General features: G+C 37.2%; 2 protein-coding genes, 1 long non-coding RNA gene and 1 other non-coding gene across 8 annotated transcripts; 2 read left to right on the forward strand and 2 right to left on the reverse strand.

The window, feature by feature from the left end:
- The first annotated feature begins 9,291 nt into the window (after positions 1-9,291).
- LOC148876799 (small nucleolar RNA R71) lies at positions 9,292-9,398 on the forward strand. The gene has a single exon (XR_016106230.1). It is a non-coding gene; the product is annotated as a small nucleolar RNA R71 (small nucleolar RNA).
- A 31,973-nt stretch (positions 9,399-41,371) lies between these two features.
- Positions 41,372-43,628, reverse strand: LOC148876800 (uncharacterized). The gene is made up of 2 exons (XR_016107406.1): positions 43,216-43,628; positions 41,372-41,830 (listed from the first exon to the last, which is right to left on the reverse strand). It is a non-coding gene; the product is annotated as an uncharacterized LOC148876800 (long non-coding RNA).
- A 3,134-nt stretch (positions 43,629-46,762) lies between these two features.
- LOC148876801 (uncharacterized) lies at positions 46,763-104,880 on the forward strand. Of its 5 annotated transcripts, XR_016107455.1 has the most exons (14): positions 46,763-47,340; positions 68,228-68,301; positions 68,913-68,996; positions 69,199-69,279; positions 69,703-69,783; positions 70,281-70,373; positions 72,706-72,885; positions 73,000-73,067; positions 73,188-73,239; positions 85,068-85,121; positions 85,216-85,308; positions 101,719-101,785; positions 103,711-103,973; positions 104,518-104,880. XR_016107455.1 is itself a non-coding variant. In XM_088970922.1 (13 exons), the coding sequence occupies exons 1-13, from the start codon at positions 47,199-47,201 to the stop codon at positions 103,800-103,802; spliced, it is 1,161 nt and encodes a 386-aa protein (XP_088827048.1). In that variant the 5' UTR covers positions 46,763-47,198; the 3' UTR covers positions 103,803-104,121. The 5 variants fall into 5 exon arrangements, 4 of the variants coding, with proteins under 4 accessions (XP_088827048.1, XP_088827060.1, XP_088827068.1 ...); XM_088970922.1 differs by lacking the exon at positions 104,518-104,880 and having other exon boundaries at positions 103,711-104,121; XM_088970934.1 differs by lacking the exons at positions 85,216-85,308; positions 104,518-104,880 and having other exon boundaries at positions 103,711-104,121.
- Positions 104,881-127,352: 22,472 nt separating this feature from the next.
- LOC148876802 (ethylene-responsive transcription factor RAP2-4-like) lies at positions 127,353-129,665 on the reverse strand. The gene has a single exon (XM_088970975.1). It carries the CDS (start codon positions 128,939-128,941, stop codon positions 127,769-127,771), a length of 1,173 nt encoding a protein of 390 aa, XP_088827101.1. The 5' UTR covers positions 128,942-129,665; the 3' UTR covers positions 127,353-127,768.
- Positions 129,666-144,179: the final 14,514 nt, after the last annotated feature.

Consider the following 144,179-nt stretch of genomic DNA (forward strand, 5'->3'; position numbering starts at 1 on the left):
AATCCGAGAATTCATCTGAGTAGATGATCATAGTGACAGGATCAGCCCCTTTGTCGGACAAAGTGAATGATCAGGGATGCACTCTTTGTGATAGAAACCAAAGTTGTCTGTAGCCGATTTCAACCATTGAAATTTGTTTTGCAAAATAAATTTATATAAAGATATACATATATATATATATATATATATATATATATTATGGTTTCAAAATGTTTGCAAAAGGTTTTAATTCCCGAGATCCATGTGAGTAGAGAGTGTTGAAAGAATGGTAGGATCCATCTGATGGATGCTATGAAGGGTGCAGAATGGGTGGGCGAATTTCAAAATTTTTCCTACCTTCTCCCAACTGGGAATCATATTCCCTAAATTTAGAATACAATATTCAAGGATTCTACTTGAACCATAATCGAACCAGATATGGACCAAAAGAAAAAGGGAGGATTATACCTGATCCGGAGAAATAGTATCTCCCAAAGTTGGTGTTCACGCCCAAAGAACCCACTGGAAACTCTGAACACCGAATCCTTTTCAGTCTTTTCTGCAAGACTGATGTCAAGAACTGATTTTTTTACTTATTTCTTCTACAAAGATCGAATCTTGCAAGAGGGGTTGGCGGCAGCTGGAGAACTCCTGGGATGAAGATGGCTGAACAGCTTTTCTTCTCTTTGGAGTTTTGTGAGATCTAATCTCTGTACACAGAAGGCTTTCTTCCCTTACTGAAAAATACTTGGTTTGAAATCTGATATTTTCGAATTGGTTTTGTCCTCCTTTCTTCTTGATTAAGAAAAACTCCTAATTATGAGTTATCCCAATCCAAATCAATATTTGGATAGGGGATTATCTTAATCCTATATGCAGATTAAGTTAGTTTACTCTTGATCTTATCAGGAGGTTATCAAATTCAAATCTAATTTGAATTTGGTCTCCCAGAGTGGATAAGGTCAAAAGCCCAATCCTTTTACTAACATTAATCTCAGATTCGCCCCATAGTTGGGCATCTTTGTATGGCATGGGACCCAAGCATTGATCTACACACCAGCCACATGGGTTCAAACCAGCCTTTATTACAAGGCCCAACCGAATTCACTGAAAAGCTCAGTGACCCCTTGAGCTCATCACATGGACCTTATGGGCCCAACACTTACATTAAGTAGTCCCTAGGCCAAACCATCTTATAAAAACCCAGGGACTGTGGGCAGGTGCAAAATTAGCCCATCAATTATTATTCTAAATGGTCTTACACTTAACCTCTCAGCCCTTAATGATCAAGCACTGCCCGACAAGAGAGGACCTCTCCCTCGGTTGCAAGGAACAGTGCCACACTCTCTACTCACATGGATCCCGGGAATTAAAACCATTTGCAAACCTTTTGAAACCATACATATACATTTATATATGTATATATATATATATTTTTTTATTTATTAATTTATTTTGCAAAACAAAATTCCAACGATTAAAATCAACTGCCGGCAGTTTGGTTTCCATCAGAGAGAGTGCATTCCCGATCATTACCATTGTCTGACAAAGGGGCTAATCCTGTCACTATCATCACTCACTCAGATGAATTCTCAGACTGCCCCAACATGCCCAGGTTTTGACCCCCACTAAGGATCTCACTGATTGACATATCAAAGACAGCCCAATCCGACACCTAGTGAAGTGTCATAATCGAGTCTAGGGGTCAGGTGTAACTTTCTAGTTTTGCCCATCTGTCTCCAAGGTCCAGGGCAAAACTGGAAATCTGGTCTAGTTCAAGGATTCAAGTAATCTCATACTGCATGTGCCTTGGGTCTTACCCTGGTGGCCGAGACAAGCCATCCCAACACTTGGTGACACACCAGTATCAGCCTTGGCAGGATAAATCTCCCCAGACTTATCCAATGGCTGTGAACATTTAAAACTAACACGAGTCTCTATAAGTGTCCAATTTTAGGGTCTTACACAGAAATATACCAAACAACATGAATCAAACATGCACTTTATTTATTTACACTAAATGTCAAAAGTACATCAAATTGGATTGAAGCTAAGGGCATACAAAACTATCTAACAAGTGCAGCACTGTTCTTTGTAGGTGAGGGAGAGGTCCTCTCTTGTCGAGCAGTGTTTGATCATTATGGGCTAAGAGGTTAAGTGTAAAACTATTGAGGGTAATACCTGATGGGCTAACCTTGCATCTACCCACAGTCCTTGGGTTTTTATATGGTGGCTTGACCCAGGGACCATTTAGTGTAAATGTTGGGCCTAAAAAGAGCCCATGGTGATAGATTCAGGGGTTCATTGTCTTCTATAGTGAATTCGGCCAGACCTTGTAAAAGAGGCTGGGCTGAACCCATGTGACTGATGTGTAGATCAATGTTTGGGTCCTAGACCTTACAAGGATATCCAACTGGATAGCAGTTTGGAGGATAAGTGAGCACATGGACTTAATGGACCTAAAGCCCAATTCGAACTAGCTTAATTAGATTAATTAAAGAGGGTTGGTTATGATATTTAGATCAGCAGATAGGATAAGGGATTGTCCCTATCCACTCAAAGAGTCCAGATCCAAATAAAAATTTGGATTAGGAAACTCCTAATTAGATTAGGAGGGTTGATCTTTATTTGCATATAAGATAAGGGATTATCCTTATCTCTTAAAGAGAGTCCAGATCCAAATACAAGATTTGGATTAGGAAATTCCTAATGGGATTAGGAGAACCTCTCTTTAAGGCTATAAATAGAGGAGGAGGGTGAACCCCAATACATCAATCAGTCTTACTGATTCAAGAGAGAAGTCAGCATACAGTTGGACTGACGCCATCTTCTGCTCTTGCCTTCTCTTGCTATTGCCACCATTACCAGTTCGATCTCCACCTGTAGGAGCGATCAAGGAAGGGTTCTTGATATCACCTTTTGGCAAAAAGGGTGATCTGAATTCGTGCTCACTCGCTCTCCATCAGATTCTTGGTGAAGATTTAGGTTCTTGCTGAAGAACTATCCTGCTGATTCCGCTCCACCCTACGCTATGTCATCTTCAGTGGAAGCAGTCTTTGGTAATCTCCTTGGGTGTGAACACCTTCGTTGGGGGTTACTACTACTCCGTATCAAGTATATCCATCTCCTACCTTCTGGTTTCAGATCTGGTCTAGTTTAGGTTCAAGATTGATCATTGAATATGCAGTTTTCTAAAATAGGGAATGTGATTCCCACATGTTAGAGAGAGACATTTTTTAAATTTCTCCCAACCTACCTACAGGATTTGTCCATCCATATGATGGATCTCTCATCCCTTCAATAACGCCATCCTCCGCTGGCCGACCTTGAATGCTTTGTAGGCCTCTGTCTCTACCTTCCATCTCACCATGAAGTTCCCAAGCCCGTATGGAATGGGAATGGCACGTGGAGACCAGAGGGCAGCACGGCGATGCTACTTAATGTCATGCCGTGGAAGCTGCCCTGCCACAAAAACTCTGATAATAGAGTATAGATCTACGAGGCAAACTGAGGACACAGCACGGTCAGCTTGTCGAAGATCTCATCCAGGTGCCGCTCTCTAAAGAAAACCCCGAGAAGATAGTCCATGTCAAATCTCTTCCAGATAATTGTCTTCAGGAGGACCTTGTGTAGCTGCTAAGGGACCATGCCAATGTGTTTGCTTGGTCAGCGGTGGACATGCCGGGGATTGACCCCAAGGTTACCACCCGCCACTTGAATGTTGACCCACACTACCGACCAATTAGGCAGAAGAAGAGGAGCTTCAATGTAGAACAATGGCAAGTAATCAATGAGGAAGTCCAGAAGGTACTCGACGCTGACTTCATCCAGGAAGTAAAGTACCTGGACTAGATGACCAACATGATGATGGTAAAGAAGGCAAATGGGAAGTGAAGGTTTTGTATCGACTTCATTGACCTAAATAGGGCTTGTCCCAAAGATAGCTTCCCCTGCTGAGGATCGATCAGCTCGTCGACGTAATAGCAGGGCATGAACTCCAAAGTTTTATGGATGCATTCTCTAGCTATAACCAGATCCAAATGCATCCCAACAACCAGGAGAACATCGCCTTCATCACAGACCTTGGATTGTACTGCTACAAGGCAATGCCCTTCGGCCTCAAGAACGCCAACGCCACTCATTAGCGGCTGGTGAACGAGGTATTCAAGGATTAATATGCCCACAATGTTGAAGCATACGTCAACGACATGCTGGTGAAAAGGAAGAATGTTGAGCATCACCTAACCGACCTAAGAAAAGTTTTCAACACCCTTAGGAAATGTAGGATGAAGCTAATGACATTTTAGAAGACCAGTCTACCCCTTGGTTACCCAGTTTGAGCCCTATTTGTATGAAGATGAAAGTGAATCGGAGAGTTTAGGTGAAGAAATCACGTGAATGTGTCCGGCTGAAGACGTTAAACTTAGCGCTGGTTGGGAGGCAACCCAACGTAGTTTTTAGTGTTTTCTGCCTTTAGAATTTAAGTTTTCCTTTTTTTTTGAGTTGAGACCAGGTGGCAGACCTTAAACCCCTCAGGAAAACCCTATTTATCGTTCCCTTTGGCCCAAATCCTTTTTGCATCATTCTATACGTACCATTAGGGACAATGGCATTTAAGTTGGGGGTGAGGAAAGAGAGAAAAATTGAAAAAAATGAGAAGATTATTGGTTATCAAGATAAACAGTGTATGGAGGGGGTACAGTACCTCCCATTAAATATGGCTTCAGGCACTGACCATTTACTTTAAACGTGCCCTGAACCGGGTGGGTAATTTCTATAGCCCCATGGGGAAAAACCTGTGAAATGGTAAAGGGTCCAGACCACCTGGATCTCAGCTTACCCGGAAACAAGCGGAGACAGGAATTATATAACAATACCTGTTGGCCTACAAAAAATTCCCATCTCAACAAGTTCTTATCAGGCCAGTTTTTGGTTCTTTCTTTATTAACTTTGGCATTCTCATAGGCAGCAAGTCTGAATTCATCCAATTCATTCAATTGCAACCGCCTTTTAGCCCCTGTGGCCTGAATGTCAAAATTTAAAAATTTAAGAGCCCAATAGACCTTGTGTTCTAATTCAACTGGTAAATGGCATGCTTTACAAAGACCAATTTGTAGGGGGACATGCCAATGGGTGTCTTAAATGCAATTCTGTATACCCACAATGCATCATCTAATTTGATGGACCAATCTTTTCTAGCAGATGCTATGGTCTTTTTCCAGAACTCTTTTGAGTTCCCTGTTAGCCAACTCCACTTGACCACTAGTTTGAGGGTGATAAGGGGTAGCTAATTTATGTGTAATTCTATATTTCTACATTAACCTCTCAAATTGGTTATTGCAGAAGTGAGTTCCCCTATCACTAATTATAACTCGCGGAGTTCCAAATCGGGAGAATAGCTTCTTTAGGAAGTGTACTACCCTCCTTGAGTCATTTGTGGGTAAAGCCATGGCTTCTACCCATTTGGATACATAGTCAACAGCAACGGGGATGTACTTATTACCAAAAGAATTTGGGAAAGGTCCCATGAAATTTATACCCCAAACATCAAAGATTTCACAGATCAAGATATTAGAAAGGGGCATTTCATTCCATCGGGAAAATTTCCTGATCTTAGGCATTTGTCACATGTGGACGCGTACCTATGAGCATCTTTGAAAAGTGTGGGCCAATAAAAACCTGATTGCAAGACCTTGGCTGCAGTGCAGCTAGCTCCAAAATGACCTCCTGCTTCTTTATCATGGCAAAAGTGGAGTACCGATTCCATCTCCTCTTTGGGGACACATCTCCTTATGATCTGATCTGCACACAATTTATACAAAAATGGTTCCTCCCACAGATAGTATTTTACATCAAAAAGGAATTTCTTTTTCTATTGATATGAAAGGTTAGGAGGAAGGACTTGTGCAGCTAGATAATTAGCAAAATCAGCACACCAAGGAGATGAGTATTTCTGGATTGAGTATATCTGTTCATCCGGAAATTCCTCCCTAATGTTTCTAGTTATTTCCTCTTTTGAGCTTACCTTGTCCAACCGGGAGAGATGGTCAGCAGCTAGGTTTGCAGCACCCTTCATGTCTCTAATCTCAATGTCAAACTCTTGCAACAAAAGGATCCACCTTATCAGTCTTAGTTTTGAGTTTTTCTTAGTAAGCAAGTGCCTTAATGCCGAGTCATCTGTGTAGACAACAACCTTGGACAATATCAGATATGAACGAAACTTGTTAAGTGCAAATATTACTGCTAGCAGCTCTGTTTTGGTAGTGGTGTAATTGAGTTGGGGTCCATTCAAGGTTCTGCTAGCATAGTAAATTGGCTGAAAATGTTTGTTCATTCTTTGTCCTAAAACAGCTCCTATAGTAGAATCACTTGCATCACACATTAATTCAAATGGGAGGGTTCAATCGGGTGCTACCATGATAGGTGCATGGATCAATTTGTCTTTCAAGATGTTGAAAGCATGAAGGCATTCAATTGAAAATTCAAAAGTCACTTCTTTCTGAAGCAAGGTAGATAATGGCTTGGCAATTTTTGAGAAATCTTTAATAAACCTCCTATAGAACCCGACATGTCCTAAGAAACTTCTCAAAGAACGAACAGATGTTGGGGGTGGCAATTTTTCAATTGCCTCCACCTTGACCTTGTCGACTTCTATACCTCTTTCAGAGATCTTGTGGCCAAGCACTATGCCTTCTTGCACCATAAAATGACATTTCTCCCAATTCAACACAAGATATGTTTCTTCGCATCTAGTAAGCACCTATTCCAGATTAGTTAAACATGCATCAAACGAAGAATCGAAAACTGAAAAATCATCCATAAAAATCTCAATAAAATTTTCAACCATATCAGAAAATATAGACATCATACATCGCTGAAAGGTTGTTGGGGCATTGCATAACCCAAAGGGCATCCTTCGGTATGCAAATGTACCATATGGGAAAGTAAGAGTGGTCTTTTCTTGGTCTTCTAGTACAATTGGTATCTGGTTGTACCCTGAATATCCATCTAAGAAACAATAATACTCATGCCTAGCTAGCCTCTCTAACATTTGGTCCATAAATGGGAGAGGGAAATGGTCCTTCCGGGTGGCTTCATTTAATTTTCTATAGTCAATACACACACGCCATCCCGTGACGGTTCTAATAGGGATGAGTTCATTTTTCTCATTTGGAACAACAGTCATACCCCCTTTTTTGGGCACAACTTGCACAAGGCTTACCCAAGAACTATCAGAAATAGGATAAATGATCCTAGCATCTAGCAGGTTAATTATTTCAGCCTTTACCACTTCTTTCATGTTGGGGTTCAGGTGCCTTTGGGGCTGAGCAGAAGGCTTGTTGTCCTCCTCCATCAAAATTCTGTAAGTACAGATTGATGGATTAATGCCTTTGATATCCTCTATCTTCCTAGCTATAGCATTTTTGTGTTCTCGCAGTACTCTTAATAGCTTTTATTTTTGTAAGGGATTTAGTGTTGCGGAAATTATTACAGGGAGATCTGATGGTGCCTCAAGGAAAGCATACTCTAAATGGGAAGGTAATTGCTTCAATTCAAGGGTGGGGGGTTCTTGGGATGATGGCTTACTTGATGGTCCAGGCAATTTTCCTAGGTTCTCTAACTTGAGAAACCCCTTTCCCTTTCATTGAGGCTTATCATTTAGGTATGCTATCATGAGGTATAATTCTTCATTTTCTCCTTTTTCCATGTCTCCCTGCTGGAGGCAGAGTTCAAGAGGATCAGTTAATCTACTTACCTGGAAGCATTCATCACTCGTCAATTCAATGGCATCAATCATAAAACAAGAATCATCACTAGAGGGTGCATGTTTTCTTAGCATCAGACATTTTAAAAATAACGTCCTCATCTTGTATCCTAAGGCTGAGTTGTCCTTGTTGGACATCAATCATTGCTTTCCCGGTAGCCAGGAAAGGTCTCCCTAAGATCAGTGGGATTTCTACATTTTCTTGCATGTCTAACACAATGAAATCAACTGGAAAAATGAATTTGTCAACTTTAAGTAAAACATCTTCTATGATCCCCCTAGGATGTCTAATGGATCAATCAGCCAATTGTAATGCCACTCTAGTGGGTTGAGGTTCATTCAATCCCAAGTTCTTGAAGATAGAATATGGCATTAAATTGATGCTAGCTCCTAAGTCACATAAAACTTTTTCAATTTTGAGACTGCCTATAGTACAAGGAATAGTGAAACTCTCTGGATCCTTAAGTTTCTAAGGCAGCTTGTTCAGAAGGATAGCAAAATATTCCTCATTTAAAGAAATTGTAGCCACATCTCCCAGTTTCCTTTTGTTTGCCAATAATTCTTTCAAAAACCTTGCATAGTGTGGCATCTAGGCTAAAGCATCAGCAAAAGGATATTAATGTGTAAACTTTTAAAAATTTCAAGAAACTTACCAAATTCCTTCTCCAATTTTTGTTGCTTCAGCCTGTTAGGGAATGGAACTTGTGGCTGTTGGTGCATCCCTTGTTGTGCTTCTGGTTGTTCCTTCTTTTGTTGTCCAGTCCCAAGACTTGTTTCTGCCTTGGGTTCAGCCCAATTCTTCTTTTCTACCTTAGACAACTCTTTTCCACTTCTTAAGGTAATAGCTTGCACCTGCTCTCATGGATTCACTTTAGTGTTGCTTGGAAGAGTTCCCGACATTCTGGAAGAGATCAATTGTGCCAATTGCCCCACTTGGTTTTTCAAGTTTTTGATTGAGGCTTCCTGGTTTTCTGGAACCTGGTTTCCGCACTTGTTATAAATTTTGTCATCAGTTCCTCCAAATTGGACTTTGGTTTGGGCTGATGATAAGTCTGGTGGAAAGGCTTTGAAGTATGCTGACTTGGCCAGGGTTGATTTGAATGTCCCCTCCATCCTGGGTGAAAGGTATGGTGACTTTGGTAACCCTATTGTCTTGATGAATTACTGACAAAGTTGATTTGTTCAGTAGATGGCCTGAACTGATTGCCAACTTGGCAGTCAGTGCTGATGTGGCCTCCCCCACACAATTCACAAGTAAGAGGCTACACATGCATGGTGTCTATCTGCATTTCATCAATTTTCTTACTGAGTGCTCCTATTTGTGTAGATAGTGTTGTATAAGTATCAACATTATGCAGGCCTTGCTGCTTCTTAGTTTGAGTCATTTTAGAATGCCATTGATAGTTGTTGGCTGCCATTTCCTCAATAAGTGCATGGGCAACCTCAGGAGTTTTATTATTTGTGGACCCTCCGGCTGCAGCATCTAATATGTCTTATTTGAGTCGGTAAGACCATTATAGAAAGTCTGCACTTGCAACCATATGGGAAGGCCATGATGAGGAACTCTCCTCAACAGCTCCTTGTATCGTTCCCATGACTCAAATAAAGATTCCCTCTCTTGCTAGAAAAAAGTAGTGATGTCATTCCTCATTTTAGTAGTTTTAGAAGGGGGAAAATATTTAGAGAGAAAACGGCTGGCCATTTCATCCCACGTAGCTATTGATCCTGCCGGTAATGAATTCAGCCATGCTTTGGCTTTATCCTTCAAAGAAAATGGGAATAACCTCAGCCTAATGGCATCATCACTTACCCCATTGTGTTTGAATGTGTCACATATTTCTAAAAAGTTAGAAATGTGTGCATTGGGATCTTCATCGGCCAAACCACAGAATTGCACTATGTTTTTAATCATTTGTATGATGGTCGGTTTGATTTCAAAGTTGTTAGCAGCAATATCGGGCCTGATAATGCTAGAGGCAGCTCCAGTGAGTGTGGGTTTGGCATAATCCATCATAGCCCTCTACTCAACCATTTCTTGAGCTTCTTGAGCTTCTTGCTGGATTTGTCTAGCTGCTCTTAGACGGACAAGGAGGGTTCTTTCAATCTCCGGGTCGTAGAGGATTTCCTCCAACTCGACTTTGCTTGTCAGAAACTGTGAAATTCAAGGCAGTAAACAAGATAACATAGAAGAATATAAATAACTAACCTTATCAAAACTGAAAATGTAAAGTGAATTTTTGGAATACAAAAGCCTACATCCTAAAATAAATAAATGCAGCAAACTAAAAGCATATCTAAACCAACATCTTATTCAATATACAGAATTCAATAGCAATTTACAAATTCTTAATCAGTAACCTCTGAGAGTAGAACAACAATTTACAAATTCCTTCTCTTCACATTGCTGAAATCAGTGATGAGATTACACAAATCTGAACTGCTGAAACTATACTAGTAAAGGTCAATATACAGATCTGAAATTAGTAACTATTGATATTAGAATAGCAATTTACAAATTCTCTCTCAATATCAGATCTAAAATCAGCAATGAAAATTAATTATTGAGATCTGAAATCTCAACATCTACTGAGAACAGCAATATACAGATCTGAAATCAGTAGCAATTTACAAATTCTCTTTGAAATCAGATAGCTACTGCAATTTACAAAATCTTTCTCATTGTACAGATCTGATTTCATTGCTGAAATCAGTAGCAACTAAAACTACACTGTTGCAGGTCAATGCACAGTTGTGAAATTAGTAGCTATTGAGAGTACAACAGCTGTGTTCAGCAAGCACCAGCTAAAATGGCCATACCAAAACTGAGCAATTCAGCAAGATAACCCACTGATATCAGCACTGAAGCATGTTGTATACAGATCTGAATTTGTGGCTATACTATGCATGGTAGCAAAGTTTCAGATCTGTATATACCACAAATACAGATCTGAAACTCCGAATTGAAAGTTATAGAAGCAAGTTATACAGATATGATTAGGTATGTGTTCAGATCTGATTGTAGAAGTGATAGGTAAGGTAATCAGATCTGAACCACATTATTTTCATAAGATACGCAGACCAAAAAGAGTAGAAGCTATAGCAATAATGAGTTTTGATTTCAGAAGTAACAAGAAAAGTAATCAGAACTGAACTGCACACTTTTGAGTAGCAGCTACTCAATCTGAAATCAATGGTTATTGTGAGGTTTTACAGCAGCTGAAATTATAGCGGCTACTTGATCAATCAAATACAGCAGCTACTTGATGCTAGGACAAGGCTGATATATAAATTCTGCATTGGGTGCAAGTGTATTCAGATCTGAAATCAGTGGATCTAAAATCATGCACAACCTGAGATCAAATCAGTGTATCAGGTCTCAGTCCATACATATCCACTGATTCCAAATCAGGTCTGTTCTAGCTTGCTTCCCGTATAACTTGCTTCCCAAATACTGCAACCAAAACTTAATTAGGGCTAGAATCAAGAGCTTTAAGCTTCTTATTTGAAGTTCCCATTTGTATACCTTGTATGCATCAATTAATTGCAGAGACCTGAAATCAGGTCTGCAACCTTTGCTATTGAAAGCAGCTGAATTCATATCTGAATTCAGATGGTTTCAGATCTGTAATCTGAGTTCACACCACCATCCTAATAGGGTACAGATGTTGTACATGATTTCTACACATTGGGATCTGAAGTTTTACGAGGGTATATGCAAGAATTCTTTACACCTTCAGATCTGTAATTTTTCATTTCAGCAGCTATTGATGCTAAGTTCAGTAGCTAGAACCACAATTATCAGGGCTGATATGAAAATTCAGCAAGGCGTATTGGTGTATACAGATCTGAGATCAGTATATCAGGTCTGGAATCATGCAATACCACTGATCTTAGATTTGTACACTAGTTGTTCTAGCTTGCTTCTCATCAAACCTAATGTATCTTCGAATGGGGTGAGTTACAGATCTGAAATCAGACCTGTACTCACACCATTTCAGATCTGATCTCAGATCTGAAACTCAGATTTGAAAGTAGACAAACCTTTTTTTTCTTTTTTTTTTCTTTTAAGAGGGAAGAAAACTAACAGAAAAGAAAGTAAACTAACCAAAATCTTTTTATGTGAGTGCAGATCTAATTGTTGAATTGAAGAAACAACAAGTAATGCAATCAGATCTGTACTCTTTTGAGACAATGAAGCTAAGAAAAAGAAAGTGAATAGATCGACATAAACTCAACTAAAACTGAAATTAAAGATGGAGCAATCAAGTACTAAGAGAGGAAACCGGCTCCATCAATGAAGCCATTGCATTCAAAACTGAAATTTAAGATGTAGAATTGAAAATCAGCAATGAATGCAAAGCTATAAATCAGATTAATAGTGGCCAATGGTTTCTAATATTGCTACAATAAGTCCCCGGCAACGGCGCCAAAAACTTGATGTGTGGCTCATTGTGACACTAGCAAGTGCACTAGCCGCTCAAGTAATAGAGTAGTGAGTAGAGTATCATCCCACGAGGACTTATGTAGCAACTACTAGTAATAAATCAGTCTACTATTATCTGATCAGCCGAAATGTAACACTAATGAAAATCTGAAATTCTAACTATAAAGTTATCTCTAACAGATTGGACCAAACACCTTGTATGCAAGTGAGGAGACAAGCTAAAAATGCATAGAAAAATAAATTCAGCAACTAGTTTTCTAGGCAATTCGAGTAGAATAGGATTCAGCCCTGGTTTGGTGAAATCCCAAAGCAATAAACAGCCTCTCTCGAGCGCATGTTTAATCTATGCATGAGTTATGGTCCTTATATCTCTATCAAGGATCTAATCACCATGCATGCATTTAGATCTAGCAATTCTAGGGCTTTATTTCAGCTGAATTGATGATCATCAACTCAACTGAATAAACACCAACCAAATTGTGCAAGTTATCTCTAACCTTGCACTCAATTTGGCTCATGATTGGCAGATTTGAATTCTTAGAGTCTTTCTCAAGCACTCTAGGAATTCCAAGAAAGAGGAACAAATTGGCCAGACTGAATTAAAACTACCTGAATTATTTTTCAAGTAATTCAGGTATTACAAGTCCATGATCTGAAATCATAGATCTTATTTTAAAGAAAAGCAGTTCGGATCTCACTATTTCATGATCTGAATTTACATATCTGAGATTGGAAAATAGCAATTCAAACCTTGTACATTCATGATCTGAAATTTCAGATTTGAGATTTCAGACTAGCAGTTCAGCCAACAAACCATAATTAAAATTCCAAACAATAAACTTCAAGATTGAACCTAGTTTACTCGAATGAACTTAGAAAACAAATTACAGAATTGTATTTACATAAAACAAGCTTTGATTACAGCAAGAAAGGAAAATTTGATGGAGAAATTACATAAGTCTTAACTGAATTCGATTACCAAATGGTGCAGAAATCAAGTGAGGATGAAACCCTTGATCTCCAATTGCTTTCTCCCCCTTCGAATTCAGCTTCTTATTCTCTTGAAGTTGCTTGTTCCTCCTCTCTTCTCCTCTCTTGCGCTTATCTCTCTCTCTTTTTCTCTCTTAGAACAAAAGCTCAAAGAGAGTTTGAAATCAGATGTTGGACCCTTTTTCCCCCTCTAGAGGCCTCCTTATATAGGCTTTCAAGGAAGCTCTTGCCTCTTCTTGAAGTCTCTAGAATTGGGTGTATTACACCCCTCATGAACCTTCTAGAGTGCTCCCTCCTCTTCAAGAAACTTCTAGGAGTTGCCGCCCCTAGCTCCCTTTGCGCTGCTATTTGGGCTACAACTTAGTTTGCTTTTGAGCACATGTAAGCTGCACTCTAGGCTATTCTTTGAGCTGAAACTGGGCTGGGCCGAAATTTCCTTCTTGCTAGGTTTCTTCCCATGAGTTTTCCAAAGAGTTAGCTTGCATTACTTGGGCCGAATGTAAACTCCCTTGCTCACAAGGCTGGGTTAGGCTGAACTTGATAAATTTTGGGCTTTCTTTTCTCGCTTTTGCCTTCTTTTTCTCGAGTTGGCTGCCCCTGAAATCTTTATTGCAATTAAGCTAAAAATAGGGAAAATTTTAATTAAACCGACATAAAATTTCATGCAAAAACCTCATAAAAATATAGATAAATTGTAGGTTCATCAAATACCCCCACACTTAAGCTTTTGCTTGTCCTCAAGCAAAGATATCAGCCATAAACTGAACATTCCCCCCTTTTGTTCTCACTATTTACCTGGTGAACTTTTTAAGATAGAAATGCATTGAGTAGTCAGGGAACTGTTATAAGTGCTCAACTCTTATTCTTGTAATATACCATTTAACATATATAAGTGCTCGACCCACCATCAAGGCCCAAGCCTTGGCTGACTTCTTGGCAGAGTGCAACTTCACAACTCAAGATCCAGCCCCGGCACCACAGATATGGACTCTTCATGTGGACGGTTCATCCAACAAGTAAGGCAATGGGGCTAGCCTCATCCTCTTCGGCCCAGAAAACACAGTGTTGGAGCATGCTCTCATGTTCGAGTTCAAAGCCTACAACAACGAAGCTAAGTATGAAGCTCTGATTGGCAGACTCAGACTTGCTCTAGACCTCGGTGCTCGGCACGTCAAAGCCTTCAACGATTCCCAACTAGTGGTCAACCAGATCCACACACAGTTCGAGACACAAACCCCAACCAATGTGAGCTACCTACAAAAAGGTGCAAGAGCTCATTCAATGACTCGACCACTTTGTTATTCAGCAAATCCCTTGAGCCAAAAACATCTGAGCTAATGCACTATCAAAGTTGGCTAGCTCGCCACAAACCGACCTCGACCCAACAGTATGGATGAACACATTGGCCCAACCCAACATAGCACTAACGGCTCTCCTCACCCTTCCCATTCAACAAGGCCCATCCTAGATGGACCCCATAATGCAGTACTTATGGGATGAAACATTACCAAAAGACCAAGTAGAAGCCAAGAAACTTGCACATAGGTCAGCCTTGCACTATCTTATACAAGGACAACTCTACCACCATTCACATACTCTCCCTTACCTGAGGTGTCTCCCCCCTTCTGACACTGACTACGTCCTAAAGGAGATACACGAAGGTATCTATGGAGACCATACCGGTGCCCGAACTCTAGCTCACAAGGCATTACGGCAAGGTTACTACTGGCTGACCATGAAACAAGACACAGCCTATCTCATCAGAAAGTGTGACCACTATCAGAGGCACTCCAATCTTCATCACCAACTAGCAGTCTCCCTTAAGCCGATCACCAGCCTGTGGCCCTTCACTCAATGGGGAATGGACATCCTCGAACCTTTCCCTACCATGGTCAAGCAAAAGAGGTTCCTCCTAGTCACTATGGACTACTTCACCAAGTGGGTGGAAGCTGAGGACCTAGCACGCATCACCACACACAATGCCTGGAATTTCTTTTGGAAAGATATTGTTGCTGCTTTGGTATTCCTTGGGTTCTCATCAATGGTACGTAGTTCACTAATCAAAAGTTCAAAGCCCTCTACACCAACCTAAAGATCAACCACCGGACTATGGTTGTGCACCAACCTTAGAGTAATGGGCAGACCAAAGTGACCAACCAAACCCTACAGCATGGCCTGAAAACCAGACTTGACCATGCCAAGGGAAGGGGGATCGAGGAGTTGCCTAGTACTCTCTAGGCATACAGGACCACTCTGTAGACAAATACTGGAGAGACACCCTTCACCTAACCTATGTGGTCGAAGCTATGATCCTCATGGAGATAGGCTCGCCAACTCTTCAAACCAAGTTCTACAATGAGGAGCAAAACGATGAAAACCTCCGTACAAAGCTCGACTCGGTAGAAGAAGCACGTGACCGAGCACACCTCAAGATGGTCGTGCAGCAACAAAGGATGGCTAAGTACTACGGCTCCAAAGTCCGAAGAAGGGAGTTCAAGACTGGCGACCTTGTTCATCATAAAGTCATAGTGCTCGCACCAGGAGAAGGAAAGCTCAAACTGAACTGGGAAGGACCCTACAGAGTCACCAAAGTGATAGGACCCGGTACCTACAGACTGGAAGACCTTGATGGCAGGTACATACAGAAGAGTTGGAATACTGGGAACCTCCGGATGTACAATCAATAATTCGACATCAGTAAAGAGCTTTTTTCTACAAAGTAGTTATTCAACACACACTGCATGGCACACATAACACACACAAACTGCATGATACACACCACACACACACAAATTGTATGGCAAACACTGCACAGCATACACCATGCAATGCACATCACCTAGTCGAACTCGCAATGGTTGGAATGCCCGCGCACCGACTTGGATGACCCTTGACACGGATGTTGACAACCAAAGCCCAAAGCGGAGAATGCTCCCACCTCCGAAGGCCAGAGGGCGGTCATCAAACTCCACACACCTTACTAACGAATCATCATATCAGAGCTAGCTGAGGGACGACTAGCCCACGAAGAGCAAAAAGCTCCATGATACCAAGTGTAACTAAGCTTCCCCCAATGAGACAAGAGCTCAAAAAGCACTTCAGCCAACAAAAGTCGATGACTGAAGACTTCAGTTACCCTTGACCTTGGCCAGGATGAGACCGAGGCCTACAATTACTTTCAACAACATAGAACATAAAGAACAAGATTCAACAAGCTTGGAGCTAAAATGTATCTTTCCATTAATCAAAAACTTTGTACAAAGTTTAAAGCTCGACATACCGAGTCGTTTACATAATAAAAAAAAGAAAAGAGTAAAGACAACATCAACAAAAGACAGGACAAAATCAAATCAGCAGCAGCAACAATGGTCGGCAGACGCCTCAGTCCTTGGCAGCGTGGTCCTCAGTCTCTTCATTCTCCTCAGGCATGTCGACAATAGTCGTGTTATCCTCGGTGGGAGGGGTTTTAGGATCATAAGGACCCAATCCCTGTGCGGCCTCAGCATTCTCGGGGAACTGGTGTAGAATCCTGTTCCAGAAGAGACTAAACCCCATCTCAAAGGAGCATGCAGCAAAGTCATCCATCTCAAGCTGATACTCCTTGGAGACCCTAAACTAAGCAACTACCTCCTCCCTTGCTCGAGCCTCCCTCTCAGCGACCTTCTTTTTCAGTTGCTCCCACGCCGCCTTCAACTCGGCGATTCGCCCTTTTAGCTTGCAGACAGTCTTGGACCACTCACAGATGTCGCGCTTCAGCTTGGTAACCTAATCTTCCAGTGCGACCGTCCACACACCAGCTGCCTCGAGCTCAGCTAACTGAGCCTTCAGGTTTAGGACCTCGGTATGGCTTGCTTCATAGAGGCGCCACACTACCCGAAAACAAACAACCACCGTGACCGCCGAACAAGCATTCTGTAGAAGAAAAACCAAATGTCAGCACTAGAGATGTAATGGGTCGTGCTAGGCTGGCACAACACAGCCCGTGGGTCGTTACGGGCCGTGCTGCCCTCCCCGATGAAAATTTTGGGGGTCAGCCCGACATGGCCCATACCCAGGCCCATGCTATGCCATGGGCCTAGGCCAGTTCAGGACGTGGTCTTGGGCCTAGACCGAACCGGGCTAGACTGATTTTTTTACTTTATTGTTTTTTTTTGAAAATTTTTATTTCTTTTCTAAGTAAAAGTGTAAAACTAAAATAGTTACTTTCCTTTGAGTAAGGCCTTTGGGAACCATTTGAAAAATTAAGAAATGAGAAAAGAGAAATCTAACACATAAATGAAAAAAAAATACTTAAGCAAATAAGAATCAAGAACGATGGAACAACAAATTGGAAGAAAAATAGGAATTTTATTTCATTTAAATTTTAATGTTACAAATTACAAAGCATACAATGGTTGGATACTTCATACTTGGATGAATGAAATATGAAAATGGAATAAATTAATAAAATATAAAAAATACAATGTAGTTACAAATTGAAAATACAAAATTACATTGTAAAAAATAGCAAATAAATTAAATAAAATTTACAATAATTTGAAAAAAATAAAAATTCTATACAACTAGTCAACTATTGTTCATCAATCATGACTTTCATCATTTGCTTCAGGTGAATTATCCGGTGTATATAGTAGTATCATGCCCTCATTTGTCTTGTAATCTATCTTCTACATGACTACATCTAGCCAATGCTTAAAGCGGATGCACATCTCTATACTCTCATTGTTCATGTAGCTTTTCTTATTATTCAACACCCCGGTACTTGCACTAAAACAAGACTCCTATGGAACTGTAGACACTGGAGGGGTTAGTAAATCACGTGCCAAGGCGACAAGAACTAGATAATTTTTTGAGTGTTCACTCCACCAAGCTAAAATATCAAAATTATTTGTTTCCTCACCTAAACTAGAAAAATTTGCCTGTAAATAAAAATTAAGTTCAGTAAATGAACTTGTTGTAGAAGTAGCAGATTTCTGCCTTCTACTTATTAAATAAAAAAATTTTTCTCTTCTGCTAGACTACTACTGGGCTCAAGATCAGAAATAAAAGATCTAAAGATGTTAGATGATGTACAAGTTGTAGGATTATTTCTTACTGGTTTAAAAAATCAAATTCATAAAAACTGTACATTCCAAATAGTAAATTATTAATTTATTCTTTTTTATTTCCAATTTCAATATTCATATTTTCACAACATGTTTCAAGTAAAATATCTAAACCATCTTTCCTAATCCTAGGATCTAATATTGTAGCTAAGCAATAAAGGGGTGAAATGTTCTCCCAATATTTTTAAAATTTAGTTTCCGTTATTTCAACAATTCAATTAAATTGTGGATTATTTCTTCTTCCTTCTCATGTGTGAGAAAATGTCTGCTCAAATGGCCAGTACCACCCTTGCTACCATAGCTAAAGCCTTTGCTACGTTTTTGGCAAACTGCTCTTTTCCCCTTCCCCTCAACATCCTCTATTTTAAATATTTTCCAAACTGGGCTACTAAACTTGGGAAGAGCCAGCCCTTTTTTTAATTCTAAAAAAAATAAATTAATTTAATTGTACTTACCCAGATTGCTAGTTTAGAATTCCAACTTGATTTCAACAGTTAAAGCCTTTCAACGTCCAAGCCTCCCAGATTGCTAACTTGAGATACTTGAACTGGTTAAGCAAGGCAGCAATCCTTCTTCTTGTTGAAACTTTAATAAAGTTGAGAATTGGAGAATCTGACAATCAGCCAATCAGACTATCAAAGTTCACTCAGATTGTAGAGAATGTATGAGAGAGAGAGAGAAGAGATTAAGAGAATTGTTGAATGTTGAATTGGTGTGATGAAAAGAATGGTGAAGGATAAGGCTATTTATAGGAGTTGAAAACAATTCAATTGCCCAAAGTACCCTTAAAACTAACTATTTTTTAGTTGTTGGGAGGGATATTTTGGTCATTGTAAAGTTATTTATAACTTTACCCAAAAAGCCCCCTAAACTAGTTGTTATATAGCTATTGGGGGGCATTTGTGTCATTTTTCTTCCCCTTTATAAGCAAAATACATAAGTACCCAACTATATATAAGTTTATAGTTGTTAGGGGGATATTTATGTAAAAAACCCCCCAAAAAGCTGAAACTAGCCATTGGGGGCGGGGGGGGACACTGGGCTAGACGGCTAGTTTTCGGATTGGCTGAGCGTGGCCCGCTATGGGCCTTGCAAGCCGTGTCGTGCCGATCCATGGGACATGGGCGGCACAACATGCATAGTCATGTCATGTCGTGCCAATCCATGGACTACGAACTCCCAGCCCAGCACGGCATCAACCATCGTGCTGAGCCTACACGGCATGCGAGCTGTCGTGTCGTGCCTACACGGCTTGCGGGCTACCTTGCCGTGCCGGTCCAAATTCGTGTCGTGCCGCCTACCAATTTACACCTCTAGTCAGCACAACAACTTCAACCAACCAAAAAAGAAACTAAGTGCAAGCAAGGATTTACTCGATGTAGCCTAAAGAAACTAAGTGCAAGCAAGGATTTACTCGATGTAGCCTCAAGAATGTGCTCGCTCTCTAGGGCGCCAGTCGTGGACTCTGCCACCTCCCCCCTCATGGCCTACATCAAGATGTTGTAGAGAAGCTACTTGGGTACACCTTCCATTCCAATCCTGTCCTCAAAATGAACGTTTCACTACGTCATTTGGAGGGGTGGACTGCCACCCTCTAACACATTCACTTGCGGGAAGGGGGGTGAATGGCCTGGGTACCCTCCTCCGGGTTGACCACCACGACCTCTTCCTTGGCCCGTTGCCTAGGTCTTTTCTATTGCTGGGGAGTCCTCTCTGTAGACCTCGACAACACCCTTCGGATCAGGGATAGGCCCCTTGAGCACCATGGCTGTGCCTGTCTTGCCTAACCCTCATCCAATGAAGGATCTCTTCTTGACTCACCATCTCAAAACCTGCACCAAAACAAACGCCTAATCATACAAGTCACAGGCTTGGAAAAGAAGAGATTGACAAATAAAGAACCAAAGCGGCAAAATGGATTGGCCTCCTCGATCATCAGCTTGACGCGAATCAACATCGAGAAGGATGTGTAGTGCATCACGTCAATCTTCTCGATCATGCCTATTTCCGCCCTCTCCTCCTCAGTAAGCCGGGCCAATTCAGGCTGCTTCACCTTAGTCCTCGGCTTCTAGAGCTCGGCCGATAGAGGTGAGCCTCCAAGACAACACACAAAGAAGAATTTCTCCTTCCAGTGCTTCACAGAGGACGAGGTCCCAACCAACACCTTGATGCGTTGCCTAACGGAGAAATAGTATTACCGCTTGATGCTTCAGTTGAAGGAAATAGGTGATCATCCCAGGATAAGTTTGACATTATGGATTAAGCAGAAGGACATGGGACTAATCAGAAACCTAAACGAGTTGGGCATCAACTACACTAGCAATACCCAGTACCACTCAAACACCCTGACTACCCCCTCGCCCGGCTGAGCATCTGTGGTCCTCTCACCGGTCCTCAAACATCTGAGCTTGTATTCCATGGGGATGCAATACAAATCCTAAATCCAAGCTATATCCATGGGGGTTAGACAATATGGAGTGGTCCCAAGCCAATGACCAGCCTATGGTGAGAGGACAACTTTCTCTCTGGTTGACGACTCAGCCTCGACCTCCCATTCAGCAACCCGCTCAGGGTCAAATGCCTCAAAGTCTTCGGCTTCGGCCCCCTGGCCATCAGCCTCAGGAACATCGAGCACAGCAGCCTTGGTGAATGACCCCAGCTCAGACTCAGAATAGGAAGTTTTGAAATCAAAGGAAGAAGAAGTAGAAGAAGTGGAAGAAGAACGGAAAGACGAGGAAGACATCTTACCAAGTCTTGTAGGTTAAGGCCGCAGAACTAAAGCAAACACTGAGCACTAAAGACTACTCGTCGAGCTCTACAAGTGATTTTATTCGCAAATAATGAAGGGGAAATGCTCTTCTCCCCCCATTTATAGGATTCCCAACGATCCAGATCAAGGCAAGATCAATGGCATGGATCAAGTGCCTCTCTGATTAGCTTGGGAAGGTCAATCGACATTACAGCCCTTCGCACGCGTAGAGCCTTAAGAAGTGAATTGACACTTTTGACAACCCATTTCGAAGACAGGATTTGCATTGAACCAGCTAACTTGTCCAGAAAAACCGGCCCAACCTCGAGCCACTCGGTCCAAACTAAATGCTCAACCAAACTTCAACTTCAAGTTCCTTAGTTGAGAACCGAAGAACTCTTCCATGCCACACCGCGGCCAAGCACTACACTTCGAATTCGGAACTGGGGGAGTGGTGTTCGGGTTATGGTTGAGCTGGCCCCAGATGCCACATGTTGCCTACGTGCCTTCGTTATCTCCTTGACCATGTTAGTGCCACGCCGCCTCCATATCTCACCTTATCTCTTCAGCCACATTGGCACCACGTCATATGGATAAGCACGACCAAGACAGGAGATCATCGTATAGATGATGACAACTCCATTGGGGATTAAGTCTTATCCTGAAGACCTTGACGATTAACCTCATCCTGACAACCCCGAAAGCCTCATCCGACCAGGACACGAATCTTCGGCCAGGAACAGACCAAGTTGTTTAAAAGACAACATGAAGTAGACCAAATAAACAAATAACAACAGCCAAGAACAGACCAAGTTGTTGAAAAAATGAAGCGTATGTTTGGTTTCATGGGTGTTTCCTGATAGGCGTTTTTAGATAAACATTTATCTGAAAATGCTACTTTAAACGTTTTTGCTTTTTCTATTAATTTGGTTGGACGTTTTATGAGCGTTTCAAGTAACACCCCATAAAGTTACTTTCTACCTCAGATAAAGTGTACCACATCAGCATTTCATTTCAAAAAATGCCCAGGCATCAGGGGAAATATGAATTTGGCATTTTCCTACATTCCCCATATACATAAATCAAAGCATTTCAGTTTTCTAACTAGTGTTTATTTGATAAACGATGAACTAAACAGTAGTTTCATATGCAATAAACCCCAATGCCTACGTGGCACTAATGTTGTGGCATTTTTACAATAAACGCCCATGAAACCAAACATATACGAAGTAAGTTGAGTATGGGAATAGACCACTGGAGAGACCTCTGAAAACAGCGAAAAAATTCAGAGAGCAAAGCTCCCGTAACAAAACAGATCCAAACATCAAATCCTTGCCTACCTGGGTTATTTTGGAAGAAATTTTTCCAACCCCTACCCGTTGCAATTCAAATCTGAAGTGAGGGCAAGAGATGATCAAAGACCCCCTTCTGCTACATCAGATCAGACGTGATAAACAAGCGCCCCAAAGAATTTAGCCAGTTGATGGGAAGTCCTGTCCAGTAGAGTAGGGGGATGTGAATAAGACATGGATTTTTTTGGGATGGATGTAGGTCCAATCAAGGCCCAGTCAAAAGAGTGGTATCACCAGCTCAAGGTATAGCCCAGCCCGAGATAGAGACTGAGTTTAACTCAACCCAACCAGTAACCACTGTTGCAACTCGGTTGGGCTTGGGTTGGAGGGCTTACACAATTCAAGAGCCACTATGTCATCTTTCCACTTCCGGTGACAGGCATGGAGTTAGTTCAGCTTAAAAATGCCTTGCCATGTGGCATAATATGTCACTTTAAATCATTTTTAAATTAAAAATTAAATTCGTGTGACTTGGGAAAGATCCAATATCAAGCGGGCTAGGGGGGCTCACGCAAGGTAGGAAGTGAATGTGAACAATCTTGAATGAATCGTCATTCAATGAACAGTTTTCATAAGACATAAGTTTTATGGACATGAAATTGGTTTTTGTTTTAAGAACCGATTTATTATCAAACCAGCTGGTTTTGTTTTGGTTTTATTACTCACAACAAGAAAAACAATTTATATTGAAGAATACCTCTCAATTTTGATGGAAAACGCTTATGAGGAACAGGGCTAGACATTTTGAAACCACTAATTTTGGAGATGGAAAAATCTTTTTTGGTTTTATCGCCCCTCCAAATTCAATTACAAGGTTGAGTTAAGAAATGCATGAAGGATTTTCTTATGCCTTTCTCATTTTTTAAATTACTAGTAATTAAGTACATGCGTAGCATGTGATAAATTTTTCTTCATATTAATTACTTGAATTTTAGATATAGCATAGTTAATATAGATATTGAAAATTAATAAAAGTAATAATATAATTAAAAATAAACTTAAATGCTTGTAGCAAATAACAATTATTATTATTAATATTAATATTATTATTATTATTATTATTATTATTATTATTATTATTATTATTATTATTATTGATGATGCACAATCTGGACGCTCCCTCGTGTCTTGTGATCTGACTCGAACAAGGGTCTAACCTGGCAGTGATGAACTGTGTGGTCGAGCTGGTATCTATGTGACCGAGCTGAGTGCGAGCTGTAAAAGGAAAGGAGGTGAGAGTGCACGGGTAGTTTTTACCCGAGGAGGGCACTCCGATGCTTAAGTCAGTGAGTGTGTAGGAGTATAATCTCTGAGAACATAAGGGAGTTTTGAGGGTATCAGTGTGCATACCTTTCAGAGTGATCTTGGGTTCTTTTTATAGCTATCCGAGGTTCAGGTGCCATAGGCAACGTCTCTGAGAACATAAGGGAGTTTTGGGGCGTGTTGGATTGTTAGTTGCTAGATTCGCGTGACAGTTACAGGTCGTCCGTGAGTCCTAGGCATATGGTTCGACGAGCTATTCCTATAGTCGCGGTAACAGTATTCGAGCGGGGGTGGCATGCGGGATGGTTTCGGGGCGAGCTGTTATTGTTGGCAGGCCAAGCTTGCCCCAGCTCGGTCACGCACCTGATGTCGATTGCCATATGCTGATCTGTCGAGCTGTCCTACTGAGTTGGACGTTGTGTCGTTGATAGCGTCCATGTGTTTGTAACTATGTGAGGTGACCAAAATGTCCCTCATCAATTATTATATATTATTATTATATTATTATTATTATTATTATTATTATTATTATTATTATTATTATTATTATTATTATTATTATTATTATTATTGACGATGATGATGCACAATCTAGACGCTCCCTTGTGTCTTGTGATCTGGCTTGAACAGGGGTCCAACCTAGCACTAATGAGTTGTATGGCCAAGCTAGTATCTGTGTGACCGAGCTGAGTGCGAGCTATAAAAAGAAAGAAGGTGAGGGTGCCCGGTAGTTTTTACCCAAGGAAGGCACTCCGATGCTTAAGTCAGTGAGTGTGTAGGAGTAATTGATGGGTTTGTCGAACCCTCAAAATTAGTACTAGCCCCACAACAAGATATTTGCAGTAAAAGTGGTACTAGGTCGAATCCCATAGGGAGCAATTCAGTAATCTTTTAGCCGAATGTATAAAGTAATTGAGTGGAAAAATTTAATAACTAAAATTAAAAGAATAAGAAAGCAATAACGAACTAAACAAATAAGAGAAAATCAGTCTTACCGAATTCTGGTTCAAGGGTTCGGATTGAATCGATTGGCCATCGATTATAGGTATCCCTGGAAATCTTGCAATTCAAGCATTTAACCTTAGATTTATTAGGATAGCCATAATAAACCTTGTGTTTTCCTAATTTAGTTGACCAAACCCAGCATTTGATCAACACTTATCACCAATCAACTGGGTACAATAGCGTTCCATTTTAACCGGTGATAGCATTAAGATTTGTGAAAATAGTTAAACCAAAACAACAAAAATTGAGATAGTTGCAATTATTGAATCTTGTTCCATCGATTCCTTTTAGGTTAAACCATGTCAATACATTGGTCAAAGGCTGTCACGAACAATTGACCCAAAAATATATTAACCTAATTGCTACTTGTACCACCATTCATGACAATTATGGATTGCCAAAATCATGGATAGCAGTAGGAAAATCAACATTAATTCAGTTTGTCAGACTAATTAACATTAACATCCAATAAAAATGTGCACAAGAACCAATGAATACTTGAATTAAAAAGCAAGAAAATAAATTAACTACAGAACCTCACAATGGCACAACCGAACCTCCCCCCTTGAACTAGAAAAAGAAGCTTAGCTGCTCATGATCTGCGAAACCTCCGTGCTCTGCTTCTCCATGGCCGAACTACTCTCTTGAGTTTCTTAAGTTGCTTGGTTATCTCTTGGATCTCGAAGTGAGTGATGATAGAGCTGGTTTGGCCCCCTCTTTATATAGCCAAAGGAGAGGGCTGTTTTCCAACTCCTTCTAGGAGATCATCTTATCTTTAGGGAGTCTTGATCTTCTTTGAACTAATCATATCCTATCTCTTATCTAATGATCTAATCTCAATCTTCTTATCTCTCTAAGATTACATTCAAGAGTTTAGATCTGATAAGACTCTCCTTGGAGATTACATTCGAAATTTGGACTTTTGACTCTTGAATTCGAGTTGGGCTGCTTTAAAACTTGGGTTGCTTCATAATACTTCTACGAGTTAGGCCTAAGTTGTGAAATGGGTCTGGCTACGAACTTGCTCTGACTTCGGGTTCATTTTTGTAATCGATGCGAGCTGAATTTGTTAAAATCTAAAACATAAAAGTTGTGGGTCTTCCTTTCATCTTTCTAATGCTTCTTGAATTGTCTAATTCGGAGTCCGGAATTGAGAGTTAGACTTAGATTACAGACTGTCACCGAAACTATGCAAAATCACCCGATTTGCCATGTTTTTTTCCAATTGCCTTTTTTATTGCCCTGAATCGAAATACAAGAGTAATGAGTTCATTTAAGTGATAAAATAATGTAAAAATATGAAAATTATGGGACAAAAATAGGGTTCTTTTTGGTCTCATCAAATCCCCCCACACTTAAACCGCCCATCCTCGGGCAAGACAAAATTCAAACAAAAACAAACTATCCTACCAATTTTTAAACTCAACTCTCCTTCATCTTTCTCCACAAATATTCTAGGTTAACTATTGCGAACCATTAAATTAACACAACCAAGTCATACATGACTCATTCATCAGTCAATCCAATTTCTGCTACTACAAACCAGGTAGTAAATCAGGGAAAACCTTTTTATCTTCTCTCTGTTTTTATTTTCTTTCTTTCCTCTGAAGAAGTGAGTGTATTTTATGCTCCATCTCACTTTTGGATTACTTGGTCAGTAGGTGCATTTTATGCTCCATCCTACTGTTTGATTTACTAGCTAGTAGGTGCATTTTATGCTTCGTCCTACTATCAGATGACTTGACTGGTAGGTGCATTTTATGCTCCATCCTACCATCGGATTAATTGACCGGTAGGTGCATTTTATGCTCCATCCTACCAATTGTGGCAATGGTGAAGTATTTACCCTATTTACTTAAACCTGAATTTAGGACTAGCTTAACTGGAAATGGCTTTAGATAAGTCATGTACTCCTTGATCATACCCCATTACTAGGTTCACCATAATTTCCCTAGAACATTGTTTCAATTGATTTCAAAAAAGTTGAGGTTTTTTTTTTCTTTTTTTTAACACAAGAATCATAGGGTCTCGCCACCTGATCCATAAATTCATTGATTGTGGTCTCAATCTGTCTAACACAGCAAGTTCTAGAATAATCAAACCATGTTTGACAGATATTTATGCATCTTGCCTATTGATCGATTAAAATCATGAGGTACCATATGCAGCCAAGAATGATTCAGTTAGTCATGCTTGCATCCTATCCAATCTATTCAGCCTAGGCACATGATTCCAGATAAGTTAAAATCATTCAAGGATAAGCTTCCAGGAAATAGAGTTTCCAAAAGGCAAGGTTAAGAAGAGATGATCAAACCATGTTAGGGTTTTCCGTCAGATTTCCCTAATCCCCCCACACTTAAGCTGTACATTGTCCCTAGTGTATGTGATTATGCATAAAGTAGAAGGATTTGGGGGTACTTCCCCATTTGTCTTGTTGGGTTCCTACTAAACACAAAAAAAAAAAAAAATCAAAACTTAAACAAAATAACAAAAAATCACAATGGGTTGCCTCCCACAACGCAATTGTTTAACGTCGTTATGCTCGGCGTTCTCCTCTACTTCTTTAATCCAATGAATACCGAGGAATGTCCAACGAGATGTCTATCATAGAGGAGACATTTGCATCCTCATGGAACAATTTCAATCGATACCCATTCACTTTGAAGATCTTACTTGTGTCGAGACTTTTTATATCTACTGCACCATAAGGGAATACACTAGTCACACTAAAAGGACCCATCCATCTGGAATGCAGCTTACCTGGCATGAGTTGGAGGCGAGAGTTGTACAGTAAGACCTTTTGTCCAACTTTGAATTGTTTTCTTAAGAGTACATTGTCATGGAACAATTTGGTCTTTTCTTTGTAGATTCTTGAATTTTCATATGCCTCTAACCTCAACTCTTCCAGCTCTTGCAACTGGAACTTCCTTTCCTTCCCTACTTCTTCCATATTCATGTTGCATCGCTTTATTGCCCAATAGGTCCTATGTTCAATTTTGACTAGCAAGTGGCAAGATTTGCCAAAAATTAACCTATAAAGGGACATATCTATTGGGGTCTTGTAAGCTGTTCGATATGCCCAAAGAGCATCATCCAGGCATAGGCTCCAATCCTTCCTACCTAGATTCATCGTCTTTTCCAAGATGGACTTTACCTCTCTATTGGAAATTTCAGCTTGCCCGTTAGTCTAGGGGTGATAGGCAGTGGCGATTCGGTGATGCACCCCATACCTTCTCAACAACGCTTCTACTATTCTATTGCAAAAGTGTGTCCCTTGATCGCTTATGATGGCTCAAGGAATGCCAAACTTGCTGAAGATGTTAGATTTGATAAACCCTACAACACAATTAGAATCATTAGTCTTGGTGGCCTTGGCTTCCACCCATTTGGAGACATAATCAACTGCCAAAAGTATATAAGAAAAACCACAAGAGGTTGGAAAGGGTCCCATGAAATCGATGCCCCACACATAAAATATTTCACATATAAGAATGGGTGTTTGGGGCTTCTCATTCATGTGAGATAGTGTACCTGTTTGCTTACATCTTTTACAATGTTTACAAAACAAGTATGCATCTCTAAATAGGGTTGCCCAATACAGCCCACTATCTAAAACCTTTCGAGCAGTCCTCTTTGGCCCAAAATGTCCACCACAAGCATAATTAGAGCAAAAAATTAGAATCGACATCTGCTCATCCTCAAGGACACATCTCCTAATCATTTGATCAAAACAGAATTTTCATAGATAAGGTTCATCCCAAACATAATATTTTGCCTCATACCTGATTTTTTTCTTCATGGATTAGCTAAGGTCATTAGGCAAAAATTTGGTGACCAAGTAGTTCACAATGTCAGCATACCATGGAACCATACCTCTCATGTGAAACAACTGCTCATCAGGAAACAACACATCGATGGGTGAGGAGTTCTCATCTTTCACCAACCTACTTAGGTGATCTGCCACCGAGTTTTCAGCTCCCTTTCGATCCTTGATATCTAAATCGAACTCTTAGAGCAAAAGTATCCACCTGCATGGTCAGAAAATACAATCACTTTAGAGCCAAGTAAATATGATCTAAATTTGTCTAAAGCAAACACAATAGCTAATAGCTATTTTTTAGTGGTTGTGTAATTATTTTGTGTAGCATTCAGCGTTTTGGAAGCATAGTAGATGACATGGATTTTCCCATCAATTCGATGACCTAGAACCAACCTTACCGCATAGTTGCTCGCATCTTTCATGATCTCAAAGGGCAAGTTCCAATCGCGTGGTTGAATGATGGGTGCAATTGTTGATAAATTTTTTAGCTTATCAAATGCTTCCCTGCACTCATCACCAAAATCGAAAGGCATATCTTTTTGTAGCAACTTGGACAATGGCAGGGCAATCCTTGAAAAATCTTTGATAAACCTGCGATAAAAACATGCATGTCCAAGGAATGAACAAACCTCCCTGACATTTGTAGGGTAGGGTAAGCTCACAATTAAATCAATTTTAGCCTTATCGACCTCTATTCCTCTTGCTGAAATTACATGTCCTAACACAATGCCTTCATTCACCATGAAGTGGCATTTTTCATAGTTTAAGACAAGATTTGCTTCAACACATCGATTCAGAATTTTGCTTAAATTATTTAGGCAATCATCAAATGAATCACCATAAACTGTAAAATCATCCATAAACACTTCAATGCATTTTTAAATAAAATCAGAAAATATACTCATCATGCATTTTTGAAAAGTGTCTGGAGCGTTACACAAACCGAAAGGCATTCGTCTGTAGGCAAAGGTGCCGAATGGGCAAGTAAATGTTGTTTTCTCTTAGTCCTCTTGTGCAATAACAATCTGGTAATAACCTGAGAAAATGTCAAGAAAACAAAAGAAAGACTTACCTGCTAATCGCTCTAGCATCTGATCGATGAAGGGTAAGAGGAAATGGTCCTTTCGAGTGGCCAAGTTAAGTTTTCGAAAATCTATTACCATTCGCCAGCCACTTTGTACCCTCATGGGAATTAGTTTATTATTTTGATTTTTTACTACAGTAATCCCAGTTTTCTTAGGTATAACATGAATAGGACTTACCCATTTACTGTCTGAGATTGGATAAATTATCCCTTCATCTAACAGTTTAAGCATTCTTTCAGTACTACCTCTTTCATTACCGGGTTGAGTTTTCTTTGTGGTTCCCTAACCGGTTTGGCACCATCTTCCAAAAGGATCCTATGCATGCAAATCGAGGGGCTGACCCCCTTTATGTCAGCTAGGGTCCAACCGATCGCCTCCTTATGATCCTTTAGGACTTTGATGAGCATCTCCTCTTGCTCCTCAGTCAACCCTTTTGCAATGATTACGGGCAGTGTCTCTTTTTCGCCCAAGTATGCATATTTCAAATGATCAGGCAGGGTCTTCAGTTCCAGCTCCAGAGCCTGCAAAACAGAAGGCAACAATTTTGTGTGAGAAATCTTCGATTGAATATCATAATTACTTACCTCTTGCCTTGGTTCAGTAGTGCCATAGGATGCATCGAACTCCTCTTCCTTGTCCGATTGTCCCTTATATTCCAGCTCATCGCCCATGTCTTCCTCTCCAAAGACTTCCTACACAATCAAATCAACGGTGTCAATAGAGCATATCGAATGACATTCACTAGGACATTTCATTGCTTAAAAAATATTAAATTTTACAATCTCTCCGTCAAACTCGATAGAGATGGTACCCTCATCCACATCTATTTTGGTCTTGACCATTTTCATGAATGGCCGGCCTAATAGAAGTGGGGTTGAACTCGTGGTTGTGTCATCTTCCATCTTCAAGATGAAAAAATCAGCTGGAAAGATCAAATCATTAACCTGCACCAATACATCATCAACAATCCCCTCAGGGTAGGCATTAGAATGATCAGCTAATTGGATAACAACTCTAGTCTCTTTCAAATGACCCAGTCCCAATGCACAGTAAATCGAGTATGGCATGACATTAATAGATGCACCTAAGTCCAGCATGGCATGCTCGATTCATTTGTTGCCAATCACACAAGGTAGGGTAAACATACCTGGATCAGCCCATTTTTCTAGCAGGGTCCTCTTGATCACAGCTGAAACGTTCTCCCCAACTCTTACCTTTTCATCAATTCATAGCCTCCTCTTGTTAGTGCATAATTCTTTTAAAAATTTGGCATATTTTGGGATTTGTTTTATTGCATCTAACAAGGGGATGTTGATCTCCACCTTCCTGAAGGTTTCTAGCCCTTCTTGCTCATATTCCTCCTTCTTGGACTTTTCCAATTTGCTAGGAAAAGGAGGTCCAACAGCATTAGTAACTTTAGGAAGAGGGGGGTCGGATGTTACCTCAATGGGGTTGTCGTTCGACCCTTGTCTTTACTCTTCCTTGGCTGTTTGTAATTTGCCCTGCAGCAAGTTGCTTAACCAAAGCTGTTAAATCTGAAATTTGATTTTCTAAATTAGCATGGCTTACCTCATTAACCCGTCTAGTGGTGCCATCTATCCTTGCACTGAACTACTATGAATTTTTGGCCATGTTGGAAATTAATTCCCTATCCACTTCGGGTGTCTTGTTCACTAAGGCTCCTCCACTAGCTGCATCGACCATACTTCTATCCATGGGCTGAAGACCTTCGTAGAAGTATTGGATCAAAAGTTGTCCGAGTATTTGGTGGTGTCAACAGCTAGCAACAAGTTGTTTAAATCTTTCCCAATATTCATATAGCGTTTCACCACCAAATTTCCAAACTCCACATATTTCTTTTCTTATATTTGCAGCCCGGGATGCAGCGAAATATTTATCTAAAAATATCCTATTCATCTCATCCCATGTGCGTATTGAACCGGGAGGAAGAATATACAACAAATCCTTTGCTTTATCACGTAAAGTAAATGGAAAGGCTATGAGTTTTACCTGATTCTCAGTCATACCGTGGGGTTTCATGCTTGAACAGATGACATGGAATTTCTTCAAATGCTTATGAGGGTTCTCACCTGGAAAACCATGAAATAGAGGCAATAATTGTATCAAACCAGATTTCAATTCAAAACCTACCTCAAGAGTGGGATAATTGGTGCAGCTAACTCTCTCAATGTCCTCTTTCTATTAGCCATTCTTTCTTCTCCTTCGAAGATGGGTAGATCACAGATGAGTAAATCACAATCTGAATTCACCTTTTTTGGTGAACGATCCTTCCATTGTTTTGCCTCCTTCCTTAAACGACAGGTGGTCCTCTCAGTTTCGGGGTTGTACTCGAGTTCACCTCGTTGAGAAGCACGAGTCACAAAACAAAAGAGGTTAACAAAAAGAAGGCAATAGCTAAGAAATTAAAGTTGCTCCCCGGCAACGGTGCCAAAATTTTGATGGGTTTGTCGAACCCCTCAAAATTAATACTAGTCCCACAACAAGATATTTGCAGTAAAAGTGGTACTAGGTCGAATCCCACAAGGAGCAATTCAGTAATCTCTTAGCCAAATGGATAAAGTAATTGAGTGGGGAAATTTAATAACTAAAATTAAAAGAATAAGAAAGCAATAACAAACTAAACAAACAAGAGAAAATTAGTCTTACCGAATTCTAGTTCAAGGGTTCGGGTTGAATCGATTGGCCATCGATTATAGGTATCTTGGAAATCTTGCAATTCAAGCATTTAACCTTAGATTTATTAGGATAGCCATAATAAACCTTGTGTTATCCTAATTCAGTTGACCAAACCCAGCATTCGATCAACACTTATCACCACTCAACTGGGTACGATAGCGTTCCATATTAACCGGTGATAGCATTAAGATTTGTGAAAATAGTTAAACCAAAACAACAATAATTGAGATAGCTGCAATTATTGAATCTTGTTCCACGATTCCTTTTAGGTTAAACCATGTCAATACATTGGTCAAAGGTTGTACTTGTACCACCATTCGTGACAATTACAGATTGCTGAAATCATGGATAGCAGTAGGAAAATCAGCATTAATTCAGTTTGTCAGACAAATTAACATTAACATCCAATAAAAATGTGCACAAGAACCAATGAATACTTGAATTAAAAAGCAAGAAAATAAATTAACTACAGAACCTCACAATGGCACAACCGAACCTCCCCCCTTGAACTGGAAAAAGAAGCTTAGCTACTCATGATCTGCGAAACCTCCATGCTCTGCTTCTCCATGGCCGAACTACTCTCTTGAGTTTCTTAAGTTGCTTGGTTATCTCTTGGATCTCGAAGTGAGTGATGATAGAGCTGGTTTGGCCCCCTCTTTATATAGCCAAAGGAGATGGCTGTTTTCCAACTCCTTCTAGGAGATCATCTTATCTTTAGGGAGTCTTGATCTTCTTTGAACTAATCATATCCTATCTCTTATCTAATGATCTAATCTCAATCTTCTTATCTCTCTAGGATTACATTCAAGAGTTTAGATCTGATAAGACTCTCCTTGGAGATTACATTCGAAATTTGGACTTTTGACTCTTGAATTCGAGTTGGGCTGCTTTAAAACTTGGGTTGCTTCACGGTACTTCTGCGAGTTGGGCCTAAGTTGTGAAATGGGTCTGGCTGCGAACTTGCTCTGACTTCGGGTTCATTTTTATAATCGATGCGAGCTGAATCTGTTAAAACCCAAAACATAAAAGTTGTGGGCATTCCTTTTATCTTTATAATGCTTCTTTAATTGTCCAATTCAGAGTCCGGAATTGAGAGTTAGGCCCAAATTACTGACAATCGCCGAAACTGTACAAAATCACCCGATTTGCCATGTTTTTTTCCAATTGCCTTCTTTATTGCCCTGGATCGAAATACAAGAGTAATGAGTTCATTTAAGTGCTAAAGTAATGTAAAAAATGAAAATTAGGGGACAAAAATAGGGTTTTTTTTTGTCTCATCAGTAATCTTTGAGAACATAAGGGAGCTTTAAGGGTATTAGTGTGCATACCTTTGAGTAGCTATTTGAGGTTCGGGTGCCATCAGGCAATGTCTGTAAGTCTTCCGGAGAGTTGTTTCCATAGTTTGGGGGATGTTGGACTATCAGTTGCAAGATTTGCGTGGCAGTTACAGGTCGCCCACGAGTCCTAGGCATACGGTTTGGCAAGCTATTCCTATAGTCGCAGTAACAGTGTTCGAGCGGGCGTGGTGCGCGAAATGGTTTTGGGATGAGCTATTGTTGTCGGCGGGCCGAGCTCTCCCCAGCTTAGCCGCCCACCTGATGTCGATTGCCACGTGCCGATCTATCAAGCTATCTTGTTGAGTTGGATATTGCGTTGCCGACAGCATCCACGTGTTTGTAATTGTGTAGGGTGACCCAAATGCCACTCATCAATTATTATTATTATTATTATTATTATTATTATTATTATTATTATTATTATTATTATTATTATTATTATTATTATTATTATCATTATTATCATCATCTTCATCATCATCATCATCATCATCATCATCATTATTATTATTATTATTAAATTTTGTATTCCATTTCTATAAAAAATGTTCTCAAATGTTTTTGACAAAATTCTGTACATTTTTATTTTTGGTGTTATATCTTTTTTAAAATATTTAATATTCAATTATGACATCATGGGTTTTTTTGAAAAGTTTGATCATTAATCCACCATCTAGATAAGAAATTAGCTTTTCTTTTGGATTCGTTTTAAATTAGAGAAAATTATAGTTAGAGTTGGCTATACATTTAAAATTAGGTTATGTTGGTCAAAAAGCCAAAATGTTGGACACAATAAAAAGCTTATACCAAAATTGCCCTTTAATGTTGGGTGATTGGAAAATTTAAAAAAAAAAAAGGTTTTTAGTTTACCTCTCTCTTTATCAATTTCTCTTATTCTCTTTCTCTCTACTTATTGTTCTTCCTCAATCTCTCTCATTCTTTTTCACTCCCTCTCCCTCTCTCGTTCTCTTTTTTTATTTTTCTTACACATTTATATGGTATTAATCATATTGTATAAAAGAACATGAGACCAATTTGGTATGATTCAAAAATCATTACACCAATTTGATAAAATCTAACAAGAAACTCTTGGCTATAAAATTTACACCAACTTGATAAAAATTTATAACTTGATTGTACAAGTGGTTGGTCCATTTAGTTCTTTTATAAGGTCTAATTAATATTGTATAAGTTTGTAAGAAAATTAGAAAAAAAAAACGAAAGAGGGAGTGGGGGAGAAAGAATAAGGGTAAACAAGAGATTGAGAGAGAGAGAGAGAGAGTGGTTTTGATTTGGCTACAAACCGAAACTGAGAGAGTGGGGGAGATAGAGGGCCGGAGTAGGAGATCAAGAGATGACTATGAGAGTGAGAGAGAATGGAAGGAGATCAAGAGATAGAGGGAGTGGGAAAGAAATTGAAAACCTATTTTTAGTATAGGCTTTTTGCTATGTCTAACATGGATTAAGAGTTTAATGTTAGTAATAGCCACATAATCCTTCATTGACATTGTGGGGGGTTTTTATAATTTGAAATATAAAGCCGGTTGTCAAATTTTTGTTGGTTTCTGGACCAACCTGCAACCTAATTTTAAACCTACAACTGGCTTTCACTATAGTTTTCCCTTTAAATTATATGTTTCATTTACATTATATAAAATAATTCTTACTTATCACACTTAATTTTTATTTGTCTAGGATGTCATTTGACCCAAACCACTAAACCACCATGCAAAAAGAAAAATAGTTTGATTTCTAGGTTGACATTAAATTTTGTATTATATCTTCATCATTGATAAAAGTATTTTTTATGTATTGTTCAATATAATGAATGCATAATATTAGAAATGTATCCAATATTTTATTTTTTTATAAATATATAACATTAGATATGTGCCCAATTTTTTCTCTATCTTTTTTTGTGATTTTTTGTATTTTCTCTTTTTAAAAATTTTATTAGTTGACTGTGACACCATTTCATTTCTAGGAAGATTTTAAATTTGGAATTCCATTTTCATCATTAATAAAAACACTTCTTACATTTCATACTTGTTTATTTTATTTTTTATTATTTACTTATGACATTATTTATTAATCCATTTGTTCCCAAATGGTTAAATTGCTTGCCTACCATTGGAAGGGAAGAAAATAGTTTTGTTTTCACATTACTTTTCAAAATATTTATTTTTATACTATTAAAATTAATATTGTGGATTTAATTACAAGAATTTAATGATGGGAAATATATATTTTAAATAGGTTTTAATGAAAGAGAATAAGAAAATATTTTTATTTTCAATTGGTTTTAAATTGGGTAAATTTCTTAAACTACCCTTATGGTTTAGTTAATTGACTAAGTGTACCCTTACTATTTCAAAATTGACTGTCACTACCCCTATTGTCTAAATCTTCTAAGGATGGTTAAATATGGATGAAAAATCAAATGTCCATTTTACCCTTCTGCCATCTTTGTCACCCTCCCCTCCTCTGATGCTTTCAAACACTCAATCGGCGAAATAGGGAGTCTCAACTTGTTTCGGTAGCTGAGAGAAATAACATAGAAACGGTCCAAAGCTACGACCGTTTTGATAGTGTTACTATTCATTGAAGTTGTGACCATTAGATCTGGAACAATAACTTTCATCACCAACAGATCTAATGGTCACAGCTTGAGACCACCTTTGATAGTGTAATCAAGCTCCCATAACCTCCAGATTTGGACAATAACGTCTCAAGGTGGAACAGTGACTTCTCAAGGTGCAGCTTGAGATCTGGACAGTAATGACCATTGGATCTGGAGGTTGTAGGAGAACAGTAACGTCTCAAGGTGCAGCTTAATTTCTTGCTGCCACTCCTCGGAAGCTGAACCATTAGATATGGAGAGAGAGAGATAGAGAGCAGATATGAGAGCCACTAGTAGACAGTGGAACAGTGGAGAGTGGAGGTTATGGGAGAGAGAAGTTACTGTTCATCGTCTCCCAACTTGAGACGAAAAATAGAGTAGCGGCGGCAAGAAACCTCTCTTCTCTCAACGACAAGAAATCTCTCTCTACCTTGTTTGACTTTAGTAGGAATGGTTCTTTTTGTTTTCAATCGCCGTTGGTGGACGGTGGAACAGTGGAGAGCAGAGGTTGTGGGAGAGAGAAAATTTACTCTTCATCATCTCCCACCTTGGGACGAAAAACAGAGTAGTGGCGATAAGTAACCTCTCTCCTCTCGATGGGCGAGAAGGTAGGAATGGTTCTTTTCGTTCTCAACCGCGGCTGGTGGATGGTGGAATTATGGAGAGCGGAGGTTGAGGGAGAGAGAAGTTACTGTTCATCGTCTCCCACCTTGAAACGAAAAACAGGGTAGCGACGGCAAGAAACCTCTCTCCTCTTGACGATAAGAAATCTCTCTCCTCCCTATTTGGCTTTGGTGGGAATGGTTATGGTGGAGGTCTTTGTGAGTATATTAGGAATACCATTAGACGTGATTTTTCTCCTAAAGACTTCCTCAAAAAAGTCCACTTTATTAAGGCCGCTGGGATTTGCTTGCCTATTCCATAGTATTCTTTCTCTGATATAGAACAAGATAAGCCACTTGGTCTACCAAAGGCATTTTCAGACTTTCTTCAACGTGAGGTTGAAAATAGCACACATCGCGGAGGTTGAAGATAGCATGCATGGCCGTGGTGTCAGATTTCTTCCTGGTCTAGTCAATTTTCAAACACATTCAGCTAATTAGCTAAACTATAAGGTTAGTTTAAAAAATTTACCTTTTTAAATTTTACATTACAATTAATAAAAACATTTTTTATTTATCATATTTATTATTGTTTAATATGTATTTTAAAAATATTCTTAATTTTTTTAATTTTTATTTTTTTCATTTTATTATTTAATCATGGCAGGGGCGGAGCTAGAGTTTTTTCTTGAGGGGGGCCAAAAGTTAGGAAACATAAGTAAAGGGTCAAAATATAAGTGGGATTTAAATGTGTTTTATTGAAAAATTTAAGGCATAGGGGGGGCCATGGCTCCCCTCCGCCACCCTAATTTTTTTAGGTTTAATTTCTTACCACCGCCTAGATAAAAACACTATTCTTTCTAGGTAGATTTTAAAAGTATAAGCTTTTATGTAATTGAAATTATTAATTTGTTAAGTATGGATTTAATTAATAGAATTTAATGATGAGAAGAAACAAAAACAAATTAAATATATGATTCAATGAATATGAATGCAAGTTAATAAATTAAGTGTTGGATTTAATGAGAGGAAATTGAATGCATTGAATATCTTAAAATTACTTCTTTTCAACTCATTTAATATCAATAACCAATTACCCTATTTATCCTCATCTTATCAATAAATTTAAATATAGAGATGGTAGATTTTGTCCTCAAAAAATTACAGAAATATTCTTGAGGCCATTTGTTCTTTTTAAAGTAGTATAGATTTGTGAGGAATCAAATGTAGACTGACATCATCATAAAACCTTTGTTTTTCTTCAGAAATATAGCATGAATATAATGTGTTGCAAATAAATATTGTCTTTTTATTTTTTGAAGCCTTAAAAAAGGCGAATCCTTATAAGTATTATCTACCATAGAAAGTTTTCGAGGTTTATATCTTTGGGTTGTTTATTATTTAGGGATATTATCTTAAATTCACCATGGATTTTTTTTTTTTTTTTTTTGCATTTTTTTAAATTTTTATCTATAAAGCCCCATGTCAATAAGTTTTGTTGTCTAAAACTCACATTCCTAGATCACCATTAGTGAATATTAACAGAAATTGTTCACATAAACATTTAAGTATTTTGCATGACAAAATTGCCCATAAATGGCAAGTTAAGCTTATAAAATGTTTATATGACAAAGTTACCTCTTACTATCCATATATGATAATTATATGGTTAGGGGTAAGACAGGATGGAGCAGTCTTGAACCGGCTATTAATGAATTGTATAAAATAGATCCAGGAATGAACTAAGGATTAGATAAGATAATTGGGCCTGACCCAATAGGCCCAATTATATTTGACATTTATAATTACCTATGATAATAACAACTTTGAACTTTATTTTTGATAATATAACCTTAATAATAATGACATCGAATTAATAATAAGTTATTTACATGTTGATAAAACAAATGTTTTAAACCAAAATTATCTTATATATTGTGTATAAAATTTACCCATTTAGACATAATTATAACAGAATTACAAAAAAAAATCAACAGAAACCTTTATATATTATTAGTTATATAATCAATTTAAAACAACAAGAACCAGTCCCAACCCAGTTATTAATACGTAAACCACTGAACTAAAATTGGCATATGCTCAGTTCGGACTCGATCCATTGACAGTTCCATGTTTGAAACCAACAAAGCAATGTAAAAAAAAAAAAAAAGGGAAAGTATGTTTCATTTCTAGCTAGCTTGGACTATTAATCACTGTGTCATGTGCTTTAAAGTTGCCTTTTTGATGGATAACATTGAAAGTACCTTTACATCCTCTTACAAACACCGCTTTGAATCTCGTATGGATTACAATAATTGATATCTAAATTCAAGGCACAAATAAAACAAAGCAAATATAAAAATATAAATAAGAAAGCCAAACAAATGTTAGATAGATTAGAATATGTATCCAGTTGTGTTCTTATAACATAATTTGGAAAACATATTTTTGAAACAAATTTTAATTATTCGTTTCCTAGTAGCTCACAACCAAAATGCTTTAGGTGTGTTTTATCAACCCAAAATTATTTGTTTTCTTAGATTTGGATATTAGCAAACCTTGGGGACATAACTTGTAATGTATCCTATGATCAAATTATTGAAATTTACTATTAACTAGTAAGAGTCGCCCATGCTTAGCACGGGCGAGTAATACCGAGTAATTGAGAGAGTAAAAACATAAAGAAAAGGAATAATAAAAGTTGTGGTAGCAGATTCAAATCCTAGTCTTTATTGGAATGAACCAACTAATATATATTACATAAAAAAGAGAAAAAATACAAATTTTATATGTATCATAGAACAAAACTATCTTGCAAACAAAGTTATTAAACATATAATTCATAAAATAACATGCTATTCATCTTCTAAATTTAATTTAAGTTCACTCAACCTATCCAAAAAAGTTGTTCAAATGGCCACTATAGTTTACTTTTAAAATATATGGAAAAATCTCAACTAATAAGACATATTTAGCTAAAATGAGAAAATGGTTAAATACAAAAAATTAAACTACATGGCCACTAAATGAGTGGTTGAACAAGTTAGATACCGCAATTTTTTACCAACACTAACACATGTAAACCCACTAAAACCCATATTTTAGGATGTAGGTTGAAATTGAGTTGATTAACCATTAGGTCAAATACAAAGAGTTGGGTTAGGTTGGGTCATGCACATCCATTTGGGTCAATTATATCAAAGATGTTATATTCTTTTTTTTTTCCGCCTTTCCCTACAAATTCTCTCACTATTTACTATCCTCTCTCTCTCTCTCTCCCTCTCTCTCTCTCGTCACCTTTTCCCTTTTGTCTCTCTTCCAAGTTTCTCTCTCCTTATCCTCTCTTCTTCTCTACAAATTCTCTCACTATACCATGTATTTTCTATTCCTTCATATTTCTCTTCTCTGATCTACAAATTCTATCTGCTTTATATTCATAATGCACAATTATAGGCAACATACATCAAGTATTAATAAGCTTATGGAAAAAATAATGAACATTCCTTTTAAACCAATTTTCATAAAAGCTCATTCCTAAATATAGAAATAACAAAATACTTCTAAACTAAGAAATAGAGCTGAGAACAATTATGTGCAAAATGGAATACAACCAATTATAAGATCTCATGCTTCTTCAAGAAGCACTATGTGATACAAGGTTGCTAATGAAATACAACCAAGAATAAATATAGGCAACAATGCATGAAGTAATAATAAGCTTCTTAAAAAACAACTACTAAACACAAAAGAAAATCATAATATCACAAGAGCTCCCTTGTAACTAAATAGACAAAAGTTCAAAAACACCCATACCTAGAACAAAACTAATGCTTGAAAACAGTAGACCCAAAATGAGAATACAATAAAAACTAATACTTGGAAATAGGGGTGGCCACGAGCTGAGCTCGGCTCGTGAAAAACTTGGCTCAGTTCGGTTGAAACCGAGCTTCAAGCCGAGCTCGAGTCTAATACAACTTGACTCATGAGGTTCGCGAGTCAAGCTTGAATATATATATATATATATAATAAAGTTATAAAAAATAATATATATAATAAAAATATTATAATTCTTAATTTTTTCACAAATCGGGCTTGAGCCTTGTAATTCCAAGTGAGTCGAGCTTGAACCTCGTACTATTTGGCTTGTCTCGACTCGAATCCACCCCTACTTGGAAACATTCCAAAGAGCTCAGTCATTCTATGTTAGTGTGAGGGGTGCCTTGTGAGTAGCAAATTTGATTTCCATAACGGACAAGTACACAGGATTTTCTTGTTGTGCCATTGGAATTATTAGTGTTTACAAATTACAATGGTGACTGCTCGATTTGGTCAACTTCTAGTTTGTTGACTAGAACAAATCAACTAACAAACCTTTCATGCATGATATAAATTGTGAATAAACTTTCTAAAAAAAGACATTAATGATCACAATGACGCCCTTAGATGATCGAGTAAGTTGTCACTAGTTAATTAACGATGACTTTTTAATTAAGATAAATCCTCATGTTGTCAAAATTATCAGTTTAATTAAATGAAAAAATATTATATACACCACTTGTAAACCAAATACAATCACAATATAAAGAAGAAATGGTACAATTAATGTCGGCAAATTTTTTCCACAAAATGAAAATTTACCCCAACCACAACCTATAGTACTAATTTGATTTACCCACAAAAAGTTACACAATATTACATGGCGACAACCAAGGTCTCAGTCTCAACATCCCACCTGGTTTAAAACAAAATCAAGATCAAACCCAAATCGTCATGTCACCAACCAGCTTTTTGTCATGTAGAATCCTAAATCTATACAACAAAAGTTTTTCGTCCTCAATTAGCTAAGCTCCTCGGGTAGAAGCCCTAGCATAGAAATCGCAAAAAGACAATGTAGCGTACTTGAATCACGAGCTCTCACATCGTAAGACCCCTTTCAAGGATCGAAACCACGAGAAGATTCAATCTTCAAAATATTGTTATGTGATCGAAAGTCTTAGATCCCAACCACCAATAGTATCTGTGAAATCAATTTTAGAAAGAAGGAACAAATGCAAGGATTAGTAATGAAAGTTATGAGAATGAAGAAAGAAATCAGAGAGATTAATCAGAAATAGACAGAATAAACAAAGGAGAGAAGTGTGTTTAAAGCTACGACAATTGCATAAAAACCCCTAAAAATCCACAAAGAAAGAGAAATGAACGACGAACATCATAAATGCGTGAAGCGAAAATGATGGAAGGAAGGAAAGCATAGAACAGGATGATACTTACAACAACTGCAACGAAGATCCAGAGATGTCCTTGCGTGCATTTTGTATTGTATAAAGAAAATTTAAGAAAAGAATTTGTTGGAAGAAGGGGGTGGACCAAAAGCCTTTTTTTCATAGTGCTTCCACACACCTTGGCACTGCAAATATCATTGATAAACAAACCCATACTAAAACCTTAATTAGCAACAGAGGGAGGGAAGAGAGAGAGAGAGAGAGCGCGCAGAGAGTGAGGAAAACAATGAATCGAGAAGAGAGGTAGAAAAGAAAGGGAGAGTGGCAAGAGAAAGTGGTTCAAGAGAGAGGGAGGAGGGGAGAGAGAGAGAGAGGTGGAAGAGAGATGGAGAGAATGAGAAGAAGGAAGACAGGGAAAGTGGTTATAAGGGAGGGAGACAGATACAGATGGACAAATGTCGAGTCATGCAAGGAAATAAGATAGAAAAATATGAATATGTGTTCATCATTAACCAAATACAGTTACAGTATAAAGAAGAAATGATCCACAACCTACACCACTAATTTGATTCCCACAAAAAGTTACTCGATATCTCCCAACCATAACCAAGGCCTCACTCTCACCATCCCACTTGGTTTAAAACAAAATCAAGACAAAACCCAAATCGTCATGTCACCAACTCTCAAAAGACAAATCGAATTTGTAGAATCTTGAATCTATACAACAAAAGCTTTTTGTGCTCAAACAGCTAAGCTCCTTGGGTAGAAGCACTTGCATAGAAATCATGAGAAGACGACAGTATCATACTTGAATCACAAGCTCTCACACCGTAAGACTCCTTTCAAGGATCGAGACCATGAGAAGATTTAATCTTCAAAATGTTGTTATGAGATCGAAAGTCTCAAATCTTGACCACCAATAATATTCGTGAAATCAATTTTAGAAAGTAAGAACGAATGCGAGGATAAGCAATGAAATCTATGAGAATGAAGAAAGAAACAAGAGAAATAAATTGGAAATAGACAGAAGAAACAAAGGAGAGTAGCACATTTAAACCTATGACAATTACATAGAAACCCCTAGAAACCCATAGAGAAAGAGAAATGAACAATGAATGTCATATATGCGCAAAACAAAAACGATGAAAGGAAGAAAAGCACAAAACAATATGATACTTACAACAACTGCAACAAAATCCAGAGATCTCCTTGCGCGCATTTTGTATTGTATGAAGAAAATCGAGAAAATAATTTGTTGGAAAGAGGGGGTGGACCAAAATCCTTTTTCCGTAGTACTTCCACAATTTTGAAATCGAGGCTTCCACACACCTTGGCCTTGAAAACATCATCAATAAACGAACCCACACTAAAACCTTGATTAGCAACAGAGGGTAGAGAGAGAGAGAGAGAGAGAGAGGAAAACAATGAAGTAGGAAGAGAGGTAGAGAAGAGAGGGAGAGTCGCATGCGGAAGTGGTTCAAGAGAGAGATGAGTAAAGGTGGAAGATAGACAGGGCGAGTGTGAAGAAGGAAGATAGGGAAAGTGGTTATAGGGAAGGGAGACAAATATGTATGGACAAGTGTCAAGCCGTGTAAAGAAAAAAGACAGAGAAATATGAATATGTGTCCTGACATGCAATGAAAATTTGCAAGTATGTGAATCTACAGTATATTTCGATTTTGCAAAAGGGGAAAGCACCCCTTTTGCTTATATATATATATATAACTTTAGATATGATTCAAGGATTAATTATTTCTTACTATACAAATATTTGGTTTGAGATTTTGATTTAGAACTCTATGTAAGAGGAAAATGTACGTATTAAGGGGGCATTTTATGACGCGAATTGTTTTTCTTGTTGTTGGATTCAAAAAACAAATCAAAAGCATCTAGTTTGAAAATATATTGTATTTTAAAACAAAACATAAAAAAAAACATGTTCTTGGTCGTGTGTGTTTTGTTTTCAAAACTAAATCAAAAACATGTTTTTATCTGATTATTTAACATCATATTCCATAATAATATAATTTCTATACTAGAAGTTGTGTTTTTGTTTTAAAAACCATTATTTTGTTGCTTCTAAAAGTATGTTTTTTTTTAAATAAAACCAACTTATTTTTTTCTCTTTGAAAACAAAAATAGAGTTCAAGAACATGTTTTTGTGTTTTTTTTTGTTGATGTGATAATTCGAAAAACAAATGGTCTGAAAATCACGTTTGAGCATGTTGAGTTTGATGACTTTTAGGACAATATTTTTTATGTGTGATGTATCATGAACTTATTTGAAGTAAAAAAGCAATCAAGACAATGTAATAATAATAAAAATAAAGAAATCCAAGCAAATACAAGAAAAGCGAACAATGCTAAGAAGATAAAAGATTTATATGATTAGACTATACCACCTAAGTCCATCCATGAGTCCATCCATGGGAGAAATGAAACTGTTATTAACATGAGAGATAATGAGAAATAGTACATAAATACATAATACATTGTAGTTTGTAGCACAAGCCGATCATACTTGATTCTTGTACACCTATTCTTCTTTTTCTCTATTAATTTGAAGATGCCATATATAGAAAGGAATCGGTTCTTACACTGAAATGATTGTTCTTTTCTTAACCTCTCTTTTTTTAGAGAAACATTTACTATTTTTTTTCAAATATAAAGGATACCTTTTATATGTAGAATGCACCATTGAATTACACCCACCATTCACTTTTTTTTTTTTCACATATAAACCAATTATACTTCACCTTTTTTAGACTACACCCACCATTGAATTACAACATTAACCAACAGTTGAAAAATAAGATACACACTCAATAGGATGGTCCAATGCTAGTGGTTTTGATTGGTATTTTGATTATCCACCTCATAGCAGCAAGCTGTGGAGGTTGTAGATTATGATGGCATGACATTGTTAATGATTCCTAAAGGAGGTTGTGATTTTCTAAAATTTTGGTTTCAAACAACAATGATACTTTTACGAATTTTGGATTTTTGGACTTTTTTTTGATAAATCTTATTTATTAATATTTAACATTATTTTTGTGATATTTTAAAAGTTGCAATTTGAGGCCAAAAAAATGTTTTTTTTTTCACAAAAATAGCAAGGGCACATAGATCTCGAAAAGTTATCCAAAATAAAAAAACACCCCAATTAGACATTGAAGTGCAAAGTTATGGCATCCAAATGTTTTGCATTCATTAAGTGTACAATCCGCGACCTGGTCACCGGGTCGAATGGGTCAACGGTTAAACTGGTTGAGTTGAACAATTCTTGACTACGCCAATGTTTTTTGACCATTTGACGGGTCTTGACTGAACCGGACTCAAAATCTTGGCTAGGTGACAGTTCGAATGGTTTGACCGGTCAAGTCAACAATGGGTTGAAAACATCGCTTATTCATGTATTCTCTCTCCCGTTGGTGTAATTTATTCACAAAAATAATAAAACCATGATATAGGCCAAAGACAGTTCAATGTTAAAAAGAATACATATTGGAAAATCAGATTTCAATTTGAGCCAATCGCAAAATGACTAAAAATTCTTTGCCAATTTGGTTCATGGTTATGGTTATGCAATAGGGTCTAAAATTGGCCATGACTCGATTTAATTTTGATTGAGTTAACCGAGTTTGACCAAATCATGCCATCCATGATTTGCCAATTATATGACCAAATCATGCAATTTTTTTAGTAATAATAATAATAATAATTTTTGTTAATTTTCTTTAGCAGTATGCCCTTTTCCATAATTAGAACAAATTTTACATTAGGAAATTGAAAAAAGATCTTTTTTTATTGTTTAATGGAAAATTAGGATTGGGTTGACTCATCATTCACGTTGCCCGAGTCATTTTTTTCTCTTGTTATTTGAACATTGTCAAATAAAATAGAGAAAAATCTTGATTAGTACATTGTACTTTGGGCCTAGTGCCACTTTGCTCATTGAACTTTAAAATGCAACAATTTAGTACTCGAACTTTTAAAACATGTCAATCTAGTACCTACTGTTAATCAACCATTTAGTGGCATTTGAAAAAGACACAAATGCCCTTCGAAGTGTCATCTAATTTTCTTTAACAATCATAAATCCCTTCTTCAGACCCCAACTTTCTTGAATAAAAGAGGTAAGGATTTAGGATTGTTAATTTTTTGTCAACGTTTGGATGGTTGATAATGAAAATTAGATGAGACTCGAAAGGCATTTGTGTCTTTTTCAAATGCAATTTAACAGATGGTTAACGGTAGGTATTGGATTGACACATTTTGAAAGTTTGGGTACTGAATTATTGCACTTTAAAATTTGAGGACCAAAGTGACACTAGACGCAAAGTATTGGATACTAATTAGGAATTTTCTAAAGAAAATAACCCTGTTTTTTTAAAGCATGACAAATGGACAGTCTTTTTTTTTTGGTTGAAACAAATGGAGTCCATCCACTTCTTTGGATGGTTCGAGTCTTTTGACTAGGGATTGACGATCCCGAATCACAGGGATTGATGGTTGGGTCAGCTTGGTTTGGTTTGGTAGTACGGCGTAGTCCGGTTCATTCGGTTGGACCGGTTCTGGATGTTCGCGAATCGCGACTTCGCGTATCGGGAAACGAGTCAAATTCAAACATGCGACATGCCCATTGCCATTGGCCAATATCAGCAGATGGAGGGAGATAAAGCCAAAAATAGGGGAAGCTATGTTTAGAACCCGGTCGAGTCGGGACAGGAAGGAATCGCGTTCCTGTAATACAGAAGAGATAAGTAAGAACATGTGATGTCTATGTACGGTAAAGCAAAAATAATACAAACAGGCGAGAGTTTGAAGGAGAAACAAGGAGGGGTTAGAGATTGAACGGGAGAAGAGCGAAGAAGGAAGTTCCCTTCACCACCACCTCCTCTTCCTCAAACACTTGGTTAAGCTATGCAGATGCAGATCGATTCATTTTTATTTCGTCGTTCAGAGTTTCAGACAAGGCAATGTGCTCAGGGTTTTTGAGCAAACAAGAAACAACCAATTCCAATTATTTCATTTCACTTTCACATGTATAAAATTAATTAATTAATTAATTAATCAGGATTCAGGAACCTCGTAAGCCTCCACCCGTCAATCTTGTGTTTGTGCACGCGCTGGGTTTGTCACTAATAAGTTATATCGCGCGCCATGAACACCATCTTCAGCAAACTCCGGAACCTGGACGCTTATCCAAAGATCAATGAAGATTTCTACAGCAGAACCCTCTCTGGTGGTGTTATCACGCTCGCCTCCTCCATCGTTATGTTCTTTCTTTTCATCTCCGAATTCCGTATGCTCGCTCTCCCTCTCCACTTATTCTGGTCTTCAGAATTTAGGGTTTCCTTCTTTCAAATTACTGCTTTTTTGTATATATATTTTTTTCCTGCTGAGGACTTTGCATACAATTCCTCTTTTACTCTCACGAGTTCGAGAATAACAGGATGTGGAGATAATCCATTGCAATACGTTTTGCATTGCTTGATCCATGCATTTGGCTGCTTTATGTTGTATTTTTTTTAACTTTGGTTCATTTGTTTCTGGTATGAGAAAAATCGTTTCAAGATTAGTTACAATCACTCGCCTTTGTCTTAAAGAAAAATTGACACGGTTTCTAAAGTTGACCTTGGGCTGGTATCCTTAGTTTTTGAACTGAACACTTCAAGAGCACGAATTAGAAGTGTGCGTCTATCCAACAGATTCTGGATATTTAATTTCATATTTTGAACATGGGCAGAATGGGTTATGATGAGTTGGACATTCTGCTACTTGGTGTCAACGTAAGCCTTGTCACTTTCACTGAAAGGGAATTACAATCAACCTAGAAGCTGGACGAGTTTGACTTGGTTGAGGAGGATATCTTTAAGCAGCAGAAGCTGGTGCTCGTGCCTTAGGCTTCTAATGGATTCGGAAACCAGGGATGAGTCGGCTGACTATTGATAAAAAAAAAAAAAAAAAGAGTCAGCTGACTAGGAACATACAGATATTTTAATACCATACAAGGGTGAATTGCAGTAACCTTGGCTAAGTTTAGAGTTCATAGAAGTGAGACCCTTTTGGTGGTCTACCAGAGTCTGATTGAGGATGGCAATTCCATTCCGTCAAAGTTTTTGCTGTTACTGCAGTGGTTGAAATTGATATATTCCTTGGTTATGACTTATGAGAAGATTGAGGAGGGGAATTGCAGATTGTTGTTTCTGGTTTCATAATGGTTCAACCCACTCAAGTCCGTGGGCAGCCTTTTTGATATGGTGGGAAATCAGGAAACATAGATTTGATAAACATGGTTATTCTACTCGATAAATTGTGATTTTCTCTTAGGTTACCAACAACATTTTAAATTTCTCCATCAATGGATCACAAGATTTGTCGAACATAGGAAGGTCAGTAATGAGGTTTCACTGGACATTCTATGTGTGGATCATTCAGATATAAACCAGAAAAAGCTAATAGAATCTGCAAAAACAAGTCAGAAAAGTTCTTGTAGATATTGGCATGAAAAAAGGATCTAACAAGGGAAGATGGGTTTGCTTTGAAGGTTTTGAAGCAGGACGACCCATGATGCACTTTTTTTTTGAAGTGGGCAAGGATTAAGCAGGATAGCCTCTAGAGGTATGGAAGGGAAAATGAGATAATGGCAGTTGGTGAGGTAGAAAACCTACCTGAGCCAGTAGAAGTCCTTGGCTGCAAGGTGGGTTCACTATGCTCGAATTACCTGGGACTGCCATTGGGCGATAGGCGTGTGTCCAAAGCTATTTGGAAGGTGGTGTTAGAAAATGTGGAAAGAAAGCTTGCAAATTGGAAAGCAAGATAATAAAGGAGGTAAATTGATACTAATTAAGTGTGTTGGCTGGTAATCCAACCTATTCCATGTCATTATTTCCCATCCCAGTGGATGCTGAGAAAATTGAGAAACTCATGAGGAAAGGGTATCATTGAAGGTTTTAAAGTGGGCTTGCTTGAGGAAGGGGTGCAGGTTCTCCATTTTGCAGATGACACAATCTTCTTTGTGGGAATGAGTAGGGAGCAACTAAAAATCCCAAGGGGAGTCTTAATTTGGTTTGAAGTTGTTTCAGTCTTAAGAGTAAACTTGGGGTGAAACTTCAATCATCCCTGTTTGGAAGGCTGAGGATGTGGAGGTGCTGAAGGAGATTGTGGCTTGTAAGGTGGATTACTTTCCAATTACTTAGGCCTGCCTTTGGGTGCAAAGAGCAAGATCACCTCTGTTTGCATATCTGTGCTGGAAAGAATGGAAAGCAAGTTGACCCTTTGGAAGGCCAAATATCTGTCCAAGGGGGTAGAGTTACTACCATTAACAGTATTATATCTAATTTACCTACTTATTACTTCTCTTTATTCCCCATTCCTACTATGGTTGCAAGAAGTTTTGTCAAGTTACAAAGGACTTCCTATGACATGGCTGGCAAGATGAGAAGAAGGTGCATGCTGTGTGAATTGGGACCAAATCTGGATATCTCGTAGTGAAGAGGGTTTGGGGATAAGGAAGATTAAAGACTTTAATGTGGTTCTCTTGTGCAAATGGCTGTGGAGGTTTGGGACTAAAGTGGATGGATAGTGGAGAAAATTAATTGCTAGTAAATTTGGGGTGGACAAAGGGTAATTGGCCTTTGGGGGATCCCTAATTTCCTACCTTTCTTGGGTTGCTCTCTTTGGAAGAGTATCATGAAAATATATCCAACTTTTTTGCAAGGGTGAGCTTCAAAGTAGGGAGAGGAGACAGACTTAGCTTCTAGTGTGACAGATGGTGTGGGGATAGGTCACTGGAAGAGCTATTCCCCCAGCTCTATTTGATTTCTGATAACAAGGAGGTATTGGCATCTGAGACTTATTCTACTAGGGTGATACTGTGATTTGGACCCTGAGGTTTCAAGAAATCTGCAACATTGGGAGGTGGAAGTTGTGTTGTGTTGATGCAGTGCTTGGAAAACCAGCTTATTAGGATAAGCCAGGTGGATGAATGGAGTTGGAAGGGAGGGGGGGAGCTCAGTTCTTTCACTGTTCATCCTTGCACTAAAATGTTGAGAGCCCTTTCTAACAACCTCCCCCAGAAAACTGATTTGGAATTCTTTGGTGCCCTCCAAAGTTGCCCTTTTGGTATGGAGTTGGAAAAGGAGTTTGAATTGGAAGAAATAAATGGAGTCATGTTTTCAATGGATAGATCTAAAGCTCCTGGACCTGACGGTTTCACTATGGCTTTCTTTCAGGATTGTTGGGATATCATCAAGTTAGATCTGTTGGCTGTATTTGAGGAGTTTGTAGAGACTCATTTTATAAGTCCAGGGATCAACTCCACCTTCCTAGCTTTGATCCCTAAAAAGGGAGAGGTTGTTCAACCGAAAGACTTTAGACCCATCAGTCTAGTGACTAGCATTTATAAAATTTTGGCGAAGTGTTGTCGTTAAGATTAAAATCAGCCCTGCCAACTTTAATAAGCCAATCACAAGGGGCCTTTATTCAAGGTAGACAAATCATAGATCAAATCTTGATAGCAAATGAATGTGTGGAGGACTTCAAGAGAAGCAGGAAGAAAGGTTTTGTATGTAAACTGGACTTGGAGAAAGCGTATGACATGGTCGATTGGTCTTTTCTATTGGAAGCCCTGAGGAATTTTGGGTTTGGAGAGAAATGATGTGGCTGGAATGAGGCTTGTTTAAAAACTTGCCATTTTTTAGTTTTAGTTAACGGAGTGGTTAGAGAATTCTTTCCAGCCTCTAGAGGGTTGAGACAAGGGGATCCTCTTTCTCCTTTCCTTTTCACCTTGGTAGCTGATGTATTTAGTAGGCTCATTTCGAGAGCTGATGGGTTGGATATGTTTAGAGGATGGAGGGTAGAAGAGAGGGTATTGTGGTGTCACACTTGCAATTTGCGGATGACAATCATTTTTGGTGAGTCTGGAGATCCCTCAAAGGCTAGAAACTTGAAAGGAGTAATAAAGTTGTTTGAATGTGTGTCGAAGATGAAGGTCAATTTTGAAAAGAGTTGTGTAGTGGGGGTAAATTTGGAGATGGAGGAATTGAGTGAGGTAGCAGAGTCCTTAGGTTGCCTTACATCTAGCTGGCCCTTGAAGTACTTGGGTATGCCTCTAGGAGATAATCCAAGAGAAGGAAGATTTTAGAATTCTATTGTAGAAAAATGCACAAAGAAGCTGGCAGTTTGGAAGAGAAACTACATTTCCCTTGGAGGTCGGATCACTTTAATTAGAGCTAATCTTGCGAACTTGCCAACTTACCATATATCTGTCTTTAGAATGCCACAAAAGGTGATTTTGAAGGTAGAGAAAGTCATGAGGGATTTCTTGTGGGAGTCAGGAGAAGGGAGGAAGGATCATGTGGTTAGGTGGGAAATAGTGTGTAGGAGGAAGGAGAAGGGGGAATTGGGATTAGGCAATCTAAGGAAGAAAAATACAGCATTATTAGGTAAATGGCTATGGAGGTGGCCTCTAGAAAGGGAGAGACTTTGGCATAAAGTGGTAAGGAGTTTTCATGGTGTTGCAGACAATGGATGGGATGTAGGTGTATCTCGGCGTGTTACGCTGAAATCCCCATGGAAGGCTATTCATAGTATTCTTTCCGTTTTCCTGAACCTGATCAGGTATGATGTTAGTACTGGAGATAGGGTTTTGTTTTGGGAGGATATTTGGATTGGTAATTGTGCTCTCAAGGACCTCTTTCCCTCCTTGTATTTCATCTCGTGTTTTAAAAACGAGCCAATTCAAAGGTTTGTATCATCATCCTTTTCTTTTGGCATAAACTGGAATCTGGGTTTTAGAAGAGGTTTGAGAGATTCTGAGCTTGACCAGGCTGCTTTGCTCCTCAAAACTATTGATTCTGTTTGCTTGGACCCTCCTTCTGTAGATTCCCATATTTGGAAGCCATTACCTTTGGGTTCCTTTTCTTGCGCCTCCTTCTTTGCTTCCTTGTGTTCCTCTCCATTGCCTCAACCTTTTCATAACAAGGAAATTTGGCCCAAACCTGTCCCTCCTAAAGTTGGAGCCCTTTGTTGGGAAGTCTCCCTCGGGAAAATCAACACTTTGGATGTTTTGCAAAAAAGAAGACCTAGTCTTTGTATCTCTTCTAACTGGTGCACCCTATGCAAAGCTAACGAGGAAAGTTTCTACCATATACTAATCACTTGCCCTTTTGTTGTAGGCCTTTGGGAAAAGCTTTTTGATCTTTTTGGGTGCAGGTGGATAGAATCGGTGCAGATTTGCAATCTTTTTGATCCTACAACTTTCAGGTTGCCAAAGAGAAGAGGAAGAGTTTTGTGGAGGTGTGTTAGAGCTGCTTTGGTGTGGACTGTGTGGGAGGAACAAAATGCTAGAATCTTTAATGACAAGGAGAGGGATCAAACATGTGTGTTAGAAAGTGTCTTATGTAGGGCCATAAGTTGGGTAAAATCCTTGGATCTGTTTTCCACCTACGCTTTCAATGACATAAGGAGAAATTGGGAACAGCTAGCTAAAAGTTCTGCAATCAGAAGCAAGCCGGTGGTGGATTGGAAGCCTCCTGATGCGGGCGTCATTAAACTAAAATTTGATGGCAGTAGTTTGAGCAACCCGGGGCCATTTGGAATAGGGGGGAGTCTTCAGAAATGATGAGGGTCAGATGTTAGCTCTATTTTCTGGTCCTATAGGGTGGGGAGAGTATGTAAATGCAGAACTCCAAGCTGTGTTACAAGGAGCAGAAGATGCAAGAGAGTTGGCAGTGGAGCATTTAATGGTTGAAGGTGATTCTAAATTGGTTATTAGATGGCTAAAAGAACCAAACACGGCAGCCTGGCCGTACAGGGGGCTTTGAGAAGATTTAAGTGGCGGACTTCAAATATTTCAGTCAGTTCAATGGGAAAGAAGATCGGCAAATGGGCTGGCAGACCTTCTAGCTAAACAAGGAGTACATAGGAATCAGCTCTTTTGGGCTCAATTATAAGCTTTATGATGTAGTTTGGAGGCTGCACCTTGCACCTTTTTGTGGGGAATTGTATGATGAATACTTAGTTCTTTATTTAATAAAATTTTCATTATCATTATCTATCAAAAAAAAAAAAAATTGGGAACAGATTTGTCAACCTTTATCAATTGGTGGTTTGGGTATAGGGTGAAAAGACTCAACATGGTTTTGTTAGGTAGACGGCTCTGGCATTTTAACTCAGAACCTAATGGGCTTTGGAGAAGACTAACTGTAGAATTATTTGGTGCTGATTGAAATGGTTGGACACAATCGCCCCCATACAACCGTAGGGATGTGATGTATGGAGAAGAATTTACAAGGCCTTCCCTTGCTTTATGAATACAAACTTGGAATTGGTGACAGGCTAAAATTTTGTATGGATCCTTGGTGTGAAGATAAACCTCTATGTGAGCTGTTTTCCAAACTCTACATGTTGGCTTGCAATTGGCAACAGGAGCGTTTTGGTGTATGTTGTGGAAGAAGGTTCTGTTGGTTATGCCCCAGAATTCAGGATAAATTTTAATGACTGGAAACTATCCCAGGTATCAGAATCATTGGTTCTGCTTCAATCTCATTCAGTTAATATTCATACTCAAGATTCCATATGCTGGAAATGGTCTAAATCTGGTCTGTTCTTTGTTAAGTCTTGTTATCATTGGTCTGGATACAGCAGTTAGCTCTGAGTTTCTAGTAAAGCCATATGGAGGTCCTCTGCTCACTCGAAGGTGAAGTTCTTAATTGGGTTGTGGCTTGGGAGAAATGTCTGACCAAACAAATGTTAATAAGAAAAGGGGTTAATCTGCTGGACTCCTGCCCCTTATGCGGGGAGGAGGAGGAAGAAGAATCTTTCAATCATATTTTTTTCTGCATTGTAGTTTCATTTATAAGATATGGATGCATTTCTATAAGGCCATATTGTATCAGAGGTGCATGCCTTGTGATATCTAGGCTCTGTTACAAGGGTGGAAGGTTGCTGGAATGGGAAAGAAAGGAAGTTATTTTTGGGCTGAAATTCCATTGGCAGTCATCTGGATGGTGTGGCTGGAAAGGAACTCAAGGGTTTTTGAGCACAAGAGCAATCCCGTGGAGAGAGTGGATGGCACAGTTGAAGCTTTAAGACAATGGCTGTTAGTGTATAGATTATTTCAAGAGCAATCCACAGAACCGACCCAATTTGCATCAGTGTAAACCTCAACTTTCATATGCCCATGTTTTTCAAATAGGAGTCTAGTCCCAGGAAATTTTTTCAAATATCTAAGAACTCTGTATGTTGCCTCCAAGTGTGTTATCCTTGGAGCATGCATAAACTAACTAAGGACTTCCACTGCATGCGCAATGTCAGGTCTTGTCATAGATAGGTAGAGAAGTCTGCGCACCAATCTTTGATACTGCTTTGTATCTGCTATGGGCTCATCACTGCAATCCCCAAGCCTATGGTTTACATCTATAGGAGTGTCAGTAGGTTTTGCTCCAAGCTTCCCCACATCTTTCAAGAGATCTAGAATATATTTCCTTTGGGAGATGAAGATACCCTGATTTGAGCAGGCAACTTCAATTCCAAGGAAATAACGTGAAGGGCCCAATTCCTTCACTTCAACTGAGTAGCCAAGAACCTCTTCAATCTCTGTATCTCTGAGTTCCAATCACCGGTGATAATAATGTCGTTGACATACACAATGAAAGCTGCCATTCTTCCTTGTTCCCTCTTCACAAAGAGTGTGTGATCAGACTGACACTTCTTAAAGTCCATCTGTTGAACTACCTTGTGGAACCTACTAAATTAGGCCCTTGGAGACTGTTTTAAGCCATATAGAGATTTCTTTAGTTTGTAGACTTTCTGCTCATTTCCCTTAGCACAAAAACCTGGAGGTTGGGTCATAGACACTTCTTCTAAGTCACCATTCAAAAAGGCATTTTTAATGTCCAGTTGATGAAGCTCCCAATCTAGATTTGCTGCTAAAGAAAGGAGAACTTGAATAAAAATCATTTTTCTATAGGAGCAAAGGTTTCTGCATAATCAACTCCATACACCTGTGAAAAACCTTTTGCAACTAGCTGGGCCTTGTACCTTTCCACTGTGCCATCTGCCTTATGTTTCATAGAGAATACCCATTTGCACCCGATAGGTTCCTTTCCCTCAGGAAGATCTACCAACTCCTACGTGCCACTTTTGTGAAGGGCATTGGTCTCCTCCTTCAATGCATCTGTTCACTCAGGAATAAGTAAAGCTTCTACAACACTTTTAGGAAGGGAAACACTGTCAATAGTTGAGAGGAAAGCACAAAAAGAGGGTGAAACATTCTCATAGGATAAGGAGTGAGGCATTGGGTGGTGTTTGGTGCATGATCTGACACCCTTCCTCTTAGCAATAGGAAGGTCCAAATCATAATTAGAAGTATCAATATCAATGGGTTCAGGGACATTAACTGGAACAATAGTACCTGGATGCGATGATGGATTCAACCCTTGAGAATCTGATGGCATAGGTTGCACAACTTTAGGATGCTTTGTGTTTATTGAATTTTGTTGACCCCGGCCTTGACTTTTGTATCGCTGTCTACGAAAGACTTGGAGTGGAGGAGGGTCAGGAGGAGAAGGCAACAAAACCTATCTCTGTTTCTCCTCACTTAGGACTCTCCCCTTGAGGAGAAGCAAGGAAGAAAGACACATCTTCAAAGAAAGAAACATCCATGGGTACAAAGTATTTTTTGGAAATAGGGTCAAAGCAATGATAATCCTTTTGGGAAAGGGGGTAGCCAAGGAAAACACAAACAATGGCTTTGGGATCTAGCTTCCTGCAAGTAGGAAACAAATCATGGACAAAACATATACACCCAAAGACACGCATAGGGATAGGAAACAATGTAGTAGTGGGGAAGATGATTTGATGAGGGGACTTGTATTCCAAGAGACGAGATGGCATATGATTGATAAGATAAGCCGCAGTCATCACAACATCCACCCAAAATCTTTTGGGAACATTCATGTGTATCAACAACCCCCGAGCAACCTCTAGAAGATGACGGTTCTTTCTCTCTACAACCCCATTTGAGGGGTTCTAGCACAAGAGCTACGATGAAGAGAGCCACAGGTTTCAAAAAATTCAGTGAAGTAACCATGAAAATACTCTTTGGCATTGTCTGATTGGAAAATTTTAATCTCTGTTTGAAATTGTATGTATACCATACGTTGGAAGGCTTTCACAAGTTTAGGAACTTCTTGAGAACGCATAGGGTACATCCACGTGTATCAAGAGAAGTCATCAATGAAAAATAGGAAGTATTTGTAGTCATTCTCTATTGGAATATTTACAGGTCCCCAAACATTAGAATACACAATGGAAAAAGAAACATTTTATCTTTTATTACGTAAAGGAAATGAAGTTCTACAATGTTTACTTAGTTGGCACACTTGCCATTGAAAATCATTAATTGACACAGACTTGAACAATTTCAAAAACAAGTACTTTAAAGACTCAAAGGACATATGACCCAAACGATTGTGCCATAAAGTAACCTGACTTTTATTTGACTGACTCAAAGACTCTGAGGCCACAAGACCAACTTTATTCTCCAGCACATAGAGACCATTCACCATGTTCCCTTTACCAATCGTCATCCTGGAGGCCAAATCTTGAAAGACACAAGATCGAGGAAAAATGTCATTGAGTAGTTCAAAGAGTGTGTAATGCTACTAATAGATAGAAAATTAATAGGTAGTTTTGGAACATGTAAAACATTGGATAGAGGTAAGCCAAATGGTAAAGATAGAGATCCTCGACCAGTAATGGAGGAGAAGGATCCATTGGCTAACCTCACTTTATCTTTGCCAGAAAGAAGGGTCCATGATTGGAAAAAAGTTGACTTACCAGTCATGTGATTAGAAGCACCAGAATCAATAATCCATGGAGATTTTAAGGTATCAGTAGACACATAGAATGCAGAAGCTAACTTACCTGAGGTAGAAGCAAAGGAGGTTGAAGGAGTGGATCCAGAATCTGCTTGTGTGAGAGCCCTACCACATTGCTCCAAATGGTCTCGAAGGGCAGAGATAATATTTTCCTTGAGATCAGACCTAGGGGGGCAATCCTGAGAGTTCACAGTAGTTCCTCCACCCTGCGACTCATGAGAGGCTAAGTTAGTCGAGGTGAACATCTTCTGATTTGGTTTCTTGTTCTGTTCTTGAATTGATTTCTTATTTAGGTCTTGCGCCCACTTCGGCTTTCCATGCAATTCCAACATGTCTCCCGTGTGTGTCGGGATTTCTAACAATGAATGCATCATAGTTTATCTTTATCATCAACCCTTTTCTGATCATCTCTGACCATCTCCCTTTCTTGCTGAAGTGGTATTACTTCTTGCAGCTAAAACAATGGTCTCCCCCTTGGGGGGATTCATGGCAGATTTTCTACTTTCCTTGGATTGAACCAGAGCATACACCTCTTGGACAGAAGGAAGGTCCTTACTATCCAAAATTTGAACACGAATGGGTTCATACATAGGATTAAGCCCTAACAAAAAAGCAAAGATCCGCTGCTGCGACACTAACTGTTTGTAAGCTTTGGCATCCTTTTCACTCTCCCAGTCAATGTTTTGATAGTAATCTAATTCTTTCCTGATAGATGTAAGGGTAGAGTAGTAGGTGGATAAGCTTTTTTCCCCTTGTTTACAAGTTGCTGACTCGGCTCGCAATTGATAGATTCTAGCATAGTGTCTCTGCTCGGTGTAAGTTGACCTTGGTTGTTCCCAAATTTCCTTGGCTGTCTCAGCTCACATAAAATTCTGCTTAACTGATGGTAGCATAGTAGTCAAAAGCCATGACATAATCATGTAGTTTTCCTGGTCTCACTTATCATATTCAGCAGTACCAATCCTAGGTTCCTTCACTTTTCCATTGATATACCTTGCCTTACCCTAGGTTGTGATGTACAGTCACATCTCCTCAGACCATGTCAAATAATTTCTGCCATCTAAGGGAGTAATGGTCGTTGGAAAGTTCATAGAGTCAAGATTGTTGTTCATTCCTCCTTGGTTAAAAGAGGTTCCAGAAGTTGCAGAGTCTTCAGAGGCCATAACAAGGGCTGCTAGCAGAAGTTTCAGACCTCAACCCTTCTCCCGCAGTCCACACACTCACAAACACACAACCCCCACTGTAAGATTTAAGGTCAAAATGCAGTCACAGTAACACAGCACCTGCTGTCACAGATTTACAGGTCTAACTGACCTCACAAGGGCTAGTTTAAGCCACACATAACATCTACGTTTCTGCTGATGTATTTCTTCATCTGAACCAGGTCATACATGAACTACACAGGTTCTTCACCTACACAGTTCTGGATCACCAACCCACATAAGTCATTAAACACACCTACACCATTTGGCTAGGGCAGATTTTAGGATGTTCTTGGTAAAAATACCAAGAGCCAATGATAAAAAATCACTTCAGTCTAGGTTTCTGATCAGTTTGACTGATTTTTGGAAGTTACAGTCCAGAGAAGAATGGGAGAGAAGAAGAAAAACAGCCACAACCTAGAAAAACTCAGTCAATCATCTTCCAATCTCTGAGTGTGATTTTCTTTTCAATTTCTGTTTAAAAATAATAGAATAGGGTCCAACAACAGTTCTCAGTGCAAGGTCGAACCAGTTTTCTCATTCTCAGTCCAGGTATGTGATTTGTAAGATCTTCTATCAGATAAAAATACCTTTTACAGAGTGCTGTCCTGCTCTTATACCATGATTTCGTTAGTTCATCTTAAAGGACAAATACAGATATATATATATATATATATATATATATATATATATATATATATATATATATATCAGAATTTGAATTTGAGGCACCAGTTAAGCAATTCTAAGGTGACTATTGGAACCATTGAGCCTCCTTGCTTCTTTTTAAGAAATGAGTTTAAGTCTTAAATAGCAAGTCATATTGGTTAAATAAATAGGGATCTCCTTTGCAGGTGGCTATGGAGATTTACCGAGGTGAAGAATCAGATTTTAAGGTGGGTAGTTGGCACCAAAGTTGAATTCTGTCTCATACACAGGGAGATCCTCATGCCATCACAATGCCATTGATCTAGTCTATGGAAAAGGATCATGAAGCCAAAGTTGGATTTTGTTGCTGAAGCCTGGTGATAGGGAGAAAACTTTCTTTTTGAGAGACTTATGGTGTCCCAACCAACCCCCTTTGTGACATACTTCCAGCCTTATTTCACATTGTAGCAGATAAGGAGGCCTCTGTTAACAATTGTGCTGATTGGATAGGATCTCAAGCTCAGCTGGTCAGGCACCAAAATTCAGACACAATCTGAACAATTGGGAGGTAGACCTCCTCGGGGACATGTTAGGGAGCCTGTCTTCAGTGTGACTGGATCCACATTTAACGGATTCTAAACTGCAGCTGAGAGAGAAGTCTGGGTATTTTCAACCAAATCTTGCTACAAAGCCTTCATTGGTGACTTTCAGCCAGTGATGTGGAACTGAATCTGGAGTGTACATGCCCCCTTAAAGTCTATTTTTCTCTTGTGGACAACAGCCTGTGGAAAGATCCTAAGTTCCTTACAATCAATTGCATGCTGCATAAAGGGGCAACCATCATCAATATTTGCAGCTTTATGTGGGGTGGATCTGGAGTTAGTTAATTGTCTTCTTATCCATTGTCCACTTACTCACCAGATTTGCACCTATTTTCTGCAGCTCTTTAAAGGGCAATGGGTTTCTCCTTCCAATCTGGCAGTGCTCCTCTCACTTAAAGGGTTGGTGTTTTTTTTTTTTTTTTTTTTTTTGTGAAGGGGATGGTCCTTTGGAATTGGACTGTATGGAAGGAGAGAAAGTCAAATTTTTGGGGACAAGGCCTCATCCTTGGAAGAGATTCTCAGGAAAGCTGAATGGATGCTCATGTGCTGGGCTGGAGTCTCTAGACATCTTTTGGGTATCTCGACAGCCTGTTTTAGGGTTCATTGGACAAGCATCTCTTTTATGCCATGCCACTTGACCCTCAGTGTTTATATTGTGAGGGACTCACCCTCTTTACAGTAATACAATACACCATTTATAAAAAAAGCAAATAACCATTTTATTGAAATTGAAAATGTCCCATTGAAACAAAGCTTGCAAAGTGCCAATTCTTCTACTTCCAGTTGTATTCTAGGCTGCCTCCTTACTTTCTAATTGCTTTGTTTCGAATTTCCCCATCTTATTGATTTGCTTATCAGGACCCAGGAGCCCTGTATAGACTTTTGGCCAAGGCTATGTCTCTTTCTTCATAAATTTCCTTTTATTGGAAGAAAAAGGCCACAATATCTTCAAGTCCATGGCTGGTATAATGAATCTTGTTAATTTGGAATTGACCTCAATGCTGGATGCTTGGATCTTTCCTCCTCAGTCATTTAAAGCCCATGATTTTTTTTTTTTGATCAGCAAATAAATTTCATTTATTAATCTGAAACAAGATTACATGTGCTTTAGCCATTGAGCTGCCCAAGTTACAAAGGAATCAAGAAATCTCAAGTACATAGGTCACCTAGTTTCCTTTTCACTGCAGAAATTATAGCTTTGCCCAAAATAAGGTTGGCCTATCCGCTCCCTGTTTTGCTAGAACATCTGCCAACCCATTTGCTGTCCTTTTTACCCATCCAAAATTTGCATTAACCTTGTTTGCAAGACAATCAATCTTCCTTAAAAAATCTGTACTTCCAGGGTACTAATGGGTTTTCTTTGCCCAAGAAATCACCAAGAGTGAATTTCCTTCAACTTCCAAATCTCTAACTCCTAGTTGTGATGTCAGTTTCAAGCCTTGCAAAAGAGCCATAACTCTGGCCTGAACTGAATCTCCAAAGCCTACTGGTCCTGAGTGTAGACCATTACTACTTGAAAGTTTCAGAAAACTCTCCCTATGCCTGCCCTCCCTGGATTGTGAGCTGCCATCAACATTTAACTTAAGATTATCTACCTCTGGTGGTTTCCAGTCCATTATGACTACTTTATGTAAGTCTGTTTGTACCACTTCAGTTCATTTCCATATTATGTCGTTTGTAAAAATGTCGCTGAAGAGGTCCACAATTTTTACCTAGTGTGCTGATCTATCTTTTATAGTTTCAATCACTTCCTCCTTGAACCTTATCTTTTCATTGAAAATCCTATTGTTTCTTTCTTCTTAAATAGTCTAGACCACAGCCACCCTTTCTTTCCTCCATAAACATCTTCCCCTTTTTTCTGTTGCCTCAAGAAGTCAGGGTTGAATAAACTAGCAACATCTTGTGGGGGAGCCCATTTGCAACCAAAGAGAATAGAAAATGTCCCATATGCAAGACACAAAGGAGTAGGAGATTAATAAATGAGGAAGGGTCTACCACAAGCCTTACAAAGGAAACACACATGAGGAGAGGCATTTATTTGGCCTTCTGTTGAAGTTTGACCTGCCCTAGAATTCTGTCTTGTTCGTTGACTGTAAAGTAAAGTAAACAGCAAGTAGGAGAAGAAAGAAGAAGAGAGAAAGGAGAGGAAAGAGAGAAAGGCTGGTTCGAATTAGAGAAAGATGATCTCCCTAGATTCGGCCAGACCTATTATTATATTATTAACTTGAGGGAAAAGACTTAAGTGCCCCTCTTTAAGTAAGAAGCACTCGAATTAGAGAAAGATGATCTCCCTAGATTCGGCCAGACCTATTATTATATTATTAACTTGAGGGAAAAGACTTAAGTGCCCCTCTTTAAGTAAGAAGCACTCGAACTAACATAACAATACACATCAACCTTCTCAGCAAGTACAAAGACCAAAATACCCCTTCACTAACACCACTAACACTCCCCCTCAAGTTGGTGAGTATATATCATATAATCCCAGCTTATTACATATGTAGTTCACTCTCCCCCGACTCAAACCTTTTGTAAACAAGTCTGCCCACTGGTTTCTCGTACTAACATATGCAGTTTCTATCACCCCATTCAGCACCTTCTCTCTCTCAAAATGACAGTCAACTTCGATGTGCTTGGTTCTTTCATGGAACACTGGATTGGAAGAGATATGAACTGCAGCCTGATTGTCACAATAGAGCTTCATTGGAGTACTGACGTCATATCCTATCTCCTGTAGAAGGTTCCTCAGCCACACTAATTCACAAGCAGTATGTGCCATGGCCCTATATTCTGCTTCTGCACTGCCTCTTGCCACAACTGTTTGCTTCTTACTTTTCCACGTTACCAGGTTACCCCCTAGAAAGGTGCAATAGCCTGTGGTGGATCGTCTATCAGACATAGAACCTGCCCAATCAGCATCGGTGTATCCTTCTACTACCAGCTTTCCACCACTCCTGTACAGCAAACCACGACCGGGAGCTCCTTTCAGATACCTCACAATCCTTAGCACTGCATTCCAATGTGGGACCAAAGGTTTCTGCATGAACTGACTCACCACACTAACCGCAAATGAAATATTTGGTCGAGTAATGGTTAGATAGTTTAGTTTGCCTACAAGCCGTCGATATCTGCCAGGGTCTTCAAATACTTCACCTATATCACTGCTCAGCCTCGTATTTGTTTCCATAGGTGTCTCAACCGGTTTAGTACCCAACAACCCTGTTTCTTCCAATAAATCGAGCACATATTTCCTCTGACACAAATTAATGCCAAGCTTAGATCTTGCTACCTCTATGCTCAAAAAGTATTTCAACTTGCCAAGGTCCTTTGTCTGAAAGTGTTTCTGTAGGAATGCCTTCAATCTGTCAATGCCCATTTTAGCATTCCCAGTCACAATGATATCATCCACATGCACCACCAATATTATCTTGCCTGCTGAAGAATCAAAACTGAAGACAGAGTGGTCAACTTGGCACTGTTTCATACCAAACTTCTTGACCACCTCACTGGACCTACCAAACCATGCTCGAGGGGACTGTTTAAGTCCATAAATAGCCTTCTTAAGTCTGCATACCTTACCATCCTCCCCCTAAGCAACAAACCCTGGTGGTTGCTCCATGTAGACCTCGAGCAAATCACCATGCAAAAAGGCATTTTTGATATCTAGCTGATGGAGAGGCCAATCATACATAGCTGCAAGGGAGATGACGACACAAACTGACCCTATTTTAGCAACCGGGGAGAATGTCTCTGTGTAGTCAATGCCATAGGTTTGGGAGTACCCTTTGGCAACCAGCCGTGGCTTCAAGCGCTCAACACGACCATCTGGCAAGTACTTAACACTATACACCTACTTACAACCGACAACCTGCTTCCCAAGAGGAAGAGCGGTGAGATCCCAAGTGTGATTATGATGCAGAGCAGAGAGCTCTTCTTCCATAGCACGACACCACTCTAGAGAGGTAAGGGCTTCCTGGACATCCTTAGGAACAACCACGGAGGATAACAAAGAGATGAACTGGCGATGGGAGGCGGAGAGGTGGGTAAGTGAAACAAAATTAGAAATAGGGTGAAGGGTGCAAGTACGTTTACCTTTCCGGAAGGCAATAGGAAGATCTAGGTCGGAGGCTGGTGTCGGAGCTGCAACTGGATCTGTCAACGGTGATGAAGCGGGAGGAGCTACAGCCGGTACACATGGGCGATGTGTATACACGTGACGGATGGGTGGACGGTCAACCGACGGTGGCACCGGAGGCAAGGACGTAGGCATGACTGGAACCAGAGGAGGTGGATCAGCCATAGGAAGAGGAAGAGGAGGTGGTGATGAGGAGGAAGTAGCAGCACCGGACCCGACGAAGAACGGAGTAGACTCGAAGAATGTAACATCAGCACATACCAAGGAACGACGAGAACTAGGATGATAACACTTGTACCCTTTCTGAGTTCGGGAATAGCCAAGGAAGATACACTTCAGGGAACGTGCATCTAACTTGTCAGTCCTGGGACCCAGATTATGAACGAAGCAGACACACCCAAATACCCGAGGAGGAAGCGGAAATGGAGACATGTTGGGGAATAAGACACTAAAAGGAGAACGACCATCAAGGATAGACGTGGGCATCCGATTAATTAAGAAACAAGAGGTGAGCATTGCATCGCTCCAAAAGGTTTTGGGAACATTCATGTGGTGCATGAGGGGGCGTGCCGTTTCTACAAGATGGCGGTTCTTTCTCTCAGCCACTCCATTTTGTTGTGGAGTGTAAGTACATGAAGTTTGGTGTATAATGCCATGTTGGTCCAAGTATTCTTGAAAAGATGAAGACAAGTATTCACGTCCATTATTAGAATGGAAAATTTTGATGTGAACGCCAAATTGATTGTGAATCTCAGCATAAAATTTCTAGAAGATGGCAAATAATTCACTTCTTTCTTTCATTAAATAGAGCCACATCATTCTTGAACAGTCATCAACAAAAATAACAAAATATCGGTATCCATTATATGATATCACATTATAAGGACCCCAAACGTCTGAATGAATTAAAGAAAAAAGACTCGACACACGGTTATCGACCCTAGAACGAAAGGGAACACGGTGGTGTTTCCCAAATTGACACGACTCACAATCTAGAACAGAAAGTTGACTCAATGAAGGGACTAAGGACTGCAACACTCTCAGCGAATGGTGACCAAATCTACAATGCCACTGGAGAGGAGAAATGGATGACTGAAGGGCCGTCGACGTTCGTCCACCACCATCAAGATAATATAGTCCATCGGCTTCATGCCCTCCACCAATCTTCATCCCCGTATTGAGATCCTGAAAAACACACATAGAAGGGTAAAATGTGATGGAGCACTTAAGGGACTTGGTCAGCTTACTAACAGACATAAGATTAAATGGAAGCTTAGGTACATATAAAACAGAGGATAGGGATTTAGGGTCTAGGTCAACATTACCAACACCACAGATAGATGATGTGAAGCCATTAGCAAGGGTAACAGATTGTGATGTTGAGCAATGAGTGAGAGATGAAAACACACTTGGAGTTCCCGTCATGTGATCGGAGTCTCCAGAGTCAATAATCCAGGGGTTGGGTGTGGATGCCAAACAAGCCATACCTGAGTGTGCAAAGGAAGTTGTGTTCTGCTACGACTTGGATTGAACAAACCTCTCATACTCATCCTGAGGAACACTCACCATCTCCTTACCTAGGCCATCTGAGGGGGTAGAAGGCATCGGGTCAGCTGACCGATTCTCCTGTCTAGAGCTGAAACTGGTGTCACTAGTCATGGCATGGTTGGCCACGTCGAGGGAGGACCATGTAAGTTGTAGCAGTAGTTAATGGTATGTCCATCCAATCCACAATGAGTGCACTTCCGTGGACCCGAGCCACGTCCTCTACCACGAGCTCCCCCTGAATCTCTACCTCCAGTACGACCACCACCACGGGTATGTGTAGATCCACCACTACCACTTCTGCCAGGCTAGACTCCTCGAGCCCCACTTCTGCCACCTCGACCTCTCGACATTGCAAATGCTGATTTATCGGAGACATTAGAATCCATAGATCCAATGGAAGCCCTCCGAAGATGAGCAAACACCTCCTCTAAAGATGGAAGAGCAGATCCCCCTAGTATCTGAGCTCGTACTGGTTCATACTCAGACTTCAGCCCCACCAGAAACCGTGTCACATCAAGCTGCTCTCGCTGTTGCTGTTGAACTTTGACATCAGAAGTGAGAGGATGATAGACATTTAACTCATTACGGATATTCCTCACACTGGCATAGTACTCCTCAAGGCTCTGACTTCCCTGTTGCAGATTGAAGTATTCCTGATACAGTTGATATACCCTAGTGGTATTATCCTATCCTGAATACAGTTTCTTAGCATGATCCTACACCTCTTTGGCTGTGTCAAGAAACATGAAGTTCACACTGATTTTGGGTTCCATACTGTTCCACAACCATGTAATGATTTGTGCATCTTCTTGTTCCCAATCTTCATACTCTTGAGAATTAGTGGGGGGTTTCTCCTCTCTTATATGCTTCACTTTCTTCTTTGCCTTCAGAAAAACCTCTACAGACTTGGCCCAAGGAACATAATTCTCTCCATTCAGTTTAATGGAGGTCATTTGGACATTCAAGTAGTCAGTAGAGATCATGACACTAGGTTTACTATCACTGTTATCTACCATTGCCGAACTCCCTTATCACTGAATTCTGAGCACTGAATTATGAGCACTACACACTGCACACTACACATAGACACTTCACCGAAATCTGCACATTGATTTCAACAGTAATAAATGCTGAGAACTGCAACACCACAAACCCTAATCACCGAAATCTGCACACTGATTTTAGCAGTATTAAATGCTGAAATACTGCAACACCACAACCCCTACTCACCCAAGTCTACAGCCTGATTTCAGCGATATCAAGTGCTGAAAACCACACTTGTAACACCACAAACCCTAATCCACACTATTGCCCTTTGAATCACACACAAACCAGAATAAACCCTAGCATAAACCCTAGCACACTGCAATCGAAACCCATCATGCGAACTGTACTACACCTCTCATGTATTCCATAACAGAAAATATGCATAAAAAAAACTTCACCTCATTGCCTAAAGGCCAACCACACGAAGGGCTGAGACACCACTGCACCACACGTACCAGCCCTAACTAGGGCTTAGAAACCACAGCAACCAATCACCGACGACACAATTGGAGGCATAGGAACCTCCTACGGAAGAGGGCGATCACTCCTTTTCAGCCCATTTCTCAGTCTCCAACTCACAACTGAGAAACCCAAGAGAAACCCTAATTCGAATGCGCAAAAGACAGAATTCTAGCAAGTCTGATTTGTTGAACCTCGCTCTGATACCATGTTGAAGTTTGACCTGCCCTAGAATTCTGTCTTGTTCGTTGACTGTAAAGTAAAGTAAACAGCAAGTAGGAGAAGAAAGAAGAGAGAAAGGAGAGGAAAGAGAGAAAGGCTGGTTCGAATTAGAGAAAGATGATCTCCCTAGATTTGGCCAGACCTGTTATTATATTATTAACTTGAGGGAAAAGACTTAAGTGCCCCTCTTTAAGTAAGAAGCACTCGAACTAACATAACAGTACACATCAACCTTTTCAACAAGTACAAAGACCGAAATACCCCTTCACTAACACCTTTTCTGTAGCATGTCACAGGTGTTAACTTTTCCAAGGAGCACTTCCCATCAAAGAGTTTGTACCTTGGGAGGGATTGATTTGCACCAAATTTCTCTCACTGGTAAATTTACTCCCAAAGAGTTTGAGTGGATGAGCAGGTTGAAGAAGGAAGCACACAAAAATAGGCCATTTGGGGAAGGAAACCAAACCTTGCCATCCAGAGAGTTCTGGTCTAAAGACACCTTTTCCAAAAATGAAGTAATAGGATATGTGAATCACACTCGTTATCCCTTAATCCCCTTTTGAAGCCAAAATCCCAATTTAAACTAAAGCCTAAGGACACCCCAAATCTAGAAAATAGGTTCCGCCTTAAGATTTGATAGAGAAAAGAGTCAAGGGAATTGCAAATTAAAGGGGGTATCCCCAATCTAGAGGTCTTCCCAGAATAGGACACGGTCCTCACAACCCACATCAAAATGGATAAAATTAAGAAAGGTTGGTAATACCTCAGACATTGCTTTCCACAGGGAATTTGAGGTTGCATGAGGCGCTAGCTTTGCATCCCAACCATTGTCCACCACACTGTGGATGCTTCTGATGACCTTATGCCAAAGTCTATCTCCTTCTAAAGGGAACCTCCAAAGCCGTTTTCCTAGAAGAGTTGTGCTCCTTTTAACTAAGTTTTCAATACCTACTCCTCTTTGTTCCTTTGATTTACAAACCTGTTCCCATTTGACAAATTTTCATTTGACAAAATGATCTTTCTTTTTGTCTCCCTGCTCCCACAAGAAATCCCTCATTAATTTTTGTAACTGTCTTGCTATTTTAAGTAGGATTCTAAAGGTGGACAGAAAGTAGGTGGGAAAGTTGGCTAGGGTAGACTTAATCAAAATATTTCTCCCTCCCAAAGAGGTGTAGCTTCTTTTCCACAATGCTAACTTTTTAGAGACTTAATCAAGCCATCTTGCTATTTTAAACCCCATGATATTCCAATCATTTGATTATATTCTCATACAATTTTGTGTTTTTCTCTTCTAAGTTCTTTAATTTGTGATTGTGATTATGTCCTGGATATGGCACTGGACAGAACGAAATGGTGGAACAGGATTCATGTAGCTGATCCCATATGATTACGATGAAGCTTGGACGATGATGATTAACTTATGCCCTGGATTTGGTTGCAGGATTTTACCTCCATTCAGTTACTGAAACAAAGCTTGTTGTAGATACTTCGAGAGGAGAAACCCTACGTATAAATGTAATACCTTATTGTTCTTCTTTTTCATAGATATCAAATATATACTCATTTTGGCCTCAATATAAAATTTTGTCTTTATTCATTTTTATTTAATTATAGTTTTGTTCAAATGGTTGGGATTTAATGTTTTGTTGAACAAAGTTGATATTTGTTCAACCTTTTTTCAGGAAATATTTAATGGCTGGAGTGATGGGTTTTGTGTCTCATACTTCTGTAGTTACTTCCCCATGGTTTCACCACCTGCAGTTTTGTTGTTAACATAAAAGTATATATCAATAAATATACGTGCTTGTATATATGTATTCTTGTGGGCATACGTAATATACATTGATTTTCATGGTATGTGGCAAGAAAATGACAGCCATTATCAATTGTCCATGAGACACCTGCATGTGTCTTGAGAATTTCTTGAACTATTCAGTTTTCTTTTTTGGGTGATTACCTTGTATGGATTGTCTACTAATTTGCAACCCCCATAGAGTTAGGATAAAGGTTTGTTGAGTTGCCGGTTTATCTTCTACTTGTGGTAATAGTTAGGATTGTTGATTAAGTAATTGCTTGATTTTTTACTTTCTTCGTGACCATGTTTCTTTCTGTTTCTGAAAGTGCAGTTTGATGTCACTTTTCCTGCCCTTGCATGTTCTATACTCAGCCTTGATGCCATGGATATCAGCGGGGAGCAACATCTTGACGTAGTATGTATTGCAAATAGTTGCATCCTTCAGTGCTATTCTTGCTGTTTATATTGCTAAATAGATTTTTCCAACATCGTTATTGTCTTGTTGGATCCTTCATTTTACCCCTATTACTTCTAATCTGTTGGTTGTTGAATATGGGCATGGTAGCATGGTATTTGTCTAGTCTTGATTTATATGCTCATGTCTTATTTATATACAGAGGCATGATATAATCAAGAAAAGAATCGATGCTAATGGGAATGTAATTGAAGCCAGGCAGGATGGAATTGGTGCACCCAAGGTTTGTCAAAGGTTACTTGAAATCTTTTTCTTATGACTTGCAATTGTGAACATGGTTGGTTCAATTTTGAGGCCTAGGTTATCACATCTTACTCTGGGAGAATTCTGGTTAATATCACATGATAGGAACTTTTCTTATACAGGCATGTTATATATGCATGTGACTGTATATATTATTAGATGGCAAAATTTTGAGTGTTCCTGTGAACAGAGGACCAACAACTAAGATACAAGATGAATTTATACTCTGGATCTCTCTCATGATCAGTTAGATAACATCTGCAATCCTGTCTTTCTTTGATCTTGTTAATATTAGACTTCTGCAGCATTTACAATTTGATATTCACTTGCTTTCTCTGTATGTCTTTTCTTTTCCCTTTTTTGCATCCTAAGTTCACTTGTTATTTCTTCTTTATCGTCACAGATTGAAAAGCCTCTGCAGAGACATGGTGGGCGGCTTGAACACAATGAGACATATTGTGGTTCATGTTATGGTGCAGAAACGGTATGTTTTTCTGTTCCTGTCACTTTGTGCTTATGCATTATAAAATATCAAAATTTAAGCATTCTCCATTATGGTCTAGTACAAAATGCAGAACTGGCAAACCTATAAAGTAGGATTTGTGGATATCCAAAATGTTTTAGTTGGTTTAAGAGATAAATATTTTATCCAAACCTAGGGCTGTAAAAGGGTATAAAATATCTATTCTTATATATGATAAACCTAGTGAAAGAATGTAACTCACATGCACTTTTGACACTTAAAAATTGTGAGAAGGTATGCTTTGTCTTTTGTTCTAGTCAAGGCATTGTTCGGAAGCATTTACTTTCTCTTTTAAGTTGTCTTTTCATGGTACCTTGGTCTTGGCCTTAAGCAGATCATGTTAATTAAAAGCAGGATCCATTGATATGTACCAGAATATGTTCTTTATATAACTAGTTAGAAAAAGGTAATGGTATTGGTTTTGTCTCTTGTGTCTGAGTTTCTTATCTATGTTGCAGTCTGATGACCATTGTTGCAACTCATGTGAAGAAGTCCGTGACGCATATAGAAGGAAAGGTTGGGGGCTGTCGAATCCAGATATGATTGACCAGGTCTGTGTGGTTTTAGTTTTTGGCTGTATTTTCTAAATCAACCTTCTTTTAAGGGCTGGAGAGATTGTTAATACTAAACCTTTTCTAGCAGCTTCTACTATGGCAATTCTGTGAAATTAAAGAGCTTTCCTAATTATTCTTATAATGGAAGCTGAGTATTTTGTGGCTAAAATAGTAGTTTTAAGACATTCTAACTATCACATTAAGCATAAAAAAGGCATTCTAACTATCAGTCCAAGACCTTGAGATTGCATGAAGTTATGTAATTCTTCTAGTTATTTTAATCAATTCCAGGGCCAAATTAGGAAATGCCACTATGGTTCACAAGTGTTGACATACACAATACAACAAAATTCAAAGGGCTAATACTCTTTTTCTTTACTTTTATTTTTTCAGTCTGAGATTTCGATGATAAACATGTTAGAAGGGGTTCTAATGTTTAAACCTAAAGACCCCCCTATATCCCTGTATATGGCATTTTAGTGGGTTCAAAAACCGATACATTACACACTGATAATTTGTGATATTTTGAACTTTGAATGCCACAGTATTCATTATGGGGTAAATCATTAGGACATGATGCAAGTTTCTAGGTTTACACACTGATAAGTCATTGCATAATCAAGAAGTCCTGTACGGTTGTGGATATCTTAGGAGGTTCTGCTCAAGGTGTTACACCACTCCATACAACCTAGGAACATTAATCTCAAAGGTATTTGTTAACATATACATACATGTTTGCTTATCTGCATGCCCCATTGATCCCTTGCCAACTTTATCAAAAGCATAATCTATTAAATAGAGCGTATTGGAAACCTATAATAATTGATATTTATAGAAAAATGAGCCCAGTTTAAGTTAAGGAATGGAGCATTGATGAAGGGATCAACATAGGGAGGTAAAGCCTGATCAACCCAAGCATATTCTTTCCTTACTCTACAAACAGATGCAACCTCGATCTTCCTTTTCATGGATAACATGAGGGTTGATTAATAAAAAGAGTAAATAAATTTTAAGGTCACCCAACACATTGAAGAGCCAGATTAACAAGTACAAAGAAAGCATTTACAATGAATGGAGACCATTTATTAATTAGAAAAGAAAGAATTCTATGTACCAGAAGCTGTATATGTTTGTGAAAGAGTGATTATGGGACCCATCTGAACAAGATGTCACTCTGGAGTCTGGATGCCAGAGATCTAGGTTTTTTCTGATACATGGTAGAGTCCAAGGTCCCACAGTGAGGGCACTTCCACCCACTCCTCACTACCTGTGAGTTTCCCTCTACAAACAGATGCATAAAAGGTGCATGCATATGTTTTTTCTTGATGGAGAATGTGCATAGTAGAAACTGTTGCATACATTTTCCTGTGAGGCACATACCTCTATAAATTTTCACAAGTTTTGGTGCTTCAACATACTAATCTGGAGATGCCAATGGCTCATGTTAATCAAAATTTCAGCAGTGTTACATGGACATGGATATGGGAGTCAGAATCTGATACGTGCCCAATAGTCTGAATCTGCAAGATGAGAAAACATAGACTTGCAGACATGTCTATGTCAAAGTCTATACTACTAAACTAATTCATATTTTTGAATTCTAACATTAGATACCTACAAAAAAATGTCGCCTTTGTTACTAAGTGACATTTGATGCAAAAATTGATTCATCTTGTAGATTAACTGTTGCTACTGTTCATTTATGTCAAATAAGCTATGACAAAAAGGAAATGTTTATGTATAAGTGCCCTCAGGAACCTGTAGAGTGTTGGACTTAGACCCAGATGCATGTCCGACACAACATGTCCATTTAGGAGAATCCATGCCACACTGATTTTCAGTGTAAAATTGGCTATTTGAATATTATGGAGGTGGTTTAATTGAAGCTTGAATACATGATGTCCTAAGTGGTTCTCATCATGTACTACACACAGAACAAGGGCATTTTAGTCCCTTAAATTTGGGGGAAGTGAAAACTAATTTATCTATGGAAGCAATACATAGATTTTAGAAAGGTCAGAAAGAAATACATATTTTTAGTTCTGATCATTCATTTATGTGTGGCTGGTAACCTGCAAACCCATCGAACCAAATGCCAATGGCTGTATATCACCCCAGACCGTGTTTGATCCTCCAAAAAGGCATAATGTATAAAATGGTAAGATCATTGTCTAGAGCTTGTAAATGTGAGAAAAACATGAGAACTTACCATTGATCAACTTGTTCTGAAAGCACTTAATTTCTTATTTGGTTGAATGTATGAACCACAAATGTTCATCAAATGTTTAGGTGGATATTTTATTTCTGATTCCTATTTGGTGATGTTTAGTGCAAAAGAGAAGGTTTCCTGCAAAGAATTAAAGATGAAGAAGGAGAAGGATGTAATGTTTATGGATTCTTGGAAGTTAATAAGGTAGCTGGAAATTTTCATTTTGCCCCTGGGAAAAGCTTTCAACAGTCAAATGTTCATATACATGATTTGCTGTCTTTCCAGAAGGATAGTTACAATGTAAGGCAAACTCCAACTGCTTAATATTCTTAGACTTGAAAGAGAAGACATATTGGCGTTAAAAGATTTTTATAATAAAATGACCATCTTATTTATATGTTTTTCATGATACAGATTAGTCACAAAATAAATAGATTAGCTTTTGGTGAATACTTCCCAGGTGTTTTAAATCCTCTTGATGGGTAATTTTCTCCTCCCTGTCTCACTTTTTTTTTTGTCAGCCAAAATGCTTGAACCCTCTATTTTTTAATTATTTTTGAGATTAGTCATGTGTCTGTACTCTTTACCGTTAAAACTTACAGGGTGCACTGGACACAAAAAACACCAAGTGGGATGTATCAGTATTTCATTAAGGTTAGTTTTCTTGAGGTCTTCAGGAATGAAAACTTTGATGTTATTTTTGGAACTTAGTATCTAGAAACGTTTTCTTAGTGTAAATGGTGTGGATCACTCTACATACACATAAATACCCAATGTCGCAAGAAGGGGCAGCGGCTATCCAGATTATCTATTTGGTTGGGCACTCTCTGAATTGGTGAAATCCAGTCTCTTGTCCACATCAATCCTATACCCCTTGATTGATTGGAGCTTTTGTCAAGCAAGTTAAAACTGGTTTAAATTTAAATATTCTTTTACTCAATTAAAGCTTAGAAAAGAGTCACAAGACAAGGGATTTTGGTCTGAAATTTGCTAGATGAATTAGAGTATGGCTAATGAAAATTGGGCCAACTTTGGGGCCCAACCATGCTATCATATGGAAAGATTCCTGGGTTGTATAGAGCAGGCAGGATACTGAAATAAGGATGATATGGCAACTACAACACTCTAATGGGAATTTGACCAGTGGTCATTCTTGGAGGAGTCAAGTGCTATACCAACTTTACTAAGAGGAGATAAGTAGCCATGTGGAATGTGCAAGAGAGGGTGATAAATTAATAATTGGGAGCTTGCAGTTATAGCCACATTAATATTTGGGGTATTAACTGCTTCAATCATGCCTACAAGTGAAAGTTTTCACTCAAAAGAAGTGATTTTCATTTCCTGCCTTAAAATGTTATATGCAGCCCATACCCCATAGTTGTCAAGGCGATGCCTAGGTGGCAAGGCACCCTTTGAGGCTCACCTTGCCTAATCGCCAAGCAGTTTTGTACTACGTATTATAAAATACTTTTTAATTCTTTATTTTTTGACATTAAATTATAAAATAGTAAAATATTCATTTTGTGTGTTTGTATACTAATTTCCTTTTATTATTTTCTTATTTGTTAGGGTTTAATCAATATAAACATTGCTAAATGCTGTATTGAACCCCCAAAGACTTTAAAACCTGAACCAATAAGTAAGGAAGAACCTAAAGTTTTGTCTAATCAACACATTTTCTACTACTACTTTTTCTTTTCTTCTTTTCCTATAACAAAAATAAGGGTTCAGCCCCTATATTTTTTTGAGTTTTCTTTTCCTTCTTTTTCTTCTCATGAACATGTAACATTTACTCTATACTTTTCTTATGAAAATTATGAATAATTATTAAGGAAATATGGTTATGGTACCTAGGGAACTACCCTAGGATCTATGTTTTCTACATTAAAAAATCCATCGCCTAGGTGATGCCTAGGTTAGGCGCCTGCCTAGGCGACTAGGCAACAAGGTGCCCCCCTGTCGCCTAGCCTCGCCTTGGTGCCTTGAAAACTATGGTGCAACCATAGTTAGATTCCTCGAAGCTTTCTAATCTAGACTCACTCAAACTCCTATATCTAGATACATTTCTTAATAGCTTAGGTAAACCACATTCTGAAGTTGGTATTGTTTGACTCCACTTTCAAGGACTAGCTTAACAACTAAGCTTTAACAAATTCTTGAAACCAACATTAATGGAGACACATGCTAATAAAACAGTAGTCAATCAAGACTACAATCAGTCTTGAATCCCAACTGATTTCGGATTGAGAAAAATAGAAGGAAGAGGAAGAAGAAAGGAGAAGAAAGGAGGAGAAAGGAGAAGCAGCAGAAGTGCACAAGGGTTTTGAAAGGAGGGACAGATTGAATCATCCTGCCGCCGCCACTCTCTTAATATTTATAGGTTATGTTCACTATATGTAGGAAAGGACGGAACTGCCCTTAATACTTACATGGAAATAAAACAAATAAAAGACAAGGATAAATAACAAACTGAAATAACAAGTTGTCTAAGATAACTACCAACTAACACTGACATGACTCACAAAGGTTACACATGCTGTCATACGAACACAGTGGGGACCACAGCCGTTGGGCCCACATCAGTGTTTTCTACACTCCCCCTCAAGTTGGGAATAGATATTTGTCATTCCCAACTTGAATAGGTCTGCCTCTAACTTCTTCCTTGGTACAACCTTGGTGAGAAGATCTGCGAGCTGCATGTTGGAGGTGATATACGGGAGACACACTTCCTGTGATGAGACCCTCTCTTTGACAAAATGTCGATCAACTTCGATATGCTTAGTTCTGTCATGTTGCACCGGATTGTGAGCTATATTAATAGCCTCCTAATTATCACAATACAACATCAAGGGCTTCTCATACTCAATACCCAACTCTTCAGCCATAGAATTTCAGCCACTCTGTTAGCCATTGACCTGTATTCAGCTTCGACACTAGAGCGGGAAACAACACTTTGTTTCTTACTCCTCCAAGAGACAAGATTACCTCCCACAAGGGCACAATATCTAGAGGTAGACCTCCTGTCATCAGCACTTCCAACCCAATCAACATCTGTATAGACCCCCACCTTCATGTGATTATTGTTCTTGAACAGTATGCCTCTACCTGGGCATCTCTTCAAGTATGCTAATATTCTCTCTGCTGCAAGAAGATGAGTAGTTCTAGGGGAATGGATGTACTGGCTGACAACACTGACTGCATAACTGATATTTGGTCGAGTGAGGCAGAGATATAGGGGCTTTCCAACCAACCGTTAGAACATAACTTTGTCTTCAAGAGGCTCCCCACCCTCTGCACTGATCTTGTGATTCTGTTCAATGGGTGTATTAGTAGGCTTGACACCTAACTTTCCAGTTTCCGCCAACAGATCTAGAACATATTTCCTCTGAGAGATAAAGATCCCCTGTTTAGATCTAGCAACCTCAATGCCCAAAAAATATCGCAATGCACCAAGATCTTTCACCTCAAACTCTTGATGAAGAAGCTGTTTGAGGGATTCAATCTCACTGCTATTATTCTCTGTCACTACAATATCATCCACATATACAGCAAGTAGGGTCAAAGAAGAGTCCACCCTTTTAATGAACAGTGTATGATCTGACTAGGCCTATACATAACCGAATTTTCCAAGGGCTAGTCTGAATCTATCAAACAAAGCTCTAGGGGACTGTTTTAATCCATACAATGCCTTATTCAATCGGCAAACCTTCTTACCTGTCTCTGTATCATAGAATCTAGGGGGCAACTGCATGTAGACCTCTTCCTGTAAGTCTCCATTCAGAAAAGCATTTTTAACATCCATCTGGAACAAGGGCCAAGAATAACTTGCTGTAAGGGCTAATAGAACTCGAATAGTGGTCATCTTGGCTACTGGGGCAAAGGTCTCCAAGTAGTCTATACCATAAGTCTGAGTGAACCCTTTTGCAACCAATCGGGCTTTGTACCTTTCAATGGAGCCATCAACATTATGTTTCATAGTGAATACCCATCTACATTCAACTTGTTTCTTTCCTTTGGGTAGGTCAACTAACTCCCAAGTATTATTTTTCAAAAGGGCATCAATTTCAACTTTCATTGCATCTTTCCACTCTGGAACTGATAAGGCTTCTTGCACTGTTCTGGGGATAGGGATATCAGCAATGGAAGTGAGATAGGACCTGTAAGAGGGAGACAGGTGATCATAGGATAGAAACTGGGAAATGCAGTGAGCTGTGGATGTGGTGCAGCGCCGTTTCCCTTTACGGACCGCAATAAGGAGGTCAAGGTCATCCAAAAAAGGAGGGGAAGTAGCAACAGTGGAAGGTATCTCAGTGGGCCCGGGGACTGTAGTACTTGGATCTGGATCCGCAGAAGGAGCTGGGGCTGGCCTAGACTACTGATGGCCGAGATCAACCTGCCTGCATCGCTTGTGATAGACTTTCAACTCCTGATCCCTCTGACAATCCTCACCAGTACAGCCTTCATCACTCAATGGAATGGGTAAAGGAACAACCTCAGATGAGTTAACCTCACTCTCACTGCACTCCCCCTAAGGAAAAAAACCCAAATTCTCATTCTCACTACTCTCCCCTTGAGGAGGAACCCTAGGATAATAGGATGCCTCCTCAAAGAAGGTGACATCCATCGAGACAAATCTCCTCCCTGAAACAGGATTATAGTAGCAATAACCCTTTTGAGTTTGTGCATAACCGAGAAAAATGCATTTGGAGGCCTTAGGGTCAAATTTTGAATGATGAGGTCCGAGAAGCTAAACAAAACAGGTGCACCCAAAGGTTTTAAGAGGAACAGTAAACAACTCCTCGTCTGGGTATAGAAGGGTAAACGGAGGCTTCATATCAAGAACCCGTGAAGGAACCCGATTAATGAGATACACTGCCGTGAGGATAGCATCACCCCAGAAACGGATAGGCACATTGGAGGTAAACAAAATGCTTCTAGCCACCTCCAAAATGTGCCTATTCTTCCTCTCGGCAACCCCATTCTGCTATGGCGTATGTGGACAAGTGCTCTAGTGAATAACCCCATGAACAAGTAGATAAGAGGCTAGTGGCTTAGCAAAGTATTCTTTTGCATTATTAGATCTGGGGACTTTGATTTTGACCCCAAACTGGGTTAAAATCATCTGATGAAAGTTTTAGGTCAGAGCAGGAACCTCATCTCGAGAACGCATAAGGTAGACCTAAGAAAAACGGGTATGGTCATCAACAAACAACAGAAAATACCTGTACCCACCCATAGAAGGGATGTGATATGGCCCCCAAACATCGGTATGCACAATATCAAAAGAATTACTACTTCTTTTATTATTCAAGGAATAAGATGTTCTATAATGTTTGGCAAGCTGACAACTCTCACTTCTCAAATTTGACATCTCAACAGACTCAAATAAAGTAGGAAACATACTCTTCAAAGACCAAAAAGATAAGTGACCTAATCGGTTATGCCAAAGCATAACCGGACTCACACACTGAGAAACAAAAGACTTCTTATCCACTGGCTCTTTCCAATGAGGACTCTCTCCAAGCAGGTAGGTCCCATTCGTCTCACGGCCAGTCCCAATCACCTTCCTCGTCTCTAAGTCCTGAAAAACACATTGGTCAGGGAAAAAGGTTATTGAACAGTTTCGATGTTTGGTAATACTACTGACTGAAAGCAAATTAGTGTCAAGTTTAGGAACATGCAAGACAGAGGATAAAGAGATAGTATCAGATAACTTGATGTCACCCTTGCCAGAAATGGGAACAAGAGAGCCATCAACAATGGATACTTTATTTCTACCAAAAGACAAGTGATAAGTAGTGAACAATGATGGCAAGCTAGTCATATGGTCAGATGCTCCTGAGTCTATTACCCAACAGTGTTCAGTATTACCTGGAGCTGAAGCATGGTAGGCTGAGGCCCGGGTACCTGAATGAGCAAATGTAGATGTGGCAGAGGCTGATGGTGACTGAGATGACTGGGCCGAATTCCTAACCTCCTTTTCCAACTGTATCAGGGCAGCCCAAACAGCAGCTAAGGTATCTAGGGATGCGCCTTTTGTGCCTGACGAGGATGCAGAATCAGTATTCACAACCATATGAGCATTACCCCTTTTATTCCTCAGTTTTGTTGGGACTAAATGAGGGTGGAGCTTCCAACATGTATCTTTCGTATGCTTGGGTTTCTTGCAATGTTCACATACCAGATCCCGTTTGTCTTCCTTCTTCATGTCTCTTTCTGTAACACTCCCAGACTTAGGTTTAATTGCTGCCAGGGTTGGGGGAAAGGGCTGATGTTGCATCATAACCTTCCTCCTGGTCTCTTCACTATGCACTAGGGAGTATGCTTGAGAAAGGGTCATGCTGTCTCTTGTCAGTATCTGCTGTCTCACAATGTCATAATCTGAATTCAGGCCAGCTAGAAATTCAAACACCCTATTGGTCTTGACTTGCTTTCTATGGGTCTGTGTATCTTTCGGACTTTCCCACTCAAGAGTCTCCAGATGGTCAATTTCATGCCACCGTGATTTCAGTGTAGAGAAATACACAGAGACTGGTTTCTCTCATTGTTTAAGGTTATTCACTTCACACTTTAGTTCATAGGCCCTAGCAACATTAAGGGGTTGGGAGTAGGTCTCCTTCATGACATCCCATATCTCCTTGGCTGTCTTTGCCCACAAGTAATTTCGGCTGATATTTGGCTGCATCAAGTTGCACAGCCATGTCATAACCAAGTAGTTCTCTTGAACCTACTTGGTATACATTGGGTCCTCCTTGGAAGGCTCTTTCACATCTCCCAATAAATAGCTAAGTTTTCCCCTTCCCCCAATAGCTATCATGGCTGATTGGGCCCATTCCAAGTAATTGGATCCATCAAATCTCACAGTTGTAATCTGAAACGCAATCTCAGACATACTCCCAGAACTGCTGTTCCCAAACACACCTTCTCCCTGATTTTTGAACTCCACTCTTGGTCAAGAATCAGTAGTTAAGAACTATTACGGTTTCCACACTAGAAAACAGCACTGAAGCAATCGTTCACAATAAAACTATATGAAATCAGTTCAGATCTGATCTGAAACCAATCGGCAATCAGAAACTCACTTAGAAAGCACTCTGTAGAGCTGAGGCAGAATTAGGGTTTCAATCGTAAAGTTAGGAAGACCCTTGTGAGAACATAAACAATGCTCAGCCGCACTTTCCAAGAGAATTCACAGTCAAGTCTAGCCGTAGGGTTAATGACAAACCCTAAAAAAAAACTGATCACCTCTGAGAGAAAATAGGAGGGTTTGGCTGCTCTCCTCCTAGACAGGTCCAACCTATCTTGACTGACAGCAATCTCAAGGGAAAAATAAAGACTTACCCAGAGAATTCTGATCGCTACCTTCAATCGTGGCCTGAACCCTAACCTCCTCTGATTCTTCCTGACTACCAAAACACTTTGCAAGCCACGACAAGTCTTCGAACAACTGCTAAACTTTTCTGGTAACCTCCAAGAATCAGCCAACGAACAGTCCTTTATAAGCTTCCAGCCCTAGATAGTTCTCATGTAGTCGGCTGGACTAGACTCACATGAGAAACCCTAGATTAGATAGGCTTTGATACAAAGTAGTCGATCAAGACTACAATCAGTCTTGAATCCCAACTGATTTCGGATTGAGAAAAATAGAAGGAAGAGGAAGAAGAAAGGAGAAGAAAGGAGGAGAAAGGACAAGAAGCAGAAGTGCACAAGGGTTTTGAAAGGAGGGACAGATTGAATCATCCTGCCGCCGCCACTCTCTTAATATTTATAGGTTATGTTCACTACATGTAGGAAAGGACAAACTACCCTTAATACTTACATGGCAAATAAAACAAATAAAAGACTGAAATAAATAACAAACTGAAATAACAAGCTGTCTAAGATAACTACCAACTAACACTGACATGACCAACAAAGGTTACACATGCTGTCATACAAACACAGTGGGGACCACAGCCGTGGGGCCCACATCAGTGTTCTCTGCAAAAAACAATTACATGACCTGATTTTAACTTAACTTTTGTATTTTGCCCATGAACAAAATTCATAGTTCCTGCTTTGCCTTTATTTGACAAAAGGACTAAAATATCCTTCTGCTGCTGTTTACATCAAGCAGCTTTAGATTTGTGGTCATTATAGTATTCCTGTAAATCAAAGTTGCATTTCTTTTTTTTTTTTTCTGAGTTAGTAAACTATTGTATTTCTTCAGAAAAGAAACTTACAGAAAAGAAGCCCATGTACATTGAGAGATTGTATGCTGAGGGTATAAATCAGTTTGTCACATTGTCACCTGTATGAATTGAGCTTAAAACAAATGTATCAGTATAAAAAAATAAAATGTGGGATTACTTGAAATGGTTTGTGTGCTCATCCATGAATACAGAAATCCTTTCAGATTTCTCTTCATCACATCCATCTTGTTCACTTTATTTTCAAAAATACACAAGTTTCTCTCTTTCCAAACCACCTGTGATATTACAGCTGGTGTATCCCACAAAACCTTGCCCCTTCTCAATTCCTGAAACTTCCATCCTTGGAAAAGATTGATAACAGACTCAGGTGGGAGTACCTTTGATGCAGCAGCGTGCACTTGGTTAGATCAGTTTGAGCCTCTTTAGAGGCCTAAAAAGAAGTTAACAGATCTGAAGAGAAGGAAGAAATTGTCTGAAAAATACTTTTGGCCTCATTATCATCTTGAGGGAAATTTATGGGAGAACCGGAAAAAACTGAAAGTGGAGTCTACCTTGTTTTTATTATTTTGAGATTACTATTTATGGTTACTTTTGGACTTTCTATTTATAGTAATTCTTGTAATTATTATTTTTTAGTGAGTTCGCAGTTTATTATTTTTAGTAATTTCTGATGTCTTCAAATTATAGTAGTTTTGGTGGGATTAGGAAGGTGTTATTAGAGTTATTTAGGACTTGGAATCCTTATTTAAGTGTCCTAATGGGTTTAATTATGGATTTGTCTTAGAGTTAGAGGCTGTTTGATAACTGCCGAAGTTGCTGAACTGAAAGACATTGTTTTGCTTAGTTGATAAAATAATTAAATAGTAAAATTTCACAGGTGTAGTGATCTGTCCAACTTCAGTTTCAGACATTAAGGATCCCACAACCTCCTTGAAAACTTAATTCACTAAAAGACAACACAATCTTTTCACTTCAGAATCTTCAGCTGTTATCAAACGCACTCTTAGTTCTAAAGCAATCAGGAATTTCTTTGGGTCAATTTCCTAGTCCAAATTGGAGTCTGAAAGGGGACATCTGAGTTAGTAAGTTGTGTGTATAAATAGAGTTGTAATTGGAGTTCAAGAAGAGTGATTTGGTAACATAAAGTTTGGTTTAGTGAATTCTGGTTGTTGCCGGAAATTTTTCTCTTTTTTGTCCCCTCTCTCTCACCTGTTTCTTCTTATAAGTGACCTATCTCATTGCTGTTTACCCTAACAGAGAGCATCTTACTTTCTTCTCCATTCATATTCTTCATATCTAATCACCCACAGCCCTCATTCAACCCTACAAGGCTCAGTACCAGATCCTAAGTTGGTAGGACCCCCTGCCCATCCTACATCACAAAACAAGATAGCGCCAACATCCAAAGTTATTTGGATAAGCTACAATGAATGAACAGATGGCTTGTGCTCAGTCTTAGATAGGACAAAACAGTCAGTTCTCAGATTCATACCTCTCCTGATTGGATATCAGTTGTCAAACATCTTGCTAATGTATGGTTTCTGTTCAGTTTCAGATAGGACACAACAGTCACTTCTCAGATTCATACCTTTTCTAATTAGGATATCAGTTGTCAAACTTCTTGCTAATGTAGCTGTTCAAGCAAGAAAATCCACCTTCGATGGAATATAGTTGATCGACATTTTAGGCTGGGCAACAGATTCTTCTGATTATGACTGATTTTGTTGTAAAACAACTGCAGTGAGAACCAGCCCAACTTGTTGCAAGCCTAAAATATTACACTTGAACTCTCTGGATGAAGCTTTTTTTTTTTTATGTTTCCACTCAAGTAGGCTAGCTATTGGTTCAATTTCCCAGTCATTAAGATTTCTTGAGTTGAAGGCTCTAAACCTCCCATTCTCATGCTGTTCATAGCAATCCATTACCAATGCTTCCTCTTTCTGATCTACCTCAATGACCTCATACAGAGATGAAAATGTCAAGGATGAATTCCTGCACCATTTTTTGTCCAGAATGTCACCCTATTATCCTCCCAATCTTGTATATGCCTTCTGTGTGTTCCGAGAATGCTTTTTCAGTGCTCTACCACACTGCACATCTCGTGGGACTTGTTGCTGCCCAGGATCCCAACACCTACTACTTAACCTGTATTTTCCTGCAATGCCGTGTCTCCACAGTCCTTCCATGTCTTCATTGAATCTCCAGAACCATTTTCCTGAAAGAGCATTATTCATTACCCTTAGCTTCCTTAGCCTCAATTCCACAAACTTTTGGGAGATGCATATTCATTTTTATAGAGGGTGGGTCTTGGCGCGATAGCTTCTGTGTGTGCAGGGGTAAGACTGCGTATATCTGTCCCTCCCCAGACCCTGCATTGGTGGGAGCCTTGTGCACTGGGCTGCCCTAGTGCCCCTTATATTCATTTTTATGGTCAATATAAACTTTAATTTGTTATAATAAGAATATTGGAAGAGAGTAAGTGCAAAGCCCCAGAACCATAAAATGGGTAGCAGGGGTAGACTATACCACATTTGGGGTTCCCCTATACATAAAATACAAGTTATCCCAAGCTTAGCAGTGAAGTATCCCAAAATGAGTAAGTTGTTTTAGTTTTGATCAGTAAGCATGTATTTTATTTAAATTCCTGATGGGAATGATGATCCCATTTAATCACTCTTTTTCTGTCCCTCGTTACAATGTAGCCCAAAATAATTGCTGTCTCAATGCCCCTTGTTTTGCTAGATGATCAGCTAATCCATTTGCACTCCTTCAGACCAATTTAAATTCAGCCTCAACCTCCTTTGCAATCTTTTCCACTTCCCTAATCTCATGTTTAAACGTCCACAGGGTATGGCTACTGTTTTCCACCCAGGAAATAACCACTTTTGAATCCCCTTCCACCTCAATATGCCTGTATCCCATCTATTTAGCTAGCTTCAAACCTTGTAGTAATGCCAACAGTTTAGCCTTCAGTGAATTCCCCGTGCCAATTGGTCCTGAGAACATAACCAGTATCCTCTTTTCAGAATTTCTGATTACTCCACCTATACCTGATAGTCCCAGATTTCCAGGGGAGCTCCCATCAAAATTCAGTTTCACTTTATTGCCTTCTGGTGGTTTCCGCTCCAGCCTTACTTTCTCTCTCACTCTTGAGGACTGTGGTACTTCAGACCAGGTTCTTAGAATGTCTGTGACTGAGAAGACTTGAAAGCTGTCCAAGGATTTTACCCAATGAGCTTCTTTCACCTTGATGCTGTCAATCACTTCCAAGCTATTATTACCTTTCCATGGTTATTGAATCAGCTTAGTATCTATAGATTATCATCAAGCCCAGATGAAAGGGAGGTTTGACCTGGAACTGGATGCCCTCAGAACCTTTAATGAAGTTAAGATAGCTTAGCTCTCAATGAGTTGCCCAAACTACTGGCCTCAAATAAAGAAGGATAATTTTACCATTGCTTTCCCTATAGCCCCACTGATGCTGCAAGATCTGCTGTTTCCTACACTACAGAGCATTAGTCAAAATTTAGTATTTTAGTTTGACTATTTTTTCTTTACTTTCCTTTTTTGCCTTTTTGTTTGTGTATATGTATGTGTGTTTCCTTTTGAGAGGGGGAGAAGGATGCCATAACTGTATCACTTTTCTTTAAAATGGCGAGCCCACATATTGACTAATGCTATGAAGGCGACCCCATATAGTTGGAATAAGACATGGATGATGATGATGGTGGCCTCCCAACCATAGGATGATATCTGGTTATTGAACCAATAGGAAATAGAAATGGATATGTATATCAGTTGCTTTGCTGGTGATCACGGTTTAAGGTATCAATACACCCAGACGTGTTGGCAGGGGTGTACGTTTTACCCCACACTTTTTATTTTTTTATTTTTATTTTTTCAAAATTTCATTTTTACACATTTTTATATTGTTTAATCAATAAACATATTGGTTTCCTGAAAACACCTTTAAATAGGTGTATCGGAAACCCAAAGATACGATACAATATGCCTGATCAGGGGCATATCATATCGATGCTTTGAACCTTGCCGTTGATCCATGATTGTTCCATGTATTGTGAACACTGATATCATCAACATCATCTTCAACTATTACAAGTTCTGAAGGAAAATAGGATAATTTTACTTCATGTGGTATTAATCATCATACAGAAGATGGTATAGCCTCGTTTGTATAGTCTGTATGCACATGTGAACATGCACAGAGTGATGAAAATTGTTGGAAGCACATTTTACAAATGTTTATTAGGTTTTTCTGTCTGTTTGCAGGTTGTTCCCACTGTATACACTGACATAAATGGGCACGCTATCCAGTCAAATCAGGTATAGATAAACATACTGAGACTTCCTCTTTCTGATTGTTCAATGTCATTTATTTAACCATGATCTGAGGTGCACTAGTATGGGCATTGTGCAGTTCTCTGTAACAGAGCATTATAGGGATGCAGAATTTACATATCCTCAGTTTCTTCCTGGTGTTTTCTTCTTTTATGACCTTTCTCCAATCAAGGCGAGTCTTTTGTATGAATATATTTAGCCTGACTTATAAATCTGATTATGTTCCTTATGATTTTTATGACTCTTCAGGTAAGTAACTGATGGTATTTGTTCATATTGAGTTTATAGAAATTAGTTTTATCCATTTATATTAGTAAACAAAATCTCCTCCCAACCCCCAAAAATTCATTTGTTCTTTTCTTTTATACTCTACTCCCGGACATGAAGCTGAAAATCTGATCTGATAATGTTCAAGTACATTATGCACACCTATAATACCTGGATACCTATACAAGGGTGTTGTATCATGTCAGATACTTTATTTTTTAGTGTAAATTTTGTATCTGGTACTGCTATATCCAGGTAACATAGATGCACACCTGTGGGAAAATGTAGAGGAAAGATGGTGATGGTTTCTCCAATATTTTCTTTTGAAGCAGGTTAGACATGTTTATCTTTATAGACACACAATCCCTGCCTTCCAAATAAAAAAGACATACATTAGCAAATGATCACTAGCCACTTGGCCCAATATCTCTACACTCCCCTCAAGTTGAGCATAGATGTCAATCAAGCCCAAATTGCTTACATAATGTTGTAACATTTCCTTAGGAATTCCCTTGGTCAAAGCATCCACTAATTGCTCTTCTGAAGCAATGAATAGTAGGCAAACTTCTCCTTATGCTATTCTCTCATGTATAAAATGTCTGTCTACCTCAATGTGCTTTATTCTGTCATGTTGAATCGGATTATGAGCAATGTTGATGGCGGATTGATTATCATAATATGACATTAAGCCACAACTCTGAAACTCCATGGTCCATAGCCTTGTATTCTACCTCAATTGAGGATCTAGCTACCATAGACTGTTTCTTACTTCTCCAAGAGACAATATTCCCTGCCACCATAGCACAATAGCCCAAAGTTGACCTTCTGTCATCTAGACAACCAGCCCAATTAGCATCTATTATAAGCTTCCAACTTCATATATCCATGCTTAGCAAATGGGATGCCTTTTCCCTGAGTTCCCTTTAAGTGATATAGAACCCTTTCTGCAACAACCATATTTATGTTTCTGGGGAGCATGCATAAATTGCTCCCCTGTCAATTAGAATTTCACCATCATTGGCTAAAAGTTTATTATTCAGATTAATAGGGGTCGAGGTAGGTTTAGCACCAAGTTTTCCAGTTTTAGTAAGATGATCTAGGTACCTTTCAATAGTACCATCAACATGGTACTTAATGGTGTAAACCCATTTGCACCCAATTGGATCCTTCCCCTCAGGTAGGTTTACAATCTCCTAGGTATTGTTTTCTTGAAGTGCTTTTGTTTTAGCTCTCATAGCATCCCTCCATTATGGTTTGGATAAGGCATCTAATACCAATTTAGGTATAGGTGGAAAGGAAATGGAGGCTAAGAAAGAATAGTAGGAAGGGGAAAGTAAGTTGTAAGAAAGGTGCTTTGAGGTACAATGAGTAGTGCAATTTCTCTTTCCTTCTTTTTGATTAGTAATTCTTGACAGTGTAGTCGGCCAGAGATGAGCGGAAGAGAGAAGAGAAGAGAAGAAGAAGAGAAGAGAAGAGAGGAGAGAAGAGAGAAGGCTAGCGGCACCAGTGTTTATTTTACTATATATAGGGCGACAGAAATAACAAGGGAAAAGACCCTTGTGCCCCTGAGTACAATAACAGACATAATAGAAATAAAAAAACGAAATAAAAAAACGAAATAAAAAAACACTTTAATCAGCCAAACAGGCCCTAACATCTGCAACTAAGTTATTTTAACATTATTCCAACATTCCCCCTCAAGTTGGAGCATAGATGTCAATCATGCCCAACTTGTCACACAAATCTTTGTGCCGCACATGATGAAGACCTTTGGTGAAGATATCTGCAAGTTGCTCTTCCGAGCTGACATATGGTGTGCACACTTCTCCACTTTCAAGTTTCTCTCCGATAAAACGCTTGTCCACTTCAATGTGTTTCGTCCTATCATGCAGAACTGGATTGGCAGCAATATTGATGGCAGCTTTATTGTCACAGTAGAGTGACGTAGGATTGCTTACTGCGAAACCCAGTTCACCTAACAAATTTCTTATCCACATCATTTCCGCAACCCCATGAGCCATCGCTCTATACTCTGCTTCAGCACTGGATCTAGCTACCACACTTTGTTTTTTGCTTCTCCATGTGACAAGGTTTCCTCCTACAAAGGCACAATAACCACTAGTAGACTTTCGGTCATCGACTGCTCCTGCCCAATCTACATCAGTATATACTTCCACTTTTAAGTGATTGTGTTTCTGGAACAACAAACCAGCTCCAGGAAACTTCTTGAGATATCTCAAGATCCTCTCTGCAGCCTCAAAGTTAGTTGTCCTCGGGTTGTGCATGAATTGACTAAGGACACCCATTGCATAGGCAATATCAGGCCTGGTCATAGACAAATACAGAAGTCTCCCCACGAGTCTCTGGAACATCTTTACATCTTTCAAAAACTCTCCCTGACTGTCTCCAGATGGTGATTAGGTTCAATAGGTGAATCAGATGGTTTTACCCCCAACTTGCCTGTATCTTCTAGTAGATCTAGTACATACTTCCGTTGGGAAATAAAGATGCCCTTGTGAGAGCGAGCAACTTCAATTCCAAGAAAGTATCGTAAGGAGCCTAGATCCTTTACCTCAAATTTAGTGGCTAAGAGTTTTTTTAGTCTCTGGATTTCAGCCTCCCAATCTCCTGTGATCACTATGTCATCCACATACACAATAAGAGCTGCAATTTTACCTTCACCTCTTTTTACAAACAGGGTATGATCTGACTGGCATTGTTTGAATCCCATCTGTTGGACTGCTAAATGGAACTTACTAAACCAAGCCCGAGGTGATTATTTCAACCCATATAGGGACTTTTTTAACCTGCACACCTTTTGTTCACTGCCTTTGGCACAGAACCCTGGGGTCGGGTCATGTACACCTCCTCTTCCAAGTCACCATTCAAGAAGGCATTCTTGATGTCCAATTGGTGAAGATCCCAGTCAAGATTTGCTGCCAAGGAAAGGAGAATCCGGATAGAGTTCATCTTTGCTACTGGAGCAAAAGTCTCTGCATAGTCCACTCCATATACCTGTGTGAAGCCTCTTGCTACTAGTCTAGCCTTGTAACTTTCAACAGTTCCATCAGCTTTGTGTTTCATTGTGAACACCCACTTGCACCCCACTGGTTCCTTCCCCTCAGGAAGATCTACCAACTCCCACGTACCATTTTTGTGTAAGGCATCAATTTCTTCCTGCATTGCATCTGTCCATTCAAATTTTGACAAAGCTTCTGCCACGGTCTTAGGGATGGGGACACTATCCACAAAAGAGAGAAAGGCACGGTACGAAGGTGAAACATGCTCATAGGACACAAAGTTAGAGATAGGATGATTAGTGGTACAAGATCTAACACCCTTTCTCTTAGCAATAGGAATATTAAGATCATTGGGGACAGGTGAATCAACATTTAAAGGAGCAATGGGAGCAAGTGTACCTGGCTGATGAGACGGATTTGCCTCGGGTGAATCCGATGATGTTGGTTGCATAGTGTCCGGCTCCACGGCTCTTGAACTCTGCTGGCTCTTATGGTGACGATGAAAATCCCGGAACGGAGGAGGATCGGGTAAAGGAGGTAGTTGAATCTGAGTCGTCGCTTGTTTCTCCTCAACCCTACTCTCCCCCTGAGGAGAAACCAAGAGGAACGATTGACTCTCAAAGAATGAGACATCAGTGGAAACATAGTACTTGCGGGCAATGGGATCATAGCAACAATACCCCTTTTGAGATGAAGGGTAACCAAGAAAAACACAAGGAATAACCTGAGGGTAAAGTTTACCACGAGTAGGTGACAGGTTGTGGACAAAACAACGACACCCAAAAACACGCATCGGAATGGTGGACAACGGGGCTGTAGGGAACAAGAGCTGATGTGGGGCCTTATACTCTAGTAGCCGAGAGGGCATGCGATTGATGATATATGTCGCACACAATACTGCATCCATCCAGAACTGTTTTGGCACATTCATATGAATCAGCAAGCCACGAGCAACTTTGAGAAGGTGACGGTTTTTTCGTTCAGCCACACCATTTTGTTGGGGTGTCCTGGCACAAGAGCTTCGCTGAAGTGACCCACTCGAAGCAAAGAACTTCGTGAGATCACTATGGAAATATTCCTTTGCATTATCCGACTGGAAAATATGAATTTCCGTTTGGAACTGACTGAACACCATGCGTTGAAAATCTTTCACAATTTGTGGCACTTCATTTCGAGATCGCATAGGGTAAACCCAAGTGTATCGAGAATAATCATCAATCAAAGTAACAAAATACTTATAGCCAGCCGTAGTAGGTAGAGTCACAGGGGCCCAAACATCAGAAAAAACAATATGAAATGGAAATTCAGATCTTTTATTTCTTAAAGGTAAAGAACTTTTACAATGTTTACTCAACTGACATGTTTGACACTGTAACTGACTCACTGACAAGAACTCAAACAACTTTGGGAACATAACTTTTAACGACTCAAAAGAAAGATGACCTAAACGACTATGCCATAAATAGGCCTGACTCTCACTCGACGAACTTGTGGACTCAGTCGCCACTAGACCAACATTATTCTCCAACATGTAGAGACCATCCACCATGCTTCCTCTACTAATCGTCTTCCCCGAGGTCAAATCCTGAAACACACATGAAGATGGAAAAAAGGTGACTGAGCAGTTCAAAGAGTGAGTAATACTACTAATGGACAACAAATTAATAGGTAATTTCGGAACATGCAGGACATTAGGAAGAGTAAGGCCAAGTGGGAGAGATATGGTGCCTCGGCCAGCTATGGTAGAAAAAGAACCATAAGCCAGTCTTACCTTATCTCTCCTAGAGAGAAGGTTATATGTCTGGAACAAATTTGACTTACCGGTCATGTGATTTGAGGCTCCGGAGTCAATAATCTAAGGTGAATCAGTAGTATGAGATGACACATGGAAGGCTGTGGCATTACCTGATGTAGATGCAAATGAGGTAGAAGGAGTAGGCCCAGAATCCACCTGGCGGAGAGTCCTACCATATAATTCCAAATGTTCACGGAAGGAGTTGATAATATCTTCCTTAGGGTCAGAACCAGGATGTCTCTCTTGAGTTGCGGAAGGACTAGTCTCTGTCGATGCCATATTAGCTGAGTTATACCTTTTTTGATTCTGCTGGCCTGGTTTCTTGCCCTGATCCGGTGCTGACTTCATACCCAAATCTTGTGCCCATTTAGGTTTTCCATGGAGATCCCAGCATGTATCTTTAGTGTGTCGTGTCTTCTGGCAGTGAGTGCACCAAAGCTTGCTTTTATCTTCTGATTTTTTCTGAGTGTCACCCCTTTTAAAGCCACCTCCGACATTTGTATCTGAATTTCCCCAGACCTCTAGGGCAACTGACTCCCCTTCTACCCCATTCATCACACTTCTGCTTTCTTCTGACTGCACCAAGGCATACTTCTCCTGGACTGATGGCAAGTCTTTACTGCCCAAGATCTGTACCCTGATGGACTCATGTGACGAATTCAGCCCTAGGAGGAAGGCAAACACGCGTTGCTGTGATACAAGTGACTTATAGGCCTTTGCATCTTCATCACACTTCCAATTCACATTCTAATAGTGATCGAGTTCTTTCCATATTGATGTCAAATCAGAATAGTACATCGAGAGACTCCTCTCCCCTTGCTTGCAAGTAGAAGATTCAACTTGTAGTTGATATATCTTGGCTTAGTGTCTCTGTTCTGAATAAGTGGACTTCACTTGTTTCCATATCTCACAAGCAGTTTCAGCCCACATAAAAGTCTTCCTTACTCGTGGCAGCATTGAAACTAAGAGCCAAGACATCACCATATTGTTCTCTTGGTTCCACCTATCATGCTCAACACTTCCATATTTCGGTTCCTTTACTCTCCCATTGATGTATCCTATTCGCCCCGTAGCAGTGATGTAGAGTTTTATCCCCCTAGACCACTCAAGGTAATTTAGACCATTAAAGGGAATGACAGCAATGGGAAAGCTCATATCCATTCCCCCACTCACTCCATTGTGGCTCCCTGAGATCTCTGAAGTAGCAGAATTCTCAGTCGACATGGTCAAGCAGTTAATCAGTCCCAAACACCGGACTTAGGACCCCTCCTTACTCCACAAAACAATGCTCCACTCAGTTCATACCCACACACTTGGGTTTACCAACCAGATTGAGCACAAACAGTACCAAATTCCGGACAAAAACTGAGGTAATATTCGGCAGATTTCAGACCTGTATGGTCTTATCAGTCCCCACCTACCAGAATTCCAGAATTTAACAGCCACTAATCAGCAGGAGAGATCCTTCTCACTTATAGTCAACTCAAACCATTGAGAAGACAGGTCAGCATTGACCTACAGTTGTCTTAACACATGAACAGGATCACACGATCCAAGAAAACTAGGGTTACACAGGTTCGACAGCATTCAGCCGCCCCAGATTCATAGGGTTTTCACTCGGCACATGACCAAGGAGAGTAAAGAAGAGAAGAAATAGGGAGAACTGTACCAGTTGTAGCTATTCTGTAGTCCAGAATCAAATTTCTTTTCTGCTAGTCTGTTCGATCTGTTCTTTGGGTTGATCGATCTTCTCTTGACAGTAGGGTTGATCGATCTGCTCTCTTTTAATCAGCATTCCCGCTCTGATACCATCTTGATAGTGTAGTCGGCCAGAGATAAGCGGAAGAGGAGAGAAGAGAAGAGAAGAGAAGAGAAGAGAGAAGGTTTGCAATGTAACAGTGCTAGCGGCGCTAGTGTTTATTTTACTATATATAGGGTGATAGAAATAACAAGGGAAAAGACCCTTGTGCCCCTGAGTACAATAACAGACAACAGAAATAAAAAACACTTTAATTATCCAAACAGGCCCTAACATATGCAACTAAGTTATTTTAACATCATTCCAACAGTAATAATGAAATTTATTAATTCAATTCAGATTTATTGTCTCATGCAACAACCCTTGGAGAGGTGCAAGCTGCAGCCTCTCCTAACAGATTGCAAAGAAACTAGGAAAAGAGTACAGAAATAACAATTGAGCCCAAAACAAATCTTCCCTATTTTGTTTTTCCCCTTGCTTGGCTAACACATCAGCCAAAGCATTTGATGATCTCCTCATGCACTGAAGAGAAACCGACATATTCCTTGGCTGGTTCTTATAGCACCAAACAACATCCTTAGGGTTCTTCAACCAGCCCACCACCACCTTGGAGTCCCCTTCAATAATTAGTTGTTGTACCCCCAATTGGTTTGCAAATTGCATCCCTTGTATAGCAGCTAGTGATTTTGTCCTAATAGAATCTTTAAATCCCAAAGGACCTAAGTACAAAAGAGCAACCTCTCCAAGCTCTTTCCTCAGACCCCCTCACCCCCCATTCCAGATGGCCCTGGATTGCCCAAACTGATGCCATTGAAATTCAGCTTTAGTGAGCCTTTAGCTGGGGGAAACCACCTTGTAACTACCTTATTCTTGAAGGAAGAGCACATCACTACTGCTGACCAATTTCTCTAGAAGTCATTAAAGGAGAACTAATGGAACATTTCCAATATCTTCAACCAGTATATTGCCCTAGCCAACACACAATCCTTCAATTCCTAACTGCTCCTTTCCTTCTCTTGAAAGATTCTAGCATTCCTTTCCACATTAATCTTCCTCTTTTTGTAGGCCAATTGAAAGTAAAATGGTCAAAGATCAAGTGTACTTCTACTGGCAAGCTCCAACCAAACAAAGAGAGTAGCTTAGCCCATGACTCTGCAGAGAACGGACAAGATATGGATAGATGGTAACAATCCTCCCATGAGTTCTACAAAGGGTACACCAGTTCAGAGAAAAATAAAGGAAGGGACTTTTCTTTTGTAAGTTATCTAAAGTGTTTATTTCTCATAATACACTTCCCAACAAAGTCATAATCTTTGGGGGAATTGGATTGCACCAAATTTCATTTGAGGGAAAAACCTGTTGAATAGAAGACTGAGACATGGACTTAAAGAAAGAGGCACAAGTAAAAGTCCCTTTGGGCCTAGGAGCCCACACCCTTTGGTTTGGCTTGAAAGGATCCAAACAAACCTGATTAAGGAGGCAAAAAAATAAAAATAAAAAAATAGATAAGAGTCAATTTCAGCATCCCTTAACCCCCTATGAAACCCAAAATCCCAATTTGAAGCCAAGAGTGTTCTTTAGGGTGAGACAAATTTTGAGACCACCTCTTTTTTATACAACAAAACGGAGAACAAGGGGAAAGGGTCCTTTAAAGTGGTATTTCCCACCCAAGTATCCTCCCAAAATTGGAGAAAGTTACTAGAACAAACTTCGTACCTAACAAACCTGAGAAACTGAGGAAGAGTGTTGTTGATGGCCCTCCAAGGTGTTGCCAGATTAGCCCGCCTTGATACACTTGTGCCCCATCCATTTTCTAAGATACCATGAATGCTCCCCACCACTTCATGCCAAAGCCTCTCGTTCTCTAACAACCAATGCTAAAGCCATTTCCCCAACAATGCTAGATTTTATGGAACCACCCTCCCTTTCCCCAAACCCCTCCCCTCCTTGCTTCTACACACAATTTCCCACTTAATCAAATGATCCTTTTTTCCTTGTCTTGGTTCCCAAAGGAAGTATTTCATTAACTTCTATAACTTCCTAGCTTCCCTAGGTGGTATCCTAAAGATAAACAAAAAGTAAGTGGGTTAGTTCGCCAATGTAGCTCTTATTAAAGTGATCCAATTGCCCGAAGAAATGTAATTCTTTTTCCATGAAGCTAATCTCTTGTCAAACTTTTCTAGCACTAGAGTCCAAAACCTACTCTCCCTGGGATTTGCCCCTAACGGAAGCCCTAAATAGGGCAAAGGCCAAGATGAGATGGAGCACTCAAGACACTCGGCAATAGCCTCAACCTCTCTATCCTCAAAATTAATACCCACCATGTGACTCCTTTCCAAATTTATTTTTAGATTAGAGATTCTTTCAAAACCTTTGATTAACTCTTTCAAGTTTGCTACATTCTCACTAATACCCCTTTGCAAAAAATCATCAAATCATCTACAAACTGAAGATGGGTGACTGGGATCTAGGTCCTCCCTGCTCTCCAATCCCTAATGATATCTTCCCCATTGGCCTTAGCAATGATTCTACTAAACACATTAGCTACTAAAGTAAAGAGGAACAGGGAGAATGGATCCCTTTGTCTAACACCCCTGCATGCTAGAAAGAAATCCTTCACCACACCATTTACCAAGATAGAGTAATGAAAGGTATTAACACACCTAAATATCCATCTACACCATCTCTCCCCAAATCCACAATTTCTTAACACCTCTGGTAATAACTACCAATCTACACATTCATAGGCCTTTTCAAGGTCCAATTTGCAAAAAAAGCTTTTTTGCCTAGGTCTTTTTATCTCCTTCACACATCCATTTGCATTTAGGATATGGTCTATTATTTGTTGTCCTTGAATGAAAGCCCCTTGATTTTGGCTGATGATAGAAGGAAGAACTTTAAGCCTCAGAAAAAGCACTTTAGCTAGGATTTTATAGATACTTGTCATCAAACTAATAGCCCTAAAATCTTTTGGGTGGTTAGCATCGGTCTTCTTAGGGATTAGAGCCAAGAACTTGGCATTGACTCTAGGGTTACTATGTAATTGTTTGCAAATTCCTTAAAGGCATCACACAAATCATCTTTTAGCCCCTCCCAACAGTTTTCCATTGTAAAACCATCTTCCACAACTGCTCTCTCATTCAAAGGCTTTTTGAAGATTGACTTAAAATGATCCACAAACTTCCTAGCTATATCATCCTGGTTGATAATCACCTCCTCATCCTCTAGTTTGGTCACAAAGTTCTTCCTCCTTCCATTGGCTAGGTCATGAAAGAAGTGGGTGTTCCCATCACCTTCCTTAATCTACTTGTGTCTAGATTTCTGCTTCCAACTAATGATAGGTAGGTTAAGGTTTGGAAAGGTGGGCATTGGAGAGGGGGATGTAGGACTTGTTATTGCTTCAGTAACTAGGAGTGCAGGAGTCCAATTGAAGATCGGGGAACAACCTGCTCATGCTTGGACCTTTGCCTTTGGTTCCACCTTTGAAGAACCGGAGTAGGGAAAACTAGAGGACTAGGTGGAAGTGGAGGAGGAATAGGAATAGGAGACCTAGAGGGGGAACAATGCTAAATAGGAGGGACAAAAGAGGCATGATCAAACTCAATAAAGGATTGCAAGGGGAGGGGTAAATCAAACATTTCAACTAAGTGCTCCCCCTTAGAAGGATGATTGTAGAAAGGAGCTGACTCTACAAAAGTGACATCCATGGAAATAAAGTGGGTGCCATTGACAAGATCAAAACAACAATAGCTCTTCTGTGTGGAGCCATAGCCAAGAAAGATACACTTTTTTTTAGAAAAGGTGAAGTATTTCATTAAAAGAAGAAAAACATAATTACAAAGATTTGCACAGGAAGACGTTGAGTAGGAAATAGAGAAAACTTTATATGTCTCATAACCTTCTTGGCTATTTGGCATCATTCCGCGGGAGCGATTCTATCGATTTTGGTATTCTTGGGATGAGAATCACGTTTGGCTAAAACCAGTTGATCGATTCTTATTTGAAATGGGATGAAAATAATCCCTCTAGAATTGCAATTCTGCAGAGTGAAAAAAAGACACTTCTAAGAATTTGATTCTCGCGGCCCAACAATTCGCGCTATGTCCTTTAAAAAAACGAACATGTGAGATCAATTTACGCATGAGAAAATGGGTATTAATGTAATTTTGTATAAAAATATGACATTGACAAGCCCCAAGTCCATAACCCCTCTTCTTTCATCTTCTTTTCACTGTCTTCTCAATGGATCTCTCTCTCTCTCTCTCTCTCTCTCTCAATGGCTCCTCTTCTCAACAGTTACATAAAATCTGATCGTCTTCTCCATCAGTGGTCATCCTCTCTGGTAAGGTATTTTTTTTTTGTTTGTAAACACAATATTTGTATCAGTGATCAAGAGATCTTCTTAATGACTCTCCCATTCATTCTATGCTTTATCAAATAGTTTTCATTTAAATGTGTTCTTCCTTTTTCTGTTATCCAGTTGAAGCCTCTCTTTGTTTTTTTCTTCAAACTTTCTTCCATTGCTGGTTTTATATCCGTTGGCAACTATTTCTTTGAACTAGTTTGCTTTCTACTTTTCTTCAGAGTTTTGATTACTTGTTCCTAGCTTTATTATTTCAGAGAACTTATTTGAAACATCTTTATTCTATGATTTTAGCATCACCCCAAACAATTCCTATGACAATTATTTTTGGTAAGAAGATGAGGGCGGAAGATGGTAGGAGTTGAAGGAGCCGTGTTGATGACAGGGGCTAGAAGTGGAAATGAACTTCAAAGTGTAAATAATGTGGGTAACAGAGATCACAAGAATGAGAAAGACCAAGAGCTTTGTGAGAACTTGAGATGGAGATGCGGAGATGGGAACGGGATTACCGGAGGGGCTCCTCATATGAATATGATCCCAAAGCAGCTTCTCTGTCCCGTTCCCCTTCATTGTCTATGGCTTGGCAGTCAGGGTTAGGTTTCCAGGTTTTTCTGGGTTATTATGGTCACAGCAGAGACGAAAAGCAGAAAAACAAAGAACAATACTAGAAATCAAAAGGACTTTGATTACTGTTTAAACATAAAACTGAAAATTTTTGACCCTGTTTATTACTTTTAAGTTAGGATTTTTTAATCCTAACAGCATATTCAATAGCAGAAAGAAAATGAAGAAGAAAGCAAAACTAGGGAATGTTTGTTTATTACTTTTTAATGTATTGTTTTTATTTTTTATTTTAGTAGCATCCCCAAGTAGTATCTCTGTTTTTAACAATTGAAAATGTGTTTAATGTAGATTAGGGCCATTCCTTCTATTGAAGCTTTGAACTGTAATTATGATTTTGAGCGGCAATGAGATGTGGTGGATAACTTATTTACAAGTTGGCTTTATGTGGTTGTCACTTATAGAATTAATTTGAAGAAATTGATTCATGCCAAACACCATTCTTATTCTGAGAAATAAGAATTATGAATATTTGTTGTTGGTTCGGCTGATATTTTGTTATCCTCTTGTTACTGGGCCTTAGTTACTGGGCCTATTTTTATTTAGTGTCTTATTTGACTGCGTGTCTCATCACTAATCAGGGGCATCCTGGTTCTTTTACGTAACTTTATGTACTGTTATTATATAAGTGAACAGGTCCGGCTGATGAACAGTGCCCATTCGAACATTTCTTCCTTTCTCCTCTTCTTCTTCCTCTTCTTCTCTGCTCACTTGATAGGTTCAGTTCGGCAAACATGGTATCAGAGCACTAAAACTTGCCTGGTTACAGCAGCTGCCTCGCACCTCTCTCTCTCTCTCTCTTTCACCTTTCTCTCTATCTCGGTACTGCAAAGAAACCCTAGGTCTGGTCGTAGAACCCAGCAGAACCTATATCTAGGGTTTCCCTTGGTTGTAGGGCCCAAGGGGAGTTAGTCCCAGTAGCTGATGCCCTAAGAGACACACACAGCAAGTTGTGCCATTCGGCTAAGTAAGATCTGTGTAGAACAGATCTGGAAGAGAGGACTGATCTCAGCAGTCCTAGAACAGTTCGTGGGTGAGGGTTCAGCCTGCAATAGCAGTGGTTAGCGTGTGGTAGAAGCCACAACAGCAAGGTCCAGGCTGCGACAACAGTGGCTAAACACAGCAGAAGGGTTTCAGTTCAGTGCTTCAGCAGTTTGGTGGCAGCTTGCAACAGCAGTAGTTAGACTAGTACTGCAGAGTGGAACTTGGTATTTCAGTCCTGATACGGACCCTCGGGTCTGAGTTTACAGTGCTGCAAGCTCCGTAAGTCTGAAGTGGTTTCATATAACTTGTGTGACAGTTTTTGGTATTCTTGCAAGTCGGAGAAGATGTCTTCAATATCCGGGAAAGTGTCTTCTAAAGATATAGGTTTAGTGGGAGGTCTCCAAATCTGAAGAACCCAAATCTGCATAGCCTGCAGATAACAAATGTGTTGCTAGACGAATACAACTTTAGGGAATGGTCTGTTTCAGCCATGCTCTTGATCACATCCCGGGATCTTACCGGCTACTTGGACAGGCAGAAGAAAGAACCCGAAATAGGGAGTGCTGAATATGCTATTTGGAGAAGAGAGAATGCTACAGTCATGTCCTGGTTACTTGCTTCAATGAGTACTTGAATGCGCACAAGAGGAAGGCCCATTGCTCGGAATAGGAGCAACAACAATGGTCCTAGGTGGTTGATGATTCAACCATATCTCTCATACTCTACCCTTGTGGTTGCAAGCTGTTCCCCAACAAATTTATCCTCATCAATTCCCTTCTCACCGTCAAAAGAAGAATTGTTGCCTTTCCCACTCCCATTCTTCCTGTTGCCGTAAGTGTGTGGGTGCAGTTTCTAGCATTTGTCCTTTGTGTGTTTAGGTTTCTTGTAGTATTCACAAACAATGTCTTCATCAGCACCCCTAGGCTTTCAATTTAGCATTTGCAAAGTGATCAATTGGTGCTTCTGGAACCTGGACCTGCCTCCTGCTTTCCTCACTACTGACCATTGCATAAGCCTGAGATAAGGTGACTTAATCCTTTGCTAGAATATCCTGTTTGGTGATATCGTATTTTGGGTTGAGTCCAGTAAGAAACTTGAATACCCTATTCATCTCTACCAACTTCCATGAGTCTCAGCATCTTTAGTACTCTCCCACGCTACAGCCTCCATTAGATCAATCTCCTACCAGAGAGATTTCAGCATTGAATAGTACACAGCCAAAGGCTTCTCCCCTTGTCTTAGATTATTCACATCACACCTCAACGTATAAGCCCCAAGCCCTAATTACATCCAATTTCTGTGAATAAGTTTTCCACCACAGTATCACAGATTTCTTTTGTTGTATTCATCCACAAGTAGTTCTAGCTAAAATGAGGCTGCATAGTATTTACTAACCAGTCAGTGACTATAATTCTCTTGCATCCATTTTTCATAACTGAGATCATCTTCTGCCAGCTTTTTCTTACTCCTAGAAATAAACCCTCATTTGCCTCTAGTGCATACATGAATCTTTATGGACTGCGACCAACCCAAATAGTTGGTTCCATCTAGCTTTACAGTGGTCACAGCCGCTAATGGGGTGTCTATATCCCTCCTAAACAAAGCCTGGAATCAATATTTTGCTTACTCTCTACTTTGGATTGTTCCATTGGTCCAAAACTTCAACCAACAACAGTTTAGAAGCAAACGAAACAACCTGACCACAAAACACTGACCTCCAAGCAAAGAAAACTCAAAAACTTAGGTTTTCACTGCCCTGCAATCCTGGGAGAAACAAGGAAAAATTCAGCTGTTCCAACTAGGGCTGTCTGAAAGCTCTCTTGCCTAAATCAATCTTAAATAGGGATGAAAAGAAGACCAAAGCGCCATACTAATTTTGTCTCTTTGATCCTTAATTCAAGTTTCCTTTTGTTTTCTCTAGTCGGATTAGGGTTTGGGCAGGGAACTCTGAGACATTTCCTTGCACTGTTAACAGCAACAGGAAAACTCCAAATACTCCTTCCAACTAGGCGAACACAGTGGAACAGAAATCAGCTCTCTATACTTCCATACACATGGCTGATCAGATTGTGTATGGAGTCACTGGAGAAAGAAAAAAGAGAGAAAGATGCTCTGATTCCAAGAAGAAATATAGAACAGCAGTAAAAGATGTCTTAACTGGAGAAATAAAAGAGAAAGAGGGAGGAAGAAGTTCAGAGCAGATAGAAGAATGAAAGGAGGAAAATATCAGTTCGTTAATCTGTCTTCAATCCCCTATTAACCATTTTAAACATAATATGTAAATTACAATAATACCCCTAGGAGGGTGGCAGCTCTATGAACACAAATAAAAGAACAACATGCCTATAACCAAGGCCCATTAGCCCAAGAAATAAAACTAATGAAGGACTAAAATAACTAGGGAAGGACTGGGGCCCACTTGGCCCTAGGAATGGCAACGGGCGGGTTCAAGGCAGGGATCATATTCCCTGTCCCCGTCCTTGCTGGGGATAAAAGTTGTCCTCCATCCCTGATGGGGATGGGTTCCCCGCAGGGACCTGAATCCCCAAAATTTTTTTAGATTATAGTATTTTTGAAAAATAAATTAACTTAAAATAAATAAAAATTTTAAAATATAAATAATGCTTTAAATATGTTTTGATATATATATATATAATTGGGGTCGGGGCGGAGACCTCAACCCCCATACCTGACCCCAACCTCGATCGGGGATTCCTATTAATCCATGTCCCCGTCCCCGCCCTGCCAAAGCAATCCTCATCCCCAACCCCATCGGGTTGTGGAAGTCGGGTCCCCATCGGGGATGGAGAAAATTGCCATCCCTACTTGGCCCTCAAACCCAGAGAAGATTTGAAGAAACTTTCAGGGGTTTTGTTTACCAATACAACAAACATCCTGAGCTAATCTAGCTGACTATACCACTTTATGGCTTTTTTTGCTCTTCTTTTATGATTTTTTTTTTTTTACAATTTTCTTTTCTTATGGTTTGTAGATATCCGGGATAACTATATGTAATGCAAACTTTCAGTTTGCAAGCTTTGCACATAGCACATGTAACATTTAACATGTGGTAGCCCCGGTACATGTCAGTTGAATTAATATATTTGATATCATATTCTTAACTGTTTTCTTTAATGGTTAGAAAGAATATCTAAATAAATTGGTAATATTTTGAAACTGTATAAATGGTATATATAAATAGCATTTGGAGAGGGTAGTGCTTGTAACATGTTGCAATATTAATGTATTTTATATTTACCTGTATCATACTCAGGTTTTCCACATCCACATCTCATATGATTGTATATTGCAGGTGACTTTCTGGGGTTTTGTTTACCAATACAACAAACATCCTGAGCTAATCTAGCTGACTATACCACTTTATGGCTTTTTTTGCTCTTCTTTTATGATTTTTTTTTTTTTTTACAATTTTCTTTTCTTATGGTTTGTAGATATCCGGGATAACTATATGTAATGCAAACTTTCAGTTTGCAAGCTTTGCACATAGCACATGTAACATTTAACATGTGGTAGCCCCGGTACATGTCAGTTGAATTAATATACTTGATATCATATTCTTAACTGTTTTCTTTAATGGTTAGAAAGAATATCTAAATAAATTGGTAATATTTTGAAACTGTATAAATGGTATATATAAATAGCATTTGGAGAGGGTAGTGCTTGTAACATGTTGCAATATTAATGTATTTTATATTTACCTGTATCATACTCAGGTTTTCCACATCCACATCTCATATGATTGTATATTGCAGGTGACTTTCACAGAGGAACATGTGTCGTTTTTACACTTCTTGACTAATGTTTGTGCTATTGTTGGAGGTATTATCACCACCTCTATCTCTCTCATATAAACACATACACACACAGACACACAAGGCCTCCTCTGTCAAGCAAGTAGACTATAATCTTAAAACTTGTATTCCTTTGTTAGCTTCAGTGTCAACTTTGTAGTTTAGGTATGAATGCATGCGGATTAGGCACAATTTTATGAAGGTATATCTTTTGATAAATTTTGTTAGCATGGAGTGGTTTCCCAAAAGGAAGACTTGAGGTTCATGGAGAGTTTGACACAGGAGCAACTTTTCATGTATAATTTTTTTCTCACAAATGTAATGTGCTCTTGTTAGGCTATATGCAGTCATCCTCAGCATTTTTTGAAGATGTCTTCTATTATTACTCATGTTTATGAATGCAAATATGATATTATCCCAGTAATTGTTTTAAAAGGTGGTGAGGCATACACCTTCAGGTGAGGAGGAGCCAAACCGCCTTCTGTGATTAGGCATATGCCTCACCTAAGTAATATTAAAATATTAAATATAAAACATTAAATCTAGAATATTAAGTATATAATATAAAACATTAAATATAATATATGACATGTAATTTATGTATAAAATTTATGTTATAATTAATAATTTATATAATATAAAATAACAGACAAAAGTCTCATTATTTCGCAAGGCCGGGCTACAAACGATCACCCCTAGCTACACTTAGAAGTCTTTTACAATATATCTCTTAAACCCAAAGAAGTTTCATTTTCTACTAAAAAGTAAATATAACAATAATCGTAGTGTGTGGCTCTATGTCTTAATGTACCACATGTGAGAATAGCATCTCCATTTATATATTGACCTATGACATGATAGTGGGACTCACCAATCTAGACAGTAAAGATGAGATTTGGTTCTAATAAAGTAGTATATTATAAAGATATTCATTTCAAAAGGTTTATAAATTAGTTTATATTGAAAACTAGACTAGAGTATATGTAAATGAAGTAAAAGATTATTTTTTATCAATAAAAATATTATTTTATTTAGGGGAAAGGGTTATTAATGTATAGTAAAATTTAAAAACAAAGAGATTCACATTAAGGCCCCTTTCGTTTACCGGTAAATAAGAGGGGGGAAAGTTGATCAATGGGTATCTGTTTCCCACAGACCAACTTTACAATGTTGTACTGGGCCCAACAGTAAAGAGAGCCTCATTTACTTGGGTAAAACTTACCCATTTCCGAGGTGGGTAAGTAACTTTCCCACTCGGGGGGAAAAGTTTATAAAACACAATAGGACAAGTTTGCCCATTTTAACATCAGCTTTTTATGGGTAAAAAAATTGTTATTATTACTTACCCGGAAATCAAAAGAACATGGATAAGTGAGTTTACCTGGGTAAGTGAGAAATTTGTAAACTAACAAGGCCTAAAAGGAATATACATGTAATAAAAGGTAAATGTATAATTTAATTGTGGAAAAAAGCATACCTGAAAATAATGTATAATTTATTGTATATATATCACTTGAGGCTTACACCTTGCCTCTGACACCCAACCACCTCACTTCTGCCTTTTGCCTTTTAATGCTTGATCCCAGTGGAGCCTCTTGACAAACTACTGAATTTGATCTTTATTGAGTTTCATGTTCCAATACACCACCAACATAACAAGTCCTACCCCCCTTGGATCTTCTAATTCATGCAACTAGCGTATGAAGTTTTAAATTCTTTTGACATGATGAAATTGAGGTCTTCCTGTTTCTGTAGTTGGAAAATTCCACAATGAACTCTTTACTTTTTATTTTGTGGGAACTAAGTGTGTAATTTACTGTTTTAAATTCTGTAATTAGTGGACAACCGTGAAATTTCATACCCCAAGTTTCAATAAATTTTTGGATTGCAGCATACGATCTACAATTATGAATCTTTTTTTACTTACTATGATTTTCTCGTATTTTGGTTCAGGTATTTTCACAATTTCGGGAATAGTAGATTCATTCATATACCATGGCCAAAGGGTGATAAAGAAGAAAAGTGAAATTGGCAAGTTCAGCTAATTTCTTGGCCATTACATATAAATTTCAGTTTTATCGTTCATGGCCTTCTGGGAAGAATTGATAAATGGAAGAAACAATCGACTGGGTTTTCCCTTGGATTTTGATCTGGGCCCTCGGGATCCTTTAACTCAAAAGAAGAATGTCATGTAGCAAGTTCCATCAATTAATGAGGTTAATTTTCTTCTCTTCTGTTCTAACTTTTTCTCATGTTTTTTATTTATTATATTCTAACTGCAATATGAATTTCTGTTCTGGAAGTAGATTGATATTACTGCTTTTATCGAAAATGTTGCTTGGGGTGTCTCCCGAAAGGCTGAAACCATCTTACTGTCTTACGTGATCAATTCAGAAGTTGAACGATTGTATACAGTTTACGTCAGTGTTTTTGAACTGTCATTGACCCGGACAGTCTGGACCTTTCAGCCTGGGAACCGTCCAGGCAACTGGTTCCATTTCACCCTTAACCCGCTGACCAAGATGGTTAAACAATTGATTGGTTTGACCCGGACAATAGTTTTTGACCATTTTTATTTTAATTTTTTTAATTTGTGATGGGCCATCCATTTGAATGAGATGGTCAAATCGCTGAAACAGAAACTGGTGGCCATAGCGATTTCGATCCGGGTCGTTTTTTAAAACATTAGTTACGTTTCACTGGTGCAAATGATGAAGTGGTGTTGGATTCATGGACCTCACTAACAACTTAAATTTGTAGGTTGAATGGTTTCTTGACAGTGGGTGGGACTGTGCATGGCCATGCTTCAAGCCCAATAGCCCTTTATGTGAGGGAGTTTCTATAACATTGGTTTACGTTTCACTGGTGCAGAGGATGAAGTGGTGTTGAATTCATGGACCTCACTAACAACTTAAATTTGTAGGTTGAATAGTTTCTTGACAGTGGGTGGGCTTGTGCATGGCCATGCTTCAAGCCCAATAGCCCTTTATGCTAGGGAGTGTGTTACAGAATAAAAACCTTTTCAAAGATCTCACTTAACAACAAATTACTAATGCCAGAGGATGTAGATGTAATAACATTTTGATCTTTCTTGTTTGATGGTTTGTATCATTCGTGTCCTTATTTCTTTAGACTGTCCATGATTTGTAGTGTAGGACATTATCAAGGCTCAGTTTGGGAAAAAGTGCAAATACAAATTGTTTGATGTAAAACTTTGTAAATGGTATTTCAAAACCTTGTATTTGTGGTGTACATGTTTGTATTTGTAATTTTCCAGGGCTCAGTTTGGGAAGAGTACAACTACAAAAATGTACAGTACAAGATCTTGTATATTATATATTTATATTTATATACCTTATATTTGTAATTTGTACTGCACATATTTTTATTTGTACTCTTTCCAAACTGAGCCTTAAGCTATATTTGGTTGCAGTGCAATTTTAATTTGCACTAATACAAATGCATGAGTGCAGATGAAAATAAAATAAGATAAAATTTGAAACAAAAATAAATCAAAATTCACACTCAAATCATATGCACCACTAGGGATGTCAATGGACTGGTTTTGGATTGGACCTATCCAAACCAAAATCTATCCAAACTGGTACCACCGGTTTTTCCATTTCTCCAAATCAAAACTGAGACGGTATCACCAGTTAATCGGTCCGTCAGTTTCATTTTTTGATCGGTTTGGTTCTTCGGTTTTTTAGCTTTTTATATTTATAATATATATTTATATATAATATATAGAAAATATGTGACATATTAAAAACCGAACCAATCCTTTGATTAATCGCCGGTTTTTTTATAAGTTAACTAAAAGCCAAACCAATCCTTTGTTTTATCAGAAACACCAAATCAAAACCGAACCGATCGGTTTGGTTAAGTGCATTTTTTGGTTCAGTTTTTTCGATTCAATTCGGTTTTTCGGTTTTTCATGGATACCCCTAGATTGGATGGACCAACAAGACATTGAATTGGACCAATGTAGACTTCATGGTCCAAAGTATTTATTTGATTGGATTAGACCTGGTCCATCCATAATAAATTTATATTGGATTGAGGTAATATATAGTCCATTGATATAAAATAAGAACATAGGTGTCCACGTACCATATTTGAGTTAAAACCAATGTAAATTAAAACAATTGTGAACAGATTGAACATCCAGATATTAAATTGAACTGGTCCAAAATGGTCCATACCATCTGTTATAAAACCTCAACATACCATACCATCTGTTATAAAACATGAACTTTGGAGCTTGTCATTTGAATGTGGCATCACATGATGTCTTTCAAAACCCTAAAGATTGTAATTATAGCTTGTCATTTGAATGTGTATCGGGATGTTTCAGATCTGTATCGGCCAATATAAGCCCGAAACAGTCAGTCTAATTTCTCTTTCATTAATTAGTTAATTACCCCAAGTCAAATTTAAATTTAAATTTGAATTTTATGGCCTAATTCAAATTCTCTCATTAATTCTTTTAATTAATGATCATCTCTCAATAATTTTGTTTTGTTAGTGTAAAAACTTCAAATTTTAGCAATAGCAAGATTTGAACCTTGAACACTTGATTTTAACAAACACAAGTTAGCCAATGAGCCAAAAATATTTGTTTGCAATAATTATATGCATTTTTTATTGTAAATAAATTTTCACTTTTCTTAATGAGTGACAAGTGTTTATTAATAAATGTTAGAATTAACTATTAAAATTTATATACTTTAATTATATTAGTTTTTAAAAATTGACATTCACATATTTGTTTTTTTTTTTTGTTTATTTTACATTCTAGTTATTCCATCATTTTTAAATGATTACTAATTGTTTCCCGATATGTCACACTTTATATAAACCATTAAATTATAGTTTTTTACATTTAAAAGACTTATTCACAATCATATAAAATTTGTAAATATAGCTAGTAATCTATTTTTTAGGATTTATTTGAATGACTTATTCACAATCATATAAAATTTGTAAATATAGCTAGTAATTTATTTTTTAGGATTTATTTGAATTTTCTACCATATTTATGCATATCTTGATTTTTCGCCCGTATCCATATGTATCCAAAGCGTCATCTCTTAAAATTTGTCTTTCCAATACACCTTATATTTTCAATTCTTTGAACCTTGGTTTTACCGTTTTGCACTGAGCATTGTTGTTGCCCCTGCCTCCTTGCATTTTGTCCCAACAAGCATCCCAACAAGTGTCCCAACATACCCCTACAACCGCACATTGGGAAGATGTTCCCAATGTATAGCTGCAATGCCTTCTTGGGACATGATCCGGACTCTTGGTCTGCAACTCCATTGTGGAGGTTCAAATTGAATTTGAAATAGATTTCTCTGCATTTTCTCTGAGTCGCAACTTCCAATAACTGCAAGGATTCTGACCTTTCAACAGATTGCCAAATTGCCCATTTGAGGCTAACCGGTTCGTGGCCTCCGGGTCTCCGAACAGCCATATATACCCATCAATCATCACGACTACCGCTATGGGTAATCGGACCCCTGACCAGTTTATGGTCTCTGCGTCAAATGTTAGTTAATTTTTAAACAATTAAGGTACATTAGTCAATGAGATAAACCGTAGTTTAAGAAATTTATCCAATACTTAAACTACTATTATTTGAAAAATAACTTAAAGTACCCCTTTTTTATTTCAACAATTGACGATCTATAGCATCTGGTAAAAGAAAAAACGGAAAAGACTATTTCCTTCATTTTCATTTAAAATTTCAAAATTCTACCATCTAGATACCAGAGCTTTTTTTATTGCTTTTTCAACAAAATACAATAAAAAACCATCATATCAGCCCAAAACGGAAGAACACCTCAAACAAAGCATACAAGATAATTCCGACACTCCAGATAATAACTTCGGGTCCATAGTTGCGCTATGGACTTAAACCTCCTTTCAAATTTCTCCTGAATACTGAAACCTCCAACAAAATCATTAAAAAGTTTCTTTTGTCCTTATTAAATCATTAAATTTTCAAAACAGCGTAATCGTTTGAAAATAGAAAATAGAAAATAGAAAGTGCCCCTTCACCTTCAAATTCCTGTCCTATTTCAAGCTATAATAATCATGGTTTTGGACCACACAGTCGGGTTAGAAAAATCGGGAATTGGTCAGATAACTGATTTCGGTTTTCAATCCACTGACCCGGGCGGTTAATTGTTTAAATCGTTCAAACGGTTTTGATTGTTTTTTAATTTTTTTAATTTTTTTCAAAATAGGTCAACTGTTCGAATTGAACGGTTGAACCGTTCAATCCTATAACTGGACCCCTGACCAGTTCGGTCTCCGGGTTGTTTTTAAAAACCATGATAATAATTGAAACTGGGCAACTCCATCTGCCTACTTGTACTTGTTTCAGCTATATATATTGGGATTTGTTGCACTTTTTTTGGCACTTCTTCGATAAAATTAGAGTTTCTAACCAATAAGGTCAACTTTTTGCCCCTAATATCAATAAAAATAACATTTTTCATATAATAACCAGAATGAGATAGCTTTTTTGAAAAAACATCAAATAAGGGCATTGGGTACTGTTGCTCATCTTCCTCCTCCTTTGTATTCATGCAAATGGAACTTTCACTAGAAACCCAAAGAGCTTTGGCAAACGGAACGAGAGAAGAGCCCCTTTGCCTGCCTTACTACTCATATAACAAAAATGTTGTATTGCAACGAGCTGCCAGTCATTCTACAATCAAACGATCTGCCAGAAATACAATGCAGGAAAAAAGTTTATTTTCTGTAGCTCGTCGTTTCTATTGCAAAGGTTGTTGGAATCCTACCAGAAATACGAGTTGTTTTTTTCCGACTGTGCACATGAGAAAAGCCCATCGATTTATCACCGGGATTCTTGTCTTCTCTCATCCTTCTTTAAAAGTTCCATTCCCATGAATACAAAGGTAGAGGAAAAAGACGAGCAACAGTGCCCATTGCCCTTGTATGATATTTTCTCAAAAAAGTTATCCCGTTTTGGTTATTATATGAAAATGTTATTTTTTATTGATATTAAGGGCAAAAAGTTGCCCTTATCTGCTTCTTGAATTTTTTAGGGGAAAATTCTCAATAAGTACCTTGTACTTTAGGCTTAATGCCAATTTGGTATCCGAACTTTAAAACACTACTTTCAAAGTGCGACAATCTTGATGTCAACTCACTATTAGTCAGAATGCAAAAAGACATAACTACCCTTTGTTGTTTCACAATTGTATGAATTATTTTTTAAAATGACAAAAATGACCCTATTATAACATATTTTTTCTCTATGAAACAAATCGCATTTGTCGCTAGTACAGCCTTGGAGCCACCAATCTATTGTCCTCTAGACCTCCCTTGTAAACAGCCCCAGAGCCACCCCTACCCAGCTTTTCTCTAAACTTATTGGTTGCCTTTTTTAGCTCGGAATAAGTAAATCTCCTAAACTGATTGAACATCACAAGGTATTCATCCTCGGTTGACGTTGGTGGGTCCGGATGTAGTAGGCACGTTAGGTAAGCACAATGAGTGAGCACGTAATAGTTGTGTGACACATGTCCCAGTTAATGTGCTTTTCATTCAAATGTTTTTGCTCTGTTAGATAGAAATTATCCATTATTTTATTATTTGTCAAAATAATTAAAAATAAAAATAATGAAAAAAGAAAACCTAAACATGTTGGGAGTTGGGATTCATTTATGTTTTCCTTTTTATTATTTATTATTTTTAATTATTTTGACAGATAATAAAATAATAGATAATTTCTGTCTAACGGAACAGAAATGTTTAGATGAAAAGGGCATTAGGTAGGACATGTGTCACACAGCTATTACGTACTCACTCATTGTGCTTACGTAAGGTACCTACTACATCCGGACCCGACGTTAGCTCTCTGTCTCTCCTGAAAAGACACCACCAACCAGAAGCAAAAAGGACTTCTATGGCGCCAATTGACAAATTAAGCAAATGGATAGAGATAAACCCATTTTGCCTTGCTTTCTGAATGAAAGATACCAGAGGAACCCACCGAGATTTCTGGCTCTCCAGATCCACAAACTGGATAGGAGGGATCTGATATTGGTGATTCTTCTAAACTTTTGGGCAGCTTCAAATATATGGTATAGCCGGAAAGGCGGGAGAGGTGTATCCATTATAGAGTGCACTTTTCAAGAAGCAGTTAGTATTGTTCTCCTGATAGCCTGTAAGTAAAGGCCACACATAAGATTCCTGCAAGATTATAGGGTAAGTAGGTTTCAGTTTTAATATCAAACCCACAGAAATCTGTGTGGGGAAGCTCCACGAATTTCACCTCCTCAGGATGGTGGCAGGTGATTGAACTTCGGCTTGCAATCTTTGCTCCAGTCGTTTGGATTCGTCTTCTTGTAACCAGGTGGCATGAGCACCTGGGCATTGGCGTGTAGACACAAATGCCATTTCTTTCACACAGCCTACTCACATTTCTTTTAAACATTTTGTTATTTGAAATATTTAGTTATTTAAATACTTAAAATAGTATGTAAAATATTAATTATTTATAAAATCATAATTTATACTATTATTATATAATTTAATTATTAATTTTGTAATATATTAAATTATTATTAATTTTAATATTTATGTTATAATTATTTTTCTAGTTTGAATAAATTTTTTAAATTCATTACATAATTCCATTGTTTTAACTATTTAAAATCTAGTTATGATAAATATTTAAATAATCTACAAAATATTTAAAGTTTTTTGTTACTTGAATTTTATTTATTTAAAGTTATTATATATTATTAAATATTTGAAAAGCATTTAAATTGATAATCCAAAAAAACATAATTTAAATTGTTAGTACATAATTTTGTGATATATTTTGTAAAAATATAAAATTATTTTTTGTGTTTTTAATAAATATTTTAAAGTTATATATAATTTTGTTAGAATATTTAAATAATTCTTAAACTTTTTAATACAAACTTTCTTTAGATAGATATAGATAAAATTAGGGGAGAGGATAAACAGGAATTAGAGATAATTTAGAAGATAAATAGAAATTAGAAATAATTTTGAAGAAAGTGGGGAATAGTAGAGGAGATAGTTTTGGAAAAATTTTAGGATAAAAGATTATTTAGATTCCAAAAAAGTGCATTTCATTGGTTGTTTCAAAATTAATATAAAATAAAAAAATAAAAAATTCAAACAAAAGAGAATTGTACAACCGATTATTTAGTACTTTGTATAGTAATTAACGTTTTGGGAATTGCGTGTTAGATGGGCGAGGGTCGAATTTGGTTTGGATCTGAGCCTTTAGTATCATCCTCTTAATCCGCCAATAATTGTACAACCGTCTCAGGAACCGAATCAAGATGATTGAAATCGATCGTCAGCACAAAATATTCATTAACCCGACCTGATAGTAATGTAATACGAAAATTTCAGTATTATAAATTCATAACTAATTTGATAGGCTTTTCAAAACGAGTAACAATTTGGCGTAACTAATTTGATAGTAATGTAATACCAAACCATGATTCGATATACATTGCCATGACAAAAAACAGAGCATTAGGAAGTGAACGGATCGAAAAAGATGAGCAATCTCCATTTTGCTTAGATGGTCAATTAGAGAAAACCTTGGAAGATGAGATAAAAAAAAAAAAAAAAATCACTGGTTTGAATAGATGGGAAACCCTACAGAACAAAATCAGTTGCTTGACTCTCTCTACGTAGATGAAATACGAATGGAAAAACAGAGGGGCGATTTAGAATTAACTCCAACATCTCCTTTCCATCTACTTGACCTCATTGCCATTTACGTCAAACGTTAAGCTTTGAAATTCAAAGTTATCTCCAATAACTGCTTTCCATTTAGGCTACTTCAATCAAGGCTACTGATTTCACGTTTTCCATGTATAGCACGATGGTTATGGAATTGAGAGTTATTGAGTGCGTGATGACATGGTAGATTAAGAATGGTGGGAAGGAGAAAGGAAAGAGTCAAGGAGAATGAAAGGTGAAGGTAATTGAGCAAGGAGAGGGCTGTTGACATGGACACACCAATTTTAATATATACTAGCGGGGACCCGTGTGATGCACTAAAAAATCTGAAAGATTTAATAATTTTATTTTTCATTTAATATTGATTTATAAAAAATAATTATTGTTAATTTAATATGAACAAATATTTTTAATAAATTTAATTGTATTAATAATTTGTAGAAATTTTAATAATTTTTATTATTTTTATTATTTTTAAATGATATTTGATTAACTTTAAATAAATAAAAATAATTATAAAAGCTAACATTTTTATTAATTCCACTAATAATTAACAATTATATAGGAATGACAACGGGGTGGGTTTAGGGCAAGGCACACCATCCCTATCCTTGCCCCATAGTCAAGACACTCTACCCCATTCCCGCCCCATAGTCAAGACACTCCTCAATGTTGGGTGAGTTCAAGGGCAAGGCACCCTACTCCTCATCAAGGATGGAGAATCCTCGAATTTCCCTGTCTCGTCCCCAATATAGGGTGGGTTCAAGTAGAGATGTAAATTGGGTTGTGTTGGGTCGACACGACATGACCTGCATGTGGCCTGCACAAAGTGCGAGTCATGCTGTATTTGACATGACCCACGACCCACGGCCCAAAACCGCATAGGCCTATGTCGTGTCATGGGTCGGGCTGGTCCATGAGTCGGACCTTGGGCTAAGCCATGCCACACACCCAGCCAAGCTCAAGGCAAGGCACCTACTCCCTGTCCAAGGTTTTTAAAATTGGACCGGATAGGGAACCGTTCTAGGGTTGAGCAGTCCGAACGGATGACCTGCTCTGACAAAAATAAATAAAAATTTAGAAAAATAAAAAAAAGGCTAAAAACTATTGTTTGGGTTGACGATTCAACCACCCGGGTCAGTGGTTCTCTAACCAAAAAAACGGTTTTTTGACAAAAAAAAACGGTTTTGAGGTGAAACGGTGTCTGGTTCCTAGTTTTTTCGGTCTAACCATCTATTTTGATCCAGTTTTGAAAACATTGTCCTCGTCAACCCAATATTAAATTTGATTATAGAAATGACCAAAAGAATATATTGAGTATCAACCACATGGTAAAATTTATTGTACTTGTGCAATTTTGAAAATGTATTTAAATTTATTTAAATTTTTATTAAATATTTTTTTTTTCTTTTTAAATGGTTTACTCACTATTTTCAAAACCAGACTAGACCAGACGGTCGGATCAGAAAAACCGGGAACCGGTCACCTAACCGGTTCCATTTTCCTCCAAAACCGCTTTTTCCCCCAAAACCGTTGATTTTGGTCAACAAACCGCTGAACCGGCCGGTTAACCATTTGAACCATTCAAACCGTTATAACTTATCTTAGAATTTCTAATATAAACTAACCAATAATTTCCTCTTTCCAATATTGTACTAATTTATCTTAATAATTTGGGTAATTATTTGTTCAAATTATAATTTTCCATTTCCCATAGTCATTTATCTTTAATCATTTTCAATAATTTGCAATGAAAATTACATAATTTTTCAATGGTTTTTCAAAATCTATCAAATGTAATAAATTTTCATAAAATTTCCAAAATATTCTAATAATTTTCAAAATTTATTTAATGTATTTTAAATAAACTTTCAATATATCTTTTAATTTCAAAAATGTTATTTTACGAAAATGTAGTTTTATGAAATTTTATGAAAATTTTATTACATTTGCGTAACTATGGGGATTTATTGAATTTTTTTTAAATTGTTATTAAATATATATTTTTATTTGGTATTTTACTAACAAAATTACACTAATTTATCTTTCACTTTTCAATATAAATTAATTAATAATTTCATTTTCTAACATTATAATATTTTGTTCCCCATTTGTATTTGGTTATTAATTATAATAGTAACAATAACTAAAATTTTATACTTTTGATAATTATTAAATATAATTCTCAAATTTATAGAAATTAGTTAAAGAGTTTGTAATTTCTATAAAATGTTGTTAATGAGTTAATTAATAACAATATTTATTAATTTTTGATAATTTACTAACCATACTAATAAGAATATTTAATTTTTGGTAATTTACTAACTGTATTTATTAACTTTTGGTAATAGCACTATTTAATACTTATTGAATATGGGTGGGATTAAATATTAACCGTATTTAACTATTTATTAATTAATATGAATATTTTAAATGAGGGAGAGTGGATATAGATGGGGGGATGCATTTTAGAAATCGATTAGGGAGTGGGTCAACATAATACTTTCCTATTGGTTTAAATAAGTACCTTTAGGAGAGATTATATGAATATTTTTAGGTATTTGGGTGACATGGCTTAGTGGGAGTGGTGGGAAGGGGAGAGGAGAGAAAGTCAAAGAGAATGCAAGGTGGGGATAATGGAGAAGGGGAGGCATGGTGACGGGGACCCGTGCGATGCAGGGGCTTTGTTAAGATAAAGTTAAACAGTAGAAGTACATAAGAGTATATAATTGTTTTATATTTTAATGTTTTAATAAACAATCCGACCAAACTTAATCAGAGTTGGCCGGTTTTTTAGTATTTCAAATCGGCTTTGGTTTAATAAATATATATTAATATTTTATATTTTTAATTTAATTTATAATTACTAGAAAATTGGAAAATTCCCATATTTCTTAGTCTAAAATATTTTATATCATAGATTTAACTTTTGTAATTTATTTTTTAATAATATCATTGCAATTTATGAAATTTAAAGTTAATTTTTAAGTTTAAATCTTTTGAACAAACAAACTAAACCGAAAATAGACCCAAATCGATACAACCCGAGTTAGTGGGTTTTTAGTAATGGTCAATCTGTTTCGAGTGACAAACTGCGGTCTTGACTAGATTGATTTGGTTGGCGAAACAACCTGCAATTGAACTGAACCAACCATTGAACACTCCTAATTTCAACTAAATTTATAGTCTAATCTCTAATAAACAACAATAGTTTAATTTCAATAATTATTGAAATTTTATAGCAAACGTACACAATCATTGGAAATAAGTTTATAATGAAAAAATAATAGATATATAATAAAAATTCAAAAATTACAAAAATATAATAAATACTAAAAGTATACTAAATTAGTCAATAAATAGTGTAATCTCAAATAATAGTTTAATCTCTAATAAATATTAATCTATAAATTATAAAAAATATATAATTACTAAAGATAAATTTATAACAAAAATACAATAAATTAAATTTCAAAAGTTAAATAATAGTTGTTTAATATCCAATAATTATTGGTAATTATCTATTAAATAAAAAATAAAAATAGATTTATAAATAATTATTGAAAGCATATTTATATAAAAACTAAATAATTACTGAAAGTAAAATAAATATTAATTATAGTATATATAACTATGTAATGAATATACACTATTATTGTAAAATTGTAACTGATAAATATAAGTTTTTGGTAGTTATTTTCTATAATTATTAATTGATATAAGTGAAATTAGTTATTTACAATATTATTTAGTTATTGAAATAATATCATTATTTAAATTCTTAAAATATTAATTATTTATTGAATTTAATAATCCATAAAATTATAATTGTACTATTATTACATAATTTGTTATTAATTTTGTAAAATATTAAATTATTATTAATATGAATATTATGAATTCTATTATAATTATTTTTCTACTTTTAAGATTTCTTTTAAATTTATTACATAATTTTGTTATTTTAACTATTTAAAATTTTGTCATGTAAAATATTTAAAAATTTTCATTATTTAAATTTTATTTATTTTAATGTTATTACGTAATGTTAAATATTGTGTTATATTATTTAGCTACTATTAATGTTTTTATTCAATATTTTTAGTTATTGAAATATTTAAGTAATGCTTTATTTTTTAATGTTAAATTTTTATTATTTAATAATTCATAAAATTATAATTTATATTGTTACTACATAATTTCATGAAGAATTTTGTAAAAATATTGAATTATTAATTATATATATTATTAAATATATTAATTTTTTGTGTTTTGAATAAATATTTTAAATTTAGTATACAATTTTGTTATAACTTTTAAATAGTTCTGAATTTTTTTAATTGAAACTTTCTTTAGATAAATATAGATAAAAAGTGAGGAGAGGATAAATAGGAATTAGAGATAGTTTAGGAGAGAATCTCTGTACTAAATTAGAGATAATTTAAGAGATAAATAGGAGTTAGACATAATTTAGGAGATAAATAGGAATTAGAGACAATTTATGAGGAAGTGGGGGAAAGTGGTGCCACTCGGCTAAACATTAAAAAAGCTTTATGGTTGTTAGAAATAGTTAGTTATATGTGATTTCCTGTTGGTTTAATGGGTAATTATGTGAAATTAAAAAATTCAAAATTCAAAAAAAAAACAGAAAATTAGGAAGGGGGATTTCCTGCAAGGAGAGCTATGCTAACATGGTAGGACCACTTTCAATATATATACACTAAAACACAATAGTCTAGAAATTTTCTCCTTTTCTCCTTTTTGAATTTTTTTATTCCATGTCATTTTTTAAACAACCAATGAGATGCTCTCCCTCACTTTTTATCCATATCTATTTAAAGAAAACTTGAATTAAAAATTTAAGAATTATTTAAATATTCTAAAGAAATTATATAATAATTTTAAAATATTTATTAAAACACAAAAAATAATTATAATAGATGTAATAATATTCATATTATTAATAATTTTATATTTTTACAAAAATCATCATGAAATTATATATTAACAATATAAATTATGACTTTATGATTTCCCAAATTATTCAATTTAATTGTTATTCAAATAATAAAAATTAACATTAAAAATAAAATATTATTTAAATATTTTAATAACTAAATATCTTAAATAAAAAAATTATTTAAAATATATAAATAATTCTATAACAAAATATTTAATATTATGACATAACTTTAAAATAAATAAAATTGAAATAACGAAAAACTTTGAATATTCAACATATTATTTAAATATTTAAACAACTAAATATTTTAAATAACGAAATATTTAACATAACAAGATTTTAAATAGTTAAAGTAACAAAATTATGAAATAAATTTAAAACTATTATTCAAAGTAGAAAATCATTATAACATAATACTTAAATTAATAATAATTTAATATTTTACAAAATTAAATATGAAATTATGTAATAATAGTATAAATTATACTTTTTTGGATTATTAAATTCAATAGACAATTAATATTTTAAATTCAAATAATGTTATTATTTAAATAACTAAATAATATTGTAAATAATAAATTAATTTCACTTATATCAATTAATAATTCTAAAAATTATCTTTCAGAAAATAATATTTTTTAATAATAATGTTAAAATCCTAATCTTTATTTTTTATATATTTATATATACTAAGATTAATATTTTTGTATTTTCAGTAATTATTAATTGTTTTTTCGATAAATATATCAATAATTATATATAAATCTATTTTGTTTTGTTGTTTAATAGAAAATTTTCAATAATTATATGAGATTAAACTACTGTTATTTAACTTTTAAATTTAATTTGTTGTATTTTTGTTATAATTTATTGATTAATATTTCTTAGAGATTAAACTATTATTTGAGATTACACTATTTTCGTGATAATATTAATTATTTATTATATTTTCAATAATATGAATTTTTGTATAAATTTTCAGTAATTATTGAAGATTAAACTATTGTTATTTATTAGAGACTAGACTATTAATTTTGTTATAATTAGGAGTGTTCATAAGTTGTTTTGGTTCAGTTTTAGGTTGTTTCGCCAACCAAATTGACCTGGTTAGGTTGGGGAGTTGGTCACCTAAAACCGACTGACTATTAGTGAAAATTGACTAACTTGGGTTGTATTGGTTTGTGTTGATTTTCGGTTTGATTAGTCAGTTTAAAAGATTTAAAAGTAAAAAATTAAATATAAATTAAAAATTACAGTGGCACTATTAAAAAATAAATATAAAAATTAAACAAATGGGTAAAGCAAAACTGTTCCAACTTGGTTGGGTTGGTCAGTTTCATCTCTTTGATGAACAATCATAGATGAAATTAATTATTGTTATTTTTGTATTGTAAAAAATCTTATTAAAAATAGTATATAAAATATAAATAATTATTAATTATTTAAAAATTAGAAATATAAAATAATTGTATACTCTTATTTGTTTCTATTGTTTAAATAATCTATTCCTAAATAATAATCTATTGTTAAATAATCAATTAGTTATGAAAATTATTAAAAATTTCTAGAAAATATTATTACCAAAAATTATGAAATAATTATTTCAGAAATAGTCCATCGTTTAACAAATATTAAATAATTTAATAATCTACCAAACATTAATAAACAATTCATTATTTAATAAATTTTGGTTATTAATAAATGTTCAAAATTTCAATATTTAGTGTAAATTACATTAATCATTGTAATTTAAGAAATTTTCATTAAATTTTTTACAATAATAATTTATTGATAAAAGATGTTGCGAATTAGCATAATTTACTAATTCCTATAAAATCAATAATTATAGTTAACAATTATCGAATAATTTAGGGAAACTCTTTAACTTATAATCCATAATTATTTTTTAAATAAGTAATTAAAAAAAATCGGAAATTAATCTATGAAAAAATATTCTCCAAAACTATTTAAATATTAATCCATTATTATTATTCAACTAAATAATTATTAAAATTTTAGGAAAATTAAATTAGGAAATTAATCTATCAGAAATTGTTTCATAATCATTTAAATAGTAATCCAATATTATTATTATTATTATTTCAATAAATAATTATTAAATAATTTAGGAAAATTATGAAGTCTATCAACATTGATCTAGATGACTTGGTTGACTTCAACCGTACCCGATTTTACATTAATTAACAAAAAATGGTTTACTTTTAATTAAAACTAATGTAATTTACGATAATTACATTAATTTACTACAATTACTTTTACTTTGATTGATAGTAAATAATTTAGGCTGAAAAATGGGGTAAAGATGGGGTGAGGACAGGGAAAAAAATTTTTGCCCCAAATTACTGAATTAGGGATGGGGTTTGCATATAATTCCCTAAACCCAATGGTAAATTAGTAAAATATCTATAGATTTAATATTGACTTTTAAAATATCTATAATTTTTTCTCATATTCTTATAAACCTAGGATTCCATAATTTCAATTACAAAATACTTCCAAATTGTCATAATCGAATTCCTAAAATACCCCCAAATTCCCATAATCCTATTTATAAAATATCCATAAGTTAGAATTTTTAGGTGGTTGCCACCGGGTGGGGAAAATTGGGGTATTCCCCATCCTTGATGGGGAATGGGTGCCTCGCCCCAAACCCGCCCCACCATTGGGGTTGAGGCGGGGTTGGAATAGAGCGTCTTGACTTAGAGATATCCTCCCCTAAAATTTCTACTAAACTACCTCCCCCACTTTCTCCTAAATGATATCTAATTCCTAATTATCTCATGAATTATCTCTAATTCCTATTTATCTCATAAATTATCTCTATTTTGGTAGACGATTTCTCTCCTAAATTATCTCTAATTCCTATTTATCCTCTCCCCCACTTTTTATCAATATCTATCTAAAGAAATTTTGAATTAAAATTTTAAAAATTATTTAAATATTTTAGCAAAATTATATAATAAAATTAAGATATTAATTACAAACACAGAAAGCAATTGTAATAGATTTAATAGTTTTATATTACTAATCATTTTATATTTTTACAAAATTCATCACGGAATTATGTACTAACAATATAAATTATGGTTTTCCAGATTATTCAACTTAAATGTTATTCAAATAATAATAATTTAACATTAAAAATAAAATATTTTTTAAATATTTTAGTAACTTAATATCTTAAACAAAAAAATATTAAAAATAGCTAAATAATTATATAAAAAATATTTAATATTATGTAAGAACTTTAAAATAAATAAAATTCAAACAATGAAGAATTTTCAAGATTTTATATATTATTTAAATATTTAAATAACTAAATATTTTAACTAAGGAATATTTAACATAACTAGATTCTAAATAGTTAAAATAATTAAGTTCTGTAATAAATTTATTAAAAAATTTCCTAAAACTAGAAAATAATTATAACATAATATTCAAATTAATAATAATTTAGTATTTTACAAAATTATATAATAAAAGTATAAATTATAATTTTATGGTTTATTAAATTCAATAAATAATTAATATTTGAAAATTTAAATAATGGTATTATTTAAATAACTAAATAATATTGTAAATAACTAGTTTCCTTATATCAATTAATAATTCTAGAAAATAACTTAAACAGTATTTATTAATAATAATTTTAAAATCTTTGTCTATATTTATATATGCTAAAATTAATATTTATTGTATTCTCAGTAATTATTTATTGTTTTTTGTGATAAATATAGTTTCAATAATTATGCACAAATATATTTTTGTTTTGTTATTTAATAAAAAAATTTCAATAACTATTGGAGATTAAAATATATACTATTATATAAATATTTAAATTTAATTTGTTGTACTTATTGTATTTTTGTTATAATTTATTGAGTAAAATTTATTAGAGATTAAACTATTATTTGAGATTACACTATTTATTGAATAATTTAATATATTTTTTAATATTTATTGTATTTTTGTAATTATTATGTTTATTGTATTTTTATTACTTATTTATTGTATTTTCATTATTAATATATTTTTAATTATTGTGTATTTTTGCTATAAATTCTCAATAATTATTGGAGATTAAACTATTATTATTTAATAGAGATTAGACAATTAATTTTGAAATTGGGAGTTTTCACATGTTGGTTCATTCGATTGTATGTTGTTTGGCCAACCAAATCGACGTAGTCAAGTTTGGGAGTTGGTTGCCCAAAACTGATTAACCATTAGTGAAAACTGGTCAAATCGAGTTGTATCGGTTTGGCCGATCATTTCAAAAGATTTAAACTTAAAAATTTAAATTAAATTAAAAAATACAATGGCATTATTCAAAAAATAATTTTATGATATTAAAGTTTTTAGACTAACAAATATGGAAACTTTCCCACTTTCCCATATTAAAAATATAAAAGTTTAATATATATCTATGGCTAGGTTATTCGATTTTGATTGATTTACAAATGACCAAAGAAAAGCTGATCCAACTTGATCAGGTTGGGTAGTTGTTGAACCAAAGTCAAATGAAAATACTAGAAAATTGGTCGAGCTGGTTGGTTTTCATCAATTTGATGAATAACCCTAGGTGAAATTAATTATTGTTATTTTTGTATTGTAAAATATTATTAAAAAGAGAATATAAAATATAAATACTTATTAATTATTTACAAAATAAAAAATATAAAATAATTGTATACTCTTATGTGTTTCTATTATTTTACTTTCGCTTAACATATACCGTACACCACAGGGGTCCCCACTCGTAAAATGTATGGACCAACATTCAATATGGCCAGGGAAATGTAGTTGAGTATTTCAGCATGAGCATTTGTACAGTGGATGGGAAGTTAAGCTACCTAGTCTCTATATACTATATAAAACGAATATCATGAAAGGTACAAATGTTAAATCCAAATACCATATATGAATGTTGTGGTTAATACTTTTTATACTTGATTCTACACTAATGTACACATTCTCTTAAGTTAATTTATTATAAATCTAAATCTACAGTATAAATTAAATAGGCCAAAATTTTCCTAACTAATCTAATTTTTGGTGCATTATATCTTTTAGGTGGCTTTAACTTTTGAGAGCCCATGACACTAGCAATATTTCACATATATAATCATATCCATATATGCAAAACACATTCTATTTTGTCGATAATCATAAAACTTTTGCACTATTATTAGCTTTTAGATATAAAATATATATTAGAGAAATAATGTTTGCCACAAACTGCACAAATTATTCAAACATACTATTAATTAATATGAGGTTCCACTTCTACAGGAATCTACGACACTGCTAGCTCTTATAAATAGCTGCATGTTTTTGTCCCATTTTGGCAGCAAATATTAATGAGAGACCCTATTACCAGGTACTACCAAAAGGAAGAGCCCATTATGGCCCACTAATTAAAGTTGCATTTTGATGAAGGTGCTATCTTGGTCCAAAAATATCTATGTTCAAGATAAGAATGGAATCTAATATCCTATCTGGATAGATGTTGTTGGTCCTGTTGGAACATTAACTGGAATTAACAGGGCCCGTGGGTTGCGGCTCATCGAGTCCACCCTAGATTGGTTATGGCAGTTGATAGGAACCTCCAATAAGCCTCCATCAAATTGGTCCAGTTGATCTGTTGAAGAGGAGACAAGCTATTTATGGATGGAACGATTTTGGATTCGTTATCTCGTGAAATTCTGAAAAAAAAAATGTTATTCTTCAGAATTTCGTATATATATATATATATATAGTTGGGGATAAATTTTCTGTAAAAATTAATTAAACCAGGTTCCAAGCTATTTCTCCCTAAAAGGAGAATCTTCGAAACAATGTGGAGAGCTTTATTATCAAGAATGCTCAGGAATGAATATAAATGATGCACAGTATTGCCTTACTGAATTGAGATTTCATCCACACAAAGTTGTATACCGTCCTTACAGTTAGGGGTGTCAATTGGACTGGATTTGGTCCAATCTGAATCAGTCTAGTGTAACTTCATTATAAATGGATCAGGTCTAATCCAATCCAATGAATATTTTTTACCAATTTAGACCGGTCCAATTCAATGTTTAGACCATTCAATCTGTTCAAATTCATTTTGATTTAGATTGGTTTCAACCCAAACCTGGTCTATTGACATATATTCATATAATATCTCTCCTAAAGGTATCTTATTTAAACCAATAGGAAAGTATCATGTTGACCCACTCCCTAATCAATTTCTAAAATGCATCCCCCCATCTATATCCACTCTCCCTCATTTAAAATATTCATATTAATTAATAAATAGTTAAATACGGTTAATATTTAATCCCACCCATATTCAATAAGTATTAAATAGTGCTATTACCCAAAGTTAATAAATACGGTTAGTAAATAACCAAAAAATAAATATTCTTATTAGTATTTATTAACTTTTGGTAATAACGGTTAGTAAATTACCAAAAAATAAATATTCTTATTAGTATGGTTAGTAAATTATCAAAAATTAATAAATATTGTTATTAATTAACTCATTAACAACATTTTATAGAAATTGCAAACTCTTTAACTAATTTCTATAAAATTGAGAATTATATTTAACAATTATCAAAAAGTATAAAATTTTAGTTATTGTTATTATTATAAATAATAACCAAATACAAATGGGGGGAACAAAATATTTTAATGTTAGAAAATAAAATTATTAATTAATTTATATTGAAAAATGAAAGATAAATTAGTGTAATTTTGTTAGTAAAATATCAAATAAAAATATATATTTAATAACAATTTAAAAAATTTTCAATAAATCCCCATAGTTACACAAATGTAATAAAATTTTCAGAAATTTTCATAAAACTACATTTTCGTAAAATACCATTTTTGAAATTAAAAGATATAAAATTTTTGAAAGTTTATTTAAAAAACATTAAATAATTTTTGAAAATTATTAAGATATTTTAGAAATTTTATGAAAATTTATTACATTTGATAAATTTTAAAAAACCATTAAAAATTATATAATTTTCATTACAAATGATTGAAAATAATTAAAGATAAATGAATATAGGAAATGAAAAATTATAATTTGAATTATTTAATATCGTCTTCGTCTATGTATTGGTGTGGCCTGTGGGATTACATTCTACAAGGACGTTGCGGGCAAGGTAGATACAACCATATTCTCCTCCATATATATGCGTGGCATTGTACGCCACGTGAATGAAAACTGATAAGTTGGGGTTGTCGGGTAGCCCAATTGGTCAAAGTAATTATTGGGGCATTTTGAAGAAGATGTAAATTAATTGTCATTGGTCCAATCAATCCTTCTGCAGCTGATGATAACAACATCAGCTGCATTTTGAAGAAGATAGTGCTTGAATAAAGACTGTTGATCAAGAATTTCTAATTGTAAGGTCCAGATTTGAATTCAGATAACGTTTTTATTTAAACTTGAAATGGTATGATTGATTTGGGTTATATACATAGTTCCTAACTTTCTCCTTTGTAGCAAAAGCAAATCATGTAGATGCTAATTGAAGAATCAAGGTAGTTTACAAAAATGGTTAACAGCTAGTTAATTAATTGGGCTTGAAATGGGGTTAAAGGATAGAGTTAAAAAAGTTGAAGAGAAGGCGAAAATAAGTAGTTCAATTTGTTTTAGTTAAAAAAGATATGGATGGGGTTTTTACTAGTGTACGTACATACTTTGGTAAAGAAGATAGAGGTGAGGTGTCCTCGTGTTGTTGGAGGAGTTGAGTCAGGTCCGCGTACGCAGTACAGTACAGTCCAACAACTACAAAACTTGGCTGGATTATTTCAGGTTTGGATCATGTCCAGACAAGGCTAGGTAGGTGGTTGAACGTCCTGCTGGTTGGGTTGGAACTTTGGAAGAAGAGCGCGTCATGACAACTGACAAGAAAGTTTCATATATGCACCATGGTTTAATTCCATGCATGTTTCCTTTAATTTTCTTTTCTTCTGGCCTGTTTAATTTCCATCAATTTCAAAGGAGAAAGGAGAGGGCCACTCCCACAGTCCCACTCCGATCGAAGTCCTAGCTAGCTAGTTTTCAAAACTTGAATCCCAGGGAAAGGCCCATAGTTATCAGAACCGGCCGGTTTAGATGACAAAATGGGACGACTTGTTTTTATATATATATATATATATATATATATATATATATATATCGATCTCAACTCTCAACTCTCAAGCAAGTATAACAGATATAGAGAGAGACAAATTTAGTGTAGTAGTCTTCCAGGAGAAGGCTGCTTAAGTGTAACACAAAGGCAAATAAGGTGAGACTGCAGCTGGTCCATTTCAGGTTTATAAATGGGATTCCAATTTCCAAACGAATCTGATCTCTTCTGGTCAATGCATATCTCTATGTCCCCATTATTCCTATAGACTTTGTTGTTCACTCAATATGACGCGTGGGTGGCAAGAATCATTGCTCTCTCCCTCTAGATCTCTGGCCTGCTGAGCCTAGAAAAATTCTAGTTTGTTGATGACCCATGGCCATGGGCAGGTCCAGCTTTTGAGAAAAGTCGAGATTCTTGGCCCATGCTATAGATGCAAAGCTCACACAAAACCACATCATCAACACTGCTGAATATACACTTTCCTGACCTGTAAAGCAAGAGAAGGCCACTTGGGTCTCTACTTTTCTTGCTACTTAATTAGAGTTGCACCTTGGGAGGGATATGTATGTACTCCACTCCACTGATCCCTATTCACACCACTTTTTGTTTCTTATCTTGTGCTTTGGACATATATTGATATTTAAAAACATGTACACAGGTAAGTATTAATTAAATTTAATACAAAAGACAAACTTAGTGATGGCCTGGGTGAAAGGACTTCGATCGCCTTTAAAGCGTAAGGATTCCCTAACAAGGTGAAGGATATATATCTCTCTCTCTCTCCTTGAACGGTCGTGTGAATTTGTCTTTGTATGTCGAGATGAGAAGAAAGAATAAGAATAAAGAGGTGGGAAGGTGGCCTCCAAACTGCGGACTGCGCTGCTTATGTAGCTCATCAGGAGATATAATATAATAATAAACATCTGACATGATTGGGTCCTTTTAAAGAATTTCCTTACAAAAGGTGGGAGATTACAGTGCCAGATGCTGCGGTTTTCTCTGCAAGTTTGATTGAATACCCTAAAAACCTGAAAATTGGAGCAGAAGAGCAACGTAACTCCAATTTGGGGTATATATCAAATGGGTATTATATTGTCAGCAATTACGTATACCTTGCTGTATTATTTAATCAAGAGGGCATGCATGAATCAAATTAAAACTTAAGTGGACCAGATCGATCAATAATCGCCCGGCTCCATACATTAATTAGTGTATATCTTAAATATATGTGGTCCTATATATATCGAGTCGAGTCTGGCATTCAGGTATCTGTTGGGTGGGTGTCGACTGTCGAGTGCAATTATGACCATTTGCCTTCATTTTTCTTCTTTACTCGGGAAACTGGATGTCACGGACCTTTCAATATATATATATGTATGTTAACAGTTTGAGAGCAAAACTGTCAATTAATTTGTCCCTTAAAAGATGACGATGGAGATAATTTCAAGCTTCTAATGCTAAGGAGGCACGGGCGCCCTCACATAATTACAAGAATCAAGGGACCTTGCTTAATTAATTTGGATAAACCATGGATGCATGGTTAATAAATATATAGATTCTAGACGATGACCTGTCTCCCACCACCTCCTGAGTCCTGATCCTAGTGCAGATGATTCCCGAACACTGTACCTAAGTTTGGATAACTGGGTTTTCAAAACCTATTAATGGCAGTGACTCAGTTACCAAAATGAAGGAACTTGTAATTTTGCTGCAAGAGCTAAGTTTGTGAATGGGTGGCTGAATACTTAGAAGAACCTGCTGGTTAATAGAGATGTTTTTGCGTGGCCAAGAACTGGAAAGTGGAAACAATTGATCGCATTTATTCCCTTTATTGTGACTATATTTTACCTGATCGATCTTTATGGGCTTGACTCGTTTCTTCAGAGTGTATGGAAAGCTTTTGGCTTAAGCTGCATGGGCACAATCCATTCCATGTGCTAATCGACTTTGTTCAGTCAATAATCTAGCTATTTTTATGTCGAAAGTGGTTGGAAGTAATTAATTGCAGGCGGGAGAGACAAATCAATTACAGCAAATTAAAAGCTCATTGGAGGGAGTAGGAGAAATAGCCCAGAATTGCTAATATTTCTGTCGTAGGCTGTCTCTGCTGGTTTGAACCAACCCCCCCACCCCTACCCCTCGTACTGGTTACTGGTTGCCTGGTTGGTAGGACGTAGGAGAAATATCAGCTCATCATGTTTATTTATATTCTTGCTTTTGACTGAAGCAATTCAATAACAATTGCACATGTCCCTTGATTTTCTATATTCTGTTCTTCTCCTGTTCACTTCTTTCTCTCAATAAATTACAAATTACTACCAGGATATATTCTCTCGTTAATAAATTTTGTTTCAGATCAGGAAAGAAAAACTCACAACTCCTTGTAGGGGAGAGTTAGAGAGTTGAAACATTTTGTTAAAATCAAAAATAAAAACAAAGAAAGTAAAATAAAAGAAAAAGGTGAGTAGGTTACTTTATGATGATATTAATGGAGATTTTCCAGAAAATAAATAATATTCATTAATTCCAATTTTCACCTCATTACCCACCCCACCCTTGTTAATAATAATAATAATAATAATAATAATAATAATAATAACAATAATAATAATAATAACATCATCACCAGCTCACCCATGACCATGCAACAGAACAAACACATGGAGAGACCAACATCATCACATGCTTGGTTATTGTTGTACAGTACATTCACACCAAACAAGGAAGGCCACACACCATTCATTCTTACATAATAATATTCAGAAGTAATTACAATTTACTACATCATGATACAGATTATAGACTACAAGACCACAACCAATAAAAAACATTCAAGAAACAGCAGCCTCCCCGGTCCCGCAAGAAAAAAACCAGCAACGACCAGATGGATATTGGAGGGAGGGAGAGATGAGGTATTAACAACAAAGAAAAAGAAAAAACTAAATCCGAACACTATTAAACTAAACCTTACTCTGACTACTCAACAGTAGCTCTGCTGTGCTAAAAACCCATTGCAGTAACTACCGGAGATTACCACTTTAAACCCCCCAGAAAAAGAAAATGAAGAAAAGAAAGCACCTAGAAACAAAGACGAAGGGAAAAACGAGACCACAACAGATGCCAATTAAGATAGAATAGACTCCCAATCAAATTCCCATGAAAGATATCTCTGCAACAGAAAGTTCTCGGGCTCATCCCATGGCGGCTCTGTGAAATCCGGTAACTTAAAATCAGGATCAGGCGAAGACCCTGCAGACTCATCGCTGTCCGTCGACGACGGCGATGAGGAGTTCTCCACCTTACAATTCTCTGATGGCAGAAACCCGGATTCGCCTTGTGATGACTTCTCCAAAACCGAAGTCTGCAGCGGCTGAGATGGTGAAACTGTCGAATCCGCTTGCGGTTGCCCGTCCATCGTCGTCTTCTTTTTGTCGGCGAGGAACACAGGCTTACTCAAGTTCCCCTGCTTCTGCGAAATGGCCAAGCTTTCACAAATGGCTTGAAGCTTCGCGTCCACGGAGGATTGGAGAGGCTTGTAATCGCCGAATTCCCCTGCCACATGGGCTCCTTGGTGCCGGAGATTCGGAAAATTCAGCCTTGCAAACTCTCCCCTGAGCTTGTAAGCGGCCTTATCATAAGCCAAAGCCGCTTCCTCGGCGGTATCGAAAGTGCCCAGCCAAAGCCGGGTGCGGTTCTTCGGTAAACGGATCTCAGCAACCCACTTCCCCCAATGCCGTTGTCTCACCCCTCTGTAAAGCTTCGTGGCCTTTGGTGCTGAACCAGCCACTTGCTTCATCGGGATGGCCTTCGGGCTAAGGAAATTAAGGGTATGCTGCTGTTGTTTCTGCTGCCATTGTCCTGGATTATTCTGGTTCTGGACGACGGGAGCTGCAGCCATGGCAGCCATAGCAGCCAGCTGCTGCTGGAACTGGATCTGGGCTTGGATCTGCTGAATCTGAGATGGGCTAAGGTAGTTAAGCCCGATAGATCCTGATCGCTCGAGACCCAGTTGATCATGGCTCGAGAACCCTTGAGAAAACATATGGGTTGTTGATGTCGAGCAAAAGTTTGGGATAGGATTTGGTTGGGAAGGGATAGAAGAAGGGAAATAAGAAAAAGGGTAAGAAGAGGAAGAAGTAGAAGGTAATGAAGAAGAGGGAGAGGAGGTTGATGGGGTTGCAGAGGAGGCCGGTGAAGCACCTTTAATAAAAGGTTCCAGTGCTTTCATGAGCTCCTCTCTAAAGGGATCTGAAACGACAGGGCTACTGCTACTGTAAATGTCTATAGCTGCTGCCATGCCTTCAAGATGAAGTAAAGAAAACCTCCAATAGTTTAACAAAGAAAATTACAAAAAGAAAAGATAAAAAAGAAACTGCAAACCAACCTGTTTCTTACCAAAACTACAGAACCAGGTCAGAATTTTGAAGAACGGAAGAGAAGAATAAAAAGGGTTTTTCCACAAAATAAAAAGAAATGAAGATCAAAGAGGTCTTAAAACAAAGAAAACCTCTAGAACTAGAAGAATCAACAGGAGGGACAGAAAAAAAAACCCTCTCAGTTGATCAAATAAAAAAGAAAAAGCAGATCATCAACTAAAAAAAACACCTAAAGTTACCATGAAGTAATTTCATTAAGAAAAAACTGGATCACTATTCTGAACCACCTGACCTCCAAAAACCATTCCAAGTTTGCTTTTTTCTTGTTCAAAATACCCCCAAAAAATATTTTGAAAGACAGATGATGACAGAAAGGGATACAGAGAAGCGGGATTCAGAGGAGGGGTGGGGGGGGGGGGGGGGAGAGGAGAAGAAGAAGAAGAAGAACGATCAAACACGGCTTAAAACAAAAAACACAGAGAGAATTGTCTCTCCAACACTCGGTTGCTATTTGTGTTTATCGCTCAACCTCACCTTTGGGTTTACCTTTTGCAGCAGCTTCCGTCACCCACAGCCTTTATATAACCATCCAAGCGTGGCTTTCTCTCTCTTGAATTCATTGTTAATTTCGTATTTCTCTCTCTAACATCACTTGTTTAGTAAAGTAAACAAAGATATCTCTCACCTGCTGTCAACCTCGACCCATGACGCAAGGCTCCGCTAATCAATGGGTTTTCACCAACCAAGAGAAGACACGTATATGCACGACCTTCATTCAACTGCCATCTGTCCTGCAACAACTGACAGATGTCCTTCATATTATTACGTGGCGAGCCTTGATTAAACAGCAAATATGTTGACTTCACGTTCTCATTATAAGTTTGGGGGGTTTTAAGAATTTTAAACGATAATGCCATTTATCTACTACCAGGTAACAGCACGCACGCCTTGGCTCTTTCTCTCTCTCTCTCTCAGTCCCAGCTTTGAGTTTGAGAAAATCAAAACACAATAGAATTTTTATACTAATCTCGTAGAGTAAGCTGAGCTTGAGAATAACAAGCTTATTATGATTTATGAATATGAATGCGGACTGGAATGAAATTGAGGAAAGGTCGGGGGGAGATTAACTCAACCATGGTTATGGTTAGAAGGAACTTGGGTTGGGGGGGAGCAGGTCATGTGATGCGAGAAACCAAAGTAGTGGGAGAAGGGTTCGTCGATTGCGGCGAGGGAAGCCTTGGATTTCACGGCCCATTAAATCTCCTTTTTCTCTCTCTCCCTCTCTTAATTTGCTGCTTCAATATTTCATTCAAAGATACGCAAAGCAGAGATGAAAATCCTCTCCGCCCACAACTCAAGCACGGGTGTGCATGTGTATATTTTTGGAAGAAAAAGAAGAGAAGTTGGTGAAGGTTTTCTACTGAAAGTTGAAATATTCTTTGCAAGTTTGGATTAATGCCACTTTTAATCACTAGGATTGGTACAGGACTCCAAGTGATCCATCTATGGTGAGGAAAAGGTTTTCCAACCTATGCTATTTGTATTTGAAAAGCAATCGGCATCACCAACCCCAACCCAACTTCAATTCAAAAATTTACACCGATTGGGTTAACCATCCAAACAAGCATGAGAAAAATAAAAAATTATGAAACTAACTGCTTTCGAGCTCAGCATCCAAAAAAGAAAAGAAGGAAAGACAAAGCTTGGCCTTTTGGGTCTGAATGCAAATGCACCGTTCAAAGGCATAGAAAAAAAAAAAAAAAGATAAATTTTGGAGGCGTTATTGATTTGAAATCTTTAAATAATAAACAATAATTTGTATGCAAGCATGCTTTCTATGGTTGAAATTAAACTGCTAAACCATGGTTAGTTAACAAGTCAAAAATACGAGAATATTATATGGGAATATAGAGGGAGAGGGGTTTTGAGATGGTGGAACCCCAACTTCTTCTGACGCTGCAACGATTCAGGAAATTGTTTATTATTATTTTTCTTCTTGTTTCCGTATCTGCATTCTTGAATTTAGCGCCATCTTATTCAACTGCTGCCACTGTCGACACGCTCATGTGCAAGCCACATATACAGGGTATGTAAAGACGAGACCCACAACCATTTCTGATGCAGCAAAGGCTTCACAGCAGTACAGTACTAGGGAGGGGCAACAAAATCTATCGGAGATGAAGAGATGTTGTTATTAACACAAATTAATATATAATTTATTTATTATGAATGGAAGGTTGTAATACAAAACTTTAGAGATATCATGTAAATTGAGCTGAATTTAATTTACCATTTGTTTTATAGGTGAAATTAAAATATTAACATCCTTCTTCTTTGTTGATTGAGGCGATTTTTCAAAAATTGGCAATTTTTATTGTTTGGTAGAAGTTGATTTTTGAGAAATTGGCTTTAAATTTGTTTGGTAGTGATAGAATCAGCTAAAAATTGGGGGAACATAAAATTGATCATTCGTCATCCAGGCCCGGCCGATTTAAGCCTTTAAGGATCTATTATTCAGCAATTTCTCAAAAATGGCTGAAATCAGCCAAACAAACAGCCTTTTCATCGCTGATTTTTTGAGATGATGATGTGGCTTTGATGCGACACGATTGTGGAGAAATCTGCAATGGTGCCAAACACCACCCTTAATTTGGAAGAAAATATAAACTATCGAATAGCTAGGACCATCTATTATGAAGATATTAAGACACGATAAATTATTACCTCGAGCCGTTTTTTATTGAAGCATTTGGATTTTTGAAGGAATGGAATGGAAGCAACACTAATCATCGCTTATTCTTAATAATAATAATTAATCTGTTTATATATATGTTTTGTTTTGTTGTGTTTCTGAAACGCTACTGAGCCACTCGCTATTCTTTCTTGAAATATCAGCGTCCACCCCATCATCAATCATCATTCACTAAAATTAGATAAAAAAATAAAAAACTGAAACTATGAGAACGATATTTTGTCCATGGACAATAAAACAAAAAATAATGCGTTTGTGTAAATCAGCGCAGGCAAATCTCCTTTCACTTCCAGAATTTGACTATCATCATTATCGTCCTACCTACTCTAATACAACTCTCAGAAGTCAGAAGCAGAGCAACGCCAATTTTTATTAATGAAACTTCTTATTTATAGATCAGGTTGTGATGAAGGAGGTCCTAGCATTGCACTCGGCCAATCGCCGATCCTCTTCTCAAAAAAAAATAAAAAATAAACGCCCATCCCATCTCTGTAAAGTTTGCATTTGTGGGTGAAGTCAGAACGGCTCTTGGATTCTCACATCCAGTCTTGGCTGGGCTGATCGCGTAGGAATTTAATTCATTCTTAATTAATGGGGAGATCAGATCAGAATATCACCTGAATTTGAACGAATAAATACTTTAATTTATATATATTTATTCGAACATTTGTCACGATTCACGAGTAACGGCCCTTACGAATCTCGTTCTGTCATCTGTGCACCGCGTTCTATGCACCCATGGGTGCAGTGGACGAATGCACCCATGAATCACGTTCGACCACGTCGACCAAGTGGAGAACGCATAACATTCACGGTAAAAGGCCCATTAACACGAGTTCGACGGTTCAATCGAACACAAATCCTTATTAGTCCTTCATTTCCAAGTTTGGTTTTGTCTTTTTTTTTTTTTTTTTTTTATTTCTACATAGAACGATGACAATTTAAACAAAAAGACCATTTTCATCCGTTTTTCCAATTCTTCGTTTTCTATTTTCAGTGGAGTTGGAGAGGTAAACAGCTGTATGTGATCGAGAAACAGTGATTTGATTTCTGGAGATGATGTTCTCTCTCTTCAATCGCTTGACGTCTCTTTAGCCTGCTCTTATAATAGTGGTAAGCTATAGGAGAGCCGGTCTTCTCGCTTTCCATGCTGGAGTATTGCTGGTCAAGCACATTGTCTGGCGTGTCCAAACTAGAAACAATATTGAATGCCGATTCGTAGCCATCTATCGCTATGTCTTGCATAACTTTGCAGCAATCGAACAAGTTTTCCTGCAATGAAAAAATATTGTATTATAAATCAAATTTACAGGAAAAAAAGGAAATTATAAATCATTAAACCAGATATTTGTCTTCAAGAATCAAGACTATCGATAGAACAGGAAAATTCTTACTTTATTTACATATACACAAGAAGAAAGAGCTTTCTTGAAGTAGAAAAATTGCAAGGGAAAGAACTCATGAGAGGCAGAGAGAAGTGTCAATGCAGCGATAATCGATGGTTTGGATTCCAAAAGCTTTATCTCTGTAATCAAAATAGGATTTCATGATCTGATATCGGGTTGCTGTAACGCAGAACCAAAGAAAACTAACTAATTTCACATGTTATGTTTTACCATTTTGAGCTTTGAAGATAATCTCAGTTGGTGCTCTTTTGATTTAACTTTTGTCATTTTGTGCTGATTTGTGTCCAATTGAACCACCAAATTCATGGTAATGGGCCTTTTACCGTGAACGTTATGAAGCAGATTAGCTGGGGACAAAAACATTCACACCCGGCTGAACTACCTATCACAGTTGAATACGCCAGTATTCAGTATAGCTGGGTCCCAGATGGTCACTATGAGCACTGACGTATTCAACTCTCATAGATAGTTCAGCCGGGTGTATATGCCAGCTCATCTGGACTAAAACGTTATACATTCTTCACCTGGTTAACGTGGTCGAACGTGATTCGTGGATGCACAGGGTAAAGGCGTACGCGGCCCATACGGTCAATTTTAGACTTTTCAACAACACCATACTTCATGACAACAATTAATACTTCTACTGCTCGTAATTATTGAACTGTTAGGCTTCTCTCTCTGTCTCTCTGACCCTTGTATTAGGCAGGTTGTCACGGTTTGTGATGGATAAGATGATCTTAAGCAGATTGGCAATGCGCGCGTGAAGCGGGATCTACTCCTCACAAATGGGCGCTTCACAGTCACATCCGCCGTGCATTGGGAGCATCTCCGCTGAATAATAATTGATAAATATGAAAGAAGTTTTTAATGCATGGTAGGATGTACGCGTGAGGCGCCAGATGTGAGGAGCAGATCCGGTGGCGTTGTACGATGGAGACAGTACAAATGTAACCAAGCGAGGGCTACCGGCCCATCCTTGGAATGGTGTAGAGTCGATTTAACGCTTCTTTCTTTCTTTCTAGTTTCTATCTACTGTCTACACTCTACACCGTCGTCTGTCATCACAGTTTGCCGTTTTATTTCTTTCAGGTGAAGAATATAAAGGGGCGAGATCTCCTGCTAATTAACTTCTATCTTTTCTTTACCAAAGAAAACTTTCCACGCAAGTCTTACGATTTCCAACCACAGCTTTCTGTTTGTTTAAAAAGCAATTAGTAGCTCCAAACAGAAAAGAACACGTAATTAGCCGAACTGAGTTGAATAGCCAATGCATTTCTTTTATTAATTCCAGAGTAGCTAGGGGGTAGACCAAGTGAATCTTTTCAGAGCAAAGGAAGAAAGGAGACGTACAGAAAAAAAAATAAAAAAGTTACGTTGCATTACGTGGGATCTTGTCGACTGCGATGAGATTTTGGTTTCTTGACAACACATATCTAATTCATCACACATGGAGCTGACTGGGCTGGGCTGGATTTCAAGTCATGACTCGTGATGATGTTACCTTTTCTCTCCATCAACGTACGGTTCACAACTCCATGCACATCATACTTCAATTTGTGACTTATTGGAATTACATAGCTCTGACTTGCAAAAAAGAATTACATTGCTCCACCATATACGAATTTTCCTCTTTCCTTCGTTTATTTTTTTTTATTTTTTTATCATTCATTCTTATGACACGGCGGAGCCATGAATTTTGCTAAGACCTAAATGGAATTTTTCTACGGGGAGGGGAAGCGGATAAATATGGATGGGCCAAGTTGGAGAGTGGGGGAGGGGAAAATATAGATGGATAAGGGCATTTTTGGGTATACGAGGGGCCCAAAATAAAATTGTAAATTGATTGGATTTACAGTGCAATTTGGACCGGTTCGCGTTGAGAATTTGCCTAAATTTGAATGGGCTTTCATCCATTGACCCTGCATTTGTTTACTGTACAAACACCGAATCAGGAATCAGGATAAATATGTACATGGTTAAATTGTGTGGGCATTTGTTTGCGAATTGCGATAAAAAAAATGCGTTGAAAATCGATGCAAATCTATAATCAAAATTTCCACTGTTAATCGATATAAAGTTTATTTAAAAAAAATAGAAAATTTCTGATTAGTACCTATACTTTCACCCTAGTGTCACTTTGGTGTATAAATTCTAAAACACAATAATTTAGTATCTGAACTTTTAAAATGTGTCAATCCAGTTATCTGCCATTAGTTAGCCCGTTAATCAGCCATTAAGTGTCATTTCAAAAGACACAAATGTCCTTTAAACGTCATCTAGTTCTCTTTATCAATCTTCCAAATATTGATAAAAAAATGGACAGTTCCAAATTCTTGCCTCTTCTATTTAAGAAAGTTGGGTCACCAAAATGTCCACTCAAATGTGACCCCAACTTTTTTGAATAAAAGAGGTAAGGATTTGGGATTGTTCATTTTTTGTCAGCTTTTGAATGGTTGATAAAGAGAATTAGATAACACTTGAAGGGCATTTGTTTCTTTTTAAATGTCATTTAATGGCTGGTTAATGGGTTGGTTAATGATAGGTACTGGATTGACACGTTTTAAAAGTTTGGGTAATGAATTGTCATGCTTTAAAGTTTGGGGACCAATGTGGCACTAAGCCAAAAGTATATGGTACTAATTGGGAATTTTCCCATATCAAAGTAAACTTTACACAGTTCTGTAGTGACGTGCATTTGGTACAACAATTAGTGCCACCCAAGGATCGTCTACTAAGGTTTCAAATTTCAATACGATATGCATGATACGGGGCGTACCGTATCATATCTTTAAAAATCTTATACAAGATACGGTGAAAAATTGGTGATATCATCTTTTTTTTCCATTGTATCGGGGCATATCGACTAATACACTATGGAAAAAAATACGGCCAAAAACTAAAAAAATAATAATAAAGGGGGAAACAAGCTTTCTTTCCCCTAAAATAAGCATTTTTTCACCCTTAAAATGAATTTAAAACTCCAAAACTCATTCCTAGAGTCCTAGATATACAAAAATTTGTAAGAAACAAGTGTAAATCATTAACTTTTTAATATTTCTTAAATTTTGAAAAAATATGTAAGTTTTTTAATTTTTATAATATCTTGTGATTTCTTTTTCTTTTTTGAATGTTTAAATTTATGTTGACCTACATTTCTTACATTCAAAATCATAATTTTTGTGTTATGAATATATCTATGGAAATTTCATGAATATATTTAGGGAAAATATAAATTAACAAAAAATATGAAAATGTAATTTTTCTATGCTTATAAAGACATGATATGTTTTAGATCTATGAATTTATCTATCATATCCATAGAGCAATTGAAATTTTTTCTTTAATATTTTTTAAATTTTTTTATATTTTTAAAATTAAAAAATAATTAATAATCAATTATATTTTATCATTTGATCACAACAATTGAATATATTATAATTCTATGGATGGTCTATCATATCCACTAATCCACAAAGAAATTGCAATTTTTTCTTTAATAATTGTTTTTATTTTTATATTTTTAGAATTAAAGATAAATAAAAACTAAGTATATTTTATCATTTGATCACAATGATTGAATATATTAAAATTCTATGGATGATCTATCATATCCACAAAGCAATTGAAATTTTTTCTTTAATAACTATTTTTTGAATAATTGAATATATCATATAATGTTTATTTATTTTTTTTAAATTTTTGAAAATAAATAATAAATAATAAATAATTATTGATAATGTTTTCACTTAGAAGTTGTGACTGCATGTTTTGTGGTTGGATAATGGAGTTGGGTTTTTCCACTCCCATAAAACTTAGGAATTTCAATTTATAAATTATAGTTAAGCATGGATTTTTTAATGAAATTTAATTAACTACGATGTATTTCTTCATAAAACCATTAAAATATATTAATTTAATGTATATATACCTCGTTGAGGTCTTATATTTAGTGTTCTTGATGTATTTTTATGATTTATTAAAGTATTATAGTGTTTTCATGCGTATCTATGCGTATCTTAATTTTTTCGATACATATGCATATCCAACACGTATCCCAATACATCTCTTAAAATTGTCTTTCTGATACACTTAGCATTTGCGATACTTTGAACCTAGTTGTCTGCAACTTCTCCACGCCTCAATAGTCATTTATTGTGAGAGTGCCCTCTACTTGAGATGACGAACCAGAGAATAACAAATTCCCTCTCCCTCCCTTAGGGAGAACTAGTCTCAAGCCAATTATTAATTGGGACAAAATCAGAAACCTAGAGCTGCCCAGTTAATAGTCAAGTCTATTAGGTTTGGACCAGATAGACCCATTTATGGTAAAAACTATATTTTTTTATTTAATTAATAACTAAAATTTAAATTTTGATAATATAATCTTAATAAAAAATAGAAAACATAATAATTTATTTATATGTTAATAAATTAAACATTTTAAACTAATATTATCTTATTTATTATTTATTAAACATAAAATATGATAAAAATTATAAAAAAATAATAAAATACGATGTGTATTATAAAATATTATATATATAATAAAATAATTTGTTCTAGGTCTAAATCGGTTTGGGACAAGCAAGAACCGGAACCGATCCAATTATTGATCTAGATAAAAAAAAATCAACTCATACTTTTAATAATATATCAAATCCGATTTAATTTTAAATTCAAATAAAAATCTCATAAAATACGCTTCCAATATGCTACATTGGTGTGATTGCCATTAATAATAATGGCAATGTGGTGGCATGGTAGGGTGGGATTGGTATTCATACACCCATCCTCGATCTTGAATTTTAAAATGTATCTCTACAGTGCCCCAAACTTTCAAAATGTATCTAATAGGTCACTACCATTAACAGTTCATTAGTTATTGATCATGTGACAACTCGGGGTGACAATTTTTCACCCAACCCACTCAGTATCTAACCCGCCCATTTACTTGGTGGGTTGGAAATGGGTTGATAGGTTGGGTTATGTATAACCATTAACCACTACAAATATAAGTATTAATTTCTTATCTTTTTGTTTTTAATTTTCTTCATTTGAATGAAATAATTTATAATTAATGCATTAATTTTCTATTAATTATTGATTAAATTTAATTTTATCTTAAATTAACACATTTCACCAAATTCAACATAAATCCAAATCAACTTGACTCGAGTTCAGACCAGCTCAACTTGGTCTAAATATGAACAGACCTGACCACCTCGGTCCGATTCGTTTGGGTGAGCCAGTCGGTCCAGCCCGACCCGGCCTAGTACATGTTGATCCGGGTCGACTTGGATCGAAAATGGTCCGATGTGATGGGTTGGCAGATGCTTGCTTTGCATGGTTTAGATTGTCTGGGCCGACCAATATTCGTACAACCAGACCCGAATCTGGGCAGGACCGATTCACTATTCTATTGACCCATTTCAGGTCAGCCGGTTCGGGACCAAACTCATGCACAAACTTGATATGGGTCGGTCTAAGTCAATCCACCATTAACTGAACCGGTTCAGTTTGGTCAAACCCAAAATTGAACATAGTCAAATGGTTTCGCTGGTTGTGTAAAAATAACATGAATGTAATGCAATTTGAACCTTCACCATTTATGTAAATGGCAACTACTATTACCACCAAGCTGTGACCAACTTATTTGTCAAGAGAGAGTTAGTTTATTTTTTAAGTACATAAATATAAGATTAATGGATTTGGACGAATTGGATTGGGTTAAAGCGACTTTGAGTTGAACCCAACCTATTTAATTTTACATAACTGGGTCATTAATGGGTTGGCGGGTTAGATGGGTTGGGTTGAAACTCAACCCAAACGACACCCAACCTAATCCGCCCAATTGCCACCACTAGTAACAACATGTGCCCCTTAAAACTCTTAAAAATGTCAAAACTATACTCTAAAAAAGACTATTCATTATCTTCTAACTTGAATGGGCAACAGTTTCTTTGGAGTCGAAGGTGCCAAGCCAAAGGTGGTGCTGGTTCTCATAGATTTGAGCACGAGCACCCCCAAAGGCCATTGGATTGAGGGACTACACCTTTGTATCTGGAAGATTAGATCTTTGTTGCTGGGTCCATCATGGGTTGTAGTGCCCACCACAACTGTTGGAGTACTGGGCAGTGAAGCGGTTGAGGCATCTACGACAGCCTGGAGAGTATGTAGTCGTTGTAGCCGTAGCAGCTTTAGTAGGACCATCCACATGGAATTTCGTTCTCATCCGCTTGGAAAGTCGACAAAATCAGTCCTAATAAAACCCCAATCCATGGCTCCCTTTAAGTGTGAAATTGAAAGAACAAAGGAACACCAATCAATGTTTTAAAACCTAGCAAAAAAAGATATCAGCTCAGCTCCCAGTCCGAATAGAACCAAAGGATGGGGGAAGTTTTGTTGATGGTTGTGCTCCTAGCTAACTATTTTTAGTCCTCGTTGGAACTTGGAAGTGGCGACATATGCATTGTTGGATTTTAATCTCGTAAGAGATTAAATTCAATGGATTTGATTGGTCAATTACATGAGAAATTGCATCTGTACATTTGTTTGAAAAAATCATTTTTTCTCTTACAAAAACCCAGTTTGAACTTGTCCCACATTGGAAAATTATAAGTTTTGTTTTCAATATTTCAATAGGAGCTGATTTACACTTCGATACCGCGCAATGCGCATGCACGCGTGTGTGTGGCGTAATGAGGCGCTTTACGCACTTTGCTCGCACCCGCGTGGCTTGCGATGGGCGGCTCTGGTTTTGGTACATTGATGACCATTGATCACTATTGATGAGATCAACGGTCACGATTCGATCGGGTGTGATCAAGAGGCACAATTCAAAGTTAACAGTCACCAACTGTTAACAACTTTTTAAACAGTCACAATGGTTGAAATTGTGACTGTTCAAGGTGCCTTCTCTAAACCAGCACCTACCTTTCCTCATACCTCTTCACAAGTTATTTAAGGAGCATGAATCGGACTCCAAAAGTACAATTTCGAAATTCACTATCTCTCTCTCAGTCCGGTCTGCTACAGTCTCACAGAAGGTTTCTTTGGAGACTCTTCAACTTTGCTGGTTGCAGATTCTCGCCCAAGGCTCTGTTGTATCCTGGGAACGAATTTTCCTGTAACCCAGCAAACTCAGTAAAATTGAGTGGGGGCAAATAACGTTCTAAAGACAGTGTCTTCAGACGCGCCTCAGAACTTCTCCTCCTAAGTTACAGTGGCCCCATCCTCACCAACAATTTTAGAACGTTATTTTGCAATGGAGGCGGAAGCAAGCATGACTTCGATCAAGATGATGAACCAAGATCTTGTTCGACTAGACCAGTTCGATGGAGCAAATTTCAGCCGATGGCAAGATAAGATGATCTTCTTTCTAACCACATTGAAACTATACTATCTGTTGGACCCGAATCTGTAATCACTTCCTGAACCCACTGACAAAGACTCTGAGAAACTAAAGAAGGAAATAGCAAAACGGGAAGATGACTCACTTCTGTGCCGAAGACACATACTGAATGCCTTATCAGACTGGCTCTACAACTTCTACAAGGAACTTACATCTCCAAAAGAAATCCGGAAGGCCCTGGAATTCAAATACAAGGTGCAAGAAGCAGGTACGAATAAGTATCTTAATGCAGAATACTTTGACTTCACCATGAACGACCATAAACCTATACTGAAGCAAGTTCATGAACTCCGGGTGATAGTCAATAAAATTCGATTCCTTAACATCATCCATCCTGAATCTTTCCAAGTGGGAGCAATCATTGCCAAACTTCCACCCTCTTGGAAGGATTACAGGAAGAAGATTCTACACAAGGCTGAAGAACTTACCTTGGAGCAAATTCAGCAACACCTTCATATTGAAGAAGATTCTCGAATTAGAGACAGTAGGGATAAGACCCTGACCGGTATGCTGAACTCTAAGGTAAATTTTGTGGAAAACGGATCGAAGAAGACTAACCCTGCATTACAAGTAAAGAAGAAATATGGGAACTTCAAAAAGAGCAACAATAAGAAAGGATCCTGCTATGTTTGTGGAAAGAAGGGGCATTATGCTCGAGTCTGCCAATATCAGAAAGGCGAAACCAAGTCTGCAAACATTATAGAAGACAATCTCGTGGCCATGATTACTGAAGTCAACATGGTAGAATCGTTTTCTGGATGGTGGTTTGATTTAGGCGCCACAGTCCATGTTTGTAAGAACAAGTCCTTATTCAAGACATATGAAGAAGTGACTGATGGCCAGGAGGTACAGATGAGAAACCAAACATGTGCCAAAGTTGCTAGAAGAGGCAACGTAGAGTTGAACTTCACCTCCGGAAAGACACTGACTCTCCTGAATGTTCTCCATGTTCCTGACATTAGAAAGAACTTGGTCTCAGTAAATCTTGTTTGTAAGAGGGGATTCAAAGTTGTCTTTGAATCCGACAAACTAATCATATCCAAGAATGGGATGCTTGTTGGAAAGGGATATAGTTGTAATGATATGTTCAAATTAAGTATTAATGAAGGAAAAGTTTTTGCTTATATTGTTGATTCTTTCTCTTTATGGCATGATAGATTAGTACACTTGAATTTTAAATCCATAAAGAACATGAGCAAAGTAGGTATAATTGCTTACAGTAATGAATCAACTAGAAAATGTGAAATATGTGTAAAATCTAAAATGGCTAAGAAACATTTCCATAGTGTTGAGAGAAATTCTCAACTTCTAGAACTAATCCATTCTGACATCTGTGAACTCAATGGTGTATTAACTAGAGGAGGCAAGAGATACTTCATAACATTTATAGATGAATTTTCTAGGTACACCTATGTCTACCTTATGAGAACTAAGGATGAAGCCTTTGACATGTTTAAACTATATAAGACTGAAGTTGAAAATCAACTAGAAAAGAAAATTAAAATCCTTAGAAGTGATAGGGGTGTTGAATACTTTAAAAATAAGTTTAATTCTTTTTGTGAAGAATTTGGAATAATACATCAGTGTTTTGCTCCTTATACCCCTCAGCAGAATGGCCTGGCTAAAAGGAAAAATAGAACACTTACAAAAATGATAAGCTGTATGTTGTTAAAAGCTAATGCACCCTTAAACCTGTGGGGGGAAGCACTCCTAACAGCTTGCCATTTATATAGCAGAATTGTTTCTAGAGTTAATAACAAATGCCCATATGAATTATGGATAGGAATAAAACATACTTTAGCATATCTAAAAGTGTGGGGGTGCTTAGCATATTATAGAGTTTCAAATCCTAAAAGAACCAAATTAGGACTCAGAGCTAAGAAAAGTATGTTTGTTGGATATATAGAACATAGCAAGGCCTATAGGCTTCTAGACTTAGAGTTCAACATAATAATTGAAACTAGAGATGTTGAATTCTTTGAAAATAAACTGTGTTCTGAACCGGCAGAAAATGAATCCACAGAAAATGACAGAGAAACTCATATCTCAATACCTGTTGATAATAATGAGACTAAATGAAGAAATGACACAACTATAACACCTACAATAGGACTTAGAAGAAGTCAAAGACAAAGAACAGAGAAACACTTAGGTTCAGATTTTATCTCTACTTAGTCAATTGTATTTTTGGTTGAGGCTGATAGAGAGAAGATTTTAAATAAAATACTCATTGTCCTAAATATTGAAAATGATCCAAAAACCTATAATGAGGCCATGACCTCTAGAGATGGTGCCTTTTGGAAGAAAGATATAAATGATGAAATTGATTCAATAATGTCAAATAACACATGGGTACTAGTAGATCTGCCTCTAGGATTAAAACCAATAAAATGTAAATGAGTGTTTAGAAGAAAATACAACACTGATGAAACTGTGCAAACTTTTAAGGCTAGATTGGTAGCCAAAGGATTTAGTCAAAAGGAAGGGATTGATTACTTTGACACCTATGCACCAGTGGCTAGAACAACTTCTATTAGAACACTTATAGCATTAGCATCCATTTATCACTTATTTATTCACCAAATGGATGTTAAAACTGCTTTCTTAAATGGTGATTTAAATGAAGAGGTTTACATGGAACAACCAGAAGGATTTGTTCTTCTTGGAAACGAGAAGAAAGTCTGTAAACTGGTTAAATCACTATATGGATTAAAACAAGCACCTAAACAGTGGCATGAGAAATTTGATTCTTGCATTCTAGCTTTTGGTTTTGAACATAATAGTGCTGATAGATGCATTTACTCAAAATTCATTGAAAATTATGGAGTAATTGTGTGTATTTATGTGGATGATATGTTCATTGTGGGTACAAATATGGTTGGCATAAATGAAACTAAAAACTACTTATCCTCTGTTTTCAAGATGAAAGATTTAGGAGAAGTAGATACCATCTTAGGAATAAAAGTTAAAAAGCATAGTAGAGGTTATGCACTAAGCCAATCACATTATATTGAGAAAGTACTTGAGAAATTTAAGCATTTAGGTTTTAAAGAATATAGCACCCCATATGATTCTAGTATAAAACTAGTAGAAAATACTAGTAGAGCAATTGCACAACTTGAGTATGCTAGTGCAGTAGGGAACTTGATGTATACTATGCTTTGTACCAGACCTGATATTGCATTTGCAGTAAGTAAACTCAGTCGGTTTACAAGTAATCCCGGTGCAGAGCACTTGAAGGCAATTGGGAGAGTTCTTGGGTATCTCAAGAGAACCCTGGAACTTGGCCTTTTTTATTGTGATTATCCAACTGTACTAGAATGATACATTGATGCAAGTTGGATTACCGGTAATGGAGATAACAAGTCCACATCTGGATGGAATTTTGTCCTTGGTGGGGGTGCGATCTCTTGGGCATCCAAGAGACAAACTTGTATATCTCACTCGACCATGGAATCCAAATTCATAGCCTTAGCGGCTGCTGGAAAAGAGGCTGAATGGATTAGGAATTTATTATTGGATATAAAACTTTGGCCTAGTCCTATGCCTCCAATTTCCATTTATTGTGATAGTGGGGCAACTTTGTCAAG

The sequence above is a fragment of the Nelumbo lutea genome, chromosome 1 (assembly GCF_056320005.1).
Source record: "Nelumbo lutea isolate HS-2025 chromosome 1, American lotus-T2T, whole genome shotgun sequence".
NCBI classification, from domain to species: Eukaryota; Viridiplantae; Streptophyta; class Magnoliopsida; order Proteales; family Nelumbonaceae; genus Nelumbo; species Nelumbo lutea.

Excerpts from the sequence above, each read along its gene's own strand:
- LOC148876801 (XM_088970922.1), top strand. The coding sequence starts at position 47,199 with ATGAACACCATCTTCAGCAAACTCCGGAACCTGGACGCTTATCCAAAG. Across the intron at positions 73,068-73,187 it reads GTTTTAAATCCTCTTGATGG|GGTGCACTGGACACAAAAAA; the intron begins GTAATTTTCTCC and ends TAAAACTTACAG. Across the intron at positions 101,786-103,710 it reads TGTTTGTGCTATTGTTGGAG|GTATTTTCACAATTTCGGGA; the intron begins GTATTATCACCA and ends ATTTTGGTTCAG.
- LOC148876802 (XM_088970975.1), bottom strand. The coding sequence starts at position 128,941 with ATGGCAGCAGCTATAGACATTTACAGTAGCAGTAGCCCTGTCGTTTCA.